Genomic DNA, 125,283 nt, shown 5'->3' with positions numbered 1-125,283 from the left:
ATACTCTGTTTTACACTCATAATAACAATATCAATGCAAATGAATAATATTGTCAACTAACTGAAATACTCTATTTTAAATTCATGGTAACAATGCCAATGCACATGAATGATATTGTCAACTAATTGAGATACTCTATTTTACATTCATAGTAACAATGTCAATACAAATGAATGATATTGTCAGCTAATTGAGATACTCTATTTTACATTCACATTAACAATGTCAATGCAAATGAATGATATTGTCAACTAATTAAGATATTCTATTTTACAGTCATAATAACAATATCAAAACAAATAAACAATAGTGGCAACTCATTCCGGTACTCTATTTTACATTCACATTAACAATGCCAATGCAAATGAATGATATTGTCAACTGATTAAGATATTCTATTTTACAGTCATAATAACAATGTCAATGCAAATGAATGATATTGTCAACTAATTGAGATACTCTATTTTATAGTCATAATAACAATATTGAAACAAATAAATGATAATGTCAACTAATTGAGATACTCTATTTTACATTCACAATAACAATGTCAATGCAAACAAATGATATTGTCTACTAATTGAGATACTCTATTTTACAGTCATAATAACAATGTCATTTCAAATAAATGATATTGTCAACTCATTGCAATACTCTAATTTTCTGTCATAACATCAGTGTCAATGCAAATGAATGATAATGTCAAGTAATTTAAATAAAATTAAATGCAGTGGATAGAGCTTCATCCATTTAATGTCAGTTATTTTATATAATGCTTATGAGGGCCCTGGGTGGTGAAGTGGCCTCAAGCACTAACATTTCCACGTCTGTTCAAGCCTCGGGCTTGGCCAATGTGGATATGCGAGAAGCATTCTAGCAGCTTCCCATGGGTCAGTGGTTCCACAAGGTTCTTCCTCCACAATTATGCTGGCCATCATGTGTGCTTATAAATGGCCATAAACACACAAAACAACAACATCAACAAGCAACAACAATGTTTAAGTTTCAAAATAATTATATGTGACTATTAAGTCTTTAAATAATCCATATATCAAGGAATAAATTATTGAGATATAGAAAAATAGACATTAAAAGCAAACTTTTAAGTAAATTATGTTTCTACAAGAATACTTACCCAATCACATTACGATAGCAATATTAGCCTGCTACCTGGCGAATCAAACCCTACTAAAAGATGAAAATTGACCTATCATGTCTATTTTAAATAGACAAAGGGCAGTTGCTCTTGCTCATTATTTCCCCTTGATACTAATTGTTTGCCAGTTTTTAGCTGAGTGAGATACTAACGAGAATACTTACATGGCAGGGTGGTTGGGGAGGGCTTTAAAGCAATGTGATTGGTTAAGTAGGAGAATAAGTAATAGGAGGAGGGGATGGTGAGCATTCAACATCTACCTTGGGTATCTTTCAGGGGAAGAATAGTTCCCCATTTGAAAGATAACCCCTTCTCCTAATTACACAAGCAATACAGCTTGGTATCCCTTGACCTGGGACTATTACGCACAGTTGACAAGATGAAGTTGAAATCTTCTTACCTACAAAAGCTGCACTGACGAATCCAGCGAACCTAAGCAGCTGTGTTGATTGATCTAACTGAGTCTGGTGGATGTCTGTGCTACTGGCTGCCTCTGGCCCTACCAGATTCAAATACTATCTCTGTGATGCTAAATTTCTGAGGGAGAACTCGAGATGGTTGACTCTGCATGCCAGCCAACAGCTTTTATAATATCTGGGATCGAAATGTTGTGCTCAAAAGTGAGAGTTGCAGAGATGGCTCTAATCTCATGAGTTGTAATGTTCATGAGGTGACTCTGATCTTGAGAGATCTCAAAGTATGCAGAGTGTACAACACGAAACAAGGGCATGAGGAATGATGTACTGTTTACTGTGCATTCAAGTAGTGCTTGAGAGTGCGGACATGATTTTGCATGGCTGCTGCTCTTGACTTGTCTATGGAAGAGAGGAAGCAAATGATGACTCTTTGGTTACCGATGAAAGGTAACCCAATTTTGTCTACAATGCCTGGTTGTGTCAGGAGGACCACAGAACTATGTGATCTGAAGAAATTTGGGTTGACTGAAAGAGCATATAGCTCACTTACCTTCCATGTGTAAGCCAAGGCTATCAGGAAACATTTCTTGTATGATATAAACTTAAGTGAAGTGTGGGCAAGGGGCTAGAATTTATTTAAGTTGAGCCACGATAGAATCCAGGACAGATTCCATTTGGAAAACAGGGTTAGGGATTTTGGTCAATAGAGATCAAAATTGGCTAAAACACCTGATAGGTTGTTATCATGCCCAACATCATCTGCCATGATGTTGGAATGTGTCCATTATTACAAAGCGGTAGCCTTTGATAGCAATGGGGGCCAACCTTTTCTCCTTAAAGAGGTAGAGAAAGAAGTTGGCCAGTTGAGGGACTGAAGCACTCAAAGGGATGATGTTATGTATCTGGCACCAGTCCCTAAACATGAGCTACTTCCCCTTGTAAGCCTTGATGACAGCCTTCATTTCGAGAAGGTTGATACCCTGGCACTTACATGCTACAGACAGTAGTGAAGTCTGGCAACAGGTGGGCATCCCAATGGTACGCACTGGCATTGGTGCATACCATTATTTCCACTTAGGGCTTCTACAGTGGGATTCAATGGTCTGCCAACCTGGGTTGCGACACTGATGCTGGAATGATCGAATCTCATGCATGATCAGCATGGCTTGATCGAATGTACTTGAAAAAGGGTGCCACTGTGACATTTGTAAAGGGCATGTAATAAAACTGCCAAATAGGATCAGGTCCACTGACACAATGAATAAACTGAGGAGTTAAAAAACTCTCTCAATGAAATCCAAGTCTTGTTGGAAACAGACTGGACGAATTTGACAATTCTGGGGACACAAACATCAGGAAGCTGAACCAGATTCTGGTTGGTTAAGAACTCCATATCTAGATGGGTAAAGTTTTGGGATGGACGGAGGTTTCACTTTTCCCAGCTCACTAAAAACCTAGATGAGCAAGAAGAGAAAGAAGATTGTTTCTGCTTTGGAGAAGGATAGAACTTACCCTGTGGCTCTCGTGGATGTCATCCAGGTATATTGCCTTCGACTGCAACAGGCAGACAACGCAATCCATAATCTGAGTGGTAGCTCAGTAGCTGATGTTGTTGCAAAAGGGAAGAATGATGAATTGATAAACAGTGATGAGGTAAGTGAAACGGAGAAACTTGTGGGAGATGGGGTGGAGAGGGGCATACAAATTTGTGTCCGTCAGATCGAGACTATGGCATACTGGTCAGTGTGACGGAGAGGCAGATATACCTCGCCGTCTTTATCGTGAATTGGTTGAAGTGACTCCAGTCAATGGTGGGTCTCAGCTTGCTTCTAGAAAAGAAACAGTTTGGAGTAAAACCCTGGGATTTGTGGCCTCTGACAAGATCAACTGCTATTTCCTTTAATAAGTGACAAAATCTCCTGTTGTAGGAAGGCATCATTCTCTCAATCTGATGCTGTATTCATGAAGAAGTGAGAGGAAAAGGAGAAAGGGATTGTTGATGTACCTCTTCAAATGACATGGATCATCCCCCAGTTCTGAGGAAATTGGGAGATCCAGTTAGCTCAGTTCCTAACGTATTGTGATTGAAATGAGAAATGAATAATATTAATTTGAGAGAGAGAGAGAGATAAAGGCTGAAAGTGCTCCTAGGTGTCAAAATGTTAGTGTTATTTTTTGTTGTAGTTGTTGTTGTAGGGTTTAATGCCATTTTTCAGCACAAGATAGGCTATACATGGTGGTCAGTATCAATAGTGGAGGAAGAACTTGGGAAAAGTCCTGAATGAACCACTGACCAATGAAAAGCTACTGGCAAGTTTTCTCACATAACCACATTGGCCGAATGCAAGACTGGAACCCATGCAAGACAGAAGCAGAGGTGAGATGGCAGTGATCCATAACAGTGAGTGCTTTAGACCACTTGGCCACTCAGGACTCCATGTTCTTCTTTACATCATTTGTCATAATTTACCTAAAAAGAAACAATAGATCCAAACACTTCTAGTGCATCTTGAAACAGCAGTTCAGTCTTCTATGAATATTCATTTCAAGGCTGCAGAAATCCTAGCATGCATTAATATTGCCTAAAGTGAATATTTTAATGGACTTACTGACAAGTTCCACTTGCTTTTGATATAATCTTGGTCAATATATAACGAAATGGTGATAAACTAGTATTGAAAGATGGTACATATTTAATAGCTAAAGATGTGCAGGCACTAGCCAAGCAAGTCCACTTAACAAAAATCATGATAGTATCAATACATTACCCAAAGACAATTATCAATTGTTATGGATACATATATAAAGTGATAAAAATATAGAGATACAACGGCTACATTAAGTGATGAATGGAGAAAGATTAATAGTCACGTATACGCTTACTATCAGGGCAAGGATCCAGGTAGCAGTTAGCAGTTATTTCGGAGGGGCTTTGTTGCTTCTCCTCAGCTGACATTTGCCGATATACAGGCCTGGTTCGGGTCTTCAGGCCATTACCGCATGTGACACTGCATGGGCCCCACTCACCCCATGGACCAACTGGAGGACCTGGAAGAAACATACAAATGACACTACAGAAGATATCCATATATGTTAGTAGTGGTTTCTATATTAAAAATTAATGCAGAAATAAGTGAGACTAAAACATATCTTTCAAATTTTAATATTCTTTGGAACTTAATTAAATTAGATTAATTAGAATTAAAGTATATGCACAAACTATGAAGATTAAAAATTAATAAGTTTCAGATACACTGCAGCCAAATGTTGTCCACCCCCAACCCTCTATTTGATATTTGTATTACCCAATTCCCTCAAGCCCAATATCCATATGGTAATCTGGATCACTAGCTCTTGTCTACTGCAATGATCTAAGATTTTATATATAATTTTATGTCTTATGATAATTTTAGAGAAAGAGAAAGTAATTATATTAAATATGACTAAAAAACTCACTGTATAACAGTATTACAAAAATGACAAGAAAATCTCACAAGAACTGAGTAGCAGCCACAAAATACTAATTATCACCAAGATTCAAACAATAGCATGTCTTACTTTAAGTGTATAACCAACTCTGTTTTGCAGTGATAATTGAATTGTCAATACAACTCTATTTGGCAGTCATAACTGAAATGTCAATACAACTATATTTGGCAGTCATAACTGAAATGTCAATACAACTCTATTTGGCAGTCATAATTGAAATGTCAATACAACTCTATTTGGCAGTCATAATTGAAATGTCAATACAACTCTATTTGGCAGTCATAATTGAATTGTCAATACAACTCTATTTGGCAGTCATAATTGAAATGTCAATACAACTCTATTTGGCAGTCATAATTGAAATGTCAATACAACTCTATTTGGCAGTCATAACTGAAATGTCAATATAACTATATTTGGCAGTCATAATAAAAATTTAAATGCAAATAAATATTGGCAACTAACTCTTTTCTACAGTGAATGCCATAAAAGAAATATCAATGCAAATAATATTGTCAACCAACTCTACTATACCGTCATAATAGAAATGTCAATGCAAATAATATTGGCAACTAACTCTACTATACCGTCATAATAGAAATGTCAATGCAAATAATATTGTCAACCAACTCTACTATACCGTCATAATAGAAATGTCAATGCAAATAATATTGTCAACCAACTCTACTATACCGTCATAATAGAAATGTCAATGCAAATAATATTGTCAACCAACTCTACTATACCGTCATAATAGAAATGTCAATGCAAATAATATTGGCAACTAGTTCAAATAAAACTGAAGGTAACAAGTGTAGCTTCATCCATCTGACATCAAATATTTGTTTAAATATAAAAATTCATATCTAAGTTTTACAATAATTATGTGTAACAACGAAGTTTATACATCACTGACATATGATGGAAGAGATATTACTTTTTAAAATATGAAAATTCATGCTTTGATTTTCACAATAATCATGTGTGACTGGGTAGTCGATACATCACTGACATCTGAAAAAGTTATTATGCGTTAGGAAAATAGACATTAAATTGAAAATTTCAAGGGAGATAAATGCTGAAATTGCTGCCCTGGTATCAAAGACTTTGTATTGGAACATTATCATTAACCTTTAAAATAAAAAAGAGATTCTATCACTTGTGGCAAACCTTGAAATAGTACATTATTTGTCTGTCTTACTATCAACATTACGCTGATCATATTCTATGAAGCATATAGCTTAGCATGTACAAGTTACCTGCTGCTTTTTCCTCACATGGCGTAGTGGTGTTCAGAAGCTGAGTTTCTGAATCAAACTGGCACATGACTTTCTTGAAAAGACACATGTTGCTGAATTCATCCAAATTTGTTGTACAAACCTTTGCTGCAAAAGGAAAATAACATTTTTATAACAGGTTAATAACTGGAATAATTTTACAAGTACACTACCTAAATATTTAAGAGTAAGGTTTATAAGTGTGTACAATTCTATATAAAATATATCTATGTTTATAATTGGAAATAACTGTACAAATACATTACCTATATTTTAAGAATTAGGTTTATAATTGGGAATAACTTTACCTAAATATGTAACAATTAGGTTTACAATTTGGGAATAATTCTACAAATACACAACCTAAATAGTTAAGAATTAGGTTTATAACTGAGAATAATTTTACAAATACACTACCTAAATATTTAAGAATAAGGTTTATAATTTGAATAGTTCTACCAATACACTATCCAAATGTTTAAGATTTAGGTTTATAACTGTGTACAATTCTACATATAATATATCTATGTTTATAATTGGAAAAAATTGTATAAATACATTACCTATAATTTAAGAATTATATTTATAATTGGGAATAATTCTACAGATACACTACCCAAATATTCAGGGAATTAGTTCATATTTGGGAATAATTCTAAAAATACACTACCTAACAAATAAAGAAATAGGTTTCTAATTGAGAATAATTCTAAAAATACACTACCTAACTAATAAAGAAATAGGTTTCTAATTGAGAATATTTCTATAAATACACTACCTAACTAATAAAGAAATAAGTTTCTAATTGAGAATAATTCTAAAAATACACTACCTAACTAATAAAGAAATAGGTTTCTAATTGAGAATATTTCTATAAATACACTACCTAAATATTAAAGAATTATCTTTATAATTGGGAATAATTCTACAAATACTCTATGCAAATACCATTACTTTGGAATCATGTTTATAATTGGGATTAATTTTTCAAACAATACCTAAATATTTAAATTAGGTTTATAAATGGGAATAATTCTACAAATACACAACCTATAATTTAACAATTAGATTTATATATGGGAATAATTATACCTAAATAGTTATAAATTCGTTTCAATGTTGGGAATAATTTTATAAAAATACTAAGAATTAGGTTTATAATTGCAAATAATTCTATACATACACTATCTATAATTTAAGAATGAGGTTTCTAACTGGGAGAAATTTTTACAAAAACACTACCTATAAGTTAAGAATTAGGTTTCTAACTGGGAATAATTTTAAAATTACACTACCCAAATAATGAAGACTACATTCAAATGCATACGACAAGAGGTTCAAATCTGCTTAAAAGTCTGAAACAAAAGCAAGGTTTGTTACATTAACTTCGATTTTAAACTTCATTGTTTTTCATCTAAATACTTAGTTTTCATCATGAAGAATAATCTCTGCTTTTGCACCACTTGTCTGCAACTATCTTGTCTGCCAAAGATTCATCTGAGGTCCACTTAGCATGCTATGAGGCTTGATAACTGCCTTGCATTTTATCTGACCTGTGGAGCATCTTTAATCTTGTATAACCTGTCTGCTCTATCAAGTGAGGACCACTTAGCATGTTATGTGGCCTGTGGACCATCCAGTATGTTGTGTGACCTGTCTGCTACTATCCTGTCTGGCATCAGATTGAGTACCATTTTGCATGTTATACAACTTGATTAACTACACTGCATTTTGTCTGACCTGTTGGACATCTTTTATCTTGTGTGAATGCTACTATCTTGTCTGCTGTCAACTGATGACCACTTTGTATGCTATGTGACCTGTGGACCACAATGTATGTTGTATGATCTGACTGCTACTATCTTGTCTGCTATCAAATGAGGACCATTTAGCATGCTATGAGGCTTTACAACTATCTTGCATTTTGTCTAACTTTTGGACCATCTTTTATCTTGTATGACCTGACTGCTACTATCTTGTCTGCTATCAAATGATAGCATGCTATGTGACCTGTACACCATCCTGTATGTTGTGTGACTTGTCTGCTACTATCTGGTCTGCTATCAATGAGGACCACTTAGCATGCTTTGTGACCTGTACACCATCCTGTATGTTGTGTGAAATGTCTGCTACTATCTGGTCTGCTATCAAATAAGGACCACTTAGCATGCTATGTGACCTGTACACCATCCTGTATGTTGTGCGACCTGTCTGCTACTATCTGGTCTACCTTCAACCTAGGACCACTTTGCATGCTATGTGACCTGTGGACCACAATGTATGTTGTGTGACCTATCTGCTACTGTCTTGTCTGCCATCAACTGAGGACCACTTTGCATGCTATGAGACTTGATAATTACCTTGCATTTTGTCTGGATTGTGGACTATCTTTTATCCTGTATGACCTGCAGTCCAACTTGTGTATTTTGTGGCTGCTGGACTACATTGTGAGCAGTATTACCTGTGGTGTGACTTATCTGTTGTGTGACCCGTAGGCTAACTTGTATATTGACTGAAATATGAACCACCCTGTGTCATACAACTTTTAGACCACTTTATGTTGTGTGACAAGTGGAGCACCTTGTAATTCACATGATATGTGATTCACATTCTATGTTGTGTGGCCAATAAACCACTTTATATGTTGTGTTAGCAGTGGACTTGTATATTTTATAATTTCTGAATGACCATGTATATTGCATTACACATGGACCACCTTATGCAATATATGACATGAAGACCACCTTGTATGTTGTGTTACATGTATACCACCTTGTAATATATTATGTGACATACAGACCACCTTGTAAATTGTATTATATGTATGATGTGTTACAAGTATACCACCTTGCATATTATATGACATGTGGACCACCTTGTATATTATGTAACACATACACCACTTTGTACACTATGCAACCCACCGCTCCAGTGGCCTAGTGGTTACAGCGTCTGCCTCGGATGCAGGAGGTGGTGGGTTCAATCCCGGCCAAGTCATATCAAAGACTTATAAAACTGGTACTATCAACTACCTCGCTTGGCGCTCCGTATTAAGAGGCTAATGTTAGGACTGGTCGACCTGGTATCAGTATAATGTAACTGGGTGGAACATCATGTTACATGTCAGCAGCATGATGCCCCAGTGCTAGTCATCACTATAAAATGCCACAATGAAGACATCGTAGTGATATGACTTAAATTTTTTAAAAACTACATTACAAATTTAAATCACACACACACACACACACACACACACACACACACACACACACTATGTAACCTATAGACCACCTAGCTAAGTTATGTTACATATGAACCACCTTGTATATTATGTGACCTGTGGACATACTTGAATGTAAAATGTTTAAACATATATGATTAATGTATTCATTTGTTTATAATATGTACCTAACTATATACACTTACTATATTTTCTTGTTTATAATATGTATATAACTATATACACTAAAAATATTTACCCTTTAGTAATATGTACCTACCTTTATACACTTATTGTATTTACCTCTTTATAATATGTACCTACCTTTATACACTTATTGTATTTACCCCTTTATAATATGTAAGTGGATCACTCTGGTGGCCTAGTAGTTAGAGTACACACACCCTTGGATGTGGGAGGTCATGGCTTCAAACCCCAGCCAAGTCATACCAAAGACTTATAAAAGTGGTACTTCCAGCTGTCTTGCTTTTGATTCAGCATTAAGAGGTTAGTGTTAGGACTGGTCAGCCTGGTGTCAGGATAATGTGACTGGGTGGAATATCATGCTACATGTCATCAGCATGATACCCCAGTGCTAGACATCACTTTAAGCTGCCACACTGCAGACATAGTAGCGACAGGACTAAAAACTTGTTAAAGCTACATTAAAAATCAAAATCACACACATTTAATATGTAACTGACTGTATACAATTACTGTTACTAATTGTTTATAATATGTAGCTGACAGCAGGCACTTATTGTATCTAAATGTTGATAATATGTACCTGACTGTATCCACTTATTGTATCTAACTGTTGATAATATGTACCTGACAGTATTCACTTATTTATCTAACTGTTGATATGTACCTGACTGTATCCACTTACTGTACCTGTTTATACTCTGTACCTGACTGTATCCACTTATTGTATATAATTGTTTATAATATGTACCTGACAGCAGGCACTTATTGTATCTAATTGTTAATATGTACCTGACAGTATGCACGTATTGTATATAATTGTTTATAATATGAACCTGACTGTATCCACTTATTGTATCTAATTGTTTATAATCTGTACCCAACTTTATGCACATATTGTATATAATTTTTTATAATAGGTACCTGACTGGATATACTTATTGTATCTAATTGTTTATTATATGTACCTGACTGCAGGTACTTATTGTATATAATTGTTTATAATATGTATCTGACTCTATCCACTTATTCTAAATGTTTATACTCTGTACCTAAATGCATGCACTTACTGTATGTAATTGTTTATAATATGTACCTGACTGTATATACTTATTGTATATAACTGTTTGTAATATGTACCTGACAACAGGCACTTATTGTATCTAATTGTTGACTGTACCTGACTGTATACACTCATTGTATATAATTGTTTATAATGTGTACCTGACTGTTTATAATATGTACCTGACTGTATACACTCATTGTATATAATTGTTTATAATGTGTACCTGACTGTATACACTCATTGTATATAATTGTTTATAATGTGTACCTGACTGTATACACTCATTGTATATAATTGTTTATAATGTGTACCTGACTGTATACACTCATTGTATATAATTGTTTATAATGTGTACCTGACTGTATACACTCATTGTATATAATTGTTTATAATGTGTACCTGACTGTATACACTCATTGTATATAATTGTTTATAATGTGTACCTGACTGTATACACTCATTGTATATAATTGTTTATAATGTGTACCTGACTGTATACACTCATTGTATATAATTGTTTATAATGTGTACCTGACTGTATACACTCATTGTATATAATTGTTTATAATATGTACCTGACTGTATACACTCATTGTATATAATTGTTTATAATGTGTACCTGACTGTTTATAATATGTACCTCACTGCAAAACAGAATCAGTTAGAATTTAACATTACATAATGCAAAGATAGTTCATCGTCTTAAATTTTGGGGTTTTGATCTATGATTTCAAACAACAAGGACATAGACTAAATGTCATAAACATCTCTCTTACTCAAAAGCCAAAGCACATACCACTCTGACATCATAATTCTCATGTGTTTCTGAATTTGATGGTGAGAGTAGGTTCAGACCTTGAAGTCAGTTTTGCTGGCACAGGAGGCTATGACAGGTTTTTGTGTATGCTGTTTGCAATTGAGTACATGTTTTAAATGGGTAAATAGGTTTTATTGCTATTAATAACTTACAGCTCTGCATTTCTTGTGTGGTGCAAGACTCGCACTCACAAGTGGGCTTCCCAGTCTTCTTGTTGAGCGCACATGTCTGGTACTTGGGACACTTAACATTGGCACACGAGGCTTTAAAAGTATGGAATATATATACATATATATTGTCTTACATAGTCATTAATTATGAATAATGATGTGCTGAGGCTAATCATTATCAAAATTGCGATTCCTTATTTATTATTATAAAATGAATGTAGTCCTTAAGTCCTACATAAAACTGTTCCCATCAGACTTTTCACTGGTAAATTTGCCCACTGCTACTGAAAGTTGAAGAAAAACAAAACATGGAATCAAATAGGCATTACTTCATTTCATAATGCAAAGTTTTTGAAGTATTATGAGTTTGTTCTTTCCCCTTCAGTGAGGGTTTTGTGCATTTGTAATATTAAAATAATGTTAAAACCCAGAAAACTATATTGAAAGTTTTTTTTTTAAATGTTAAAACCCAGAAAACTACAAAGATATTTTCCAAAATAATGTTAAAACTCAGAAAACTAACTTAACATTTGACAAAAAATTGCTAAAACCCAGATAATTAATTTGAGATTTTCCATAATAATATTAAAACCTGGAAAACTACCTTCACATTTTCCAAAATAATCCACAGCTTTTTCATCTTCCTTATTTTGTTCACATCTGCTGATTACCATGTCCTTAAAACTATTGTGCGTTACTCCATCTTCATCACATACCTAGTCCAACAGAAAAGTTTATAATTTAAGCGTATCTAATGTATAGGCATACTAATACAGAGCTACATAAAACAGATATCACATGCATGCTGAGAGATGTAGAATAATAACAGATAGTAGACCCTCACCTTAATGGTCGAGGTCTACATATGAACAATTCATCATAATAATGACATGATCCATTTAAATATTGCTGATTTAAAGATGCTTAAAAGGCCTACAGGTGAAGTCATAGGTGAACTTCATAACAGCATAGGTGCACTAAAAGCATGGATATACTCCATGTAAGTGTTTGTAATATAAAAGAAGCAAACTCAATAAAAACAAAATGCTGGATTTGTTTAGACAACATCATGATTGATTGTGTAGACAACATCAAGATAAAGTCTCCGTGCAATCTGATGTTTCCGTTAACTAAAGTCTTAAGTACCGATTGGTGTAAAGTGAATACATCTTCCAAAAAAGAATAGAAGCTAAAAGATATGCTAGTTACTCGTGGCATAGATGTAAAATAATATTATGAAACCATTTTATGACGTGCTGTATTGCACCCTTTTACAAACGATGAGGCAATTCACATTTACAGATGGAAGAATGTTCTAAATGATAAAATATATGTTCATTGACTTGCTTAAGAAAACGTCTATATTTGGAAGGTATCTGGTTAAACATTTTTATATTATGAAATAACTCCTCTTATTTCAAGGGCTAAATTTATGTACATATTATTCTTTTATCATTTTGTAAAACTTTGATGACTTAAGTAAATTGAAAACTGAATTATAACTTAGTTCAATGTAGTGATATTAATTATGATGAGGTGTGTAAAGCGGTTTTAAAAACATGAAGAATCATTTTTGTAAGTAATTGGAATTTATAGAAAGCCTGACTCACTCTCAAGTCACAACAAAACAATAAAGTACAAGAAGTCATTAATAGGAGCATGTCAGTCAGTATATACTATTTCTGATCAAAGAGTCACACACACACACACACACACACACATCAGAGATTTGAACAAAAATGATTAAATATTAAAATTACCTTTCCTGGTCTTTCACAATCATATGTCACGCAAATACAACACTTGGGTCCACTATTTGCAACTGCTGAAGTAGTTTCTGGGAAAAAATAAACAGACTGGTTCTCTTTAAATTCACATGAAGCTTCACTAGATTTACTAGACTGGTTCTCTTTAAATTCACATAAGCTTCACTAGATTTACTAGACTGGTTCTCTTTAAATTCACATTAAGCTTCACTAGATTTACACAGATAAATAATAAGAATTATGTAACTGTATGTTTCAGCAACATACAGTTCCTGTTTTAAACATTCTACAGCATGGACTTGATAGTTGATCTAATGGGGAACATGTATTCCAAGTAGAAACTAAATATTCAAAGCAAATGCTGTTTTGTTGGAATAAAAAAGACTCCAGGATTTGAAGCTTTGATGAATAAGTTCAACATAGTTTGTCCGAATCATTATTGTTCAGACTCATGAGTAACCAATTTTCATTTCTTTAAAGCTATCTGTGTGTTCATTAATAGGTTAGGCTACCTATATATAACTGTTACAAATGGAATTAAGACTATTGGTAAATGGTTACAGTGATGGGGGTTCATTAGCCATACAAAGCAAGAGTGAACCTGACAATTATGATTGGGGAGGGGCATGATCTATCTCCTACTCCCAAATCCATTGTAACGATAAGAGTCAATGTCTTACACTGTAGGATTAGGGGTTAAAGTGTTATAATGTTAGTCTTTGGACCATCCTTTTCCAAACACTATATCCATTAATCTTTCGTCCTAATTTCATTTGGTACAAGCCCTAGTGAAATTGCTGTATCCCAATATGTCTCATGGTAGATTTGGAGCTTCTGGCTCTGAGATCAGGGTCTATATAAAATATGTTACTTTTTTTAATTGATTTGGTTTCTGGTTATCCTTCCTTTTTAGAAATTTCAATCACTTTGGTTTTTTGTCATCCTGATGTTTAACTGGAATGTGAATAAAGGTTAGTTGGTTCATTTGAAATGCTTGATAAAAGTTTGTGAAAAAACATACACTTCAAAAGACACATCACATACTGATGGGTCAATGGGTTCAGTGTCTCCATGTATACAATTTATCTGATATGATGAATTTTAATGAAGAGTTTCAGAATTATATTATTTCGGGTGCAACACATGCATGCAAACTACTGATGACACTAAACACAGCCAGACCTGATCACATTATTATGTTGTGACCAATGAAAGTCTTTGTTATATTTACCAACTAATGCATTTGTAATTACATTGAGCTCAGCTCAAAACAAAGCCTTAACTAAACAATCCTTTCAAGAATTGGATATTGAATAGGGATGCGCGACAGAATTTTTATATTACTTACGATTGATACAATATAACATGGTAAGGAATAAATACACCACATCTATTAGAGAACTAGGTCTAAATTCGTTATATATTACAAAAGAACAATAAAAACATCTGTATGGAATAGAAATTGTGAAGAAAAAAAATCAAAATGTATTGTATGTTTATCTGCGGTAAAATTTGATGTCATGGCTGTGCAAAAATTTGAATAGTGTGACAGTTCTAGAACATGCTGATTACAAATATTATTTACTGCCACCAAATAAACTCACTTAAGGGTCAAGTGCAACTGAAAAGAACACAGACCATAATCTGTTGCTGCATAATGTGCCAGCTGATCAGGGTCTTTATTGCCTTTTCTCATTTGTGAACTCATAACAAACTGCATATACTTAGATCTGTTGGAGCAGTGTGCAAAAGTACATCTGTCTGTGTCTGTGTACTTTGCAGATTGACTCAACTTATAAGCGAGTATATATAGCAACTTTTCGTCTTACTCTGTTACCCACCAACGCATTCTCCTTTTGAGTTCCTTGCAAAACCATTACAGCATACACAGCTATAGCCCCCGATGTCATTTACACATTTTGAATTATTTCCACACTTATATATGCCGACAGCACATTCATCGATGTCTGTAATAATAATAATAATAATAATAATAATAAATATATTGAATAGGAAAAAATGAAAAATTACTGATGTTGGGTGTTAAATGAAGCCAAACACAAATATAACCTTTGTAAATTTAGTGTGAGTCATCATATAAATCATAATATTTACACTATGTTTCTAAATAAGAAATGTGCGATATTACTGAGTCTCATTTGTATTGAAAAGTCTGGTCAGGTATTTGTACCATGTTATTACAGCATATACGTTAACAATGTAAAAATGGCAATACATTCATAACTTAGAAGGCGTTTCTTCAAATAAATAAAATTGGGCATTTGTTAAACAATTCTTTTGGGATTTTATTTGTGAGGTTAAGATAAACATTATACTTACCAACACATCGTTTTGAACTGGAAGTATAATTTTCATAGCAGTCACAACGGAAGGAACCATCCAGATTTGTACACTTTGCATTTAATGGACAGTTGTCTGTGTTGGAAGCACATTCATCTATGTCTTTACAATAAAAAATGAAAAATAACCATCTGGAAAATTATTCATCCATTCAAATGACCAGTTTTTAATAAGATAAAATTAACTTACCACATATACCGATACTTGCTCACAATCTGGATCCAGCTACAAACTGCACAGACCCAGATCTACTATTGCACTGGCAGATCTGGGTTTATCCATTTTGTTAGCAATATTCAGTAGATGAAATAATATAAATCCTGACCTGCCACGACAGATGACGGTCTATATTATTTGCAGCTGTATGAGTGGTATATAACTTTTTTGTGAACTAAAATGACCCTAACTGGTACTGATTTGACCTGATATCATTATGCCTGAAAAGGAAATTGAATGTGTAATCAAACTACAATTTATTCGCTAGTAACCATAATCGTAAACCTAATCATGACCTTTGACATATTGTTGCATATATATTAAGCTTCTTGACTCGTATAGGTTTAGTTATTAACCAGAAAATAAAAATGAAATTTCAGTCAATGAACTTGTCCTTTGATGTAAATTGCAGATTCTACTTCCTGTTGATTGAGATCTAAATTTCTTTTTTGGCACCTAGGAGGAACTGGATGATGTCAGCATCAGTTTTACAATTAACAGTGGAGCAGTGCTCATAAATTTTGATCCAGTGCTGAACAAAGTCAAATGAGTTAAAATGTCCCTGTAGCACAGCTGTAGCCTCTTCAACACCCTACTCCCTGAATCCCTTAAAATCACAATGATATTGACAAAATAATCCTTCCTTTTAGTGGACATCTCCATTGCAAAATCTAATTTCTTAATTCACTTGTCATTACTGACAAGATTAAACTCACTTTTAAGTCTGATTTTAACGGAAAGTGACACTTAATTGTTTGCAAATGAACATATAGCATTTCTGGGCTGCACTGCAACAGATTACAGAAAGCAGAGGCAAGTTTAAAAGAATGCTGCCACAAATCATTTTTGTGATCTATTTCCATGTATCAATAAATAAAGATCAACATTAAGCTGGTCATAAGCATAATCTGTGAGCCCTGTTTACAGAGATAAAGTCACTAATCTTTTGGGGTGGCTTTAGCACTAAAGGAAAATCAGAGTCATGTGTACCAATGACAATTATGGCTTACAAGAGACATGGGTAATTTCAGGTGTTCAATAGCCTGTTAGGAATACAATACGTTACCTTGCCTGAATACAACAGTGGCCAATTAGAGTTATAAACCATGTCTGTGAAAACACGTTCTGGTAGTGTCCAGTTCAATGTCCAAATAAAGTACTGAAATTTTTTATGTAAAACTTTCAGCTGAGAGATGTTCAAAATTGTTTTTAAATTTAAACAAAAAAGTTATAATTTTGATTTTGGGGTTCATAGCTCTACCGCATTTATCTGGAATCACTTTATAGCAAAATGCATAATGATGGGAGACAGCTGTATTAATCTTTTTTATGCCAATCAAAAGAAACGTAAGATTAAATTTTCATAATTAATTCATGTTATAGTACTGTGAATGAGTCATCTTTAATTATAACACTAACAATTACAGAAAACAATCAGATTAACAGAAAACATACACTCTCTATAAATAGAATTTATCACTCTTTGAACTAACTGAATAAAAATATAATGTACTGAGCTCAGTTCCTTTAGGGTTAAGGTTGCTTTTGAGGCAACAATTCCAAAAAAGCCTAACTTCATTGTCACACAATTGCAAAAGTAACACTCAGTATATTTAACCAGCAATGCATTACCAAGTCAGCATGAGCAATGGATAACTTATTATTTATTCATGCTATACAGGTAGGTACTAATTAAAGGTAACCAATGAAATGCAAAGAATAGAAATAGTACTGTTCCTCGTTCATAGGTCACATGCTTTACTTTGCACAAAGTTTATAGCTTTTGACACAATTAAGCACTGATTTTCATAAACAGAGGAGGTATTTACAGATGGGCTGCAATAATAATTTATCTTGGTCTTTGAAAGACATAACAAATATGCTGCGTTTTGTCAGCGGGATTAATGTTTCCTTCAGGCAAATTAAATAACTATTCTGCTTGGACAGGCACTATGGGCAACTCAGAATATGATAGGGGCTTGATCTAGATTTAGAAGGACCCTCGACATCAGACAGGGGCTTGATCTAGATTTAGAAGATCCCTGGACATCAGATAGGGGCAAGATCTAGACTTAGAAGGGCTCTGGACATCAGATAGGGTCAAGATCTAGACTTAGAAGGGCTCTGGACATCAGATAGGGGCAAGATCTAGACTTAGAAGGGCTCTGGACATCAGATAGGGGCTTGATCAAAATTTAGAAGGGCCCCGGACATCAGAAAGGGGCAAGATCTAGATTTAGAAGGGACCCAGATATTCAGATAGGGGCAAGATCTAGACTTAGAAGGGCTCTGGACATCAGATAGGGGATTGGTCTAAATTTAGAAGGGTTCTGAATATGAGATAGGGGCTTGATCTAGATTCAGAAGGACCCTGTACATCAGATAGGGGCTTGATCTAGATTTAGAAGGGCCCCAGACATCAGATAGGGATTAGTCAAGATTTAAAAGGGCCCCAGACTTAAGGTCATCAGATAGGGGCTTGATCTAGATTTAGATGGGCCCCAGACATCAGACAGGGGCTTGATCTATATTTAGAAGGGCCCCAGACAGCAAGCAACCAGATAGGGGCTTGATCAAGATTTAGAAGGGCCCCAGACATCAGATAGGGGCTTGATCTAGATTTAAAAGGGCCCCAAACGTTAGGCCATCCAATAGGGGCTTGATCTAGATTTAAAAGGGCCATGGACATCAGGTCATCAGATAGGGGCTTGATCTAGATTTAGAAAGGCTCCAGACATCAGACAGGGGCTTGATCTAGATTTAGAAGGGTCCCCGACATCAGATAGGGGTTGATCAACATTTAGAAGGGCCCCAAACATCAGATAGGGGCTTGATCAAAATTTAGAAGGGCCCCGGACATCAGAAAGGGGCAAGATCTAGATTTAGAAGGGACCCAGATATTCAGATAGGGGCAAGATCTAGATTTAGAAGGGCCCTGGACATCAGCTAGGGGCTTGATCTAGATTTAGAAGGGCCCCGGACATCAGGCCATCATATAGGGGCTTGATCTAGATTTAAAAGGGTCCCAGACATCAGGCCATCTGATAGGGGCTTGATCTAGATTCAAAAGGGCCCCAGACATCAGGTCATCAGACAGGGGCTTGATCTAGATTTAGAAAGGCTCCAGACATCAGGCCATCAGATAGGGGCTTGATCTAGATTTATAAGGGCCCCAGACATCTGGCCATCAGATTCTTTTAGCTCTGCTGCTGTATGTAAAAACAATGTTTGAAACAATGCATAAAACAACGAAGACGACAATGAAAATCTATTTTTCTGTCCTGAATATATATTGAGTTAACATCTAATTTTTACTTACCCTCACAATGTCCACAATCACCAGTATAGCCCATCAGACACTGACACTTGTAGCCTGATGTTTGAGTAGGGTCTAAGACGCATGTTTCTGTCCTATTACATGGGTTAGACAAACATGGGTTGACTGAAACAATAAAGAAACTGTAAAATAATGTTCTGATAAGCATTCAATCATATTTCATAGTATCGAGATTTCTTGGGCAAAATATAAAATGGAGCCATTGTCTTCAATGCAAGATCAGTTACAATACAAGTAGGTCAATCTTTCTGTAAACATCTGCAGTAGTGATGTCAACATCTGAAGACATTTTAGTACAAAACAAAGATATGCAAATAATTTCTAGGATATTGCTGTTGTGGGTCTAACGCCATTTTTCAGCACGTGATAGGCTATGCATGATGGCCAGTATTAATGGTGGAGGAAGAACCTGGGGAAACCCCGGGAATAACCACCGACCTACAAGAAGCTACTGGCAAGCTTTCTCACATACCCACATTGGCCGAATCCTAGACTCGAACACACGCAGACAGAGGTGAGATGGCAGTGATCCGTAACAGAGAGCGCTTTAGACCACTTAGGGCCCCTAATTTCTAGAATATATGATATGTACAATAATGTTTCCACATATCTAGTTCATGGTTCAACCAGTCGAGTTCACGTTTTACTTGATATTGAAAGGACTGTTTGAGGAGATATTGTATGTCATGTAATGCTGAGATAAAAATCATTTGATTGCAATGAATAAAAATTCAAGTGACACATTTGTGTTTTAACTTATGTTTTCTTTCTCAGGGATAATGGCTTACATTTATTGTGCTGTCCTTCAGTCTGCCTAACAGAAAAATTGCCATAGTGTTACAAATAGATATGTAAAGTACTGTACTGAGTATATATATAAATGTATATATACATGCATACATACATATACATATATATATATATATATATATATATATATAAGTTTGTATTGATTGAAGTAACAGAGCCATTTTCAATTATGATTTTGTATTTTGTGACTGAATACAGTTTTGTAGTAATATTACATTCCTTTAGGCCATTTGTATCATTATCAAAAAAAACTGATGAGACACAAAAGAGTTATTTAAGAATAATGCATGTGGAAGTTACATGTGAATAGAAATAGTTGCTATATATGGGCAGTGTTATCGTTTTTGCATTACATGAAAGCAATGGCCAAAGCAAAAATCTGAAAAATGTTTGATGTGTTAGCAATAAGAAAAATATTATACATACCTATGCAGGTCTGTTCACCATCACCATAGTAACCATATTGGCAGTGACATCCGTAAACCCCTTCCCGTAGTCCACAGAATGCATTTTCATGGCATGTTACAGGTTTAATATCAAAAGTTCTATTTGCAAGACATGTTCGTTTTTCAGTACATTGGTCCGCATAGATCACTTCCCCAACCTAAATAAGATATAGTATGGATAATCTCAAAAACATTGAAATGAATGTCAATAATGAATAAGCCGAGTGTAGAAGCGTTAAAGAAATGGAAATTATTTTAGTCTTGACACATTTTTAACATGGAATCTTAAATTCAGCCAATCAAATTGCAACATTTTTCAAGCAGGCAGATTGGCATTTCAAAACCTAATGTGTCATTAAGAATGTAATAAAAGAAATTGCATTCAAACAGCAAGGGAAGTGGTTCTGATAATTAAGGGACATCCTGCTGAGAAATTCAGGCTGCAGTAACCTCATTTGTCATAAACATCAGTGTTCAAAACCTGGGTTTATTGAAAAGATCCGTCTAAGAAAGCCTACATTGAAACTTGATGAGATTCGGTCACATGACTTGAAATATACCATGCAGAATATGAACATTATGATGATACATAGTTGATCAAGGGACATAACTCAATCAAGTACTGATGGAAAAGCTGATTATTGACCTTGTTTGGAATATTGCTTAGATATGTCACAAAAGTAGATAACATCTGGCAGATATGCACCTGGTAGAATATTAAGAACAAAACTTTGTGCATTCTGCACAGAAAGGGGGCTATACATCTATTTGGTTTTGATAGATATGGATTATTATCATGTACACTGTCTAAGAATTTATTATGGCACATGACTTTCAATTTGTTAAGTGAAGACATAATGCATAAACCATATCTTGGTTAAATGTAACCAAACTTTATGACAGTCAGTATTAATTTGAGATCTTGTAAAAGGAAAACTTTGACTTACAATGATGTAATCAATGTATTTATCCTCATTAATTGTATCCCATTTTTTGACATGTTATACTTATATTTCTAATCTGATAATATTTCTAATCTGATACTAGAAATATAACCAGAAATGTACTGGTCACTGGACCGTGTCATGTTGTCTCCATCTATGTACTCTACGAAGACAACTTGCCATGATAAGAACTGGTATGAACATATATTCAGATGAATCCACATTCATCAGACGAATTCTTTACTGCGTGGCTACAAAGCGTTTGCATAAGCATAATTATTAGGAACTAAAACTATGTTTATTTTTGAATATATTCTGTATTTTTTTAAAAGGGTGATTCAGTTTGTGTTTCTACAGCAGGTAATCAAGATCAGGTGAGAACAACCAACTTTTCTCAATCAACACCATGTAGAAAAGTCACTAACTGCTAACCATGTTAAAATAAATATAAAACATTCAGTCCATAAAAAAAACAACTCACTGAGTAGTAATTGCCTCCATACAAGCAGCCGCATTGGTGGGGCAGTACACAGCTATTCCCATCCAGAACGTAACCCTCCTTACAGAAGCATCCTTCTGAGCAGGACTCATAAAGCACTGGCAGCCCATCTGTACTGACCATCTCCATGCATGTCCTCTGTGAGCTCATGTTGTAACATTTGAAATATTCCATGTTTTCACCACATGTTACACCTGGATAGAAAATAAGTGAAAAAGAATTAAGCATCTAATATCAAGAACCTGTGATAAAAAAAGAAGATACAATTGTTATTTGTTCCCCATACCAAGCTAGTGTTATGGCCACGAATGGCTTGCACGTGGTATAAGTACAGTTAAAATATTTCAATATCCTTTCATCAAATTCTTGTTGTTTGCTTGGTGAGTGAATGATATTTCTATACATATGTGCCTACCACAAAAGCCTTCTCTTCTAAGGTCCACGATTATGCCATAGTTGATCTTGCAGTCCTGCAAGAGAGCCTCCGCAGTGTTACATGCTTCCTGCATTTTATCCTGACCGACATGGCACAGGTCATAAACGCAGCTGAGTCTGTACTTTTCATAGACAGCTTCAGGCATGGCTTCCAGACACTCCTGTAAATAATAAGATTAGATGCGAACAATACGTCTATACTTTATATTTTGTCCTGAGAATACCATTTTTATTGGCTTTTATGACTGATGTATATTCTAAATCAAACTGCTACAAAAACAAGAACAGAGAAATTAATAAGAGAAGAATTATTTATTTCAGATTGCATGGTCCATACATTTAAATTAAAACAAAATGTTTTATAACATAAAAATCATAGGTGTCTTATGGACACATTTAGAAGAAACACACATACAAATACTGTAATTAAGAACAAAATTATGTAAGACATTAAAAAGCAATCTGTTAAATCTATATATATATTCAGTGAATTAAAAATGAATATTATAGTTCCACATATATTTCAATTCTCACTTTAGGATGGTCTTTGTCTCATTAATATTTCAAAACTAAATAAATTATAGTTTACAAAGGTGGTTGAAGTCTTAATAATAAACGAATACTATTATTACATCCAATAACTAATTTCTTTTAATACATTCAATAAATTTTGTCCATAGAGGTGTGCATGCACACTACATTGTGCAAAAATAAAGATTTTAATATTAAAATTTTGATATCTAATGAACAATGTCAAAATTTGTGTTAATGCATGTTTGTTCAAATACACACAAATACATGATGTCTTGTTATATCTTCATTATCTGACAGACTGGATTTTAATATAGGACTCAAACTATTGTCATATGCATGAGCCAGATCAATAAGAAGTAAAGGGGGAAAGGATGGTAATTTGAAAGATACTGACTGAAAAACCTCGCATATAGATTTTTGCATATTACGTACAACGTAAATTTCAAATCTTAATTTTATCATAATATTAACCTTCTTAGACCTGTGATGGAAAGAAATAAAGCCATTGGTGTGAAAAACAAAAATTGCTCAACAAAAAAAGAAAGATTTAATGATCTTGGATTGAGAGTGAATGTCAAAAACACATAAATAATATTCACAGGGTGTATTTCAGCAAATATGTAAACTTACGTTTACTATTAAATTGGTACGTGGAAAGAACCCTTTTCAAGACTGGAAGTAATTTCTCAAAAGATCAATGAATAAAACAGTGAATTTAGATCTGAAGAAACATATAAGTGTTAGAAGATATGCTGAACATTTGAAAAAGGAGTTAGTTGGCATTGTTTGAAAAATAATTATACAATCCTCAGCATTATTGAAATTCGCCTTTTTTGTCTCTACTTTATCCCATTTCTGATTTAATGAAGAATTTGAATAAATATTTACATTTTTATCAAACGGTGCTCCTCATCAGAAAAAAATATTAATGCTGGTGTGTTACAGATTTTATAGCCCCCCATCCCCAAAAAACCCATAGCTACAAAAGTTGTTGGAAATGGAACAGTATGGGGTACCATGATTTTAGAAACATTTTTGAATTTGAAATAAGTTTAGTTCTGACTTGTTTGAATACATCCTAAATTCCGTTTTAGAAAAATTATATTTAACCAGATATTTTTTCCCGATTTTGATGCAAGGTACATTTAGCATATTGATATCATTTTATGCAATACATGGAACTGGTTTAAGAAAAGTTTTAGAACTATGAAAGACATAACTGATAATAAATTTGAGGTACATAAGTCCCCCTCTTGAATGGTCCCCCTGACCAGCGGCTACCCATTTCTTATGACCAGAATCCTTTGGCACAGACGAGTTTGTATTCAAAAGTAACCCTCAAGAACAGCCACCCCTCTAATGCTACCGGCAGCCAGCATATTAGTACAAAAATGAAAAAATGTTCACCTCAAGACCGGCCACTTTGTTTTCCAAAGCATACAGAACCAATAATTAATTTATATTGTGATGTAAGGTAAGTAATCAGATCATATCTATCTATCGTCGATTCATGTCTCCCAATGTCAGGTTTCCATTACTGAAAGAAGTACATGTAAGACTAAGATTAATATTATATCATTATCTATAAAAGCCGCCGTTTACAGGAAATGGGCTCAAAGTGATGTGATAGAGTTTTTGGGCTTCACACATCTGGCTAGTTCTTCTCTTTGATGATTACAACCAGATGTAATGTTCAAGATCATAACAGAGTCAGCATAGGCTAGAAACAGATTTTGTGCATTAACACACACACACACAGAAATTAACCTTGAACAAATCAGGGTACCAAACTAAGACAGAAAAATCATGTGACAACACATTTATTGCTTCCTTTACAAAGAATGCCTTTCATCCACTAGACAAAAGTTTTGTCTGCATAATTTAATTGCATACAGTTAGCAACATCCAAATAAATCATTACCAAACATTAACGTCATCATGTAAATGGAGACATGTTATTTTAGAAGTTGGTTATTCTACTTGACGACATCGGGTGAGGTGGGGAGGCGGGACTTGCCAAACAATTTTATGTAGAAAAGACTCGAATTAACAACACTGTAACTGATAAGCAGGTTTAATTCAGCAGCAGTGGGAAAATGGAGCAAATGGAAAGAGAATTATGTATGTACCAAGATTTAAATGACGTTTTTGAATGGTTTTGCAATGTGCATGACAACAAAACCTACTTGCATATCAAACTTATGCCAAGAATAAGAACTATTAATGTATATTCAGTTGAAATAAGTCCATTATTATAAGAAGAAGAACCCTTTAATAATTAATGTTACTTTTAAATGAAGATACTAAATGAAGATATTAAATGCTTTGAGGTATGCAGCTTTCTTACTACGTACATTACATATACTTCTCACAACAAATTTAGACCCCTCTGGAAAGACCACCCGTCTTATAAGGCCACTTTCCCAGTGAAGAAGGGGTGGTTGTATAAGAGGGGGACCACTGTATAACTAAATACAGAAATATGGACATTTTAGTCACCTTTTGGTAAACTATCTTTAAATATAGATTTTAAACAAAACTATCAGATAAGAGGAACATTTAGATCTGTTCAAAATTACAGCAAAAATACCTAAGCAAGAAAGCAAATTATGTAAAATAGATTAAATTGATGCAAATGTAATTTCTAAAACCCAAACATCAAGGGATGGAATATAGCAGGCAACTATTAAAAAAAGACATTTATGTTTCCTTTCCTGAAGAAATAAAAAAAGGAATCAAAATACTTTCAGTGTAAAATAAGGAATCAAATTTTCCTTTCAAATTTTTGTTTTTTGAAGGGCATGTAAACTAAATTGAAATAAATATTGCTGTAGCAAGTGGATTAAATAAAACAATACTCTTTTATTTTTTTGTACTGAATAAGGCGAATAATGTTTGGAAAGAAGTAAATAGCATTTTCAATTTTTTTTCCAAAATTATCTATTTAAATCAGCTTACCAAACTCGATATTAATTTTATTTTAATATGTGTTAAATATTCCAAATGAACTGAACAACAAAAATCTAGGAATTATAAGAATTCCATGCAGCTTTCAAGAGAATTGTTGATTTTAAAATTACATTGCATATATAATAACTTTATCAATTTCACCACAGACCAACTCCTTTTTACAATTGTCAATTTAGATTATTCTTGTTTTGCTATATATTATTATTATTATTATTTTTATTTACTGAAAATTGTTGCTCTAAATTGAAAAATGTTATTCACTGTTTGAAGAAAAAAAATGCCACAGATAATTAAACCATGTTTTACTAGCGATTTAGATTTCTTCAATAATACTTTCCTATTCAACAATGAAGAACAGGAGCCTTCCCACCAGCAGGATATCTGATGTAGGGGCAGGGGTTGGTGGTTGGGCATCAAAACTAGGACAAAGATGACCGATTTCCCTCTGCCACCTGTCCACTTTCATTCTTGACAATTGTGGTCTTCTAGGGGTAAAGGATCAGTATGACTGCTTCTGTGTCTAATGTGTCCTAATGGTGTCCTTTCCATGCTTTTGTTTATTTCCTTGAAAATCCCTTTGCAGTGGCTATGGCTGTGTATGAGAGACAGTTATCTCTTTGATGACTGGTTTACATATTTCCTTGACCTGGCCATTGAAGAGGAGTTTAGAAGAAAACGGCTGCAGTCTTACATTGGCTTTATGCTGTTTGCTCAGAAAGGTGGAAGTCAAGTGAACTGCATCTCTTTCTGCCAGTCATAAGTTTGTTGCAGCTGTTATGGCAATATACAAGTTGTGCTAAGCAGCTCTGTTTAGGATGCATGCCATTCAGGAAATAGACCCCGACGTGTGTCATGACGAGTCGAAGAGGGATATGAGAAACTGGTTTCAACTTGTTGAACAAATGCCAACAAGATTAAGACCAACATAAAACACGATATTCAACAACAACTGTTGTGTGTCATTAAACAACATCCAGTCCAGGCGTATGGAGTAAAGTTTTGACAATGTCTCTTGTCTACTACTGGTGTGTACATGTGAACAAGGTGGAGAGTGGTAGCAGTTTGAAAAGTAGTTCACGGCTCTTGGTTATTGAATCAACTGATGCCGGATCAATCTGTTGATGAAGAAGAAGGAGGAACAAGTAAAATACTTTCTCGATTAATGCCCTGAAGGAAGTCTTCTCTTGTAATAGTAAATAAGATGGAACTTGTGAGCAACCTTTGTCATCTTTATGTAAGTGTGATGACACTCATGCATCATGTGCAGTCTGAGATTTAGCTGGTGAAGACTGTCTATGGGGCAGCCTTCAATGCTCGCAAGACATACCGATTGGGATACGATCACTTGGGATATGGTCACTTGGGATACAGTCTCTTTAAAACACCTATTAAGTGCTCCTTTTGAGTGGCAAAGGACTGAAAACAATGTGAATCCACATCCCGTGTGTACTGGGGTACTGTACTGGGCACCAAGTGAATTGTGACACTACACTGAGAATGATTATTCAGGGGAGTGTGTGCGTGGTGTGGTGTACAAAGAACTTCTGGCTTACAGAGTCTGATTGACTCACTGTTGCAATCTGAGACATATGGCCATTGGTCCACACGTCACAGTTAACATGTTCCAGTCACATTGGAAAATGCAAAAATCCATCAGATTCCATTGCTTTTTTTAAAGTTTGGTACTGACTTCCTTTGAAGAAAGGTTCTTTATTTTTATTGAAGATTGTAGTTGGCTTTCTTTGATGAAGTGTGCATGCATTTTTGAAGTCACTGCTAAAGAACAGCTTCGGAGAACCAAACAAATGCCCATTTTTTATTGTGGAGGCAACATCAAATAATTGTATTGCATGACTGAAATGGATTTTTTCCATTTGCTAAGTATGTTTTCATAACAATTGGTGCTTCAAAGGTAATCTGTTTCTTTTGAAATTTCAGCAAACTATTTTATCTGGGTACATTTTTAGAAAGGAATTGGCTGTTGCTTGGTTTCTTCTAGTTACTGTTCCTCCCTACCTATTGAATAGACTAACATGAAAGATTTTTTGTTTTTACATTTGTGGTATCAGAGTGATGCTGCCTTTCATGATACATTAGGAATTTAACAAAGGGTCAACAAATGATAGATGCAGGTGTTCTGGTCTGATGACAGGGATGATTAAAGAAAATATGAGTGTTCTGACGGATTTTAATCCGGGTGAAAAGAAAAGGAATTTTACTCACTATCCACATACAAATGTCAGTCTGTGTATTAATTACTAGTGAGCGGCCAGATTGATCTCTGTTACCAGAAATGTCAACAACAACAAAAGCAAAAATCTCACAACATAAAGTACTCATACTAGATGTCAAGGTAGGCGGATTATAATATAACAATGCACTGTTTAGATGATTTGTCAATATGGACAAAGAACTGGTTTACGCAACAATTGAAAAATTTCAGTGCATTTTATATCAAGTTTGTGGCTTCCTTTCATGAATTTTTCCACTCCAAACCAATGGTTGTATATACAAGTTTAAACAGCCAACAGAGTTGCCAATTACACCACTCCCTCGATAACTCATGCCCTGATAACTCGCGAACCTGCTTATAATGTGGGGTCAGGTGTGGATCCCATTTTTTTAAACTAGAAAATACCCCAAAAATTGATCCCTATTTGTTGAACTTGAAGAAAATTGCAGTCAAAATTGGTAACAGAAACTTTGAAGCATCACTCATTTTATCGTCAAAAACGGTAGATAGGACCTGGAAAGTATCACTCATTTTATCGTCAAAAACGGTAGATAGGACCTGGAAATTTTAATCAACACTATGAAATATCATTTCTTTCCTAGTACACCGCAATTAACAATATGTAAGGAAATTTCGATCAATGAAAATGTCAATTATGCTGAGTGGAGGCAGTAGTTTAATAAATACAAATAAATTTTTGTATCAATTGAAATTTGTGTTCTAGTTCTATCTTTTAGTTCTTTTTAAGTGTAATGATCATAAATGCAATGTGTATTCTTGAAATTAAACGTGAAATGCATAAATCTACCATAACAGCTATGTCCTTGAGGGTTTCTATGAGAACCTAATTAAGTGCCGACCTTGTTTTGATAACTGACTTCTGGAAGTATTTGATGTATTGCTGCACTGAATTAAAAGCTGACCTCCTTTGTATTATCACTTTAATTATGTGTTTTGAATCAAATAAAGGAGGTGGCATAAAAGAAAAGTTGAAAGGAACAAAAATCAAACAAACTTAAAATCTAGCGGCCCCGGTTGTATGTCAGGTGAACTCACTTCATTTGATCAATCAAACACTTATAAATGTTATTTTGTATGTTACATAAACTGCCTTAAATTAACCGACTCTTTCATAACTGTGACCAAAGATAACAAGGCAGCCAAGCAAAATGAATACTTTGTAAAATAAAGAGCTTGATTTCACAAGGATGATAAGAAGTTTCATTGTTGGCAAGCGAGTTTTGGAGAATTCTTGAACTGGCACTTAGAGATATACTCAAGGATGATAAGAAGTTTCATTATTACTTCCAATCAAATCACGACATCAATATTGCACTAATTGAACAATACAAAAATTGAGTTTCAACGCAGATGATTGTCACTTCTAAATAAATATCACATGTTTTTGAGGAAAAAAAGGAATCTTGTTTGGCCATGTATCAACAGCTAGTCTAGTTCCCTGCTCCTGGGAATCCCGATTTGGCAGGATAATATTAAACACTACTATGGGAACCAGACTCATCAAGAAAACAAAAGGCAGTGATGTAATACACAGATTTTTCACATACATATAATGGTTGTTGAAACCAGTTGGAATGATCTTTCATATGTTGGTCATTTTGAAAATAAATGTTATTTAAACAGAATAATGAACAACTTCATTAGAAAGAGCGTGTTATTAAAAATTATTATCAACGTGATTGTAAAATGAGGATTCAGTCAATAAACAGCCCAGTTTTCTAACGCCACTTCCCCCTCCCCCCCGTTTTCTTGATGTCAAAGTGATCTTTTCCAAATTTTTGGAGGTCCCTCAGTAACTCGCGCCTTGCTTATAGTGTGGTCTATGTTTGTGGACCCTGTTGTGTGTGAGTTATCAAAGGAGAGGTGTACAAACAATTGCCAGATTGTATATTTTGCAAGCAATAACAAAAATTCTTTTATAAAGAAAAAACTATTTTTTTGTGTATGAGAAAAATACATATAAACTTTCAGGTGCCATGCCATGATTGTCAAGTATTATTCATGCATGATCTCTTCCACAAAATGATAAACTTTTTATATTTTTTTCATACTTTTAAGAAATATTTTTCTTTCTGTACAAGAAAAATACATGTATATGAAATTTCAGGAGCCACACTATGACCATGTTATATCCAAATTTGTGTTATAAGGGAGTGTGCTATAGCAAGGTCTTACTGACATTTGCAAAGAAGTGATTCTTCTTAGGTATTATCTTTGGGTAACATATTTGAAGCCGAAACGTGCACCTGCAAATTTAAAAGACCAACATAGGACATACAATTTCTTTATTTAAAGATAAAACTTAACTAAATAAATTTATACGCTTTGCTACCGACTACTAAGGCGAATTCAATGAGCACTTTCAGAGGTGTCAAAATAATGGGGCAAATTGCATTCACAAAACATTTAAACTTGCATTAGGCACCCTCTAGACAAACATAAGTTTGTTGGGGCAGAACATGTATAAGAACATTTGTTTAATTTTCTTTCGAATGAAAGATGAAAGCTACTATTATACCTTGAAAAAGCCATTTTTGTTGAGCAGAAGGTCACAGTAATACTCAGCAAGCTTTAGTTCGTCTCCCGCACACAGACCAGAGTCATTTTTAGGAGAACAGCTCACATTGCAGTTTGGTTCACTGTTAATCTTCCCTGTTACTGTCCAAGAGTTCCCAAACAAATTCAGGTTGTCAGTCTGACAATAGAACAAATCTTCACAATCTTAAGTGTTTGATACAGACTATGATATATATATATATATATATATATATATATATATATATATATATATATATATATATATATATATATATATATGGAAGAAGAAATGGGAATCAATCCCAGGTTCATAGCTTATGGTATGCTTGCTTAGCCTGATTATACTGACCACCAGTAAATAATACCATATTAAAAAATAATGGAATACAATGTTTCTTAAAGAGAGAGAGAGAAAGAGAGAGGGAGAATACAGAATGGGTTTTATAATGCATCATCAAAAATGTGTCAATGATCAACTCAGAATAAGCATGGCAAATTTTGATTTTCAAATATTGCCCAATATAACTGGTGTATTGAAGGTGTAAATAATTTAAAGGAGCAAATCATACCTTGCTTCACAAGATTTAAAGTAAATGTTTCAATACCTGATTTGAATTAACCTACCGAACTAGAGTTTGCTTACGAATTGGTGATAAAAAAATGTTAAGGGGTAATCGGGAGAATGGTATATCCTGAACAATCATTTCTTTGGAGTATTCAACACAAATATTTTAGCTGACCCTCTACATCTGATGACAATGATTCGAACCCCAGACAAATTCATCAAAAGTCAGTGTGACACTCACAATTGTTCCCTGTTTTTCTGGACATGCAGGTCCCACCATCCAGTCATCTGCTGGGTTGCCATTGTAGTTGCCACACAGACCACATATTTTGTCCTTGTAAGATCCTGGTACATATAATTCCACATTCTGTTCTCCATCCCAGTTAAGCTGTATACCGTTCAGATATCGTGCGTACACTTCCTACAAAAGCAGAAAGGAAATATCAGTTAAAATAATCCGAAAACTTTGATAGTTAATATTTTTGTGCTAATTTTCTAGGTCACTGAAATGCTAATAAAATGAAACCCATTAGTAGAGAAAAACTGCCATCAGTTATATGGGTATCAAATCTAAATGCAAATGCTCTAGAAGGAAATGCCACACTGGTTCATTCTAATAACAAGTTTTGAATCTGTAAACACTTTAATGACCATGATCTACCTTTGCACAATATGCTTAAATATTAGGGTCTATGTCATTTGTCCTAATGAATACTCCAAACAAACTGTACAGACCCAGATCTTCCAACACATTATGCAACAGCAGGTAATCGTCCCACAGGAAGAAATCTGATAGGAAAAAATCAATAATATAAACTTATCGCATATTTCCCTGCCAATCCGAAGTACATGTAGATGTTGCCATGATCTTCTCTTGTTATGAATGGGATTATTATTTTTACGCCACTGACTCTCACCTCCTTTCATTGCATCAGTCCTATTTCCTGACCTGGAATGTCTTTTCACAATACGATGGAATATCAGGGACTATGTCATTCGTTTTAAAGAATACTCCTAACAAACTGGACAGACCAGATCTTCTGGCACATTATGCACAGGCAGAGCTGGGTCTGTGCAGTTTCCAGTTGGACTCGCATAATAAGTGAGTATATACAGTATGTGTCATAAAGATGGCAGAAACATTTTTGGTGATCCTCCCACAGGAATAAATCTGAATGGACACATGTTATGACTTACCACATATTTTCCTGCCAATCTGATGTAGATGGCACCACGATCTTCTCTTGTTATGAATGGGATTATTATTTTTATGCCATCAACTCTGACCTCCTTGTTTTGCATCAGTTCTATTTTCTGAAATACAATCAAACTATAGATATGAGTTTAACAGGAAAGGCACAAGATGGTTGAGACATGAGAGTTTACTATGTGAATAAAATTCTTAAAGACACAAAACTATTCAGAATGCCAAATTGATTGGTGTTCTCAAGTTAAGCATGTCTGGGATTTTGTTAAGAGTAATAAAAAATTACCCAGTGTAAAGAGGACAATAAAGATAAAAAATGTCATGCTGCAAGAATTGGTTTTTGAGTTTGGTTCATTTTAAACACAATTTTGAGACAGAGCTTTGACATTTAAAATAATTATTTCCTTTTCTTGGCTCACATAAAACTTAATCCCTGATAATGTACAAAGAATAAAAGAATAATACTCACATGTCCTGCAATGTTGAACGTGATGTTCTTCACCCAAGAAGCTTCCGTGACGCCAACTAGTTCCTTTTGCCAGTTTTGTGTAAGGACTTCAAACGTGGGCTGGCTGCCATTACATCCATCCCTGGCCATTGTGTATTGACAGAGACCCTGGAAGTGCATTAGCCGATTGTCCATCGTCAGACAGTGAGGGTCTCCAAAACAAGCGCACATCCCCAAAGCTAAGGTAAAAGAGTCAGACATTAAATGATCAAATGTACAAATAACTGAATAGATGGATCGGTCAAACATCAAAGTGTGTATATATATATATATATATATATATATATATATATATATATATATATATATACACATACATATATATACATATATATATATATATTCAACTCGTTAAGTATGATAGGTTGATATATTTGGTATGTAGCAGATATGTAGGTAGAATGTAAAAAACAGATGTATATTTTTCACTCTATATCCACTGTTGTCTCTTTCTTGTTGTCAAAGTATCTATGGTAATCTAAGTATATTTCAAAATATATGACTTACGAGTACACTTCTGTCCATCAAACCGGAACCCTCTGTTGCAGCGACAGTAGAAGGACCCATCCAAATTGACACATTGGGCATTTTCATCGCAGTTATCTGTACCCTCAGCACACTCGTCGATATCTGAAGAAAAGTTAACCAAAATAAATCATCTTTTAACCGATGCAACCCAGTCTGTGTTACTCAAGATTATGCTTGATCTTACCCAAGTATCACACTCAGATGTGATCTGTCACAGCATACATCCTGATCTGTCACAGCAAAATCTAACACTCAGATGTGATCTGTCACAGCAAAATCCAACACTCAGATGTGATCTGTCACAGCATACATCCTGATCTGTCACAGCAAAATCCAACACTCAGATGTGATCTGTCACAGCATACATCCTGATCTGTCACAGCAAAATCTAACACTCAGATGTGATCTGTCACAGCAAAATCTAACACACAGATGTGATCTGTCACAGCAAAATCCAACACTCAGATGTGATCTGTCACAGCAAAATCTAACACACAGATGTGATCTGTCACAGCAAAATTTAACACTCAGATGTGATCTGTCACAGCATATATCCTGATCTTTCACAGCAAAATCTAACAGTAGATCTGTTGCATAGCATGCAGCTTGTATTTGGTCACATGATCTAAGGGACATACTAGATATTATAAATAAATGTTATTTTCATCTGTTGTTGAATTTATTTGTAGTCTGTTAGCATAAATATGGGAAATCGATTATGGGTAGAAGTAAATAATTATAAACTTAAACTTACAAGCAAAGACGCATATGAAAATAATCTTCCTAGGATCAGACCAGAGCCAATGTTCCAAAAATAGAGGTTTGAAAGAATCATGGGTGCATTATTATTTAATTTTAAACTGTGATTTTAACCATCCTGTTAAACTGAATCAAATATTCATTGTCATAATTTATGGATTATATGTTTTTTCAATGAAAAGAATCCATTATTCTGATAGAAACTTTAGACTGTATTGGCAGCGTTAGGTATGGGGCAACTGGGGCAACTTGCCCGGGTGCCATGCCAAGGGGTAGGGAATAGTCAGGTGCTTTTTCATTACAGCTGAATTTTTGTGTATTTCACCTCACCTTAGTGTAATGGGGGAAATTCTTCACAAAAATTATATTTACATGGGGGATAGAGGTTGGCAACTGACATAAAATCGGTTCCTTATGGCAAAATAGGTGTGCCCAATAAAGAGCAGCAAAAAACATTATACCTTCACAAGACTGTGGACCTGTGGTTCTATAACCCTCCTTGCAAGTGCAGTAGAATGATCCGGGTGTGTTTGTGCAGTAGGCCGAATATGGGCAGTGTTTCAATGCACATTCGTCATCATCTATGAAGATAACGTAGAGTTTATTAAATACCAAATAAGCAGAGAAAGTTATGTATTCACAGAATGTAAAAAAAAAAACAAGTACTAAAATTTGAAACACTTAGAAATATGCAAAAAGTATCACCTTGAGCATTTATAATATTTCTTACTGCAACCAAAAAACCAATTTGGTAAAAATAAAATAGAAATGTTGGAAATCTCCATTAGCATACCTATTTTCTAATCTCTTTTTTTGTGTTACATACTGGAAAATATAGTGTACAACTGAATAGATTTAAAAGACTTTTTTGAAACTTGTTAATCTCATGAACTGACAAAAAGTGAAACATTAAAAAGAAAATCAATATAGTCAATATTCCTGCAGCGAGTGCAAGAATACAATGCATACAGGGAAAAATATACAACTATATATTTTTCATGTACCCTTTATACCTTGTATTCAATTGAACAATCATATTCTGGCATTTAAATGTATAGTTCTCTTTACCAATCAAAGTCTGTAAACATTAAATTGTATTAAACTCAAAAGAAATGCATGCAGTGCTGATTTAGTTTATGTTATTTGTTGAAAAAGAAAATGTCTTTGAACATTGTTTCTCATCATAAAAATCAGTAATATCCGCAGTACATACAATTTATATTTCAAAACGCAAAACTACATGATGCTCGAGTGAACAGGTTAATTTCTTATTTTTATTTTTAAAAATACACATTAAAACATATTTTATACTATTATTTTTCGGGGTAGAACTAATATCATGGAAACTGAAAATAATGTTAACGGTATCTGAATGTTTACCCACCATAGCAATTCCTGCCATTTGCCCATACACCAGGTACTCCATACCCACGGTAACCAGCTTTACATCGGCATTCATAAGATCCATAAGTGTTAGTGCATTGGGCTAACTCGTGACAATCATGGAAACCAAGCTGACATTCATTCAGGTCTAGAATTACAATGTATTTAGCTGATAGATTAATTGTATCCACTATTACAAAGATAGGTGTAGGAGAATTGAATTACAAAAAACTTTCCTAACAAGGTATCACAAAAGTAGTACACAGTTGTTAAACCTGTTTGTCAAAGACCTCAGCTGTTAAACACATATTTCATTGCTCTCTTTATCAAGGCTATTGCTAATTAGAATATCCCCTGCCTTTTCCATCCAGTGGTAGGCATAAATTGCAAGAATGACTCCTCTTTGCAAACAGGACCATTGTAACAGAAAGGAGTCCTTTTTGTGTTGTAAAAAGGACTTGATATCTGTAAAAATGAATTCTCAGTGAACAAAAAGGACCCTAAATGTTAATATGAATGATTTAAAAACATGTTTTTAAAAAAGATGAAGTAAAGTAAAAATTCCATAATTCAATGTATATCTTTTCACTCTTTTTATTAGTTACTGAGTTTGTTTATGAGATCAACTATAAGTTTTTATATGTCTAAATTGATAAAAATTCCTGAATAGAATTATTTCATTCTTCAAAAAAGTGGTTCACAGTGTACATAAATGTTCTTTTATTTTAAGTACTAATGGGAAATTGTTGCTGCAAAAAGGACTTTGCATATACAAAAGGGAACTATATATTCTAATAAAATTACTTTTTGTCGGAAAGAGGACTTCTCGTATGCAAAGAGGATTTACCTGTGTACAAAAAGGATGCTTCAAATAACATATTTATGTAGTGTATTTAATAATGAACTAGAGTAAACAAATCATTAAAAGCAGGTTATCTGTGTACACAAAGGACCTTTTATATTAATGCTAATGGAACTTTCCTTGCTGCAAAATAGATTTCCTTGGTTCACAAAATGATCCTATATGTTAATAATAATACAAGTCTTATGTTGCAAAAAGGATTACCCTGTGTACAAAATGGACCACATATGTTGATACTAATGGGACTTTTTGTTGCAAAAAGGATTTCCCCCATGTATAAAAGAACTCTTTATATTAATATGAATGGGATGTTTTTCATGTAAAAAGGATTTCCCCATGTACAAAAGAACTCTTTATATTAATATGAATGGGATGTTTTTCATGTAAAAAGGATTTCCCCATTTACAAAAGAACTCTTAAAAAGGATTTCCCCATGTACAAAAGAACTCTTTATACTAATATGAATGGGATGTTTTTCATGTAAAAAGGATTTCCCCATGTACAAAAGAACTCTTTATATTAATATGAATGGGATGTTTTTCATGTAAAAAGGATTTCCCCATGTACAAAAGAACTCTTTATATTAATATGAATGGGATGTTTTTCATGTAAAAAGGATTTCCCCCATGCACAAAAAAACTCTTTATATTAATATGAATGGGATGTTTTTCAAGTAAAAAGGATTTCCCCATGTACAGAAGAACTTTTTATATTAATATGAATGGGATGTTTATCATGTAAAAAGGATTTCTCTTTGTACAAAAAGGATCCTTTATGTTAATACTAATGCGACATTTCTGTTGCATAAAATATTTTCCTTTGTACAAATCAGACCTCATATGTTGACACTAATGGTACTTTTCTGCTGCAAAAAGGATTCCCCCATGTATGAAAAGGACCATTAAAATAGCACATTTTTATTTAATATGAATGAATAGTAAACAAATCAATTCATACAAAAGCGATTTCTATATGTACACAAAGGACCATTAAGTTAACACTAATGGGACCCTTTTTTTGCAAACAGGATTTCCCAGTGTACGGAAAAGACCTTTAATTTTGATACGAATGTGACTTTCGGCTGCAAAAAGGATTTCCCAGTGTACAATAGGATCCAGTGTGTTAATACTAATGGGACTTTTTGTTGCAAAAAAGGATTTCCCCCATGTACAAAATGGACCCTATATATTGATCTTAAGGAGACTACTTTGTTGCAAAAAGATTTTCCCAGTGTACAAAAGGACCTTGTATGTTAATACTAATGGAACTTTTTGTTGCAAAAAGGATTTCTCTTGTACAAAATGGACCAATTATGTAAATAGTAATGGGACTTTTTGTTGCAAAAAAGGATTTCCCCCATGTATAAAATGGACCCTATATATTGATACTAAGGAAACTATTTTGTTGCAAAAAGGATTTCCCTGTGTTGTTAATACTAACTGAACTTTTTGTCGCAAAAAGGATTTCCCTGTGTACAAAAGGACCTTGTATGTTAATACTAATTGAACTTTTTGTTGCAAAAAGAATTTCCCTTGTACAAAATGGACCTTGTTTGTTAATACTAATTGGACTTTTTGTTGCAAAAATGATTTCCCTGTGTACAAAAGAACCTTGTATGTTAATACTAATTGAACTTTTTGTTGCAAAAAGGATTTCCCTGCATACAAAAGGACCTTGTATGTTAATACTAATGGGACTTTTTGTTGCAAGAAGGATTTCCCTGTGTACAAAAGAACCTTGTATGTTAATACTAATTGAACTTTTTGTTGCAAAAAGAATTTCCCTTGTACAAAAGAACCTTGTATGTTAATACTAATGGGACTTTTTGTTGCAAAAAGAATTTCCCCATGGACTAAAAGGATCATTTATGTCAATACTAATGGGACTTTGTTTTGTAAAGAGGATTTCCTCCATGTACAAAAATGAACCCTATATTCATATGAATGAGATGTTTTTGTTGCAAAAAGGATCTCCCCATGGACAAAAAGGAAACTTAATGTTAATACTAATACAACATTTTGTTGTAAGAAGGGTTTTCCTGTGTAAGAAAAGGACCCTTTATGTTGATACTAATGGGACTTTCTGTTGTATAACAAATATTTGCCAATATTCAAAAGGAATCTTTTACGTTAATACCAATTTAATTTTTTGTTGCAATGTTGTGACATATTGACATTACACAGGTTATACTGAATTCTAAAAGCTTCTCGAATAAGAGAAGGTAATATCTGACGAAGGATAACATGGTTATAAAATTGTCCCAGTTTCAAGACATTTCCACCAACAACTGTAGCAACTGTGGATTATATTCAACACCAGCCTTAGGCCTATTGGCCCAATCGGGCCCCACATGTAAATATATATATATATATAAAAATATATATATATATATATATATATATATATATATATATATATATATATATATATATATATATATATATATATATATATCAAGTAAGTTTAAGGCAATAGAAGAAAATTTTAAATTCAATATCATATAAAACTTGTTTAAAAGTTTATTTCCAAATCCTGTGCGGGGGGGGGGGGGGGGCACCAAAATGATCCAAACTGGGCCCTATGTTTGTTAAGGCTGGTGCAGATTATATTGCTACATTTCCGCTCAGACAAAATCACTGTAATGTCATTAATGCATTAATGCAGCTAGGAAAAGGTCTGTGAGAGATGCATTGGACAAACAGATGAACTGGGACACCATAAAGGTTGGGTGTGGAAGATGTATTAATAAGCAAAACCAGGATATGATGACTTTCAGAAATAACGGAATTTAAGGCAGTTCAAGTACATGAAAAATGCAAGAAATAAAACAATTTTGAAAGTTGACTTATCCCACAATGCAACAGATGTTATTTGTGTGGAAAAATGACAAAGACATAAATTTGTTCAAAGTGTCTAACACATTAGTGACATCCTGTAGTGAGACTTTATACTGTAAAGCAACTCAAAGATAATAAATGTTTCTATTGTAAAGGTGGTGGTTGTATATTAGGCATTGATAGGATTTAAATCCTTGCAGAATCCTATGTCACAATGACCATTTCCAAAGACCTGTCGGCAATTCATCATTTTAGCATGGACCATCTAGTGTGTTTGTATTCATACAAGTTCGACAAAAAGTACTTACTCATCATTCATGCATGACATTGCAGACAATTCAAAAGATGTGGAACTTTAACAGCTTACAACTGGTAGTAAGGATGAGTTAGCCTGTTAGAATGCAATTCAACGCTGCTTTGTAGGATGCACTCGTGCTGTTCACCAAATATTTGAAGCGAAATTCTGCTTAATATATGGAAGATCAGGTCAGATATACAAAACCATTATTGGAGAAATTAACTGATACAACCATTGGAAAGGACAGTTAAGCTGAAGTAAAGAGTTAGACACATCCAACACATGAATTAACAGATGAAAAGATTGTATTGATGTAAAAGCATGCATGCCAGTGAAAACAAGATGCAGACTATACCTTGAAAACAAACTACTAACTTTACTATCTGAACATGTTATGGAACCTGCCATGAAAGGCAAAATATCAACAAATCGGATAACAAAGTCTGAGAGTGGTAGCTATGTTTTTGAAATCGTCCGTACAGTAGTCATCCATACACTAGAAAATATCGGTAATGCCAAAACATATACTGACACTGTATGATATTGTTTCAGTAGTCTCAGCAAGCAGAGAGATGTTGAGTGATTATGGTAACTTTAAATTACATGAGATGTTTAACTGCCATCTAATCAATATCTACCAATGCACAAATATTGCTCAAGCACTGAGAGATAAACACATGTTAAAGATTTTAAATTAAAGTGTAAAACCTAACAATAACTTTGTAATATTTACTGATGGAAGACACACTGTTCTGACAATGGCATCCACAATGATAAAACCAAATCAGTCAAAAAGAAAACATGTAGAATGATCAACTAATCCAAATGCCAAACTCAGATTATTGACTGAGAGTTGGTAATAGCTGTTACTTGGTTAAAAGTGCAGGTGTACAAATATCTCAGTTGATCTGTATATATTTAATGTCTTATAAATCAATATATTATCATTTCTATTATTATTATATTAATTAAACATATGTATGTGTGTGTACATGTCTGTGTGCATGTGTGTGTGCATGTGTGTGCATCACCAGGTCATTATCATGTTTTATGCATACATGTTTATATGTTATGATCAAATACTATATACAAGTCAATATAAATGTCAATATAATATATGTGCTAATTTACACAAAATATGAGTGTGTAATGTATGTTTTGATTCTTTGAAATATTTTAGATACATAATGGTACCTGTTACATATTTAGGCTCGAATAAACATTAACACAGAGAGAGTGAAAAAAAAAACAAGCTTTTAAAATTTAACAAATAATTTATTTTCCTGGAAAATTCTGTAAAAATGAAAAATGGTGAAGAACTTAAGGTTTCAACAATCAAATCCAAAAATAATCTAAGAATAATCCACAAATTAAATTGCAAAAGTCCTAGTAACAAATGTTCTAATAATTTCAAATTCGAATCCTGATGTAAACTCCAAGATGGATGGCGATGATGTATGCTGTAGTCAGTACTGTACTTATCTACAGTTCCTTGTAGAAATACAAATAATGGCACTCCAGTGTTGGAAATCCAAATTAAATTTGTAAGCAATGTCTTTCCAAAATCTCTGTGTGAGCACTCCTCAAAATATTTCCAGAGAATAAAGAATTAATCCTTTTGAAATCCAACTGATCTGAAGAATTATTATAACTCAAATCTGGCTACAACAAATTAACTTGACATCAGTATGAAAAGACCCAAACTGAGAAATCTCTCTCAAAACAAAGATTATATTGTATCATAAGACACAATTTCGAAATTCCCCCAAGTTGCAAAATCGGGGGGGGGGGGGGTCACATGATCATGTTTATATCATATAACCAGAATATGGCCTTAATCAGACCAATGATTTTATTCCCAGAATAAAATTTTTATAAAAGTGTTTACTTCTTAACCCATGTAATCCCATCATGACCTTGGCAACAACCAATCATTTTAAAACAAAATAGAACTTTGTTTACTAATTCTGAATCCAGGTCAGAATTTAGATCAACACCTGTTGTTTATAAACTAACAGTCAAGTCAAAAAATTTTCTGAAAAAGTATCATCTCTGGTGAATAAATTTACATTACAATAGCATGTAAGAAAATAAAATTTTAAAACTGACAAACAAACAATTAAATTAAAATATATATATATTAAATCAGATATATGTAACATACCAAAGAAGTTTCTTTTTGATATATGTTCTGACTATTTCGTCTTAAAACTTTTAACAATTCTCATTTGCCTTATCTCTGTAATGCAACAATCCTGGTTATAGAATAGTTTATTTAAATGCTTTTTAAAACATGGAAGGGTTTTATTTATAAATAAAAGGTCCTTTTTGTAACCGGGAATCCCCTTTTTGTAACCGGGAATCCCTATTTTTGTAACCAGGAATCCCCTTTTTGCATATTCAGTATGCTCTGAACAATGCGTTTGATGAAATCCAAATTTATTTACATAGTTCATTTTTTTCATAATTGAATTAAAAACATTATTTTTATTATCTTTTCTATAAACAATCCTGTATCGCTTTTATAAACAAATACAAAAGTCCTTTTAGCAAAAGGAAGTAATGCACCGAACAACATTTTTCGTTAAATCACAGTTTATTAACATATTTTTTAATTTTGAATTATGAACATTAATAAGTATTGTCCTATACCACTAATCTGTTTTAAACTTTCAAATGAATGCATGGAAGGCTTTTATTGATAAATCAAGAGTCCTTTAACAGTCCTTTTTGCAGTCATGAGGATCTGTCTGCTTACTTGGTATGCCTGTACAACAATGTTGGCTAAAAACAAAGTTTGTCTACATCTTATCTTTTACAATGAGATTGATAAATATTTATCAACATTGATTTTTAGTTATCTGTTTTAAATCTTGTAAAACAATCTTGAACAACTTTTATAACCAAATTAAAAGTCCTTCTTACAAAAAGGAGTCCTTTTCTCATTTATACCTATCATCTGTCCAGTCAAGAAAAAAGGTTTGCATGTATTTTGCTGTCATTAAGAGCCATATTTGGAACTACTTCTTGTCGTATAGCACTAGTTCAACATGGCAGAGAAGGAGCCAGTATTACAATTCGAACAGTGTGGTCATTTTGGTCACAACAAATGTGCTGCACTCCAGCAGCGGCAAATCAGCAACTTCATCAAATGTATGTGTAATCTGACAACTAAATTCTAGGTTAGGTTATTCTCAACTTGATATAAAAGGCCAAACGATGCTCCGATTGGAGGTATCAGAGCTATAAACGTTGCTACAACAACAAAAGCTAAATCTGAATCAAATAGATCAATTACTGATAGAAAGTTATGAACCTGTAATGTTATCAAAAATAAAGTCGATGTTTTAGAAGAGAAAAAGGGGATACAAATTTTTTTAAACTTTCTGCAGGCTGTCAAAAGCATTTTTGAATGGTTTGTCCTTTTTCCAATACCAACATTCAACATTCGCACAGTAAGAATTCCCACCACTGGTCCATGTGGATGTCTTGTGATTATTAGAACTGATAACATGTACCTTTGGAGATTAAAAACTGATAATGTGTACCTTTGGAGATTAAAAACTGATAATGTGTAACTTTGGAGATTAAAAACTGATAATGTGTAACTTTGGAGATTAAAAACTGATAATGTGTACCTTTGGAGATTAAAAACTGATAATGTGTACCTTTGGAGATTAAAAACTGATAATGTGTAACTTTGGAGATTAAAAACTGATAACGAGTACCTTTGGAGATTAAAAACTGATAATGTGTACCTTTGGAGATTAAAAACTGATAATGTGTACTTTTGGAGATTAAAAACTGATAATGTGTACCTTTGGAGATTAAAAACTGATAACATGTACCTTTGGAGATTAAAAACTGATAACGTGTACCTTTGGAGATTACAAACTGATAATGTGTACCTTTGGAGATTAAAAACTGATAATGTGTACCTTTGGAGATTAAAAACTGATAATGTGTACCTTTGGAGATTACAAACTGATAATGTGGACCTTTGGAGATTACAAACTGATAATGTGTACCTTTGGAGATTAAAAACTGATAACACGTACCTTTGGAGATTAAAAACTGATAACATGTACCTTTGGAGATTAAAAACTGATAATGTGTACCTTTGGATATTAAAAACTGATGTGTACCTTTGGAGATTAAAAACTGATAATGTGTAACTTTGGAGATTAAAAACTGATAACGAGTACCTTTGGATATTAAAAACTGATGTGTACCTTTGGAGATTAAAAACTGATAATGTGTACCTTTGGAGATTAAAAACTGATGTGTACCTTTGGAGATTAAAAACTGATAACGAGTACCTTTGGAGATTAAAAACTGATAACGTGTACCTTTGGAGATTAGAAACTGATAATGTGCACCTTTGGAGATTACAAACTGATAATGTGTACCTTTGGAGATTACAAACTGATAATGTGTACCACTGGAGATTAAAAACTGCAGTGGAAACAAGGCAAAGGTTTATGAAAGTACAGAATGTATTGAAGTGATCAAATAGATTGCTAGAATGCTCTGAAATAACACCATGGGCTAAATATAATATTGTGGTCATGAAATAATAAGTCTGACTGGTACCTGTGATTGTATCCATTTGCTTACAGACTAATTTATGGTGGTGAAATAATAAATTTGACTAGTACCTGTGATTGTATCCATTTGCTTACAGATTAATTTATGGTGGTGAAATAATAAATTTGACTGGTACCTATGATTGTATCCATTTGCTTACAGATTAATTTATGGTGGTGAAATAATAAGTTTGACTAGTACCTATGATTGTATCCATTTGCTTACAGATTAATTTATGGTGGTGAAATAATAAGTTTGACTGGTACCTATGATTGTATCCATTTGCTTACAGATTAATTTATGGTGGTGAAATAAAAAATTTGACTGGTACCTGTGATTGTATCCATTTGCTTACAGATTAATTTATAGTGGTGAAATAATAAGTTTGACTGGTACCTATGATTGTATCCATTTGCTTACAGATTAATTTATGGTGGTGAAATAATAAGTTTGACTGGTACCTATGATTGTATCCATATGCCTACAGATTAATTTATAGTGGTGAAATAATAAGTTTGACTGGTACCTATGATTGTATCCATTTGCTTACAGATTAATTTATAGTGGTGAAATAATAAGTTTGACTGGTACCTATGATTGTATCCATTTGCTTACAGATTAATTTAAATACCTAAACAGACAATACCAGCAACTATTAGAATAATGACAATTTTTTTACATGCATTTGTAATTTTGGATCAAAATGCACATCGGCTTAGTAATTATGATTTCCGTCAATGTTTTTTGTTCACCAGCTCCATGCATGTTAAATTAAGCACATCTAATTTTCTCATTGTGGTGTGTCAATTAATGTACAAGACCCTCCAACATGATCTTTCACATGAATGCTTATTAGGGTCTAATCCAACTGGTATGCAGGTATTGTACTTTTTTTCTCCACTACAATGCACACTGGTTTGCCTCTTTACATGATGTCTGCTTAGTGGATTTTGCTGTAATATATATCATTGCAGCATGTATGCACAGTACAATACCAGTTTCTAGAGTACACCAGACCTATCATCAATATTCAGCTAGAAAGTCAAATAGCTATCTAGACAGGCCTTTAATTCAGTGTTCATCTGATTGTATGTAACTAAGGGTCAAATACAAATTACTGCTAAACAGGTATCTTGACAGGCCTTTAATTCAGTGTTCATCTGATTGTATGTAACGAAGGGTCAAATACAAATTACTGCTAAACAGGTATCTTGACAGGCCTTTAATTCAGTGTTCATCTGATTGTATGTAACTAAGGGTCAAATACAAATTACTGCTAAACAGGTATCTTGACAGGCCTTTAATTCAGTGTTCATCTGACTGTATGTAACTAAGGGTCAAATACAAATTACTGCTAAACAGGTATCTTGACGGGCCTTTAATTCAGTGTTCATCTGACTGTATGTAACTAAGGGTCAAATACAAATTACTGCTAAACAGGTATCTTGATGGGCCTGTAATTCAGTGTTCATCTGATTGTATGTAACTAAGGGTCAAATACAAATTACTGCTAAACAGGTATCTTGATGGGCCTGTAATTCAGTGTTCATCTGATTGTATGTAACTAAGGGTCAAATACAAATTACTGCTAAACAGGTATCTTGACGGGCCTTTAATTCAGTGTTCATCTGACTGTATGTAACTAAGGGTCAAATACAAATTACTGCTAAACAGGTATCTTGATGGGCCTGTAATTCAGTGTTCATCTGATTGTATGTAACTAAGGGTCAAATACGAATTACTGCTAAACAGGTATCTTGATGGGTCTTTAATTCAGTGTTCATCTGATTGTATGTAACTAAGGGTCAAATACAAATTACTGCTAAACAGGTATCTTGACGGGCCTTTAATTCAGTGTTCATCTGATTGTATGTAACTAAGGGTCAAATACAAATTACTGCTAAACAGGTATCTTGACAGGCCTTTAATTCAGTGTTCATCTGACTGTATGTAACTAAGGGTCAAATACAAATTACTGCTAAACAGGTATCTTGATGGGCCTGTAATTCAGTGTTCATCTGATTGTATGTAACTAAGGGTCAAATAAAAATTACTGCTAAACAGGTATCTTGACAGGCCTTTAATTCAGTGTTCATCTGACTGTATGTAACTAAGGGTCAAATACAAATTACTGCTAAACAGGTATCTTGATGGGCCTGTAATTCAGTGTTCATCTGATTGTATGTAACTAAGGGTCAAATACGAATTACTGCTAAACAGGTATCTTGACAGGCCTTTAATTCAGTGTTAATCTGATTGTATGTAACTAAGGGTCAAATACAAATTACTGCTAACAAATAGACCTAAAAATCATTCATGTTTTTTCAGCTTGAAACATCTTTCATATTTGGTTTGCTCTCACACCAAAAACACAAAAGAGAAAAATAAAATCAGTATACTCAATGCGGAAAACCGAAAAAAGCTAATGTCAAATAAAACTGCTAGTTTTATATGTTAACACTTTTGTTTATTCATTGTGATTTTATATTTTATATTCATAACGATCTATAGAAATGTAATAACTAGTGTGCTTACCAAACGTATCATTGGCACAATAAAGTTTTCCAAGGGTAATTTTTCCTGACCCTCCTGGAAGTGTGTACTGTCCGAATGATAGTGCACTGATTGGTAAGTCTTTGGTACTGTTGATGATGCCAGCATCTGCCCGCCAAAGTGCATCACCAGCATCACAGTTACACTTCCTGGATGGAGAATGTTATGATTTCATATGATTCAAATTGTTCTTTGTGAATTTAAGTTCATTACAGAAAATATAAGTGAATGAAGACTGATGTTGTTGTTCTTATGAGAATACTCCAGACTGGAAACGTGATTCAAATAATCATATTTTATATTTGTTTTCAAAATTTAAAAATACTGTTTTACTTTATATGCCAGAGCTACTGGATTTACAGAAACTTGTGACTATTAGAAGACATACCATCAATATATTCAAAATCCAGCCAATGCCCTATTGTACGTTTATATATAATAATGACTAACATAAGATTTATTAACTGTGTGTATTTAAGGCAGATTTCTTTTGTGAACACATCATAAGAGTTTATTTTCCAGGGCATGGGTTTCAGATTAGCTAGGTACTTACCGTGCTAAATTCATAAGAGTATCTCGATCCTCGCTTCCACCACATAGACCCATCTGACCACAGTTACACTCATTTTCCCATGGTCTTCCACTTCCAAAGTATGTCATTGGATTGATGTTATTGCCTCCTGTCCAGTGAAATGTGTTGTAGCCAATAAACTGTTAAAATAAATTTCAAACAATTTGATACTACTGGTGTGGGTTGCATAGAACCAATTTTGTGTTTTCTCACTGTGCATGGGTATGAACATATCTTTCATCCAATTGATCGTATTTTATATGATAGTTATACCATACTCATGTACAGTTGGGTTCAATCACAAACTGCATAGAAAGAGATCTTGTTGGCACATAATCTGCAGGCAAATCTGGGTAGATGTAATTTGTAAGAACAAACAATATAGACCATGATCTCCCAGCTCATTATGCGAAGGCCAATCAAGGTCAGCACTGTTTGCATCTGAATCTGACATACAGGTTTGGACATCACCACTACATTTGCCCCCCACCCCCACCCCACACTCCCTCTCTCCCTGTGGAGTAAATTGGCCATAAACATAACCTTTGTTTTCCCCAAAACCACTGAAGCAATTGACTGACTTAAGAAATGGCCTCCAAGATGTTGGTTGAAATAGTATTTAAAAAAATGTTCCTGTTGACAGGGTAAGAATATTCAACCAGTGGCAGCCAATCAATAAACATAACACATAACACTGCATGAGAATTTCAGAAACTTATTTGGACCTGTCAGATTCACATAAAGGAAAATGTTAACACGCTGATGCATTAAATAAATTAAATGTACTTATTATATATAAAGTTGGCCAACTATGTGATAAAGACAATTATTATGCCTTATATATGTATCCCTTTTTTATATTTGTCTAAAACTGTCCACATTTAGTTCTCATTTTATGCCTTTGTCATGAGGTGATGTTATATTTAAATGAAACAAGCAATTTTAATGGTTTATCGACAAAAACTATCATGTCGTTCATTACAATGATGAATAAGTGCCAATTCATGTTCCATTGTTTATTTATGACTTGTTAACACTACCTTGTAATACTAACTGTGTAGCCATATGTTGAGACTGACCAAGTAAATGTAAAACCATTTTGTACCTTCAGTTATACTGTTAATGATTGTTGTCATTTAAAAAAAAAGACTTAATAATTTTCAGATCCTGTGTCAACTACTATTCACTGACAAATGTGTCATGATAGAGTTGCTTGGGAGATGGCAGAAAACTGCCATTCTCCATCTTAGCAACAATACAGAATCCCATAGTTTTCTTGTCATGTACTTTGCTGATATGGAGCCACCAATCAATCTCTGCCTATGATACTGTCTTACCAGTTTAGGCTTTGTTTATACATCGTCATATATGTAATGATGCTCGCAGTATTACTCGTCATTGTGTTTTCATAGATGGTAATTAAAATTCTTAATATACAGGTTATAAAGCAACAATCTGGCAACTACAATGCATAGAAGCCCTTAAACAAGGTTTTGATATAAAATTGTGATAATGGTTTATGAAATAATTATAACACAGTAGCTGCGTGATATAAAAAAGGGTGGATATCATTGTTTCTGTTTACCCTTGTGTTGAAGCAGTCATACTTGATCGGTTGGAAACAGAAAATGGACACATCAGTCAGTGCATCCACTTGCTCAATTGTAGCATTATTGTAATTCACAGGTATATATGATTGACCATTGATAGGTGTACTGTCTTCTAAATTATTGCCTATCACAGTTACACCTGTAACAAGAAACAAGCATTATGAAGCACTGAAGAATATTTATAAGGCAAATGTTGATAAATATTCATTAGTCAAAGGATGATGAATATTGATAGAGCAATTGATAAGGCAAATGTTGATGAATATTCATTAGACAAAGGTTGATGAATACTGATAAGGCAAATGTTGATGAATATTCATCAGACAAAGGTTGATGAATATTGATAAGGCAAATGTTCATGGATGTTGATAAGGCAAACCTTTAAGCTTCAAATGAAAAAGTTTCTAGCAATAATGATCGTTGTAGCTGCTGTTGTGAAATGGCAATAGTGTCAAAGGTCATGGCAATAGTGTCAAAGGTTCGTAAATCCTTCAAATTGCTTAGCTTTTGGACAACGCATTTGTGCATAATGAATGTCTGATGAAGCAATGTAACTAAATAATAAAGAATAAAGATAGTACTTTTTGAACATATTAATGTTGCTATGTTAAGTTTGACACCACATACATCTATCTATCCGTACATCAGGAAGACATATCCCAAGCACATATATATCTGGTAACATTGTAAGGTGATCAACCATGTTTCATACATACATACGTACATACATACATGCATTCATACATACATACATATTCACATACATACATACATACATACATATTCACATACATACATACATACATACATACATACATATTCACATACATACATACATGCACGCATGCATGCATGCATGCATACATACATACATACATACATACATACATACATACATACAAAGTGTGACTCTAATAAAATTGTTAGATGAATAATCAAGTATCAAAAACAAACTATCACACTGTCACATCAAAATATTATATATCTGTGTCATTATTCAAGATAAGAATAGAAAGACAGAAGGTAGTTCTGACCATGACCAGGGAAGATGTACATGTCACAGAAAACAAGGAATGGACGGACATTTCCTGTGGGCCAAATGAGGACTTCACCACTGCTCATTCCCCTTGCCAGGGCTTCTTCACAGTCCTTTGGTAGATCTGAAAAAATAAATATATTATGTCATAGAAAGCACTAAGTTGTAAATATGTAAATGAGCCAAGATTCCCAACTTGAAATTAATTATCTAGGCAACATATGCAGAACTCATGAAATTAAATACTAACACATTATATGTTCCTCATGCACAGATAGAAAAGTGGACATCTATGACTCCATGGTCATAAATTAAGTAACAGAAAGAAGCAAAACCAAAATGTTTTGTAAAACTTAATAAAAAATTTTGCTGTCAAAGTTATAATCTGAAACTTTAAGAGCAACACACAGTATTATGAACTAAATCGAATCTGTTGGTCTGCCAACAGTCTTGATGTATCAAATTGGTACTGTCTTGAACTCCTTTGAATAAACTCAAAATGGCTCCAGAATAATATTTCAGTCCAATGAGCACTTTGTAATTCAAACGAATAATCCAAGTAAATGCTTCCTGTTAAATTATATCAATGAAGAACATTGAAAACATTAACAAGAAGATATGATACAAGAATAAGAATAATTGTCCATCTCTACCTGTTTATTTACATGCATCCTAAAACACAATTTTCTCCTACTCACTATGTGACATTTTGCAAATACCCCAAATCGTAAAGGAACCCACATAACCAAATGGAAAATAACTCAGTTCTTCTAAGAACCCACCTGCCTGACCTATCCATTGGGCAACAATCCCAAACTGATGAATATAATTTATTATTAGAAACTTGAAATCACCTGCTTATAGATTCAATGCAGTCTACAGGTACTCTTAATATCTTCAAATTAAATCTATATCTTTGTAAAAAATTAGCTTCGCAATAACTTCTTTATAGACTGATTCACCACAATTTACAGTCATGAATAAAAATTACAAAAGTATAGATATACATAACAGGACAAAGCTAGCTTGATATCTGCAATTGTGTGAAATTCTATTTGTTATGTCATTTATCTGTCACCCAGCTGAAAAAAGATCAAGGGAAATAATTCCTGAATGATCCTATGATAGACATATCACAATCATATAAAAAATGTTGAACACAATGCCCATTCTTTTTATTTCAAAATCAATGGTTTGCCCTTATTATACTGGTACATAAATTTTAATGCACTAGCTAAAATACCATATACAGGAATTTAAACAATTGTTCATCCAAAGTGATAAAGAAAAAATGTATGATTGCAGGTTGGCATTAAATAAAACTTCATTCCTCATGCATGACTATTATCATATCCCTATTGGCAAAGTTTAACTTTCTGAAACAAAAATCAACAAAAACAGACAAATAAATTTTTGAAATAAAAATCAACAAATAAATTAATGTTATAAATAACTCAGATTTAGTGTCATAAATATTGACTAATATTTATTCCAGATGAAATAAAACTATATTTGCAAAGCAAACAATGTGAACACATCACCAAATTATTTTTAATAGAAATAGGTTAACAACAGAGGCAATAAGAATTTGAGAAATATAGGTTACAGTGATGTGTGTGCCATGCTCAACTTTCATTATTAGATACATTTTACAAACTTAAGCTTTATCAGCCAAAGTTAAGAAAAGGTAAACTGTCTGAATACTGGCTTTATCTCATGTCTGAACGTTATGCAAGTGTCAAAAAACATACAAATCCCCCGCTTCATAGCATGTTAATGTAACAGTTGTGTTTTATGCCAACAATCCTGTCCCATATTCATAGTTTTCGTGTACATAATAAAGGACACATTTGCCAATAGCATGATTTAATCCAGACAACTACTGTTACTGCCAACTCTGTCTCAATACTATCTATGAACACCATCATTTTAAACATACCCCTGAGCATGCACTCAGATACAAGAGTTAAAAATAGATTAACAAAACTGCAATTTTGAGATATACCTTGGTATGGCTCTGTGGTCGAAGTCTTAAAATGATGATAACTACATCATTCATTAGCTTGATTAAAACCTATTTAATTAGTTGTCAGTATCATAAAGGGCAGAAATGTCCAACTATTGAATAATGCAAATGTGTCCCGCATTCAGGCTATGTCTTACCAAATGGAGTCGGTCCACAGCGAATATTAGTGACATGGAACAAGCCGTAGTCTTCCACACTGTCCTGACCACCAAAGTTCAGCTTTGTCAGAGGCAAAATAGATGTATCTGTGATGTAACCATAATCATGGCTGAAACAAAATATATCATTCGCCACAATTATTGGCAAATTACATATTAAACCGAATGGGAAAATTCTTATGCAAACCATAAGAATTTAGCTGTATATAAGAATTATATGGTTCCAGACACATTTAACCCTCCAATATATATATATATATATATATATATATATATATATATATATATATATATATATATATATATTACTGAAATTAAATCCATGCAAGTGAGTAAGAGCATTTGGTTATGATTCTTTTTATCTGTGAAGAATTTGCATTTTAAAACATAAAATGAGAACTTATTATATATTATTTAAAAAATTTGCTTTGTTTAAATTGTGCAGCAGACATGAATACCGATGCATAATGTATTATCAAAGTTGATTTAATGACTGCAGTCATATCATTTTAGTCATATTTAAAAGTTTTACAACTATGTAGTTAAAAAAAAACAAAGAAAAATATGGCTGCAGACACAGATGCACTGATGTGATATACGTCATGGAAATGTCTCCCCTGTTGTTCATTGAGCTCAATTGTTCTTTATCTTAAATATATGCTGAACAAAGTCGTAAGTTAATACCAACGAACATGCCTGAGAAAATGACCCGTCCCCCAATGTCAAACTACAGGATTAAACACACCTCTTCAGGTATAAATCAATCACCAACACATAATTTGCATAAAATTATCCTTGCAGAAACAACAATGTAACTAACATGTGCAATTGCATTTAAAGGTCATATTGCAATGGATTTCAAGTTCAATACTGCATATGATTTTTTAAAAAATTACAAAAAGGTTCCTGTCATACTTGAACATGGGTCCGTCGACATCACAATGACATGTGGCATTCTCTGGACAAGTGCCTGTAACGACGCATGCACATCCTACAGCATTCGTGTTGTATCCCGTCCCAAAGCTGGAAGATGCTCCTCCATTGTAGGTATTGTAGAAACCATAAGCAGGATTATTTCCATTAATTAATGGAGTATCCTTACAAAGGAACTGCACACCCTATAATAATGGAAAATGGCAAAGATCAGTTGAGTAAAAAGAAACGTAGTAGCAACAATTTAGTTGTTGTAAGAGTAAATGAGAGAGAGAGAGAATTATGTAATCGTATACTCTTGCTTGAGGCAGGGGAGTTCCACCCATGGTTAGGTTTAGAGGGCAGGAATGATCCCATGGGTGTGATTTCCCATTTCTACATGAATGTATCAATTATTTTTCTCTCCTTTTTCACAAGGAAGTAGTACTGTGAAAACTTGTTTTGGGTATCATCAGTATTATAACTTTGGAACTGTGAAGTGTAGAGTTGACAGTATTTCCTAAACATTATGATTAGGAACTCTTCCGAAAACATGGATCATAGTTTATAAGCAAGCATTACTCAATATTAACATTGTTGTCACTAGCATATTCACTTCATTGACAGACTCAGTGAGTGTACCCATACGAGATTACTAGAATCCTTCATAGGCTCTGTGCAGTTTTGGAAAATTGTTCCAAAGGATTCAAACTTTTGAGCCAGATATGGACATTGCAGAAAAACATTTCGATCCATGTGGTTGATAAATTTCCTTTCTAACACTGATGCATAATAAAGGATTATTTTTATTTTCCCATATTCCTGAACAAGCAAACGAGGGTATAAGTAAAATTGGTGCATAGTTTATAAATTGTTAATATTACTACAATACTTACTAATAAAATACTTAGTATGATTATGAAACTTTAATATCAACACAACTTTACAAAACATGCAGAATGAGTATAAAAATTTTGGTTTACTCTGAAACAATGTGTGAAAACTTTGAATGACATTTTAACATACCTAAGCATTCAACATTTAACATACCCAGGCATTCAACATTTAACATACCTAAGCATTCAACATTTAACATACCTAGGCATTCAACATTTAACATACCTAGGCATTCAACATTTAACATACCTAGGCATTCAACATTTAACATACCTAAGCATTCAACATTTAACATACCTAGGCATTCAACATTTAACATACCTAAGCATTCAACATTTAACATACCTAGGCATTCAACATTTAACATACCTAAGCATTCAACATTTAACATACCTAGGCATTCAACATTTAACATACCTAAGCATTCAACATTTAACATACCTAGGCATTCAACATTTAACATACCTAAACATTCAAAGAATAGCTACAGAGACCAAAAATATAATGAATATTCAACATTCAAAAATGTGCACTGAAGACTGTTTGTGCAATGATACAAATGTTAACAGGTAAAAATAATTCCACTCTTAATCTTTGAGATTAATAGCAAGACTCAAGTCAAAACTATTGACCTGGACTTCACTTTAACTTGAATTGAATTTTCCGACACAACCAATAACAAGAAAACAAAATTTTAAAGAAAAGTAATATCGGTTATGACAACAGCATCTCGACTCAAAATCAAACTGCAGAATCTGTACAGGTAGCTAAGTCAACCAGTGCTTGAGGGATGCTAATTTAACTTGCTGCTCATTTTAAATTGTAAGGTCATTTCAGTTATTGTTTATCTGTATTATTTTGCATGAATGTTCAATCTAGTTCAATCCATTGTGCCTACAAAAGCGGGTCATGTGATGTACATTAGCCATGTGATTCAAGATCGACACCCCCCTCCCCATTATTGTTGCTCATACATACATATTAAATCTGAAAAAGATGTATTTACTCTCATTGTTTCAAACTGGAATGTGATGGGCTATTTGTATCCCATATATAAGAGAGAGGGAGAGATTTACCTGATAACAGTACTGAGAGATAGTAGTCAGGGCATGTATCTGGTCGAAGGTTACATTCCTGTATGCAAGGGGGACTTGGAAAGCACCAGGTCCATTCGCATTTATCACCTGATATGTTGGTGATTTCAAAATTTCAATCTGTGAACATGCATAAAAACAATGATTTGTATTAGTAAATCAATCAGAAATACATATATATATATATATATATATATACATATATATATATATATATATATATATATATATATATATATATCTTTTAGAATCAAACAAATAAATACATTATTGAACAGATGGAAAATGTGTACCTTAAAAATATTCTGCATCTTAATTCAAGTTTCCAATTTTGCAAGTTGTCCCATTCATACAATATCGTCTGCTACCAAACATGTCAACTTGCCACTAGAACGGGGTTCTCAAGAATTTTGGTGGCTTATAGTCTGTTTCTAAATTCTTTAGTAATTTTCCCCCATAAACAAGATGTTGTAAACACATTACATCCTATTCATTGCTGTTTCTCTTCAACATAAAAGCTTATTTTTTTGTAAAATGTTGAACTTGACATACTTTTTTACAAGATCGGTTTAGTTTGCTTAATATCTCTTGCCATTTATTGGCATTGTTACATTTAATTTTGTAAAACTAGCTATGAACCCGACCTAATTACTTGACTGAAATGCTGACAGAAAGAGTCCAAAATAATATATTTCATTTCTATAGCCTGATAGATAAAAGTTACATCTTTTCAAAGCTGTGTGCAGAATAGGCCAACATATCGGCAGTCATGAAAACACAGGGGTGGTATCCTGTGTGTCCAAAATTATTATTTTTTTAAACAGAATATTCTGGTGACAACTGCCTCTTTTCAAACGATAAGCATTGCAGTATTTTATTTTTGTCAATCGGCTGAATTCGGTAAGCGCTTTACTTTTTTGTACCCCTCCTACGGATTTCAATAATAGAAATCTTTAATGTGATAAAAAGTGCAAGGAACATGGTCAATTCATTCACTGATTTATAATTTTTCTAACTTGACTGTGACTAGAGTGGCCCTAACACCCTCATCGTCTGTACATTAAATGATTAATGGAACTTTTCAATATAATAGATGCAAGTCCATTTTCAGCAAAGGGGTCTGTGCATGACTACATATGTACATACATGACTACACATGTACATATATATGTCGTCTGCTGCCAATATTTACAATGTTGTATCAAGCAAAGGAAAACTACCAATCTGCCTTTCACATGGATGTAACAAGCAGTTTAATTTCTATGTTCATGTGTGCAAAGGGATATAACTCCAAACTACGTTATAGTAATTTACAGAATTATCAGGCAGTTACAAAATAGGATGAACTATGTCACTATGTTGTCTGAAGAAAATAAACTAGCCCATAGTGTATGCAATAAGGCACCCCGTTAGAAAGGAAAGTCCGTTAAGCATGAATGGTGCAAGGGATGCCAATATAAAAGCCATTCTGGTCAGTCAGGTTAGAAATTATAAATCAATTAATCAAATAAGTTCTCTGCACTTTTTATCACATTAAACGTTTCCATTATTTAAATTGATTGGGTGGGTTACAAACAAATGGGGAGGTATAGTCAGACTATATGATGACATTGAAGACCGAGTCCATTGTACTTCCTCTATTTAATGTTTGATATGTGGCATATCATTCCATATCTACTTACTTCAACCGCCTTAATCTTAGAACTAAGTCAAGCAATCAGCAGTATCTAAAGTGACTCATATTTACAGGTCAACTCTCTGTGTCTCATTCCCAATGTTCTAGGGATCTGAACTCCCAAAATGATAGAAAACAAACACAGAAGTGGTACAGTCCAGGGAAAGTATTATCCTAATTAACTGAAAAAAGAAAAAGCTGCCTTACAGAAGTAATTCCAATGCCAGTCTGTGTTTTGAAATCACATACGACTCCAAAGTAGGATACGCCACCGCCCATGTCAGGGTCTATTGCATAGATGTTGTTGCGCAGTGGATTGGTCATCGCGTTGTTTGATCTGATCTCCTCACAGTCGCGATATAGGTCTGCAATCAAGGTACAGCAGCTGGCTTAGAAACTCATTAATTGACAGCAAGGTGTTCAATATGAATTAATGGGATCAATCTTTTGATATAATTAATCCTTATATTTGCTCAAGGACAGCATATTAAAAGTTAGAAACAAAACATTTGTACATGAAAGAGCAGGTGTTCTTTTTCCATAATGAACTCTTAACATTTGAGCTTTTGGGTCAAAAGAGACAATGTTGACCAAGAACTAAAAGATATCCAACAAAAGAGACAATCTTGATCTAGAATTTAAAGGCATACAGCAAAATCACTTCAAAAAAGATTCATGACAAAAATCAGCTTGCATTGTGCACTTTATGACAAAACAAGTTAAGATTAAAAATATAAAACATTTTCTAACTGTAGCATTTGAGTGGTCCAATCTTCAGGACTCGGATTCCCTTTCCCTTTCCTAAAATGATTTTGGTTATCGGTAGAACATCTTTATCAGCAACCACACCGCCATCAGATCGTTCCCCGGGGAGTTCACAGTTGCACAGTCCACTCTTACAGCCTTTGCCTGCGGAAGATGCAAACCATATTTTATTTTTCTTTTCAGAACTGTTGCCTTTCAAGATACATTACATTAGTCATTTTCCAATGGTTTGTACATCTTCATATCTAGTGGCCGAGTGGTCTAAAGCGCTCACCGTTCCGGATCACTGCCATCTCACCTCTGTCTGCGTGGGTTCGAGTCCAAGGCTCGGCTAGCGTGGGTACGTGGGAAAGCCTGCCAGTAGCTTCTCGTGGGTCGGTGGTTCTTCCCTGGGTTTTCCAGGGTTCTTCCTCCACCAGTTATACTGGCCGCCATGTATAGCCTATCTTGTGCTGAAAAATGGCATTAAACCCTAGAACAACAACATCTTCATATATTTATTGACTATTTAAAAGAAAGAAACTGGTGGATTGCAAATTGTAATTTTCTTTTTCTATTATAAGATATTGCAGATAACTTCTTACCAGAAGCTTTGTTATTCTATAGTGTGGAAATTGTGTCTATCATCTCGCTTTCAGCCAGATTTTATTCAAAGTGTTTCGAAGGCACCCTCTTTTGTAATCGTCAATACAAAATTTTGAGCAAAACCCTTGCCAGTTATGCTGACTTTTTAAAATTTTAACGAATTAGTTCTGAAAGACTGATATGGAGGGGAGGAATTGTGGATTATCAATGCATTTTTTTAAATTATCTTGAGGGGAATGATACTTTAGTCTTTTAAAATGAAAACTATATTGTACTGAATAAACCCCTTCATGACGTTTGGTTTGGATAATGACTGGTAAGGATATCTGTATTATGTTCAAGAGGAAACTATGGCAGAAAGTAATATTTACTTTCTGTTTTGATTCATCATTAAAAACAAGACTAATTATATCATTATAAATGTAATATATGTGTATGTGGTGATGTGGTCATTTCAAAATTTGCTTATGACATTATTGTCTCCAGTGACACCAAACCCCAGACACTTGTGTACTGTCTAATGCTGATATTGCAGAAAGTTGCATACCAAGTCACAATTTTATGTCAAACCAGATTCTAATGAAATTCTGTTACATGCCTTTCTGCTGGCTATAGTATAACATTCTTAGTAAAAGATTCACAAAGACATGAATACGTTTTTGTTACCCTTATATCGACAGTAAATGCACGTGTGTGTGTGTGCTTGTATGTATATGCCACCTATCTAGCTTTTTCACAAATTTTTCCTGCTTGCTCATTAATTAGTTCATTAATTAGCTCATTAATTATGTTTATAATGGAGAGGAACGTTTAAGTTGAAAAAGTTGTTTCCAGTCCTTTTTCTTTGTGATCATCTTGGTAATAAAATATATTTACACAAAACTCAGTAACAACATCATCTTGTATCCTTTGCTCAGATTTAGAGTAGAAGGCATAAACATGTAGGCGAGGTTTTGGTGGGACGAAACTACTAACTGGCCGTCCATTTAGTACGTATGCATGGAGGGGGTAACCCAAATACATACACTTGCGTATGGGTGGGTGGGTCTACTGATAATGTACGTATGCATAGGAAATGGGAGGGTGAAACCTCAATAATAATTTGTCTAATATGTAACCTGTTCGACAGTTTAGTCAGCATTTGAATTTTAGCAGACACTAGACAAACTGTTTAAAGTTATACAGCTTATTTCTTTGATGCAGCCAGACATTCAATGTTGGTGGACTATCTGTTTTATTAAACACGTTAATATTATTAATCCTTTATAGTGTCTGCATGGATAAAATATAGACCATTCTGTAGAACTGGGTGGGGGGGGAAGGGTGCTTCAAGTTTACTTATGCAGGTGGGGGGTGTAAAAAGTATGCATGTGAACAAGGGGTGAGGGGTCAAGCTTTACCAGGCTTTTGCATACATACTAGATGGATGGCCCCTAATATGAGCCCAAATCGAACCCCTACATCTTAAGTGTTTAATTCTAAGGTAGAATGTTAACCATCTAACTGTAAAGAAAATTTATTCTAGGATAACATTCCTGGGTGTGCAAATAGTTAATAAGGTTTTGTATTAATTAAAACGGTCAGAGTGGAGATCCAGAAATATTTATCAACTAAAACCTGGATAGAGAGAGGTCAAGATTTATTTATCAATTAATTTATAATGTATGGTAAAGATTTCCCACTGAAAATAATACTTAACTTTTCTAATACTATTGTTACAAGGTATAATTTATAGTGATGTCTACAGGTCTGATGATTCCACTACATATAAAACAATTACAGAGGTATACAGTTATCAAGTTGCACTGGTAAGCTGTTTAATAACAGGTTGAGTAACTAGCTGAAAATTATCTTATATTAATTGAAAGATCTTGGACTATATAATCAATGCTGTTCATAATCATTAGTATTCAAATGGACACAACCTACACACAAGCCATTAAGAAAAACGTTTGCTTTCTGCTTTAATTCATTTCATAATAGTATGAGATTATATGATACTACATAATTTAGTACATAAGTTTATTAAATCTGGTACTATGAGAAATATTTTGGATATTACTGATAAATGTATGATACTTTTAAATTCAGATTCGTGATTAATATTATGACTGGTAATGAATTTTCATGTATTCTTGGAGTGTGGCAAGGTGGCTGGCTGTCACCCATTTTATTATCAATTTTTTTTGACCTTTAAAAAGGAATTTATACTATTTATATCTTGTGGTATTGATATTTTTATGATAAAAGCTTTTTAAGTTTACTATATGCTGACAAAAATTGTTTTATTTTCAACTTCTCATATAGATCTTTAAAATGATTTAGACTTTTAGAATCTATGTGATAGATGGAAACTTAAAATAAACTTTCCTGAATCAAAGAATGGTATAGTTAGAAAATGTGTAAGATTACAAATAGTTAAAGAGTTTACTTATGGTGACACAACACTAGAAAATAGTAAAAAGTTTGCGTTATACCTTGTGTTTATCTGGGAGATTGTTTAATTAATACACAGAGTATGTTAGCTATCCCAAAATGCAATATTTTACTACTAATATATATTTCACTTCACTACTTTAAAGAAAAGTCATTAAATAGGTCTTCTTAAGTAAGTAATATTTCAAATACTGAGCTACTGTTTGTTTGATATGTGCCTTTATACCTGCTAATAATGTTGAAAAATCACACCTAGTTTTGTAGAAAGTTCCTAGGAGTTAAAACAAGAAATAAAAATGATTATATGTATGGTGAATGAACCAGAATCACTTTTAATGTGAAAAGATTATATCATGATCAAGTAATTAGTTTAAGATGACTTCTGGACGATTAGGTAAGATTACTACTTACAGCGAACCAGGTTTATTTAGTCTTATTTTCATGCTTCCAAGTCCAAAAAGTAAGAACTAATTTTGAATTAGGTAATATTGACAAGTTTGTACTTTCAAATAAATATTAACTGTTCAGAATAGGATGGAAAGGTTACAGAATTCTCATCAAGCTTCTTATTCATTTCAACATAAATGGTATCTTGGTAGTGTTTACATTTCAAAATGTTTATATAGCTAGATTGTGAGTGTATAGTTCAAAGTTAGGCTGGTAGCTTGGTAAGACCCTACAAACCATCTTAGGACATACCATGTTCCATGGAGGATGAGTATGAGTTGACTTCAGAACATTAGTTGTGCAGTTTTACAGTTGACTATAGTAGAACCTGTCTTGAAAGACCACCCTTTCTGCCAAAAAATAATGGTCTCTCAATACAGGAGGATTCTCATGACAGGTCATAACACTATATAACCAGTAAATCTGTGCAAAGAGAACCTGGTCTCTCAAGACAGGTGGTCATTCATAGCAGGGTTTCCTGTACATGTATATATAAGGGTTTTGAACTGAGAAATAAAAGTATGTATCTGAACAAATGATATTTAATAAAAATAATGACGATGATGATTGTTGTTGTTCTTTTTTCTTCTTAATTAGTAGTAGTAGTTCAAAAATAAGGTGTGATTTTTATTGCAAAATGAATATATCTGAAATCTTGGTTCTTGGATTTCAGTGATTCTTTCTGCCAAGTTCTTTTTTATAGAAAAATGTAAGTGTACATGTATGTTTGTGTTCAGGTTTTGCATGTGCGTGTGAGGTATCTGGTGTGTGCGAATGTGTATGGTCATGGTGTTTGCTTCCAAAGATATACTTTTAATAGATATCACTGTAACCATATTCACATATAGTACTCTCTGATTCCTATGTTCCAAGTTCCTGACAGCACTACGGAACCAAAGTAAGTCAAAAGTCCTATATTGTCCATGTAAAGAACAATACATGTATTTAAAATGTAAAATGTAACCACCAGTGGTGATTGGTTTTTAACTGTATGCTCAGTCTGTATGTTAATATAATACCATGTTCAAAGAATGAAATCACAGTAGGTCAATCATATGTGCAAATAATTAGAAGTCTGGATTACTGTATATCAGTTTCAAGTGGAACAAAGTGGACAGCATGGAATTCTTCAAATTTAAAAGTGGTTCTTTGATAGCACATCAGAATCAAAAATACAAAGTGTACAAGATAAAATGGTGGATTTCTTAGTGCAGTTTAACAGTGGTTTTCATTGGAAGTGATAATTCTAACTATATTCAAAACACAAACCTCCAGTATTTCCAGCCCAATATGGGAGCAGTCTGCCACTTTTGCTGTACATGCCAACAGTTCCAGCAATCACAAGACTGCCATTATTACACAATAGGTAGATTTCCTGCTCACAGTACCTGGATTTTAAGATCAGAGCAGTCATAAAGGCCATCTCATACACGTAGTATTTGATAATGTATGTGATACCACTGGGCGGCACAACGACCTGGTCTGTTACTGGTCTTATTTCCTGCAAAATCATTGTGCATGCATATAAACATTGAAATTTAACAACTATTATATGTTAACTGCTTATATATAGCTAATATAGCATATCGTTCAATATATAACTTAGATACAATTATCTACCCATATATAACTAATATATAGCACTCATCTGCAAATACCATAAATGTAGATTTGACTTTTGATAATATTTCAGCTGATAAGAAAATGCCAAGTTCATTCACAATTATAGCAGACTGTAGATCTCTGATGCCTCAGCGAAAGATAATAAGATTACACTCTGTGTATTTCGGAACATGTCATACAGGACATAAAATGATGAAACATATGAAGGTTGTAGTTTACACAATTTATGCCATTCATCTCTTTTACAGACACAGACAGAAGAAGTAATTGAGTTACATGATAGTGATTTATGCATCTTGCTGTGATACAGTTCATTAGTGTCACTGAAATAATTAAAAATATATATTCATTTTGCTCACTATATGAAAGAAAAACAGGTAACAGAATCTGTGAGCATCTCACAACTCATGAAATAAATGCATAAGTTTGTTGCGTCTTCCTAAATATATAAATACCAAGACCTTAACATACCGCCCAGCCTACAGGAGGGACAACACTCAGACCGCAATATACAGGGGATGGTTGTACAGGATCATACCAATCTGGGTCAATCTGCATCGTTCCAGATTCGGTCATCCCACCATTCCGTTTCTCCTGACAACTAGTGCTCATACCTGGAATTAAATATGCATCTGATATCACTTCAACATCATCATCATCATCATCAATCCCATAATCCAAGAGGTTATTAGGACACCACAGAGGACTTCACAACTGATTCTCTCCATCTTTCCCTGTTCTCTAAACCCTTTGGGAATCTCCAAACCCCATACCTGTCCACTGTTTAATGTTGTCTTCCCACCTCTTTTACTGTCTGCCTCCTCCGCATAATTGCACTGTGCCTTTCAATATTGTTTTTTTGCCAGTCAAGATAATTTTGAGACATGACTGTGCACCTACAATAGCTTGCATTTTCATCTGAATACATTCAGCAATTAAATTAACATTAGGAAAGTAGATGCTTCCCAATAAAATCACTAGCAGACGATATTCTGCCCATTTTACCTGAACAATGGGCAACCTGGCAGTTTCTCCTATGTGCGACCACCAAATTGACCATTTTGCACAAGGCACACTGAGGCAAAATCAACTTATAAATTACAAATATAGATACTAACAAAAAGCCTGATTTGCATTCTGTTTATGTTTGTATGTTTTTTAACAGGATCTTGAGATTTAATGGATTTGTTTCAACTTCCAAACACCATATAATATCAACGGTAAATTTGCCAGCAGGCAATGTTGGGCATCCTGCCAAATACTAAAAGACTGATGCTGATCACTACTGAGGGAATAATGATTCCTTCCTGCATGCATGTAAACTGTATAATATCAGGACAATGCAAATGGCGGTCACTTTATCATTCAAGATAGTACACAGGTAAGAGAAAAGGAAGTAAACAATATTTATTATTAAATAAAATCACTGGGCGAATCCAGCAAAAGCACTGTTCAGTGCCATAAGAGCTTTCAACTGTTCTGGTCTGCCATCACTGGAACATACCCAGATTCAGTTTTCCTGACCTTAAGTGTGAATAGTTCAGTCCCACAGCTATGGAATGCAACTTGTGGACCTTGTATGCTGAAGCTAGAACTAAGAGGAAGCACATGTATGATGGCAGTTTCAAGAAAGTACTGATCTGGGTTGAGCCATGTCAGCAATATTGGCTTATTAAATTCAAAACTGGCTAATCAATCTAATAAATCTTGCATTTAGTCCTCAATTCTGTAAGGTCTAACTGGATGTATTCGGTTTCAAAAAGAAACTTATGAAGCTTGGTTTTCGTCCCTTCCTGAGAATGAATCAACCAGAACAATTAGCCTGCCCAAAATATATCCAATCTGGATTATTATAATCATCCCAAACCATTAAGCATTGAGCTGTCTGTTGATTTCTACCCCAACACCACCACCACTACATTCCCCTGTTTGAGAAGATAGGCCACTACCAGTCTTGTCTGTCAGAATACGACTATTTTTCCAGAGAACTGCTTGTATCAGACACCATGATTATGGTACTGTCTGTCACAATTATGTCTACCTTTCCACAGAATTGCTTGCAACATAAATGAGACGCATATACTATGTTGTTGTTGTCGGGTTTAATGCCATTTATCAGCACAAGATAGGCTATAAATAGCAACACGTATAAATGGTGGAGGAAGAACCCGGAAAAACACTGGAAAGAACCACCAACCCACAAGAAGCTACTGGCAAGCTTTCTCACATCACCAAACTGGCCGAATCCAAGACTCGAACCCACGCAGAGGTGAGATAGCAGTGATCCTTAATGGTGACTGCTTGAGACCACTCAGCCACTCAGGGACCCCATTTATTATGTCTTTCATTTCAAGAATGTTGATGCGGAAAGGTATTTATTCTGTTCACCATCCACCAATGACTGTGGTGAAGCTGGTCAGCAAATAGGCTCCCCAATCATATGAACTGGTGTTTAATTTAATACAGGTTACAATTTCCGGTTATGGTATTTCCAGAAGAATTTCTATCTTAAGCTGTTATCTGCTGCACCATTCTAGGATGAAACACTGCTTCATGATTGGTTGATCAAGTCGACTGTAAAATGGGAGCCATTGGACTGGCAAGGCCATATGCAAAGGGACCTTGAAAAGGTGGCCCAGAAGAATCAAATCTACTGTTCGGATGAGTAGCCCAAGGATTTGCAAGAACTGGCTCACTGAGGTCTACTTCTTATAGGAAATTTCCTCTGCAGACTTGATCATCTGTGCCATGCACAAGTAAGGGAGGTAAACAGAGCTGAGGTTTGTAAAACATTCCATTAACTCTCAAAGCTGACATTCCGGAAAGTCTTTGAATTGCCTGGGTCCTGTATCTTATCAGTAAGATGGTCAAAGATTTCTTTAACCGTAGCGGTCTCAGAAAGAAGATAGAAGAATGAATTCTTAGTTTTCATTTTCCAAACATACTGCTGCCTTAGCTTTATTAGCCTGGCTTGTAGCTTACAAGGCTGGACTGGTTTAAAAGTGTAATTCGCATGCTCCATTGTAAGAATGGTCTAATTGGCTAACCGCATTTCTAGAAACCTCCACATTCCAAGGGGCAGCCAATATGTGATGGATTCACAGTCACTGAATATGGAGTACAGCTGGATGGATGGTTAAACTGACTTGTCGCTAGTTGTAACAGCATTATACTGTTGTCACTCATGGCAAAGCGGCTCATGCACATTTGCAAATGCCCAATACGTCAAGACATAAATGCCATAAGGCCATGCTCAGAGACACGTTGTGACGATCACTCAATGCACAGCCGAAATAAGGGGAAACACCAAGCCAGTACTAGAGGTTGAGTCACTTTTCGTCACCAGAAACTTGACCAGTCTCTTCAAGCTTTCTTGCAAACTATGGACGAAATCCCTTCTGACCACTTTGCATATACACTGCAGTTAGAAGTCCATTATCACTTTGTGCATGTGCAATACATATAATGCATGTCCTGGGTGAGTTTGGCACATGATATTGCCATTGCTAAATCTGAAATAACACCACCACCATCCACTAAACAAATCGGGAATAATAAACTGAAAATGTTTAGATGTGGCAAAAGACACAAATGAAAGAACACTTTAACCAGATGAGACACAACCAAAGCATGCCTTCATTAACTCTGGCATATATGGTTGTAACTGCTTAATACGAGATGATAAACAACGACATATATTGGAAAGACAATGTTGAAGTACAGCAACAATAAAAGAATACATTGTGCAAGATAAACACAATTCATACATGTTCCTGTGAATTTACAATCTCGCACTTTGCATATTTCTTCGTTATCATTTATCAGAAATGAAAAGAACAAACAAATCTGAAGGAAAAAAATGAAAGTGTTCAAATGAGTGAAAGCTGAATACTTGTAAGCACATAGCGGAGGTCAGGGGAGGTAAAGGAACAGGTTGATCACAGTTTCTTCCCTTTGTCTATATTAACTATAGACAGGAAAGACACTTCAAGTCACTATTATTAAAATTATTGACTTGTACAAAATTATCAGTAACTGATTATGCCCCAAAGACTTGTGCAGTTTGTAAAGACAATTTTTATTTACAACATGGTAAAATATTTTAAAGGAGTTAGACCTCTAAGATCTTAGCAGACTATAATTGTGATCAAGGAAAACTACCCAAGAACTAAAGGTAATGAAACTGAAGTCTCTAAACCGATTAATCTTTAATATATTAAAAATTAATGAATTAAAGCTAGTACTACATGTTTTCACGGTGAGAATAAAAAGTCACAACCAAACTGGTTAATTTTAATGTGTGAACCTTTACTGAAAAATAAAAGCAAAACTTAATGAAATCTTAAAATGCATAAAATGGACTTGTGCATATATTATATTCAAAATAAAATATTTTCTTACACATTAGAATCTACAGAATTTATATACATGTGTTGCAAAACTTGTGAAATTACAAAAGTTTTAAATCAAAACAAATGGTGAGTTATCATTATGAACATTGTGGCCAGACTGTACATTTGACCTTAGATAAAATGATTCTGCAAAGGACAGTAATGCATTATCTATTTAAATAAATTTTTCATAATATGTCCAGTGCATTATTTATGTCAATATTTATCATTACTCAAATACTGAGCATTGTTAATGAATGAAACTGGAATGGGAGATTTTTTTAGGTTATTTGTAGCATGTGGTCTCAGACTGCATTTACTACTGTACATAATTTTGGATTAAATGTTTATTTAAAAGCTGACAGTGTAAAGAATCTACCGTAAGCGAAAAGCACCATAGTACACTTGCCCGAGCAACTTCATGCGAAAGGTATAGAGAATGGGTTATATGAGGTGTTGGAGTGTTTTAAATCCCAATAGACATAAATCCTTGCAGTAAAACCAAGCCCCATACCAATCTTCCAGTCATTACAGCGAAGGTCAGTCAGAGAATAGCCCGCTGTCCTTAGGGGTATGTTGCTGCCAGGACTGACTGGGTCCAGCGTTATGCAGATTTTACACACAGCAAGTCGACTGCGGTCATGTATCCAGTCCCCATCTTGCCTCTGGATCTTGTCTGCCATATCACAGTTGCATTTAGCAAGTGGTCCTCCTGCACAGGTTCCAGTAACACCACAGCTACACGAATCCATGCCTCGACTTCCGGCCCAACCTGTAACAGAATAATTTTGATTTTGAAATATTTCAAATATATCTGTTACTGATTCTTCATAATGCATATCATTAAAGTAGGTGTAGTATCATAATACAAGGATATATACTTTAACATTAAGCGTGCGATATGAAATTGTAGTGGGGGGAACTTTTTGCATTGGTTACGAAAATAAATATTGTTAATTTTTTAATATACAAAATGCCTTAAGTGAGCCTTATTTCACATCAGGCTTTCAATGTCAGTAGTATAGTATAGTGATTCCCGATAATTACCCATTCATTTGGTTTTGAGACTGTCGTTGCTATGTAAAACATAATGAGCGTACTAGGGAGTTACCATGAAGGTAATTCAATATATAGTTTACCATGAAGGTAATTCAATATAGAGTTAACAAAATGAAAGATTCTACAAGCCAGTTCAGGTCAGATTACATTAAAACACGCTTGAGTTTCACAATACACTATGCCCTAAATGAATAAAAAGTGGATATACGAACCTGGTTGCAACTGACCATCGCAGCTATAATAATTGGAATGGTTAGACAGTGGAGCATATGTACACGTTTCCATCAGTTGCTGGGTACAGTAAGGAGAACTGGCAATCAAGGCCTAAAAGAAAAGCAAATCATCAACAAATGGCACAAAATTCAATAAAACTTTATGTAGGACACGGTTATGTGACGCAGACAAAGACTTAGTTGAAAGGTTTCTTTACCTCACATATACAGAAATTATTTGACTGTATTTGATATGTTAAGAGTCTACTAGGACATGACACCAAACTTTCTTCTTCATATTTTTGGATAATCTGATAGTGTGTGCCAAAGAAACAAAGAATACTTAGCATATAAATTTAGAACTACTCCAGACCTAACTATCCTAATAATGAATTCAAGCTTCGCATATAGAACATCTATTTACTTTATATGTAAACATACGCATTACCATTGCAGTAAGTAGACCTGGTTAGATAATAACAAATGTATACATGAACACCTTACAACTATGAGAATGTATGTTCTTGATGGATAACCTATAAATCTAAAAAGTTTGTCGTATATGACGCAATGTTCTCTAGAAGTTTTGACAAAATTTCGGAATGATCAAAGCAGTGTGACATTTTAATTGATTTGTTTGACAAATACTGCAGCAGATGACTTTGCAAGATTTTCCTTGCTCCATTTTTCCATCAGCTAAATTATATTTAATTAGAAACATAGCAGCTTTGAAAAATAAATCAATCCTGTCGGAACTATCTTTCAGAAACTGATGTCAAAAAACAACCCTAACAAATGTTGCTCGCACCTGAACTTGTTGTGGGCTGACAGGGCCTTTATTGTTCTGGTAAGTTATGTTATAGCATGTAGTCACCGGTGAGCTTGGTTGTCCCTGGGTTGTTGTGTTCGTGTTATCTACATAATAAAAAACAAATAATAGATAAATATGCAAAATTATATATATATATATGAAAGTAACTGAATTACATAAGGCAACAGTGAAAGCTAGCTTTGATGAATTGTCTATTTTGAAACATCAAGCGGTGAATGAGATCGTTGAAGACATTGTTTACAGTTTGTAATTTTATTTTTCAAAACTTTCATGTCTAATATACATACATTATTTACATCCTTATGCCTAACTGCACCTGAATCCGGTGTTTCACGCGATCCCCCAACTCACCCTAATATTAGTGAGCCATATGGTCACATGACACGATGATATCAAGGAAGTGATGTGTATAATCTCAGGAGTTCACTGCGCATACACCCGTGGTATTTCGAAGAAGCAAAACAAAATTGAAATTAAGATATCTTCACAAGATATCACCGTGCAATCTGTAAATATGAAGTGAGGAATTTAAATTTGTTACGGTTCGTTTGCTCAGAGAAAAATTATATCTGGCATTAGCATGTTTGGAAACATTTCAGTTGACAAATAATGTTGTCTCGAGGTACATGGAATCATTGACCTCAAGACAGTCTCAAGCATGTCTTCGTTAGACAGTTTTTTGATTCGCTCTACAAGATCCCGGGCGTGTTATATTATTTAAATCAAAGTTAGGTGGTAACTAAGCTTAGTACACCATACACAGGACAATACTTTGTACTCTGTATCAGGCATGTATTTGGATCGCATCCAGTTTAAAATTCATGATGCAATAGAAGCAATCCATTTTGGTTTTTCTTTGAATTGTAGTCATCATTTTTCCATAGTAACAAATGATGATGCTGATGTTAGGTTTCAACTGCCGTAATGGTTATACTACACTACTACTACTACTAAATATGTATGAAATTTTTAGGCAAATTCGGATTCCATCTGGATTTCACGTGGATTCAGGGTGTATTCCACCTAAAATCTCCAAATTTCAGACGGACTCTAGACGGACTGGGAATACAGCTAAGTTAACAGACTGAATCCGTCTAATTGTTAAGCATTCTATTTCTATATTCCTCGTAAAGGATAACTGTAAGATGGAAAAGTTCTGATTGTTCAGTTCATTTTCTTACTGTAAGACGGATTTTGGACTTTGATTTTAGCAGAAATGTTAGGCGTAATTTTGAACTTTATCAAAAGAACTACAATCATAGATGAACCTTTGGACTTAGAAAATTTAGCGCAAGGCAGATTTTTGACTTCATCTGATGTTTACTATGAAAAATAAGTTGTTTGTTTTGCTGCCTATTAAAATATACTATACAAAAATCATACCTTAGTGAAAATATGACTGAAATTAAAGTGAAATCGCAGTGAAAATGTTGTGACATTCACTCAAATGTCCTTTTTTCACTAAAATTATGGTATTTTGCCAAATTTCAGTAAATGTCACTGAGATTTAACCAAAATTTCTGAAAATATCAGTGAAAATTTGAGAATGAAATTTCAATGACTTTGCCAACATTTCTGAAAATATCAGTGAGAATTTGTGATCGAAATTTCACTAAGATTTTGTCAAAAATTCTGAAAATATAGCCATATTTTTTTATTGCAATATCATTAATATTTCAAAAATATATCAAAAAGATATAATAAAATTTGATTTTTGCTTCTTGTACAATTTTAATGATTTTCAGCAACATTTATATTTCCTATTTCTGATAGCTGATGAAATAGAAACACGTGTTTGGTCCTAGATGATATTTGCCAGCTTGACGCGGTAGTAACTGTTGGTCTTGGTGTGGCTGGAATCACAAGCGTGATACACACCATAGATGCACCAATAGGAATCATCATCGCAGTTATATCAATAGTAACTGGTGTCTCTTGTGGTGATAGCAAATTAATTTGGATACAATTACATTCACAAATACATGTCTATTCAGGAGTGTTTGTAGCTACAGATGATAGTTTCAATACGATTAGTAAATTGTTTTAGGTGGATATTGAGGATAAAAGAAAAAGTTCGAGAATGATTTGGAGGAAATAAAAACTCACAGACAACTCCAAGCACAGACAGGAAACCGGTTGGGGTGGCAGATTTGCAGACAATAAAAGTCTAGTAAAACCAGTTGTCACATCGTAATAATGGTTACCATAATAATATGTTAATAGGTGTTTTGTTGATTACCGATCTATGTCACAGCTTTACATTGGATTTCAGAAATATGTAATCAATCAAAACACTTTCATATAGTTTTCTTTCTTTCTACATTAACCATTAAATCATCATCTTTATTAACAACATTAAATTTCCCATCCTGAAAATGCACTGCTTTTTTTCGTAATATATATTTGCATTTTTGGTGATAAACAGCATCATTGCTTCTGCTTTTTGATCATTTGTTTTTTTAGTCTATGATTTCCATTATTACTACCGTTAAAATATTTTTCCATTTTAAAGAAAGAGAAGTACCTCCGGGCTTGATATACAGGATGCTGACAGTGGCATCGCACGTCACCATGAATGGCAACACGCCACCTGGTCCATCCGGGTCAATAGTGTGGTCACCATCAGGAACAATAGACTCGTGCGGAAGTCTTTTGTACCAGTAGAATATCTTCAGCTTGGAACAGCTTGGGAAAATTTCTGATAAAGGGACCGATACAAATATATAGATATCATACGTACAAATATTTTGATAACAATGAAGTTGCTAATTTATTTGGAGAAATCAAAATAGATTTAATGAATCTTGACATAGATAACCAAGACAAATTTTATTCACGTCCGTCTGTGGATTTTATACTCTTCTGTCCTTCTGTATGTGACACGCCTGTCTTTGGATTTACACACGTGTGTCAGTGAAGATGTCCTCATCTGTCTTTGGATTTATATACATCTGTCGTTGGATTTATACATGTCTGATAATATATATATATATTTTTGTGGATTAATATATGTCTGTGGATGTACATGAAACTGTACGTGGACTTATATACATCTCTTGATTTATAAAGGTTAGTCTATGGAGTTATATACATCTGTCTGTGGATTGATATATATCTGTGGATTGATATAAATCTGCCGGTGGACTTATACGAGTCTGTAGGTTAATTCGTAGATGTCTGTAGGTAGATTTAAACAAACATGTCAGTTGATTTATACATTTCTTTTCTTTTTTCTAAAATATATTTGAGTTTGACCGTGAACCATATGACAGTACAATTATAACCAAAATAGTTTTACCGTTGATGATTTTAACAAGTTAAAATAAAAAAACACTGATAGCACAAGTCAGTATTCGGTGATTTTTCACCTAAATAAAAACATTATATGGTATTTAGATTGCATTATGGTCATGCCGATAAGAGTTTTTGAAATAGTATCCATAGAAAATGCTATGAATTTAAAGGATACGTTTCAACTTTGAAGAACAATCAACGTTTATAATATTCTCATTGGTACAATGTATTTTACATATATAAATAATCTGGCTTAACAAAATTTTTGCATATTTCTTTATTTACCTGTTGCCCCAAATAAACAGATTTGATGGAATATAGAATTTTCTGCAATATGTCTTTTATGCGACATTCGGTATGGTTTGCTTACAGCTTAAAAATATTCGTTGCTACAAAAATATTGTAAATCATGTGCCATTAACAAGAAGTCATTTTTTAAAATGGGGTTAGGGGTCGACAGTTGGTGGTGGGAGTTGTAGTTCTGTGGCAGGGACTAAAACAACTAATTAACAGGCATGGCGTACTCAGTTTTTCTGACAGATCAGTTGATTTACATTAGTGAACTAATACTTACCGTAGCACTTCAATGGCCCAATTTTGATCCCTGCTGAACTCTGCGATCCAATATTTGTGAAGTTCAAGGTCATTATAGGTAAATCCTGCTTGTTCACAATGCTCCCAGTATCAGTCCTAAAAGGAATGAATGAATGAATGTGTGTGTGTGTGTGTATGTATGTGTGTGTGTGTGAGATTTGGATTTTTAACTTGGCGTTAACAATTTTTCAGTCATATCGCTATGATGTCCTCAGTGAGGCAATTTATTGTGATGTCTAGCACTGAGGCATCATGTTGCAGACATGTAGCATGATGTGCCACCAATGGGGGCTCATATCGTTGCTTAAAATTGACCTGTCATACATGTACTATATAATAACTACAAGGGAGGACAATTCTCTCCTTTCTCGCACGACCCATTTAAGAATAAACGCTGTTATTTCAAGCCACATTTCACATAGTGTAATAAATCTGGAACCGATGTTTAGCTAAGGCATTCGACGGTGTATCCCTATCAAAAGTTTGACTTATTATCATACCTTTAAGGAATGCCAAATCATTTTCCCACGGTACCGCTCAAGATGTAATTGATCATGCCCGCTTAATATGCAAGAACAAAGCGCTGAATGGAATACTGTCCTCTTCATTGGTTAAAAGAAAACGATGTCCTGTATTTATCTATAACTTATTTTCAGATGGCCAATGAGAAGGTAGTAATCCATTGAGGGCATTGTTTTTGCATATTAAGCGGGCGTGATCAGGTACATATTGAGCAGTACCGTGGGAAAATGATTTGGCATTCCTTAAAGGTATGATATTAAGCCAAACTTCGGACATGCATACCTAGTCGAATGCCAGAGCTAAACATCAGCATCAATGTGTTACGCTATGTGAAATGTAGCTTGAAATAACAGTGTTTATTCTTAAATGGGTTGCACGAGAAAGGAGAGAAATGTTCTCCCTTGTACATGTAGTTATTATATAGTACATGTATGACAGGTCAATTCTAAGCAACGATACAAGCCCTGTGGTCCCACCCAGTCACATTATCCCGACACCAGGCCAACCAGTCTAGGACTAACCTCTTAATGCTGAGTGCCTAACGAGGCAGGTGCTAGTAACATTTGTATAGGTCTTCAGTGTGATTTCGCCGGGGTTCAAACCAGCGACTTTTTGCATCCGAGGCAAACACTCTAACAACTACTAGGCCACCGGAGTGGTCGCTAAAAGGAATAACAGTCCACTCAGAACTTCTTGGATCTAAAATATAGACTTTACCATAAATACGGTATTCATTCAAGATGAAACTCAACTTTTCTGAAGTTTAATTTTAGAGTACAAGGAAAACCCTTATAGCCACGTAACGCTTTCATCCTAGGTATGGCCGTGTGCTATTTTATTGCATCCATATAGCTAATGCATACAACCATTCCATAAACATTATAAGGAGCTGGTACTATCATACTTTTTTGTTTTTTCTATGGATTAAGCACATACGTCTCATCAAATCTCGGCAAGTGATTACCATTTTGGGACCAGTGAAAAATAAGGTGGGACTAGTGATGAGTAAGGTGGGACTAGTGAAGAGAAAGGTGGGACTAGTGAATTTTCTGAAACCACTTGTCCTGGACTAGCGGTTAAAAAAAAAATTTGCTCAGCCCTGAACAAGATATTGTCTTCTTGAAATTCGTTTCAGCAACATGTTATTTCGAATAAAGAATAGATGAGAACATGGATTATATTTTAACAGGTTTGTGAACAAGATTATTTGGACATATGTCTTTGGTACTAGAGGCTATCCTAGCATGCTGGGAGGAAACAGAGGTACAGAGAAAGGTATGCAGCTGCTATACAAGTACTTCTAATTTGGGGAAAGACAATTTCCTCTCCGAAGTACATTCATTAGAGTCCTAGTGGAACATTTCTAGAGTTCTCATTTCTGGAATTCATTTTTCATTGATCATGAAACAGGATGGACTTTTCAGCTTAAGTCTTTTGGTACGAAGTTTCCCACGATTCTGGTTCATGAAATTTCTCAAGGTAGCAGTTTTTAAAATGTGTACCAAAGATATGTACTAGCACTCCAGTTTGCTTACATTATTAACCGTTATGGGTGCAAACGCATACAGGAATACATATATTCTCAAACAAAACACACATTCACGGACAGATATACGTATGGGCTGGTGGATGGATGCCAGATAGATACCCTGACATGCAGGAAATTATAATGCCAGGCCACATCAGTATTAACAGCACAGGTAGTATTAGGATTTGTTTTCTTTGAAAATATATGTACTACCAGATTAACAACATTATCAACATTCTCTTGTATTACCTTAAGTGACTGCAAATATTAGAAATAATGTCCTACCTACCTACATCTATGCATACTTAGACATACATATGTGATCTTTATTGATTTCCTTTAAGAGTTTGCTTACAAATGAAATGCCATGTAGCATGTAAATATATAAATGCAAAAACAATAATTTCTTTTCAAAATTATTAGATGTTATTATGCTGATACATTTTGTAGATATATTGTGATAAGTCAAGACTATGTTAACTACAGTTTGTGTTATAACCTGAATTCTAGTGAACATATTTGATATGGCGTTTGAGGGGGATTGGTAGATCACAATGAAGGTTTTTGATATTGGATACACTCCTGGGGAGGCGGGGACGGAAGTAACATTTTGATAGGTGATATGGACCTGTCCTTTGTAACACGAAGTCCATCTGCACAAATTGACTGAAAGTGGTCAGATATAAATCGACAGAGACAAAATAAAGGTTCTTTAATGTGTGTATGTGTCTTTTTGTCTCTGTTTTCAACAGAGACTTAACATGAATGACTATAATATTCTGAATATATTTGCTGATTACTGATATTGCTGATGTTGTTACTCTAACAATTGTTGAATCTCCTAAGAATTTAAGATTTGTACAGGTAATCATTTGGGTAAACGATAAAATTTCTCAACTTCCAAATGAAAACATGCTCTGTTAGAGAATAAATTCTAAATAGGCTCAGAAGGACAAGCTGCGATTAAGAGCTGTCCAAAGTTTAACCGCCTGGATGGGCCTAAGTCATTACACCAGTTAACATAACAAAAACACATGGTTACTGTTGTTAGACCCGGAAATCTTTATTATTATCTGTACTTCTCGAGTTGTTGGTAGATACATATAAAAACAATGATGACAAGAAAATATTTTTTTTTACCTGTAAGCTTAAAAATGTTATTAAAGCATATGATCAAGTTTGTGCTTATAATGCAACCAGAGAAACCTTTAAAATTCTTAAACAGATCCTATGCTTTTCAGACTTTTTAATTTTATGAGCAGGCAAAGGAATAAAAAAACAGACAGAATATATATATATATATATATATATATATATATATATATATATATATATATATATATATATATACATACATATATATATTTTAAATGAAAACCTCAGCGTAGACCTTTCTCAGTATGTTATTGCTAAATTGGCAGATTATTCAAAACTTTTCTACCATGCGAAACTAAACACCAATAACCATCGTGATTCCATAAGTACTCTTGATGGATAACTGTGGTAAGAGGTAAATTGAAAAAGCATTTTACACAGATATTACCAAAATACATAGTATTGTAGCGATCTGAATTAAAAATAGCGAATAACATCGAAACAGCTGATTTAGCAGGATTATATTTTGACCATATGACACAGACTGATGCAAATTTCTTATCTATCTTCTTGCGAACACTATTTGTCATTCATATAATTCGTATATTTTTAACGTGAGATTGCAATTAAGAAAAGAACACTTGTAGATCATTTCAATGTAATTTTGGATTCTGAATAATACATTTATCATGAATTTCTTTTTTATTATACCAATGTCAAGGATATAGACCAGCATGTAACATTACCTGAGTTTGAGTAACATTTCGTAATTAGTGAATCCTTCTCTACCTAAATTCATTTTTGATAGCCTCAGTGTGAAGAGCGAAAACCTAATAAAACTGAAACATTTGTTTCTTTCCCGGGTAACTGTGGTACAGAATGATAGAAGATTTACAGAGCAAGAATTCTAAATAGCATCACATGAATTTACAAACCATATATAGCCGGGCAACATGGCTGAAGAAAACAGAGCAGAGAGGAGAAGTAAATGAAAGATAGAGGTCAAGTTCCGTGAGTAAGAAGCACACAATGGTAAGTAATCAGGTTAATCAGAGATAAATGTCGCAAATACTGAATGGCATTAGGATTAAGGTAACCAAATACTGAATGGCATTAGGATTAAGGTAACCAAATACTGAATGGCATTAGGATTAAGGTAACCAAATACTGAATGACGTTGTTAAGATAAAGGTAACCAAATACTAAATGACATTAGGATTAAGGTAACCAAATACTGAATGACGTTGTTAAGATAAAGGTAACCAAATACTGAATGGCATTAGGATTAAGGTAACCAAATACTGAATGGCATTAGGATTAAGGTAACCAAATACTGAATGACGTTGTTAAGATAAAGGTAACCAAATACTGAATGACATTAGGATTAAGGTAACCAAATACTGAATGACGCTGTTAAGATAAAGGTAACCAAATACTGAATGGCATTAGGATTAAGGTAACCAAATACTGAATGGCATTAGGATTAAGGTAACCAAATACTGAATGACGTTGTTAAGATAAAGGTAACCAAATACTGAATGACATTAGGATTAAGGTAACCAAATACTGAATGACGTTGTTAAGATAAAGGTAACCAAATACTGAATGACATTAGGATTAAGGTAACCAAATACTGAATGACGTTGTTAAGATAAAGGTAACCAAATACTGAATGGCATTAGGATTAAGGTAACCAAATAATGAATGACGTTGTTAAGATAAAGGTAATCAAATACTGAATGACGCTGTTAAGGTTAGAGTAGGCAAATACCTCAATGTCAAGTCGTTCAAATCACAGTTGCAATTTGTTGAACTGTTAGAACAGCCCCCGTTCAATTTACACTGACATATGTTGCCCTGCACACCTGTACCCTCAAAATAAGATTTTGCAGCACCGTCAAATGTCTTCCATGTCACAATAGGTTGACCAGACTCTGAAAAACATATCCTCATGAGACAAATTTCCTGAAAGAGATGTCAAACATGCAAGATTTTAAACCCATATACTTTATTTCAATGTGAACCATATTCCGCCTTCCTGTGATTATCATTTTTTAAACCTCAGGGTTGGTCTTTACATTTCTTTTATTATTTATTATTAAGTATTAATGTTAAGTACAATTGCAAAAAGTTTTAAGATTGTAACGAGAACAGTTAAACATTAATATAAATTAACAAATTAAAAGATGTGTTCTCAACCAATTAAACTCAACACAGCTTGAAATATGAGAACAAATTCGACTTAACTCAGGATCTCAACTATTAGGATGTGAAAACATAATACTTTAAACAAACTGTTGAACTGTATGACTTGCAACAATTTGTGAGTGAAGAGAAATTGACCATAATCCGTGGAACACGTGCAAAGATACAAGCAAACATTTCAATTAAAGATGTATTATTACCCGTATGAAGTGGAGCTTTTATGCAGTTGTATTGAATGTCTTGCACGCAGTACACGGACCTATCTCTGAGCTTCAACAGCTGTTTGTCAACCACACTGCGGTACACCAGCACAATTATTCCATTCGCTGTTATCTGCATGGTCTTCATAAGAAACGAGAAGTTATCATGCTGATAACAATGTCTATATCAACTACGATGCTACAATCTAATCCACATCGTAAACATCTTCTAGATGATATAGAGTATTTAACGACAATGTGAAACTTAAGCATCATTGTTTACTGCTGATAAAATAAAAAAAAAACAAGAACTCAAAAATTCCCCATCTATGGCAGATCATCTTTGTATAAAGGACTCAAGTCCATCATTAACATGTGTAGTTTTAAAAATGACCATCATTTTATATGAAAGGAAATGAGATCCATTCTAAATACGTTATTCATGCTAGAATAGTCTGCTATCTAATTAAAGAATGTAGATGAAAGAATCTTACCTGTGTTTCGTTACGGTGGTGGATGATTGTTATTCCATATGGAGGGTTTGTTTCCATCTGACAATGGGCGGGAAATGGGGCCACATTTGCTGAAAGACAAAAACTACAATATGATGCTAAAATTCTGGATCAAAATGAAAATGTATGTTGGTCCGAGATTATATCGAATGATAGAACATATGACACTAAGCTAACGCCAAAGTTTACCTTCCTGAATAGGCCACAAATAGAAAGGAGTTGTCTGTGCTATATTTGTCTGTGTATGATGATAAAATAAAACCTCAGTGAGGCAAACATGACAAAATAGTAGTGACCTTATTTATTAAAATAGAGCTAATATTGTGAAAGCACGCAAAATATTGTATGAATGTTTTCCAAAGGGTGAAAAAAGTATTGATATTTTGTGTGTGTTTATTACAGACTATGAAATTGATTTCACTATACAGATGGAAATTAGCTTTGTTTCAAAATAAAAAATTTCTATTGGTCTGAGATTCTATCGAAATATAGAACAAATGATGCTAAACTCAATCACCAAATTTTTAATTCCCGAATAGGCTACAAATAGTAAGGAACAGTCTGTGCTTTATGTTGTCTGTGTATCCTGATGGAATAACCCCTCATTGATGGCAAGGATGACAAAATATTAACCACATGTAGTTATTAAAATAAAGTTGATATTGTTAGAGCACGCAAAATATGGTATTTCGTTTTCCAAAAAGTGAATAAATATTGATATCTTGTTTGTGTGCTTTTATTACAAACTATGTAAAATCGCTTTGTTTCAATATTTATAGTGCCAATTTCTTCTTTTAAAATAACCAATATCTATTTCATATTTTTCTCTCCTGATATCAAGTTGCGAAACAATAACAGAGGTAAAAAAAACTTTTTAAGCCAAACGTTTTGGACAGGTAATTGAGATAAAACAAACTATACAATAATGAGTAATTATATTACTTAGATCAGGGGTGTCACTAACAACCGGTCCATCAGGGTCAATGAAATATGTGTAGCTCTGCCTTCTACCCTGTAGGAAATAAGCCTGACAGGTCGCTTCATATCCTGAATAATAATAATAATAATATCAAGAATAATAATAATAATAATAACAGTAATATCAATAATGATAATAATATCAATAATAATAATAATAAATTGAAGGAAGAAGAAGGAAACGATGACGACATGATGGAAGTATTAAACATCCCGACGACAAAAACTGAAACAACAAGTATAACTACCATCAGCTGAGTTCAAAGGACACCGGGGCTGATTATAAGAGACAAAAAGCATTTGCTTTCAGAAAAAGGGTACAACTCACTGTCTTAGTTATAGTGAGAAAACCATTGTTAATGGCTAAATAAAAACATAGGTAGATGCATTGCTCACTACAAAAGATTTGTACAAACTATCAAGAGTGTGTGTATGTCAGTGTAAAGACATGTATCAAAGCCCTAGAACATATATCGTGTGGCAAACAAAACACCAAAAATAACATGAAAGAAACGCTATATATCAGAATGCTAGAAACAGTGTAGGATAAAGGACAACAAACAGTGATATAATTGATCACTTTGGGAGAAGATACAAGTTGAACCGACTAATATGTTAAATACATAACAATTCTGAGGCAACAAGTCAAAGCAACAAAAGACATGAGTAATATATGCGATGAAAATGAACAAGGGTCTCATAACCAAGTCATGTTTACTTTTGATGAGACATGCTGGAAAAATGCAAGATGGAAGCTAAACCAATGTCAGAGAAACCAAGAGTGTGTAACTACTATGATATATAAATAAATCAAATGGACGTCTCGTTGATGAAAAATTTCACACGAAAATACAAGAAGTCACACATGTAATTGGGAGGCCGCATGATCATCTCAATACCATAAATTCAGAGATTTGCTGAGTTTTATTTTATGTGCACAGTACAGTTGGGTGGGTTTACTTAGAAAATAAGCGATGCACTGCAAAAATGAAGAGGAAATGTTTCAGAAAAGAAACAAGACAAAACAGATCTAGAATGTTCTACAGAATGAAATGGAAGTTGCTAACAGGGATGATCGCCAGTGAGATATGTTATAATATAAACATAAATGTCTAAAATCTCCCATAATATTGATTCCTTTGTTTCCAATATGAATACAATTTAGTTTCTAATTTTAAATTCGAGTTATATTTAATCTTGTCCACACCAGTTGAGGCCCTTAAGTTGAAACAATTTAAATTTGGTAGAATAAAAGATGTTTGATTACAATCACAGCTAAATATTTAGTTCAGTATAATAATAATAATGTAAACAATTTAGCATTGTACATTCATAAAATAAAGCAAAGCGAAAACATTATAAAATAATTGCACTAGACAAATTAAGGTCACATGTCACTAACGACTTTTAATTTCAAACCAGCCAACATTCCACTGGAAGCTCTGAGAAGACATTTTGTTTTCTATTAAACAAAATAACCAAATGATAATTATTAACTTGTTGCAGTGCATATTTTTTATCTGTCAACATAAGTCTTGCTATTCTAATTTGTTTCATGTAACTGTCTTTGGGACATGTATTTATCCATATTCTGCAACAAAGTAAAGAGTTGCTTACCGAATTCCTTTTTCGCACAACGAAGTGGTCCAGCGTAATACATGCTGGTACGACCACTTCCAACCTCCGTGAAGGTGACAGAGCCTATTGGTAGGTCGGCATTGTTGGTGATGACACCAAAATCTGTTCTCTCTACACCATCAGCGATGTCACAGTTACACAGTGCAGAGGGGCTATCACAAGCGCCAATTAGACCGCAGCCACACATGTTGTCCACACCCTGACCACCAGGCCAGTAGTTCCTTGCGGTTCCATTAATGGTTGAGAAGTAACCTTTCTTATTGCCGTTGTTCAACAGCCTTGAATTCTATTAAAGAGGACAGAGTTTTACTTCTTTATGTATGTTACAGTTGGTTTACGGTCCATTCTTGTAACTTGCTGAACCTTATTGTGCATGTTCGCACCAACAATATTTACACTAGTCAAATCTACTAACATTAAAGTACTGGGTTTGTGAAAGTTTATGATCTGCTGTTGCAAGACACTGCTTTTGTCTTTTAATAATTACATGAATTTTAGTAAGGGAACATGAAGTAAATTGATTGCTTTTGTAAACTATATTCTGGAACATAACAAACAGTATTTCAATTTAACGGTGCCTGAATAAGAAAATAAAGTAATTTAAGTAAATTAAAGTAAACTAAAATCATGTTGTCAAAAATAGCATGCGAGGTTGTTCTTGAATCGGTCACTTTCAGATAACGGCCTTAATTATATGTTATAATTGGAATACAACTGTGGAAAATAATTCAAAAGGGCACCTCAATACCACCTCAGTTCTTTGATTTTTTAAAAATGTAAAAATCTGTTTTCATTTTTTAATGAAAAGCGTACCTAGATAAGGAAAGAAGAACGCCTAATACCTGTTGTATATCATCAGGACCTCATACGATAGCTTCAACCAGTTTGTTGAACTTTCTATTGTCGAATTTGGAGTTTTAATTAACCTACACACAATACTTGAACTCGTACCATGATTCTGTCATAGGTATAAACGAAGGAATAAATCTCGTTATTTTATTGAAATGTCATTTTACTGTCTTCAGCAAAATAAAGATACAAAACTTTCTTACAAACTGAGGATACAATAATTATTTTGAATGTGTTTTCCACATTCACTGCTAGTCATGTTACAGACAATGAAATACGATGTGATTATTGAGAATATTACTAAAACATCAGATTAATACCCCTGCAACAACAAAGGCTATTATAAAGTTAATTTATAATGCCCATCTTATTTCGACAACTAAATTCTGTATCCATATACACCATCTGCGGCAAAAATTCAAATGCTTTCTTTTGGCATCATTGTCAGAATTGTCAAGCATATATGACTGTTTTATAAGTATATCATTCAAATTTAACATGCTGTTTTAATATATTGTGAACTTCCATAATGCAAGCCAAACTGCGAGATACTTAAAACTCAATACAGCACTAGAATATTGCAACATACACATATCTGACTTTATACTGTAAGTAATTAGGTGTTTGTAATAAACGAGAAGCAAGGATTCATCTATACCGTACCTTGCATGTATATCCAGCTTCTTGCATGCAAAAGGGTGAAATAGCAACCAAAGACTTCATGTGGTCTTTATCTACGAGATACGTAATTGGTTTTGTTCCGTTTGTGCTGACATTAGTTAGCATCGTGCTGAAAAGAAAAGTAAAACTTAAAGTCAAGGGTATTATCTGAAGGATATTTCGCAGATCAAGCAACAAAGTTCTACTAACTTATTCAGCTTCTTTTCACAGGAATAAATTCATTTAAGTTGTTTTATTCAATCTGATGCCATATAAAATGTTTGGATTTTGAATTAGATACATAACGTCCATTCGTTTCATATTTACAGATGAAGCAATGTAATTTCAATTACTGTAACCACTAAAAACATTTTCTGAAAGTTGTAAACGTATTATTCCACTGTGAATATGCAACTATTAATTCTCTTATCCATCAATCCATTTACAAAGAACTATCTTTATTGCTAGTGAGTGTGTGAGGGGATCTGAGGGTTAAAGGACCATATATATATATAAAATATAATATGATAAACAATTTGTAACCAAACCTTGAAGTATGTTTGTCAAATTTATGTTCTTTATCTGTTGTTATTTTGAAATGGGAATAAGTTTAATATATACTTTTTTTTATTACCGCAGACATATTACCGTGTCAAGGTCAACGTATTGCCATAAGCGAATTTTGAAATACAGATTTTGAGCTTGCAGCCATCGTCTAAGCAACATGTTTTCGATATTTCTATTTGGAAATCATTTCTTCAATCTCCAAACTTAATCAAGACGGCCACATAAATAAATTATATGAAAGGCGAATTAAGTCTTTCTTCACTGTTTGTTGCCATCAGTTCATTTTAAGAGACTGACAACAAATTCCTTCATCGAAAATATTTGTATATGGCCTTTGAATAAGCCTTAAAACTATTGCTGAACATAAGAATGCATGTGTTTTTTCTTATCTTGCTGAACGTGTTATTTTTCACAAATCATTTTATCACAAATGAATTGCTACAGGAATGACACCTTCTGTAAGAGGGATAACAATGGGAAATAACTCTAAATACTGCTGGATCACTGTTAGAAAGACGGACGCTTGGGTAAATGGCGATCAGTTTGTACATGAAAGTCTATATTGCCTTCCCGCAGACAATAAATTGGATAAGACCTCATTTTACTTATACATACACGGTCGTTGGGATGACAGTGATCCCAACGTGTGCGTAAGTCTCCATGTCGCAGTGGGCCATGACGGGTTGCAACGGTCCCTCAGGGCCATCAAAGTCCAACACCTGGGGCCCATCTTGTAGAATCTTGTACTTAACGTTAAACTTGGCATCGTCGCAGTCTCTTGGGATATCTGATTAAAGAATATATCGATTAAAAAAATATGGCTATAAAAGGTAAGAGGCTTATATATTAATTTTAAAATAATCATAGATTTTTATCCAGTAAAGGACATTAATAATTGATGCATAAACGACCCTTGCATATAAAGAGAGCCATAGATTATATGCAATTCATCTTTTTTAAAAGATATTTTTTTGCCCTGGAAGTTGAGTGTGAGATATACAATTTACATAAGGAGTATTTGTGGAATTGCGGTCAGTTAAGGAAGATTTGCCTGATCAATTAAAATCAGCATATATTTTAATGCTTGCATATATGTTCGAATTATAAGGATACAATTTTTATACTGCAGATTTACACTGCTGTCGGGTATTTCTGCGCACCTAAGGTTTTCGTTGCCAATATTGAAGCAAAACGCATACAGAATTCAAGCGATTGACAAAAATAAAATACAGCAATGCTTACCATTTGAAAAGATGCAATGGTAACCAGAATATTCTGTTCAAAATAATATTAATTTTGGACACAGAGGATACAACCCCCACCCACCCACCCCATTTTCCTGACTCGCAACATGTCGGCCTGTTCTGCGCATAGCTTTGAAAAGATGTCATGTTTATCCATTTGGGCTATAGAAATGAAATATATTACTTTGGACTGTTTCTGTCAGCAGTTCAGTCGAGCAATTAGGTCAGGTTTATAGCTAGTTTTACAAAATTCAACGTAAAAATGCCAATAAATGGCAAGAGGTATTAAGTAAACTAAACCGATCTTGTAAAAAAGTTAGTAAAGTTCAACATTTTATGAAAAATAAGCTATTACATGGAAGAGAAACAACAATGAATAGGATTAATGTGATTACAACATCTTGTTGATGGGGAAAAATTACTACAGAATTTAAAAACAGACTATACGCTGAGGAATGTGTTGATAATTTATGTTAGAGCGGCAAGTATTTACGTTGGGTAGCAGATGATTTTGTACGTGTGGGACAACTTCTTGCAAAATTGGAAACTTGGATTAAAATAGTTTTGTTTTAAGGTACACATTTCCATCTTTTATATAATGTATTTATTTGTATTATTCTAAAAGATGCATTAAGTAAATCGAATTTTCTGGGTTACAGGTTCAAGAAGGTCATGGAGTGGGTCTTCACGCTGAAATTTAGAAATCACATTTTTATGTGCATTTCAAGTCTAAATGTGGGATATTTATGTAAACTTTACGAATATCACTTTTCTAAATTAATCCGTTGTTTTCACGTGACGTCACAAAACTTGTGTACGTCCATATCCGCCATTTTGAGTCCCTAGCCCTGCAAACCGGCACTAATAGCATTGTTTTTCCCGCAAAATTATGATGACACGTCTCATTTTGTGCGTAAGATTATAACAATACATCACATTCTGTTGTGCATGTCAACCACTTGAGACTGAATGCTTGACTTTCCTACTTGTTTTCTTCAAGTAAAACATTTAAATTTCAACCATCCTTGTTATTCTTTCATAAACAAAATAGATCAATCAATAAACCAATGCATAAACAAATGGAGACACAAACAAGTAGAAACATGTAATGATTTTTAATTGTCATGCGCTGAAATCAATCATTTGGTTATCGTTCAAGTTTAAAGGCTAATTGTTAATATATAATTTCATTTTTCTAAAAGCATTTCAGGAATACTTCTTTTTGACATTCGACACAAAGTCATGTTCTATTTGGCACGTGTTTCGTTTGAATACTGAAGATCAAACTTCTTTGAACGGTTATTGCTTTCTTTCAGTATCATCCTACGTCCAACATCTCCGTCACAAATACAATATTTGACCATACTAATTAAATTGATTTGTCAACTGTCTTTGGCACAAACACTGTTGTCGCAAAAAGTATTTGTACATAAAAGCTCTGACATAAAACATGTTACGAAATTTTAATTCGTAACTGATACTGTATCCCGAAAATCATTATCCGGAACCATTATTGTAAGATGACAAGCTTTGGGATATGATGCGAAACACTTTTTAAAAGTGTCAATATTATCTGTTTGTAAAAAAAATAAAAAAATAACTGCATTTCTATTTGATAGCAATATGCACGATTACAGTTCAACTTCACTATTCTGTCTTCCAATGTAAGCAAGGGAACTTCCAGCTTTATTTTTATTTTCGTGCTATAGGGCACTTAATTTCAAGTATAATCTATGTATTGTTTCGATGAAGTAAATGTCCTTATTGACAGTTAAATCAGATTATTATCTTGAATATACATGATGACTAATGTTGACAAAGGTTTGTTAGGGACTCAAAATTGCGGCGTAAGGTCCACACACTTTGCATTGTGGGTTTTTGTGTAATCAATCGTGACGTCTGTGAAAACAACCCATATACGATTGTTCTTTCTGGATACAAAATGGATTTTTGACCCAAAATTGCACGTGATCCAATGTTTACAGAAATGACGTATAGTTGCGCAGAATTACCCAACGCGCAGAATTGGCCGACATGGCGGTACATCGATATTATCATTTTCTGTGGCTTTGAGATGCTGACATCATTTGACATGTTCGGTGATATAATCAAGCCATATGACAAATTGGGAGACGTATTTCAACATAATGGTTAGCAGGATCATGTTATAAAATTTATTGGGTTTTTGAAACATCCGAAAATTAAAATTTGACTAAAATATAATGTATATAAATCAAATCCTCTACAATTGCCCTTTAATTAATATATTAAAAAGACTGTTAAAAAGTAAAATATAAACAAACTATTTTGTGGGCTTAATCATTTAGTAAAGGTGACAGTGACAAAAGCAAATTATTAAAAAAAAAGAAATTGTATGTATGAATAATTTGCATATTGTAACATCTAGTAGGTTAATTCTGTGTATTTATTGGTGTCATTATTAATTTGTATTATTGTTTACGCTCACCAAATGGCCTTGGACCACATCTTAGATCGCCTACAGTTACCAGGCCATATCCCTTTCCACTGGTACCAGATGTCACCGATAGTACCGGAAGTATATTCTTGTCAAAGATTTTCCCATCATCCACCATAGTCTGGATCGTTCCGTTACAGTTACAAGGCGATTTTATATTTGCACAATATCCCAACTGCCCGCAGGCGCACTGGAAGTAATAAATTACATGCACAACTGTAGTATTCTAATTTTGTTTTTAAATGATCCATTAAATATCGTATTTTGAAGAATGTGAAATTTGTTTCCGTGGTTCATAGTTTCCAGCATGGTATTTTATTCACTTCGTCAGGAGCTATAGATAAAAAAAATAAAAGATAACACGAGTTTCGGTCCATGTCCTTTGACATAAACGTATATGGATAAGTTAGTCTGAATAAAGTTTTCGGATGGCGCAGTATTATTTCTATCTACCGAGAGATAATAATAATATTTTTTTGTTAGTTTCTTTATTTAAAAAAATTACCAAGGGTCCTTACATTGTAATAATAATGAAATTATTCCGTTGATGATGTTCGCAAGTACACGTACCCTTCCTATTCCTTTTAATATATTTGTGACCTAGAAATGGAATGAGCTAGAAGAAATAAAGGAACAATACCATAAGCAATGAGTTTTTCCAACGCATATAATGTGATGTTCGTCGCTGATAACAAGCTCCATATTCTCATTACCATTTCCATATACAGGTCTATCTTGATATTTGTAATCTGGCAAGATTTAATAAAGCCACGTGAATAAAGATATACACCTTTTTACTTTGGGTAGCTCCTCCCCAGTTTTCCTGCTTTTGTCCCTTTCCGTCAGTCCAATAATCGTTTCCGTCTAAAAGAACAGCACCACCTGAGCACTTGTATCTGCAACGGATCAACACAATCACACACGAAGTAGATTATATCTGACCAATGAATGCATTCAGGTAAGAAGCGGCAAATTCATCTTTTAAAAGTGCATATGATGCCATTGCAATGTTGTCGTGATTGGTCCTGAAATCTTTCTTAACAGGGTATACTATTATTTAAAAGAGTAGTAACATCCTTCACTTTCATTTTAGAAAATCGCGACATAGATAAATTTGGGACATGTGTGGCATTTGTAAGTTCAAGTTCTTCATGTCTGAAATAATTACTATATATGAAATGTGTGTGTGTGTGTGTGTGTGTGTGTGTGTGTGTGTGTGTGTGAAAATGGTTAGATCATATATCACTTATCCACTGTAAAAATAATATCACAGTATAATAAGCTTAGGTGGCGGAAATGCAATATAGTATCTGAATACAAAGCTCTGGATAGATACTTAATATATCTACACTCAAAAGGCAAGAAGATACTTTGAAATAAGGCACTGGTCATTTATCTCTGCATCTAAATGAGCACTACTCACAAGAGTTTGTTGCCGCAGAATTCGAACAGAACCTGCCGATACGTTCTCTAACAAAACTATAGCATTATGTCATAATATCGGAAGAAATACTTCACAGGGAATGCTCAGTCAGTAAAAACATTTACCTTTTGTCTTGATTTCAGTGATATCAACTTATCAAATCCTCTAGTAACATCAATAGGTGATGATCTGTTTGCAAACAACTCTGGTAGCATAAATAGGTGACGACCAGTTTGCATACTACTCTGGTAACATATATAAATAACGACCTGTTTGCAGACTATTCTGTAACATAAACCGGTTACAACTTGCAGACTACTCTGACAACAGAAATAGGTGGTGCCCTGTTTGCAGACTACTCTGATAATGTACATAGGCGACAAACTGTTCGAAGACTACTCTGGCAACATATATATATGACGACCTGTTTGCAGACTATTCTGTAACATAAGCAGGTTAAAACTTGTTTGAAGACTACTCTGGCAACACAGATAGGTGGTGCCCTGTTTGCAGACTACTCTGGTAACGTACATAGGTGACGAACTGTTCGCAGACTACTCTGCAACATAAACAGGCTAAAACCTGTTTGTAGACTACTCTAGTAACACAAATAGGTGGTGACCTGTTTGCAGACTACTCTGGCAACACAGATAGGTGGTGACCTGTTTGCAGACTACTCTGGAAACATACATAAGTGACAACCTGTTAGCAGACCACTCTGCTAAATTAAATAGATGATGACCTGTTTGCAGACTACTCTGGTAACGTACATAGGTGGTGATCTATTTGCAGACTACTCTGGTAACATAAATAGATGACGAACTGTTTGCAGACTAAGATGTAACATAAAAACAGGTTAAAACCTCTTTGCAGACTACTTTAGCAACATACATAGCTGACGACTTGTTTGTAGACTACTCTCGTAATGTACATAGGTGGTGACCTATTTGCAGACTACTCTGGTAACGTACATAGGTGGTGATCTATTTGCAGACTATTTTAGCAACATACATAGCTGACGACTTGTTTGCAGACTACTCTGGTAATATAAAATAGTGACGACCTGTTCGGAGACTACTCTGTAACATACATATGTGAAAAAGTGTTTTCAGATTTGTATGATTTGATCTCCCTTTTTAAATAAACCCGCTAGTGAAATATTCTGGTAATTGTAGTCTGATTATTTTTTATCGTATTTTCAATATTACTACATACACAATGTTCTGGTAGCAAAAGCTCGAGCTGGAGATGAGCTGAGTGATGTATTCCTTGGGATGCTCGTACTCTTTGATTACAGTTCTGGTGATAGTGTAACGCACCGCGTCCTTTACTATTGGTGAGATGATAGTTACGCCCAGGCCTGGTTGCATTTCGCATTGAATCTAAAAATGTTTAGAATTGTTATATATGTTTTGAAAACTGATAGCTCATTTTATAGTATTATAAATCTCAAACCAACACGTGAAATATCAATCATTCAGTTCTTCGGATAGATATGTCTTCGTTTCTATCTAAACCTGTGAAATTATTTTAGTAGCTGATAAGTTGTGCTTCGTCAAAACATTTAGTACAGTGATAAAATAGGTAAGGAAAATATTATTAGAATTTTTAATTGATGTGTTGTATCTCATTATATCCTCTAATTAAATGAATGATGATCTCTTGTCTAATTACTGTTGTTCTCTATGAATGAGTGATATTCTCTTTCCAAGTAATCATTTATCCTAAAATTTTCATAGTCAAAAGATCTCAGTCTGGAGGATTTGCTAAAATGGTAAGCAAATTGATTTGAATTAAATTCATTTGAGACTAAAATTCAACTATGGTTCTTCTTTTTTATAATTAACATGTTGGTGGTAGAATATTTATAATCAAGATAGTTTGGAGAAGTGTTTTCTGTTAGATTTTTAATGAGACACAATTATCACTAGATGCAGCCTGAAATAGAAAACCGGAAACAGACAAACCTTAATGGGCAGGAGGGGGCCTGTTCCGTCAAGATCCAATTCATAGATGCCAGATTTAGAATAGGGCTTTGCCATCAGAAGCTCGTGACAGTTCTTGGGATACACTGAAGCATATTTAAGAAGTGTTATGCAAGAATTGCCTTAAATCAAAACTTATGGAAGGTTATCGTCCCTTCCGTTTTCGTGGATAGTACGGAGGTTTTTGTTATTTGAGAGTCTATCAAATTCATCCAAAAGGTTTGAATGATGAACAAAGGATATGACGTTTATATATTGTCATACAACAATCTTCTTCAATTAATAATATGCGGATAAAGAACCTTCGAAAAAGTGGTATTTTTTTATTTTGATTAATTGCAATGAAGTTGTATTAACTCAAATACTATTTGCCATATTGTTGTTTACAAATGTTTATTATAATCTTTCAGTGTATAAAAAACAACAAAATTTTGTAATCGTAACTAGGAGGATAACATCTATACTCCTCTCTTTGATACTGCTTGCAATCGCCTTTCATACTTTAAGTGCTTAAAGCTGTGACCTTTAAATTACCAATGGGAAAAAAACCCAAGAAAACAAACCAAAAACAATTTTTTGAAGAAAACAAGAATTTTATGCATAATGCAAAACTGCTTCACCAATAGGATCACATTTAAAGAGGTCCGACAATGTAATGACTGGTACGAAATCATGATAGAATGAATGGTAAGAAAGATTGTTGCTTAGGCAACGTGATTTAAGAGCCTAAGTGTGAGTCTAAGTAAATGACCACGCTTCCAGGTAAGGGTGGAAATATCACTGAAATATACTACTCGTTAACAAATATAAACATAAGACGTATTATTATTTTAGAGTTGAAACCCAATTTGATTAGCTTAAATTTGATAAGGTTAAAGACACGGAGAAAATAGAAGCCAAATGGCTGAAATTAAAAAGGTTACTCAAACATGAAAATTAGGTTACAGTAGCCTTGATTGAGATGCGACACATTCTAATATGCATGAGTATTTTCGAAATAGGATACACTATAATTAAGGACTCGAGGAACGGATTACATAAAGTAAAATGTCACCGCTCTTGCTTGAGAATTAAGACAAAGTGACCTACTTTAAGAAAAGTTAAGTTACTCATTCTGCGATCCATCTACATGCCAAGTGTCATGAGAGAATGGAATTAGCGTCCAATATAATGAGGGTTTAAGGATCAGAAACATGAAACAGTTCGTACATAAGTTAAAGTGTGCATATTAAATCAGAGTAAGTTAAAGTGTGCACATTAAATCAGAGTAAGTTAGAGTGTCCATTTAAATCAGAGTAGCCTTCTTGTATTGACCTCGTTAACCTAATTGAGATACATCTAAATAAGATTGTTAAGAAACTAGGTAAAATAGGGCCCAATGTATTGATGGTAAATCGAAAGAATAGCTGAAAATACACAATACAAAGTTACTAAAACATGAAAGTTAAGTTACAGTGACCTAGTTTTTGTATTGTCCGTGTTACACTTTCTGTGCTGTACCTCAGTTCCAATGTTTGTGATGGTAGGTGAAAAAGAGTCCAATATATTTAAGGCATAAGGAACGAGTGACTGAAAATACTAATGTAATTCAAGTAAACAAATCACGTCACAGGGAATTTCATTTTGATATGTTTAAGCTCCCCTTGCAATGATTATATGTGAAATAGCATACAAGATACTAAGAGCGTAAGGACCACGTGCCTATAAATGCAAGTTTCACTAAACTGTGTATTTGAGCTATTCTTGCTCAGATGTATTCATGTGCTCTATTGTATCAGTATCGATGAAATTGGGTTCAATATATTGAGGCCGTAACGAACAATCGGTTGATTAAAGAAGAGTCAAGCAGGTCACAATGACCTAGTTTTGGTATTCACAAGTACTCTTGTTGAGATACATCTATAAGCCATTTACCTTTGTGTTATAGAATAGGGTTCAAACATTAAGCATAGGAAACGAATGGCTGAAAAAAGGTCACTCATGTGTAGAAATTAAATTAGGTCCTAGTGACCTAGTTGTTATATGACTTAGTACTCTTTCTTAGACGCATCCATATCCAATTTTTTAGTCAATGAAGGTTAAGTAGATTTCAGTATATTAAGGACGTAACGAAAGAATAAACGAACGAACTGAAGAACAGGCGAACGTACGAGCCAAACTCTTTTGAAACATCCCAACGTTGGCGAAGTGATAAAATCATTATCCACAGAAAATATGCGTATATCTCAAAAGGTCTCAACAACCACCTATATCATAAGTCACACGAGTCATGTAGGCATTCAACACCGACTATTTCAGTAATGGGTGTCATATTTTAGAATTTGATTCTATATAAAGATAAGTGGCAAGTATTCATTTCATCTGGATTCGTATACATCCATATTCCTTTGGAAGGTTATTATTTACACGCCCCGATATGTGCAGACGACAAAATCAATGTTAAAGTATTATCGACGTTTTTGGACGAAATGAACTTAAAGGTGTGATCCAGTACAATCCAGATTGAACGACGCGCGTTGTGATGTCACAATGCAAACTACGGATATTGATATAAAAAAAACATTCATACTACCCTCGATTGTGACGTTTCCACTCGACACGCGTTTATTTTAACCCAAGTTTAGTACATGGCCACCATTGTCAAAGTTCATAGCGATACATAATTTTCATCTAGAAGTTTCTAAATAACAGCTAAGGTGTAGAGCATTAAATAATCAGGATTGTAGAGACTTTAGTTAAAGATAATTATTGTTAAATTTTAAAAGAACAATTTATATTTAATATGAAATAAATGAATGCGCATGAATGACCCATATTACTTGTTCTATATTAAATATATCATGATAAAACGTAGAAGAAGTTTGTCTTCTTCTAAATCCCAAATAAACAGAAAGAGACGGAAATAAACAAGAGACAGACAAACGTACGTACATGTGCATGTTTTGCCATCCCCCTGATAACCTGGCTTACAGACACATCTGAAAGAGCCTTCCGTGTTCATGCACAATGCGTTGATGTTGCAGTTGTTACCACCAGTAGCACACTCGTCAATATCTGGGGGCAAAAGCAGACGTTAAAATAAATCATAGCAACAGATTAGAACATTCAGAGCACCTCACAACATTATAACATGGTCTTAAGGTATGGTATGTAAGAATAATGACAACACATGTACAATCAAGATCAATGCATAGAATTTCGAAAAGGAAGCGGAATAGTGGATCATTGGGGTGGGAGGAGGCAAAATAGATTCAAAACATGGAATAGTTCTGACGAACTTTCCGTGCTGGCTTAATTCTGCGACTGATACATTGAAACTGTCAATCAGAAGCCTTATTGGCCAATGCGTATTGAGCAAACAAGAGATCACATTATCAATTTTTGAACTCTTGTCTTTATGCAGTAGGTTGCTATTTATGGCATAGCTTCTAAGACATCGGATGAGAAAGGCAAATTAACAAGTGATCCAAAAAAATGTGTGAACGACCTGGTCGGATAGAACTTATATTGATCGGATCTTTATCCTACAAACCTTTTACAGGTTACACACTGAAGCTTGGTTGTACTTCAGAATAGAGCGGCGATCACAATAAAAGCAAGAGCACCCGAAAGAACTTCTTTTCCAAGTTAAACTTACCGACGCAGGAATCTTTGCCATCTCCTACAAATCCGACGGCACACCGGCATTTCCCGCCAAAACACTTTCCATGCAGGTGACAATCAGCATCTGTGTTACACGTGTCTGGAAAAGGGATTATTCTTTTCATTCGTTCAGTATTGCAAACTTAAGAAGATAAAATTATTGAGATATTGAAATTAGATATGTACGGTAAACAGATGATATGAATTGTTAATGGGTTTGTCAAGAAATAAGATCACAACTTTTGTATGTTTTCTTTTTTTCTTTTACTCTCAGTATAACATTTCTTTCAGGCAAATAAGTAAATGTGTACGGCAAGTAGTAATGAATATTGCTTGCACTGAAAAGATTCTTATTAATTCTGCAATCTTCACAACAGCGGTAGTATTTAGTGACCTGTTCCGGAAAACTAAAGGCGTTATGATATAGTGCTCAATGGCGTATTAAGGAAAAATGGCGCCTGAAGCGACGATGAAGTGCCAAAGGGGTTTTGGTACCCGAAACACCTCTGGAGAAAGGGACAACCGCCACGTCCGCATCCCCCCTTTAGTACGCTACTGACAGTGGTCAAGTTATGGTGTGCGCCATAATGGCATCCTATGAGGCCCCCTCATGGCCGGTTTGGTGGCAACAGTTGAGCGTCATGGGAACATAAGCAATGCACCATTTTTTTCAAATGTTTATCGAATCTTAGAAGGCGGAGGTCAGTTTGTTATTGAACACTTCTTCACACAAGGATGTATCTATGGTGCACGTTTGTTGCAAAAGGTGAAAAAGTGTTGGCATTAAGGATAGGAAGCTAATTTAAAACAACGTCCTCAAAGGGTTTATTGACACATTTATTCCAGTCTGCACCGTCAATGTAAGTTTGAAGGCTCTAGGTAAACATCCTTTCGGAATTTAAAACTTAACTGGATTAATGAGCAACTTTGAGCAAGTCCTAGAAAGTAATTCACAGCGACCCAACTATCGTCGTTAAAATGTTTCTACGACGCCACTAAATACAGAAATAGAAGAAAATTAAATTCAGACCAGACGGGAAGAAGGCATTACTTACAAAAGGAAAATATATAAATGCTGCATGCAACTTGCATCTCAAAGTTGGGATATATTATATGACGGTTGTGGGGCAAACATTGTATGGTATAATATTTTGTCAAAGATTTGTGTTTAAAATCCAAATCATATCGTTAGAAGGTCTGAAAATAAATACACACAGTATCAACAATTACGTTGTCTATAGTTGTTATCTGCATTTATGTGGTTCACCTATGTATTTACTTAGATTTCACTTTTCCCACGAGATATCGCAGACGGTATTTATAGTACGTGTCCAATCGTGAGTTTAAAGTACAGTACCATAATATTAAGTTAAGCTTAGTTTGAATTGAAAACTTAGATTTCGTTTCATATCGCGTACACAAAGAGTTTTTTCTCCGAAATAGTACGTCGACACGTTTGGAAATTTAATATTTGCATTATCTGCTAGATGGAATTGATAATGTAATCCAGAAAGGTATTAAACTACTTACGCTTGCGTAAGTACATTTATGGGTGGTGTAATGAGGTTGGGTCTACTTTTTACCTTACTCTTTTATGATAATGAGCTGAGCCCAGAAGGGCCAACTGAATTGCCCCGTAGTAGTCACCTATACTTCATTGGCCAACCATTTGTCGAGGCTTGCAACTATGTATAGTTAATTGAATTGTAATTAGCATCACTTTCAACTGAACTGCAGAGGCACAGAGACATGTAAAGCTCAAAACTGAACAAAAGTAAAATGTTATAGCGTAATGTTACAGACAAATACAGTGAATCATACATTAATGTCTCACGATCCCACTTCCCTCCCATGAAGACAAAAATGTTATCACGACATGGAATTTCAACGGAATTTTTTTTTAAGACTTGGAAAGAAACGGCGCATGAAATCTTTCTTCTCTATTAAGCTAATATTATCACTTCTTTGTCGCCATCATTTATCTGTGTTTCTATAAAGTAACGTATTTTTTCCAAGTTAGATTAAATGTAAAAAAAAAACCACAAAAACAAATGAGCATCCAATAGGAATTCGGTTTACTGGTCTAAAGAATGTAATTCTCATGGAGAGAAGTTGACACAAACAGAAACGATGCCACAAACAGAATTCAGAACGTTTTTCTTAAATGAACTGATCGAAAGGGCAAATAAGCGGACTTTCTGGTAAAAAGTTTTAGAGACTGAGTTGAACTAATTTATATATATATATATATATATATATATATATATATATATATATATATATATATATATATATATATATATATATTAAAAATGAGATTACATAGAGGAATATATGTTGTAGAAAATGCATTGTTGCAATCATTGATCCCTTACTGGAATCGGAAAGACATATTAGTGACAAAGGCAGTAAATAAGTAAGTTAAAAAGTCAAGAGTAGATTAGTAAACAAGTACTTACAAGTGCACGTAGCACCATTTCCTATAAATCCTGCGTTGCACGTGCAGATAAAGCTGCCTTGCGTATTCTCACATCTGGCATTTTTATCGCATGGATTAGCGCTGCACTCATTTATATCTGTAATAAGAGGCATAGTTCTTAGTTATGCAATTAAATTTTGTAAATGAATGAGAACTATTTATGTATATTTTCATGCAGCCGGCCCCATCATGTCCACTATATTTAATACTCTAGCAATTTCACTGTATTTATAACTGATAAATGTTTCAAACATATCTTTAGCAAGTAACCACAAGGTGTATATAGTAAAACCTGTTCGAAAGGTTACCTTTCTATGTCGGTCACCTTGTCTTAACAGCCATTCTAATTTTTCCCTAAAAATTACCTACATAAATGTCCTGTATATAACGGTCACCTGGTTCCTGATTTCAACTGCAACGTGTTTTCTAACTAATTGATGAATTTTCACTGTCTCAAGCGATCACAGAAGCGTAAGAAGTGACCACTCAATATATGGAATCGAAACTTTGCTTCATGAGGAGAGCATTGATACACGAATATATTGTGAATATATGTGTACACATTTCTTAAATCTCTTTGTTTCACCGTACTCCAGTCACAGTGTTAATGCACCCGAAATGTTTCTATATTTCCAATTCGAGAGCGTTATAGCTTTTGTCGTTATGGTAGAGGGCCGAAGCAAATTGTTTGCTGGATGGTGGGAAAAATAGTGTTATTACAGCAGAACTGTAAGTTTTCTTTTATGCCAGTGAACACGTATAGTTCGACATCTTCATCTATTTGCCTGTGAATTAATAATATTTCTGATGAAAGTAGGCTCATCTTTGAGAAGAGATTTGAGCTACATCTCTTTTATGGGTTTCAGGGGTCTTTAATAGTAAGCGAAGTTTCGGTTCATTAGTCATAATGAATTACCATGTATAACTTAGATTGATCCCGTATTCGTCACAGGTCTCTCACCTAAGCCGACAGTGTTTTGATCAGCACGCAAAGCAACGGATAAATCAGATATGGACATTGAAATGTGAACAGCTGTTTGTAACCTTATGTAAGTTTACCGACTAAAGAGCCAGTCTTGTGTTTGACAGTCACGTGCAGGTTGTCAATTAGTAGTGAAACGACGGGTGTTTTGTCATGGTGCATTAAATCAAGCTTAGACCACTAATTATTGTAAGAGTCAGTCAAGATTTAATTTATAGGTTGTATTAAAGTGAGCATAGATATAGTAATCTTTATGATACGCACATTTGGGAGAGACAAACATGTATAGGTAATTTATGACCTTGTGGTTTAGTGCGCATATAGCAAATATATTTATAACGTATTATTATTTTTATTATCATTATTATTATAAAATTTGTTAGAAAACAAACAATTTTGAAAGGTGAACCTGTGTATCAAGGTCACCTGTGTACAAACGTCAGTTTTGCACTTACCCATTGGTGGTCACTATTGGCAGGTTTGCCTGTATATGGAAGTGACAAATTGATCATAAAGTGAAAACTTATGTCAGCTAAACAGCACTTAAAATTAATAAATGGGCGTCTGAAAACGGTCTTTTAGTACTGCTGAATAATCATGCAAGAAATGTATATTTTGAATTTTACGCAATCTACCATTCCTCCGAAACATTATAAAGGAAAACTAAGGTTTCACAAATGCTAATGCATTTTTTTTTTTTGCAAATCAATTTGTTTGACACATTTAGCTCTCAGTTAAATGATAAAACAAATGTGTACATGTATGTTACTTATCATGTGTTTTGTATAAATAAAGATTGACATATGATTTTCGTTATACGTGTGTGATTTCAGTATAAGAAAATATTATATTCTGTAGCTGAAATGAAATTTTCTGACGGCTGCCTAGAAATTCTTAATTTAAAAGCAATTGTGTTTCGTGTTCTCACCGTTGCATGTGTTTTTGCCATCCCCTGTATAGCCCTGCCTACACGTGCATACGGCCAGCTCGTTACACGTTGCGAGCTTGTGACAGTCGTCCTGAAAACGGCAGGTATATACAGCTGCAAAACAAATAAATTTGCTTAAAAGGAAACACAAACTGCGTTAGTAAAAAGTATAGATGATTAGAAAGTAATATGAACCTTTTTTGTACATGTGTAATGCATAAAAGAAAGAAAGGTCTGAATGGAGCTTAGGGCTGTTTATACGACATCAGAAATTTATAATTTATACCTTTCAACTTTTCTAGTTAAAAAAACCCCAACTCAAATTCTTTGTCCAAAATTAACAGGTAGACACCATACGTGCGCTTTGAACCATTATACTGCAGGATACAGAATGCATATGAAGCTCAAAACAATATATAAGTTTCGCCTTTGGCGTCACCTATATTATACGTCTAGTTTAGAGTAAGCCAAGAGTTCCTGTCTCGAGAACTTGAGGGATTCAAGACTTGATTGTGTTGCTTTAAGTGTCAGAAGTATGATGTAATAATCTGTTGTATGTACTGAACATTTAGTTACTCATTGCATTAAATTTGCATCTTTGAAGGGAAGCTAATACAAAAATGCGTTGTCTTACTTGGTATACATCCAGTGTTGTTTACGCCCTTTAGTCCGTCACCACTGAGGCCCTTTGCGGCGTCACAATAGCATTCCCACTTTCCATCAGGAAGGTCCCGGCAGTCAGCTTGATGGTGACACGTGTAGTATTGGTGGAATGAACAACCGTTATACTCGTCTTGTGCCGCTAAAATAACAGTACAGTAATGTATGTATCCATCTTTAGTGAATAATAATAATAATAATAATAATAATAATTATTATTATTATTATTATTATTATTACTATTATTATTTCACAAAAACGTTAAACAAGTGGACATGATCAATGTGACGGAGGGAGGTGCAAAATGCTTATCCCACCAACCCCAGAATTTTTTTTTATAAAAAAATAAAACAATATAGATTTTTGACAGTCAGACCGACCACATCACACAATACAATAAGCCAGACACAGTACTAGTTAAAAAGTAAACGACTCATACCTACACCATAGATATAACAGTACACGTCTCTGGCAAGAAACAGCAAAACGTATGAATGTAAAGGGACCTGGCATAAGGAGAAACAGCCAGAAATACCATAAATAAAGTTTGGGTATACTACAACTACTGGTACAGCAGCAATAACAACAAAAACAACAACAACTATACTACTACTACCACTACTACTACTACTACTACTACTGCCCCTAATAATAATAATAATAATAATAATAATGATAATAATAATAATAATAATTATTATTATTATTATTATTATTATTATTATATCTAACTATCGTTTGTACACACACAATGTGCCATTTACCTGTTTTACTTTTGAATTGTTTCAGCAAGAAACATTTGCGTTGGATACAAATATGATACGTCATACGACTGTAGCATCAGAGCTATATCTTGTGTGAGGCATCTATACCTTCCAGTTTTTATGGACACGGCTTGATAAAAAATAAAATGTCGATGCTAATGAAGGAAAATAAAACTGAATCCTGTTTAGTTAAAACCGGTAAATTCTATCACAAAGATGTGCAACTTCGCTGCAAGAATTTACACGAGTTTTTCTATCTCTGGCATGACTTAACTCGACGTTCTGATAAATTAATTGTTTTTATCAGCAAGGCAATGAGTTTTTCTTTTTAGGGTTCAGGAAACGAACTTGTTGTTAGCAATGAACTAAGGGAGTGCATGTTGAGTGCAAGTAATGAGTTTTTCTTTGTAGGGTTCAGGAAATGAACTTGTTGTTAGGAATGAACTAAGGGAGTGCATGTTGAGTGCAAGAAATTTACCATATTTCGTTGACGGGATATTGCAACTTCGTATTATTGATATTTTGAACACTGTAGATGAATCCCAAGGAAAGCATACACATACTGTTATTATGAACCAGATTTCAGGGCCAAGGGGGGGGGGGCAATCGGGGATATTATACAGTTGAAACACCGTTTATATATGCGTATTAATACGCTATGGGCGGATCACAACTTAATATACCAATACTGTTGGTATATCAGCTTGCTTTATACCAACACTTTAACAGCCACTATATTTTAGTGTGTGTGTGTGTGTGAGTGTGTGTGTGCGTGTGTGTGTGTGTGCTGTTGGTATATCAAATTGTGACCCGTCCATGGCGCATTGATACGCATAAATAAATATTATTTCAAAATTCGGTTATATTGCAACAGTAGTCTATCTCTTCTATAAAATATGAATATGTGATTAATTTGCACTGATTGATCATTAGCGTTGTAATAAAGATAAAAAATAATAATCCCCGTCTTCTAAATGACTTAAACATGCTGAGGAATTTGCGGAATTTCATCAAAGCCCCCTTATCTCTCATGCATCATGCATATATGCATAAGGAAGAGGAGTGAAAGAAAAGAAAGAAAACTAAATTTACAGCAAACAACCGACAAGAACCTGGGGCTTCGTAACGGTTAGGTGTAAACTCTTCCATTAGATTTCAATACAGTGTTCACAATACCAATGATACAAAGTTGCAATATCATGTAAAGGCTTGTACAGTACATATGTTTAAGGATAAATACATATAATCTATTTAATACCTTGCTTAATTTTATTTCTTTCTTCATGTTTTATTAAATCTCTTAATTTGGGTCCAAAAATATATTATTTAATATTAAAATGTCCGAAGGCAATTCTATCCTCCCCTAACTGCTCTCTACCGTTGTGTGGGTTGGTAAGGAAGCGGACTAATCAAGAAGTAAAGAAACACATGAATCAGCAATGAATGCCTTGATGATGAGTCGATGAGTCTCTCCAACCAACCTCCCGACCCCCCCCCCCCGTCCTTTATATACCACTGGTTGCATACATTTTTCATTAAAATACGAGGTAAGCCTCGTTTTCTTTTAAAGAAAAATGCACACATCTCGTGGTATATCAATGATACAGAGTATGTCGGCATAACAAGCCCATTTATCATATTATTTATGTAATAAACGAACATGAATGTGACACGTGGTTAAATTCGTGTTACACAGCATTATACCGCTCCAGGAGCTTCAAAATTAATCTATTTGAAGTATCTTATCGTGTCATTTGAAACTTGATCGTATATCACAAAGCAACACAATGGGATTGATGACAGCTACAGTTGAAAAAAAAAACGGTTTGACACAATACCCCATGCAGGCAGATGTTAGTATAACATTTCCAAAACACGTCAAAAAACAAGGATAAATTAAAAAAAAAAAAAAAACAAAACAAAAAAAACAACTGGGTAAATAGAGCTTTTCAAATGTGCATTTATCTTATCCTTGTATAACAAAGCTGCATCAAATTGAAAATTTATCTCTCTTGGCGTGCGTAATAGGTAAACATATTGTGATCATGAAAATAAAACTTTCTGGTATTCGCAATTTCGTCATCCATAATCCATGCCCATTGTTATTGATAGAAGTTTGCTGCTTTGCGAATTCTCGTCTTAACGTTTCACAATTTCATGTATCTGACAAAATATCGCTTCAATTGCAAAAATTAAAAATAAAATTAATGAAAAACAAGTTTAATATCTCATTTGTGGTAGATCATATTTGATGAGAGAGATAAATGAGAGATAGATGAACAAAATAAATAAATGAAGTCAGAGAAAGCGATCAAGAAAGGTGAGGAATTAATGAGAATTTGAAATTACATATTAACTTGGCAAACTTTAAATTATATTTTAGTTACCAATTTCGCTCGCATCTACCAATGAATAATTTAGGACTAACAATGGTATCAAAAAATATTTTCCATAAATCTCAATGAATATTGAAGTCTCAGTGTCATCCAAAGTACCAGCATTTTAGTAGACTAACGTACTATGTTCGCCTTTACAATTAATGCACATTACTAGATTATAAATCAAAATTTTCATTTCTCTAAAAATTGTATATGGAAAAGAAAACGATATAAAAGATTAATACGTGATTTTTAAAAAACAGTCTGCAGAATATCTATCTATCTATCTATCTATCTATCTATCTATCTATCTATCTATCTATCTATCTATCTATCTATCTATCTATCAACCTATCTATCTATCTATCTACCTATCTACCTACCTACCAATCTATCTATCTATCTACCTCTCTGCCTGTCTGTCTGTCTGTCTGTCTATCTACCTAGAATGTATGCCACAAGTTGTATACACTGTTAACTTACGCCAGCTTTGTCACCTGCCAAAATATTTATATTCCTTCTGTGAAAACATAATAAATATTGAATTTTAAACAGACTTTATTTAATGAATACGGTATATATTATCTTTAAAACTAACATCGTTGATACCAATAATTTGCTTGTATATTCATTATAAACTTTATTTGACTTTGAATCCGCTAAAATAAAACGAGTTCTTGCGGAGTCAAACTTGACTTTTAGGTCTGCTGAGAAAATATGTATTTCTTACAAATATAAGTACTTGAAAGGAATTCTTCCTTACTTTGACAAAAGACGTATGATTCTTCTTAAAACAATTCACACTTTACACGTCAAGGATATAAACAAACACTATGCTTTTTATATTCGTCATGTCCTCTCAAGCAAACCAGTTCACAAAATTAAGCTGTTGTCTGTTGTTATTTTAGTTAGAAAAGTCTGCCTCTTACTCAGATTGAGATGCCATTAATTTTACAGAGCCGTTTTGCTCGTCTGCTGCCCACTTCGTTTGGAGTTTAATTCAAAACTAATTTTACTGGTACTTCATCAATGTTTGAAAGTATCGATATCAAATTTGAGTGTGCCTTTTCATTTGATTCTAACTTTTCTGTTAAAATTATATTTACATTTGTGACGAGTTGGCTTCACTGTTCATGGATTCCGAGGACAACAATCCTTAGCTGAGCATATTGTTGGTCAATATATTATTTCAAAGATAGATTGAACAACATTATTCCATACATACAGGACTTGTCTTTGCTGGAAAAGGGCATACCTGCAGAAGAAAGCATGCTGCCGAAGATGACGATTAGAGCCAGGTGGGGGGATTGGCTCCCCATTTTTTGAGCCTGTTTCTGAAAAAGAGTAGAAATAAGGATTAACCAGATGTTTCCTTGATTAGTGACTTGTGCATATAATTAGTGACTTGTGATACAAGCAGGAATAACCAGATACGACTTGCCTGTCACAATTGTATTACCAAGTAAATAGTTTACATCCATCGTATTCTACAATCACTATGCATATTTCCAGCCTTGGAAAATATCTTTACAGATATATGGCGTCTTATAAATTTCTGAATCCCTCAAGGGAACATAAAATTATATATAACAGAAACTTTGTGTTAACATGGAAGTTTGAGTAATATCATGGCTTGTCGTCTTTGGTCGGTAGTAATAGCTTAACATAGGGCAAATGACGGTAAACATGAAAACGTTCCTAAGTAGCAAGACGGGATTAAGATAAAATATCAAGCTAATACACTGTTCGAGGTAGTTAATCGCGAATAACATATATGTATTTCTGCCATAGTACGATTAAAAGTATATCATAAATACTTTAATGTCATCAAAAGTTCAGTATAACTTCTTAGCAAAGAGAGGAAAGAGGTAGATAAACTGCTCTAAGTTGATTAACTTTTCGAATTAGCAGTTTAAGCCGAAATATTTCTGAATTGTCCTTTCTATTTTTAGCAGAAAGTTTCATGCATTCATTGAACACTGATATAAAAACGATTTGTTCATTAACAATGACTTTGGAAGTTTTAAATTCTCCATGACACTTAAAAATGCGATATGATTTTACGTATGGTTGTTATCCCAAATCTTCTACATTTGTTGAGTTCAGAATGCATTTCTAACAATACATATATGTTTTTATTCACGGAAGCATGCACCATTACCTTTTTGTCTTTTTGGTTGACGTTTGTTAATGTCTTCTGTATCCGTGGGCGAAAAGCGCAGTCCGACAAGAATCAGGTTACCAAACGAGCTTAGAAATGCCCAAAGTCAACCGCTGTAACGGTATTTGTATTGTCCTTTATAGCCGGGATATTGAGGATGCAAAAGATAGAATTGGCAATGCTCTGTTTCTGTTCTGTCTAATCCAGATGTCACCTATGGTTCGATTTTCTCTGACGCCACTTGTTGTTTCAGCCAATAGAAATACTATTTATCAAGTTCACATCTGTTGCGTGGTTCAGAACTGAAGTTTTTATTGTTCTAGAAAGTTAAAGGCAATTGATATGTGATGATATATAATTAAAAAGTCACGAATAATATTGATTTGGACTGTCCAATCAAAGTACAAACACCTATACTGGCGCATAGTTTCAGTATGTCAACTACGACTAGGCTAAAATTCAGCTGAGATATAGTTTTCGTCAAGGCATGCATCCAAGCCCAACTCAGGTTATTTAAATGTCTTGGATAACTTGCATAATCTGGATATTAAATGGTTCTTAATGAGGTCATATCTAATTATTTCATATTCAGACTATTAGCAATCAAGAAAACACGTGCTTTTCTAATAATGCAGTTCCTAAACTGCTAGTAATCGCAGCATTTGATGCTACCAATAATAAACACATGCATCAGTGCTCCTGTTCAATTATGCATTATTTGTATATGTAAATGAAGGCACTGAACTATTAATACGAGTTAATGTCTAGTGGCACACACACACACACACACACACACACACACACACACACACATATATATATATATATATATATATATATATATATATATATATATATATATATATATATATATATATATATATATAAACCTGCAATATAATAACACTTTCCACTCCACGTTAGATGTGCAAAACTCGATAATTAACAGTACATATGATTACTTTTTGCCATATTACAGCCCCACCCCCGAAAGATCATGAAGTTATATGATGCAATAACTCAGAGTTAGAGTCATTCAAATCAACTTCAAAGCAAGTTTTCTACATTTTTTATGTGGCTTTAAAAATCTAGATAGGTTAAATCGAATTTTGTTTTCTTTTCTCGTTACAAAAGTTGTGAAATTCATTGAATAGCCGGCATTCCGACTCGCCAAGAATCTCAAAACACGCAAATTACTTAAAGTCGTTTCATAATTGTTATTACAACGATCAAGCATGTAATATCATATATTTATAACACCTACTAAAACAAAACGTGCAATTTTATACGTTATACTTTGTGAAAGGAACTATCTGCACTTAGTACAACATAGAAGGCAGTTATCTGCCTTTACAACTCTTGTCACAAACGATCTGATAAACGTACGGTCTTCTTAATGTATGCATACATTAGAATAGAGGAGTCAAATTGTGTCTTTCAACAGCTATTGTCATAATTGATCTGATAAAGGTATACTCTCCTTTAGGTATCGAACAGTCTATGAAAGTAAGGTGAATTTACGAAAAAGGAATGGGGTGAGCTTTTGTGACAAAAAGCGAGTTTAAACTACTAAATTTCGATTCAGGAGCAAGTTTCGTATATAATAAATATACCAGAACCAGTAAGAGTTATAATAAACAACTTATTTTATATTCTTTTGTAGAGTAAGATTCATAAAGCAGAATCTAGGCCACATTTAGAGTACATGACAAATAATGTGTAGCAATTGGTACAAACTCTTGTTTTTCAAGAGGATTGATCCACATCCGGGCATCTGTTTTGTGTTGCATTAGATTTATTAGTGATGTTTTGAGAAATAACAGTTATTCTTGCCTTAAGACTTGAGACGTTAAAGTGTTTTATGTTGTGACTATTTTAGGGCTAATTATTTTATTTTCTTCAAAATATTTCTAAGAAAAGTGATTCTTTTAACTGGGAATACTAGTGCTCTAAATTAATTCTTGCACAAAGACATTTACACAGAATTCAAACACTGGAATATTATTTTCCTTGATTCAACAAGGAACTGTTGACACATCAGTACGACGCTGACCACAGTATACATCATCGCATTCCATTTTGGATTTCATCGGGTTTCGAACTCAGTTTCTTTAGGACTTTTTTTTTACCATTTCTTCTATTTTTTAATCCTTGGATTATTTTTGGATTTGATTCGTAAAACGGTAAGTTCTTTATCTCACTTTTATCTTGTTTTTCTAGGGAAATAAATTATTTGTTAAATTATACAAAGCTTGTTGTCTTCATTTTTTCTTGTTATTTTTATAAGAGCTTAAATACGTATCAGTATATACGAGAATCCAGATTATAATCCTGCTACCAGAAAATAAACAAAGACTTACTTGATGCACCGCTTGAGAACTTTCAGATCTGCGCTTAAATCAAATGAATAATAGTGGGATTTCATGCAAGATTATTTCTCCTTAAAAATTTCCCTTATTACAATAAGCACCATCAATATTTTGCCGCACAGTTCAAACCTTTCCGTACTCATGATTTTTCTATGCTATATAATGCCGAGTAGATCCTCCTCCGACCTTCCCGTCGCTCTGACGGTTACCGATAGCCGGCTCTCTCTCATCCACACGGCGCGACTCAGTGGGTCGGGGTCGGTGCGTAACAACGGAACCTCCACTCTTCTAGTGTGTCTGCTCGTATGTCTCCGCCATGCTGCCGATCCCTTCGAGAGTGCGATGCTCTCTCTCCGCTAGGAATACTGTCAACTCGCGACGGTAAGAACTCAGGACATGCTCCTCGTTAACCTCGTGTAACCCGTCGTACGATCGTTCGACTTCTGACATCTTTATCCACTTCTCAAATAACCCTCGAACACGGGTGTGGAATTGAGAGTGGGTTTCCGTTGCCTTTTCCGTCGAATCCCGAAAGAGTTTACGGTACGTTTTGGCGGTCAGCCGATAATGGCAAAGAAGGGCCTTCGTGAGTGTGTTGTAGTCGTTAGCTTCTTCAGAGGCTAAGTTATGGTAAACGTCGCGGGCTGCACCTTGCAAAAAGACGATAATCGCCCAATGTTACTCGGAAATTTCATGAACGTATGCGAGTTTCTCAAATTGCACGATGGAATCGTCAATGGACTCTTCTTTGTCGTTGAATCGCGACATACTTATTTGTACCATTCGGTGGTCGATAATCGGTCGTACGCTCCATCCAGAACTTGTACTGGAGTCGTCCTTATCAGCGGTCCTAGCTCCTACCTTTAAGTTCTCCATTTTGAAAGCGTGAGCGAGCTCTCTTTCTTTCGCGGTCACTGCTATCCTGGCTAGCTGCAGTTTTTCTGTGTCTCTCTATCCGCTGCTCTCCTGGCCAGCTCCAGCTCCTTTTCTGCCTTCACTGTCAGCAATGCCAACGGTTAAATGATTGAATGTACAAAGAGTGAAATTAAACGAATAACAATTTAATAACAATTCAATAGTCAAATGATTCAAATTTCACAAGTACTCTACTTCCGTAAGACCATTTAATAACCTATTGGATCCCTTGATTAATAGTGTGAGATAGAATTCCATCTGTCCTTGTATTCCACACATCAATTTATTCTTCTTTCTTATTCCTCTCAGTTCCTTCTCCTCTTCCTCATGATTCACCAAATTCCACCTCCTCCTCGACTTTGCTATAATCCTTCTCCACTTTCTCCTTCTCGACTCATTCTCCTCCACCACCACCTTCTATACACCTTCTCTACACCGACTAGACTTTGGTCGACTCCGACGACTCTGCTAGTCTCACTTCCGTCTCCACCTCTTGGAGACTCGGGACTCGATGGAACCGGAGGTTCTGTCCCCTAAAATGCTTCCTGAAAACATAGGGACGGTACAATATTTTCCTTAGTCCTCTCATCTCACACTACACCCAGTCTATCATCAGATAACGGCTATTCAATTTCTTCGGTCAAGCATTTATTGACATCGAAATACCCATACGTTCGTGTGTGGCAAAACAACTTCGTAATAAAAGCACGGTATCAGTTACTTCTCATACATACATCAAGAAATTAATTCTAGCCCGCGGAAGTGTTTAGACATGAAACACATGGCCTTATGACTTTAACATTTCGATATTTACATTTTAGCATTTTCTGATAGAGTAATGCTTTTAAACCTTAATAATATGACTTTGAACACAATGGTGTGCAAATTTGTTTTGCCCCAGGGCTTGAGAGGGAATATAAATGCCTTTACAGATTGTAACGTCATGACGTTAAGATGTTGCACACACTGTAATAGTTCCATTGGTTTCATAAATAGAGCCATCTGCAATTTCTCATTGAAACGTATTTCATGGCATGAACTATTTTTTTAGTTATTAAATAATTAAATCTGAGTTCACTCGGTTCAATATTTATGAGACATCTTCTATTATTTACACATACATCTTTTAACTGTGAAATGGATGGAATATTGGAGTTGTGACTATTCTTCGTGAAATGAATTTGTTTTCAAATCAACACAATGAAATGATGACAAGAATATACAGTGATGCCAACATTATATTTCATTATCATAGCAAAGTTTCACAAAATGTATGATATAGAATTACTTGAAGTTCCTGACTCCTCTGAGGGTGTTAGCAGGGCCTGACAAACCCTATCACTTTCTTAAACAAATACGTACGACGATGTCTACACATCAATGCACTCTGCATCAGGTCTGGACGATTGTCCATCACAATCGTCTGTCCGGAGACCATATTATTAATTGGGGTCTCCTCCTGATTCGGAGGTTTTCTTCCCAAAAATTGCACCCGGTGCTTGAACAATGATTCGGAAACATTGGTGTCATCTGCACACACACACCCTCTCACACACACACACACACACACACACACACACACACACAACAACAACAACAACAACAACAACAACAACAATTTCATATATAACTATTTCCTTCGTTCGTTGAGAAAAATTAAAGCAATAACCTGAACAAACATTTGCATGAAAGTATAAGAAAATAATGTCAAACTATCTTTTAATCCCATTCCGTTCGCTTGAGAATAAGTAACTAGCTTTTATGGTCGTTTCATTGTGCATAATAGCAGCATCTTTATATTGAATGTAACGAATTATGATACATTAATTTACAAAGATGACATAAAATTGTATAACGAGAGTACCGTATGACAGGGGCATTATGAGCAGGGAAATATACCACTTCCCGTCTCTCCACTGTTAGGTACTACCTCCAATAGCTCTGCGATAGAGTACCGCTTCTCTATCATCCTTTGGAATTCCCCTCATATTTAAGATGCAATCATAAATGGCACATTGGTTCTGACTGACGATACAATTTACTCCACAAGACAAAATTCGAACTATGATTTTACTGATCTTTGTTTTATTTTGTTCAATCAATACGTCGTTAGATTCATAATTAATGAGTTCTTCGTCACTGTTGAATTCTTCGTCCTTGGGGTTTATATTTTTCCATATTACGTTCCATCGTTTTGTAAAGTCCTCTAGGTCTATCGTATTTTATGAGACGCCAACATCTTCTGATACTCACGATGGAGAATGAGATCTGGAATCCAAGTGTTCCGCAAAATACATCTTCCATTACATATAAAGATGTTAAACATATCTTAAACTTAATACACACAAGATTTCAACAAATACTTTTTATATAAAAAATATTGTTTTATGTGATGTGATGTGATTCGGATTTTTAACGTAACTTTAAATTTTGTTTCAGTCATATCGCTACGATGTCTGAAATGTGGCAGTTTATAGTGATGTCTAGCAATGGGGCATCATGTAGCAGACATGCAGCATGATGTCCCAACCAGTCACATGATCCTGACACCAGGCCGACCAGTCCTAACACTAGCCTCTTAATGCTGAGCGCCAAGCGAGGTAGCTGTTAGTACCATTTTTGTAAGTCGTTGGTATGACTCGGCCGGGGGTTGAACCCACGACATCCCGCATCCGAGGCGGACGCTTTAACCACTAGGCCAAAATATTGTTTCAAAAAATCACAGCGCAGTTAACCATTCTTTCGTTTTATTGAAATATGACGTTGTCGACAGCTTACCAAAAGTATGCACAATTGTTCTTTTTAGAAACGTAAATAGTTTGATAATATTGTGGCTTATGTTTTATTAGAATGGATAGTACCGTTTGACACACTATAATTTACCCGAATGTGCTGCTTAAAATACACTTTGAACAAAATCGCAAGAGTCCTGAAATATTTTGCACCACGTTACAAAGTTATTTCATTTGGTTGGTTGATACGACTAAATTATGGTGACCTTGTACTGCAGCACGCGAGAGTCTCGCCAAACTATTGGCTTCGCACTCAGGTCGTTAAGTCGCCTTCATATATGTATTAGATTTACCAAAAAGATTCCGATTTTTTTTTACATACGTTTGAATGGGAGAAAAAATTGGCTCGTGTTAGAAATTGATCTCATTTTATCAGCTCTAGTTCGATCAGTTTAAAATGCTTTAAGGAATCCTTGTAACTACCGACATGTTTACTCCAACCGCGTATGTACTTTAACCACACCTGATACAAACTATCATGCCGAGTGAAATAGTTAGCTATTAATAAAAATATATTGTAAACTAATCAAGCGTGACATTGCATTGAAAAAATTAATTAGTTTTCATCGATTTGATCAGATTTTGATAGTAGTTTGTTGTAAACTGCTGTTAAACATATGTTGCAGCGCTTGTAGCGATGTTGTTACATCCGTTTTCCGTCATCACGTGATCACACAACCATGAATTGTGGCGCTGTTGCATCTACATAAATAGTAGCATTTTATATTTTGCGCTCTGTTTTGTTCCCAGATGTAAAAGACTGATAAACGTATGAATTTATGACAGCTATAACGTATAATGAGACAGTTAAAAAAACTTTTACAGTTACTAAGATGTATATCTGTTTACTGGAACTATCAGCTGATCAGACATTATCGTTTCTTTATACGTGCCAAAATTGTTTTCAATCTATAAAGCAGATTGTAAAGTCCTTATAATTTTGCTGTTTGACATTAAGAGGGAAGTATCATATAGTTCCAGTTTCACTCTTTATTTGCAAAAGTAATGAAAATTTATATTTAAAGGGATTGAGATTTTTAAATCTCTGAAGAATGTACATACCTTTCTCACTTGCACTTTTGTGTATTCTTTACGCAGGGTGATGCATATCACCTATAACATCAAAGAAGAGTCCAGTAAACGTTGCATGAGAGTGGCTGAACGCATACACGTGACTACAAAACTAGGAGCTTTCACTCTTGATTTTGACCCTGGAATTTGTGGTATAACCTTTATGAGCATTTCTAGTCAATGAAGTTGAAATATACTGCTAGTTAATCTGTTTTAACTTCTCCCGTATCAAAATTAAATAATTTAAGTTTAAATAGTCAGTAGATATGTTGTTATTGAAAGCACTGAGTGGCCTTTTGTGCAATGCATCTTCTGTAGACACAGCCAACACTCTTTAAGAGCCCACTTACCTGGCCTATTGTACATGCCGGTGCAGCAGGCCAAATTAACCCCTGCCCAGATTAAACCCGGGTACAGTTTGGCCCAGGCCAAAGTATACTCCGGAGGATAAAGTGTCCTAGGCCAAACTATGCCCGGGGGTGTAAAATAGCATGGACCAGACCATACCCCTTCAGGCCAGAATATACCCCACTTGTATATTAAATTAATATTTACTTATCATTCTGGTCTTTACTTGTAGCAGGAAAACATGAACAACAATCATCACCGCCTTTTCTGAGTTTATTGAGGTATGTTTTAACTTCAGGTTAAAGAAATAAGAATAAAATTGTGATTTAAAAACTAGAACATATTGATGGGAGTGTTGGAAATATAATAGTTAATCAATACAATTGGACTGGAAGAATGTGAGGTATATATTGTATCATGATTTTTGATTCCTTCTTCAAGTTTTCCACAAAAAGCTCAAATTGTTGTGCATTCACACTACCACGATAGTGTACCACATGATTAACACTGTTTTATACCTTGACAGACTACGAGTACGACTGAAACATGTCGCTTAACTTACCTGACAAAGCTGAATCCTCGATAAAATGTTGAAAAATTAAGTACTTCTTGTGTATATCGCTCAACTCTATTGATATCATGGGGGTATAATTTGGCGTGAGGGGTATGAATTGGCCTAGGCCATAATATAACCCAGGGGTATAAATTGGCCCAGGCCATAATATACCCGGGTATAATCTAGCCTAGGCCGCTTTAACTCCAGGTATAGGGGCCCCGAGTGGCCGAGTGGTCTAAAGCGCTCTTCGTTACGGATCACTGCCATCTCACCTCTGTCTGCGGCGGTTCGAGTCTAGGATTCAGCCAATGTGGGTATGTGAGAAAGCTTGCCAGTAGCTTCTCGTGGGTCGGTGGTTCTTTCCGGGGTTTTCCCGGGTTCTTCCTCCAACATTAATACTGGCCGCCATGTATAGCCTATCGTGTGCTGAAAAATGGCGTTAAACCCCACAACAACAATAACAACAACTCCAGGTATACTCCGGACTGGGGGTATACTATTGCCTGTTACACCGGTATGAGAGTCATGGAAATCGCGCGTACTACAGGATTTTGACCAGTTAGTTATTAAATGTCGTCTGCTTCAGGAAGAGGGTTAAGAATACTGTCTAACATGTCACTAAAAATCCAAACCATAAATCTTGTTTGATTCCCGACATCGAATATACTATTCGAAACTAATCATGCCGAGAAACCTGTTTCATTTGCTTTGTAATTTTGGTTCAAAATGAGCAGATCTGGGCAAATCTTACAGTATATTAAATTGTTTTACCTGTACAATGTCTGCTGTGTTAATCGGCATTGACATGCAGTCCAATTTAGCACTTTCAAAACTAATTAGGAATGTTCAAATCGACACATCTTTTAAAATGAGATTCCATGAAGATATGTCGAAACACATTGTTGATGCCACCTCGTGTTCTTTAATGGCTGGAAAAGAAATAATTTCTTGTGAGTGATACATTTTAGACAGTGTCCAGTCTAACGACCACACCAGGTGTTGATTAAAGATCTCGAGCTAGTAAATATCGACTCCTTTAACTGTTATCACGTATGTTGCCCACGATGTTTTTAAAAAAGAGTAATTTCGCAACTGCCTCGAATGCAAAGGAGATGCAAATGAGATTGTCGAATTGATCAGGCATTGAGGATCTCAATCGCTATAAAAGATTTAACACTGATGATCTCAATCGCTCTAAAAGGTTGATTAGGTACTGATGATCTCAATCGCCCATATGAGTTGATTAGGCACTGATGATATCAATCGCCCGTATGAGTTGATTAGGCACTGATGATATCAATCGTTCTAAAAAGTAAACCAGCAATTCAAATTGTCTTTCGAAAATATCTTAATGATGGGTAGTACTATCATAGCGTTTAAAGCGATCATTAAAACTACTGAGAATAAAAACAAAAATGGTTATTAATGCTATATTTTCCAAAACTATGACATATAAACGTTAACAAAGGATGACACAAAATAATGGAATTTTAATAAACCTTTAACCTGTCTAAACGACCGCTCCGGTGACCTAGTGGTTAGAGCGTCCGCCTCGGAAGTGGGAGGTCGTGGATTCGAACCCCGGCCGAGTCATACCAAAGACTTACAAAAATGGTACCAAAAGCTACCTTGTTAGGCGCTCAGCATTAAGAGGTTTGTGTTAGGACTGGTCCGCCTGGTGTCAGGATAATGTGACTAGGTGGGACATCATGTTACATGGCTATGACATGATGCCCCAGTGCTAGACATCACTATAAACTGCCTGTTACGTATATTTGATTTAATTATACCTGATCTAATATATTTTTATTTCAATTTAATTGTTTGTTTGTAAGTTTTAATTTTTTTAATTTTTTTTTTCATTACATGCTATTGTAATGTAAATTTATTCACTGGGATGATACTAATTCCAGAAAATAGTTTGACCTTGAATGTTCGTTTTGTAAACACCAGGTGTTGATCTAGATCCTGACCTTGACTCAAAATTAGTCGCAACCACGTAAATAAGTTCTATTTTTATTTTAAAATGATTGGTTGTTGTCGATGTCATGATGGGACCACGTCTTTAAGACGTAAACAATTTTTTTTTTAATTTCTTTGTACGTAATCTTTAACAAGTAATTAATTTCGACAAGGTTCTGGAACATAATCACGTGACCCCTTTTTTGCGGTTTAGAATACGATATAATCTTTGTTTTGGAGATATATTCTCAGTAGTAGTTGGGCTCTTACACTGGAAAATGTATGTTGCGCTGTTTGGAGTTATTTCAAATTACATGGATTAAAAAGGATGAATTAATTTTACCTGGAAAAAACGTGTGCTCATATGAAATTGTTGAACAAGGACAGCTTTTATTAAAAAATTTATTCAGATTTCTAAAACCGGAGTGATATTTCTACAAGGAACTGCAGACTTCATCACTACATTTTACAGCATACGTCATTGTCTTCCATCTTGGATTCTTCGTTGAGACTCGAACTTGAAATCATTAGAACATTTTATTATCAGGACTACTAAAAATGTATTCGTGGATTATTCTTGGATTATCTTTGGATTTTATTCTTAAAACCGTAAGTTCATATTTTTTTCATTTTTCTAGGGAAATAAATCATTATATTTTTTAAAGCTTGTTATTTTCACTCTTTCTTGTGTTACTGTTTATTCGAGCCTAAACACGTAACATAAGACTGCCACACTGCAGACATCATAGCGATATGACTGAAAAATTGTTAAAGCTACGCTAAAAATCCTAATCACACACACGCACACACACACACACACACTTAACCTGTCTAAACGGTATTTCAGGACGATCTCAGAATGTGTACAGTTTTCATGGCTTTAAGAAATAAAGATAAGACAGAAAACGTATGCAACACAAATGTAAATATATACCGCTTGTGCTAGTCGCCCAATGGCTACCTCTGCTCTCTCTGCTCTCTCTTCCTCCACTTTTAATTTCATCGACGAACACTTCGATTGTGCCAGTTTGGAGGCCTTGTATCTTCGCCATCCCTTTAACATGTTAATTGCCGGACCCAAATTGTCAAATGTTTGATCGAACATAAACATCATTTGATCGATCGTCCACCCGAACGGATCGTGTGGTGTTAAAAAGAGTGGCAATCGGCGTACAGTCTCTTGCAAATAAATCAAGGCGGTTCCATCGTGTTTGTGGAAAGCATTCCTGGGGAAGACGACGGGTTCGTCTCTGACCCCAATAAAACCCATCTGGTTATCTTCGACGACATGTTAGGAGAAGACTAAGAAGAAATTAAACTGTGGTTTACTCGCAAAGGGCATCTTCGTAATGACAGTGTCATTTACATCACTCAGAATTTGTTTCAACAAAGTAAAGCCCATCGCACGATCAGTCTCAATACTCATTATGAGGTCTTGTTTAAAAGCCAGTGAGATAAATCGCAAGTGCAAGTCTTAGCCAAACAGTTAGGAACGCCTTCGCTGACTCATCCGTATGAAGATACCTCTCAAACACCACACGCTTATTTACTCCCGTTTATTGGCGATTTCGTACCCATTTGTTTCACCACTAGTACCAAGTACCTGCCCCCAAAATCAAACTCCAATAGAGATCGGGCATGTTACAGAGTTTACTAGAGTTATCCAAGCAAAAACTGTCCCGATTTAGTCCTTTGAGAACCCCTTCACGACGCGTGAGGTCTGTCATCAAGTTGATACGACGTAAAGGCAATCAATGGCGACGAATTCCAGTAAAAAACAGAAAACGCTTAGCCAAGCATCGACGTCACTCTCAGAAAAGATCCCATCATTAAAAGAAAAGGAGAAGCCAGCAAAGCTGATGAGTTTTTGGTATAGAACATATGGTTAATCAGGTTAAACAAAACCTTGAACAAAAACGTTTATCAAACCAGAGATAAACGGACGCATTTCAAGCTATGGACTTCAGTGTATTTTTATGTGTGCTCCAATACGCCCAAAGATGTCCCCTCAAAGTATACACAGCTACCATCGTCGTACTCCTGTCCAATAACGAAAAATAAAAATAAATGGACAGTCTCGGCATCCGAAACGAATGCATAGCCAAGCATCGACGTCACCCCCAGAAAAGACAGTCATCCAAGGAAGAAGAGGAGCAACCAAAAGGGAGGATTCTTTGGCGATTTCGGAAAACACATCCACACCTTTCGGAGGAAGCGATAGTCCAAACAAAGATAAAAGGGCGTGTGCCAAGTCATCGAAGTCATTGTATTTCGGTGTGTTTCTCGGAACCAACAAACAAAGATGTCACCCTCCCCCCAGAAAACATCATTCTTCCCTCTCCAAAGGAGAAAAAAGGAAAGGACTTCCTCCTCGTCTAGTCAAACATGGAGACATTTTGTCAGTCCTGTGCAAAGCTTCTCCACCCATGCGAAGAAAACTCATTCAAACAGCCTCCAAAGATGTCATCGATACCGTTGGTGAATGTGGCTTGTATGTCTGGAAATAAACGATATCTTTGTCAGAAAAATGCTTAGCCAAACATCGTCACTTTCTTCGCCACATGGTCCAACAGAAAATTCCCATCCGTCAAAAGAAAAATATTTTGGTCCAACGCGGAGGAATTTTACCCCTGTTAGCACCTCTGAAGAAAACAATAGTATTGCCAGCGTTTAGACTCCTGAGAGGTATCTTACCTATTCTTCCAGGAAGATAAAAGGACCTCTGGAGTTAAAAGATCTCAGACGTGACCATAACAATCTGATGGAAGGACGAAAACTGACTTTAAAGTGCCTTACAAACGATGGATATAATGCCATCGTTGGCAACAACAGCTGACCCGCATTTACCCCCCAGTCCTCAATTGACTGAGATGTCCCAAGTACAAGACGAATTACATTGGATGATATATGGCATCGATTTGTCAGAAACGGAAAAATCACAACGGTACGGTCAAGAGTTGCAACGACTGCAACTCTTTCACCAGAAAGCTTTAGACGAAATAGCTCCACCAACGCTGATTTTAAGACTCCGATGAAAAGTACATCATCACCACCATCACCCCCCAGTGGGCAGGACAGACGCAGCCCTATGGATGCCAGAGGAAGAAGAGATACGATAAGTCTTTCAAACACCGGCCGCAGCTCCAATCCCTAGTAAGATTCAAGAGTACTTGTTGACCCCTTCCTCCATCCATCAAGGAGAAGAACTCAAAACGTGAGTTAAAAAGATGATGTCCACTCCTTCTTCAACAGAAATCAAAAAGAAAGAAGAGAAACCGGAAGTGAAAAAAGAAAAGAATATAAAAGCCATCCCATTACCACCACCGCCGCCACCACTATTCTCTACTACTACTCCCGTGGCACGTCGGACACATAAAGCCGTTTCCAAGGCACCAATTTGCCCCATCCAAAGTAGCATAAGCGAAGAGCCGGTGACTTATTAAAAGATGGAGAAGGTGTTAGCCAGCATTTACTGTGATTAATTCCATCCTACGGGTTACGGAGGAGTTCAGAAAATGTATAGTGCTGCCAAAACTCGGCTAAAAGTCTTTATTTACCTCAAGTGCAACGATGGTTACAAGAACAAGCCACGTACACCTTACAGAAGCCCATTCGACATTCGACGAAACTTTTCCAGAACTCTCACCCGAGTGGAGGTCATTGATTATCAATGGCAAGTCTATTTAGCCGATGTCTCCCATTTGGCCGCCTACAATCGTGGCTACAAATATTTGTTTTGTTTCATCGATATCTTGGCTAAATTTGTCGTGCCATTGCTTTCCAAAACAATCAGTGAGCTTATTCGAGCCCTTAATCTGGTGCTAAAACAAACTGACAAAGGCACCGTATTTCTGAAACAAGCTTTCCAAAAAGAGTTAAAGAAACGTGACATTCATTTTTTTACCACAGAGAATCCCGAAACTTAAGCCAGCATCGTGTAACATTTTCAACGCACAATGAAAGAAAGCATGTGGACATATTTTATGCATCAACACACTCTCGAGTACATCGACGACTTACCGCATCTGGTACAAGCGTACAACCAGTCTTACCATCGGAGCATCGGATATGTCCCAAAGATGTGACTTCCGACAACAAAGTCACTGTTTTTGAGCGCCTTTTACGTACATCCCTGACGGTGGTTGTCCACATAAAAGGTGGATTATTGACAGCAGTAGATTGAGTGCTCATAAGCAAAACCAAACGCACTTTCGACAAAGGTTACTTACCCAACTGGACCACTGAATTGCAACGTGTTAATGGATGAGTGCGTCGCCGTGATCTGGCCGCCAATGAATTGGAAGATATGAACTGGGAAGTGCTAAAAGGAAAGTTTTACTTACCCGAGTTACAACGCGTGACTAGAAAGGAAGACGGAGTACAACCTCGAAAGCATTCTCGAACGATGAACCCGACAAGTGGGAAAACGACGTGTCAAAGAAATCAAAGTACGTTGGAAAGGATATCCTGCTAATTGTGATTGTTGGATCGACGCTTCGCATGTGTTCGAATATAAAAAGAAGTGACCATCATGCCCTTCAACACAGCCTTAGCTGCTACTACAACAGTGACCACTCCTTCACCGAGTTCTTCTCTGCAAGATCTGCAAAAACAGCCCTTGTGGGTGTGATGTGTAGAACATTTTCCTAAAATGCAAATGGTCTTTTTCTGCCAAATATTTGTGGTGTATTGTATCATCTGTGTTGCCATTGCCAATTTGAGTTTGCATCAAGGAGACGAACAATTATGGACCATTTTACTGAGCAGTTACATCGGTTACCTTCTCAATCCTTCCCTGCAATACTCCTCTAACAGTAACAAAGAGAATCTTGCGCCTAACGTCAGTCACCCTTCCCACAGTCACCACTCCAAAAGTAACAATCCTCTTTTAGACACTCCGTTTACTTGGAGTGACCCCTCGGACAGCAGACCTCTGGAATTACGAACAACAGCAATCAATTTTACTTAACGTTTCCAATTGACTGTTCCATTGAGGTGTTTACCACAATACCTTGTCCTGTTTCACGGCCAAATTACATCAGGCCATCCAATTAGATCATAAACCCCATTGGAAAGTGGCTTTGGTAGAAATGATTCACCTATACAAATCAAAAACATCAGTGAAAAGCAAAACGCTTTTTAAGTCGATGTTCTGGACGCCCATGTGCAAGAGTACTTGGATAAAAACCCAACTGGAGATGACTCTATGAAACGACAAGTAGCCCCCACTACTCCATGGTACATTTATATTATGAAAATTCCGACAAGCTATTATTTTAACGGCGAACATTTTGTGGACGCGATCGGTGATAGATTCAATGCACATATTGTTAAAGACTTGGAGAGAAATGAAAAAAATGTCATCCTTGAGTACCATAAAGTAGCTTGTCGCCTACGGATGAAATTTCCGTATAACAAAACGATGGCCATTCAATTCTGTCCCGAATCGTTTTAGATTTTGGGTGGGAAAGTCATGATGATTACGCCATGTGAGACCGTACCATTCATCACCAACAGCTTGCGAAGTATTTTCGATTTACTGTAGAACTAAACCAAGGATTTTTTATTTTTTTTAAACCAATTTGATTTCTGATGTGGTGGAGTACAACGTGATGGGACACACTTCCGTACCTTTCCTGAGTGTAATTCCTTTCAAAGTAGATTCTGGCACGACCACTGACGAGAGAGGTTTAAACACCTATCACGATTGCCGTGAATTTGTACATCCTCATTAGTTACCAGTCAGTAAGTCATATGTTGACACATCAACATTGTTATAAAAGGAGATCTGGGACTAAATATTCAATTCACCAGAGGGAAAGGCACAGTGAAACTCCATTTTAGAAAACTATTCTCTAACGACTCGTAAGTCATGTATCATGTGTACCAAGCAGTCGCTCGACAGCGAGGACATGGTTTAGGAGATATGTTGAAATCGGCCTTTTGTTCAGTGGTCACCATGTTGAAACCGATGGTGACACGAGGATTGCATGCCTTGAAAGACGCCGCGTTGACGCACGGCAAAACGTTTCTCCAAAATGTCATCATCGAGAAACAAAATCCCAAAGAAGCTTTCTTGAGAGCAGAAAAAATGTCATGCTTCAAATGGACAAAGACATTTTGGGCCGACGAGAAACTCCCATAAATGCTTTGGACGCTGCTGAGTCAGGCATTCCTGATTCACCATCGCCTCAGCAAGAACAAGGCAGAAAGAAACATCAAAGAGGACGTCATACCCTCAGAGCTACAAAGACCAAGAAAAGAAGAACTAACTGATACTTAGTCAGTTTTGAATATTAAAAGAAACACAGAGAGTAAAATGATGGACCGAGAGTCTTGTGCCTGTTCCAAGCCGGATCTAGATCTGTTTGCCATGCTAACCACCATTATAACGATGCAAGAATCTCAATTGGTAGACGGATTTAGCTCCCATTGAGTTTGAAATCAAATGACAGCCCGAAGATTGCGTCGATCTGAATAGCAGTTATTTGTATGTGAAACTCAAAGTGATCGAAAGGGACGACACCGCTCCAGGAGGCGATGCTAGAGTAGCTCCCTTTTACAATTTCATGCATTCCTTGTTCAGTGAAGTGGATTTGTACTTGAATAACAAACTCATCAGCAGTAGCGTGGATACTTACATTTACCAAACGTTCCTGGAAAATCTCTTGACGTACGAAAAAGAGGCCACGAACACTCATCTTTATACTTGCGTGGTATGGAAACCTAACACAGTAGGCGAGGACAAGTTTAACGACACAGTGCTGACAGCAGATGACGAAGCACACAATGTAGGCTTTAACGACCGTCGAAAGAAAATCCTACAAGGATGTAGTTTAGAACTGATAAATCGTTTGCGCGTGGACATATGGTTGCAATACAAGTATTTACTGAACGGAGTGGATATCCGCCTGAGACTGAACAGCAGCAGTACCGTTTTCCATTTCATGGCTCACGCCAACGAGTACAAAACCATTATTTAAGAACCAAGACTTTACGTGCGTCACGTGGAAGTGTTACCTAAAGCGGGAAACGATATTAGTCACACTTTGAGCAGAACGACTGCCAAGTATCCGATACGACGCGTGGAAGTAAAAACTTTCACCATTGCCTCTGGACTTTGATCCAAGATCGAAGTTTATCTGTTCCAAGGACAGTTACCCACATTTTAATCGCTGTCATCTTTAGCAATGCAGCCCTCAGCGGAGCCCACGGTCAAAATCCTTTCCAGTTTAATCACTACAGAGTGTCCAAAATCAAAGTCAGTCGCGATGGCAAGACCATATGCACCAGATCCTTCGAACCTAAAATTGCCCAGAATTACTTGAGGTCGTACTTCTCCCTGTACGAAGCCACGTGACAGTTAGGGACCAACACCAGGCACGGCATTTCGTACGAAGATTATTCAGGAGGTTACACTTTGTGGGCTTTTGATTTTACTTCAGACCAAGGCAGCGACAATCGACTTTTCCACCCTATAAAATCTGGTCAACTGCGTGTGGAACTTCAGTTTGCTGAACGTCATCTTGAATGCCGAATTCGATAATACGATAGAAAGCAACAGTATAAGAGAAGTCATTCTAGACTATTAAGAGCTATGGAAGAAACATATCCCTCTTTGAATGATGGAGACTCTTTGGACATGGAATGGGAGGATGTCGTAAAAGTCGTAAAACGAGCCATGGAGGACATAGTGATGAGGTCCAGATGGCCAGAACAAGAACAACATTTTCCCAGTCAACTTCAGCACGATAAATATCTGATGATGAGTCAAGAAGAAAAAATGGACGAGTATGTAGAGGACGCTTGGGGCCTCATCTCTGAAGAAGCAGTGTTGCATCAGTGGTATAAAGACTTGCGTGATCATTCCTCTCCTCCACTGATGGCTCTAGAGATCCATCATATCGAATCTCTTTTGGCTCTGAGTGGGGAGACGAGGCGACGCTAGATACGCTTGGGATGTGTGAAGATGGAGATAAATAATCTCAAGAAAGGCAAAGGATTAGTAAAGGAGTTGATTAAAATGGAAAAGGAGGAAAATGAAGATATAGAGGAGAAATAACAGATAAGAGCATGAATGATAAGATTGAAAAGAAGAGGAGAATGGAAAGAGAACAAAGAGGAGATATCGAAGAAGCAAGAAGAGGAGGAGAATAAAAAGGAGAAGAAAAAGAAGACTGTGATTGGGAACATAAGGTGCTGGTGGCACAGAAAAAGACAAGGCAGAAATTAGAAGAAGAAGATAAGATGAAGAAGAAACCCAAAAGCCCTTTTTCATGGCCACTTATATGTCTCGAAAAGATTTGCTTTCTTGTCTAAATCATATTTTAGTCCATTTTGTATATTAATATTTATATTTGATATTTTAGGTATGATAGATTGATGTTCATATATACGTGTTATATATGTTTATGTCTCTACTGTATTTGTCTCTACCTAGATTGGCGCATATTCAGGGCAGCCCCATGCAACATTGTTGCCAGTGTCCAGTACCGTGACGTCACCCACCTGTTCCATTCCTATTGTTCTTTTACAGTCCCTCCCTTTTGTCGCTATACAGGCCCAGAGCGTCACTACAAAGGTTGTCGCTATACAGGCCCGGGGGTTGGGTCTTGTAATGCTAATGCTCATTGCCGCTATAGTGCCCCACTACAATACTATTAGCACCACATTCAGACTATCAGCAAAATTATCTGGACACTTACTCGGAGTTTCATTTTGATGTTAAGACTATTAACGGATGAACACTATTACATGGAGTTTCATTTGATGTTAAGACTATTAATGGACGAACACTATTACACGGAGTTTCATTTGATGTTAAGACTATTAACGGACGGACACTATTACTCGGAGTTTCATCTGATGTTAAGACTATTAATGGACGAACACTATCACACGGAGTTTCATTTTGATGTTAAGACTATTAACGGACGGACACTATTACACGGAGTTTCATTTTGATGTTAAAACTATTAACGGACGAACACTATTACACGGAGTTTCATTTGATGTTAAGACTATTAACGGACGGACACTATTACTCGGAGTTTTATTTGATTTTAAGACTATTAATGGACGAACACTATTACACTGAGTTTCATTTGATGTTAAGACTATTAATGGACGAACACTATTACACGGGGTTTTATTTGATTTTAAGACTATTAATGGACGAACACTATTACAATGAGTTTCATTTGATTTTAAGACTTTGTCACCGCTGCTGCATATCGTATCTTAAATTTCACCACGATAAAGAAAACAAATTCGTCTTTAATTTAAAATCATATCTTGAATTAAACATTTTGAAAATTAAAACAAAGTAAATGTTACAAATTCAATAACCTTAAATAAATACATTACATCTCATCCTAATATATTTTAGTCACTTTATGGTAGACAAGTCGCTAAACGGTTAGAATTTACATTAGTGCCTTGCTCACAACACAGTTTTGGTAGTTCAAGGATATAGTATTTTATTCGGAGAGCTCACAAGAAACTTCTTCGAACGCAATTTTTTTTCTCACTGCTGCTTCACAGAAGAATCAAAGTGCTGCAAGAACACGTCTGTAATAGAACGCCAAGGTCACGTAATTGTTCTCGAGAGAGAAACGTTAATTGAGCAAGCTGCGACAATACGTACACGGAAAAAAGTAACAGTATAACCCTTAAATGGTGAAGTTTACTTGAACTATGTCAATCTAAATTCAAATATCTTACACCTGAAAGGAAAATAACACCCCTGTGAATGACGTAAATGTGAGACATTGTGAAATTTAGGCCTATACATCTGTCTAGTTAACACAGGACAGTATCATTATCCCATTTTTTAATGTTACAAATGAATAATAACCGAAATTGATATTGTTCAGCAGCTGTCATTTAAGCAAAGTCAGATAAACGTTGTAAGGGCCTCTGGTTTCCACAAAGGCTTGGTCGTGTTCTCCAGTACTTTGCATGGGCTTCGGATTGGCTTCTTTCTTTGCCATATTCATCCGTTCCTCAACCCATAACCACCACTTACCGTTCGTTAATCATATTTGATTAGTTCAATGCTGATTACTGTAAACAAAATAGGGACGCAATGCATAAATTGACCGTGAAAGAAGCGATTAAGAATCACGGCGTATATCTTTGTGAGTATCAAAAGTTGAGAATGATT

The 125,283-nt window shown here is 34.8% G+C and overlaps 1 protein-coding gene across 1 annotated transcript; it reads right to left on the bottom strand.

Moving 5' to 3' along the window:
• Positions 1–4,417: 4,417 nt before the first annotated feature.
• Positions 4,418–105,262, bottom strand: LOC149791759 (uncharacterized). The gene is made up of 52 exons (XM_089970261.1): positions 105,106–105,262; positions 104,200–104,278; positions 99,777–99,944; positions 99,143–99,256; positions 97,213–97,329; positions 94,749–94,853; positions 94,043–94,165; positions 91,094–91,197; positions 90,342–90,508; positions 88,494–88,599; positions 87,695–87,893; positions 84,599–84,770; positions 83,420–83,546; positions 81,887–82,193; positions 80,234–80,338; positions 79,274–79,362; positions 78,780–78,921; positions 78,146–78,308; positions 73,210–73,325; positions 71,866–72,039; positions 69,318–69,424; positions 68,510–68,621; positions 67,753–68,010; positions 63,319–63,461; positions 62,494–62,725; positions 57,742–57,900; positions 57,199–57,356; positions 55,299–55,436; positions 53,329–53,531; positions 52,393–52,523; positions 50,228–50,353; positions 49,169–49,332; positions 47,566–47,723; positions 46,995–47,161; positions 35,877–36,023; positions 34,954–35,073; positions 33,713–33,835; positions 33,167–33,384; positions 32,688–32,804; positions 31,732–31,911; positions 30,906–31,082; positions 22,610–22,790; positions 22,177–22,388; positions 20,732–20,909; positions 19,478–19,600; positions 15,922–16,044; positions 15,423–15,548; positions 13,576–13,652; positions 12,420–12,531; positions 11,798–11,908; positions 6,321–6,446; positions 4,418–4,620 (listed from the first exon to the last, which is right to left on the bottom strand). The coding sequence occupies exons 2-52, from the start codon at positions 104,261–104,263 to the stop codon at positions 4,433–4,435; spliced, it is 7,557 nt and encodes a 2,518-aa protein (XP_089826387.1). The 5' UTR covers positions 104,264–104,278; positions 105,106–105,262; the 3' UTR covers positions 4,418–4,432.
• Positions 105,263–125,283: the final 20,021 nt, after the last annotated feature.

The sequence above is a fragment of the Sinohyriopsis cumingii genome, chromosome 9, assembly GCF_028554795.1.
Source record: "Sinohyriopsis cumingii isolate HCF-2022 chromosome 9, ASM2855479v2, whole genome shotgun sequence".
In the NCBI taxonomy this organism is placed as follows: Eukaryota; Metazoa; Mollusca; class Bivalvia; order Unionida; family Unionidae; genus Sinohyriopsis; species Sinohyriopsis cumingii.
The sequence above is the reverse complement of the archived record's forward strand: the minus strand, read 5'-3'. Positions and strand labels throughout refer to the sequence as shown.

What these genes read in the sequence shown, in the direction of transcription:
- LOC149791759 (XM_089970261.1), bottom strand. Translation starts at nt 104,263, where the DNA reads ATGGGGAGCCAATCCCCCCACCTGGCTCTAATCGTCATCTTCGGCAGC. An exon ending in GTACATCTTCCCTGGTCATG is followed by an intron (nt 49,333 to 50,227) that starts GTCAGAACTACC and finishes TTCTTGTTACAG; the next exon opens with GTGTAACTGTGATAGGCAAT. An exon ending in TTATTTTGGAAAATGTGAAG is followed by an intron (nt 11,909 to 12,419) that starts GTAGTTTTCCAG and finishes ATACTTTTAAAG; the next exon opens with CCTCGTGTGCCAATGTTAAG.